The 144,179-nt window shown below is 37.3% G+C and overlaps 9 protein-coding genes and 2 long non-coding RNA genes across 17 annotated transcripts; 8 read left to right on the top strand and 3 right to left on the bottom strand.

Moving 5' to 3' along the window:
- Positions 1 to 661: 661 nt before the first annotated feature.
- On the bottom strand, positions 662 to 2,600 carry LOC109183984 (protein FAR1-RELATED SEQUENCE 5-like). Its single transcript, XM_019334011.1, has 2 exons — positions 1,847 to 2,600; positions 662 to 1,323 (listed from the first exon to the last, which is right to left on the bottom strand). The coding sequence occupies exons 1-2, from the start codon at positions 2,218 to 2,220 to the stop codon at positions 855 to 857; spliced, it is 843 nt and encodes a 280-aa protein (XP_019189556.1). The 5' UTR covers positions 2,221 to 2,600; the 3' UTR covers positions 662 to 854.
- Positions 2,601 to 42,100: 39,500 nt separating this feature from the next.
- Positions 42,101 to 46,575, top strand: LOC109184013. 2 transcript variants are annotated; one of them, XM_019334043.1, is made up of 5 exons: positions 42,101 to 42,903; positions 44,501 to 44,654; positions 45,599 to 45,822; positions 45,952 to 46,125; positions 46,228 to 46,575. In XM_019334043.1, the coding sequence occupies exons 1-5, from the start codon at positions 42,670 to 42,672 to the stop codon at positions 46,345 to 46,347; spliced, it is 906 nt and encodes a 301-aa protein (XP_019189588.1). In that variant the 5' UTR covers positions 42,101 to 42,669; the 3' UTR covers positions 46,348 to 46,575. The 2 variants fall into 2 exon arrangements, with proteins under 2 accessions (XP_019189588.1, XP_019189589.1); XM_019334044.1 differs by having other exon boundaries at positions 42,669 to 42,903; positions 46,261 to 46,564.
- A 132-nt stretch (positions 46,576 to 46,707) lies between these two features.
- On the bottom strand, positions 46,708 to 50,250 carry LOC109184011 (putative disease resistance RPP13-like protein 3). Its single transcript, XM_019334038.1, has 2 exons — positions 47,115 to 50,250; positions 46,708 to 46,986 (listed from the first exon to the last, which is right to left on the bottom strand). Exons 1-2 carry the CDS (start codon positions 50,111 to 50,113, stop codon positions 46,938 to 46,940), a joined length of 3,048 nt encoding a protein of 1,015 aa, XP_019189583.1. The 5' UTR covers positions 50,114 to 50,250; the 3' UTR covers positions 46,708 to 46,937.
- A 22,521-nt stretch (positions 50,251 to 72,771) lies between these two features.
- LOC109183987 lies at positions 72,772 to 73,086 on the top strand. The gene has a single exon (XM_019334013.1). It carries the CDS (start codon positions 72,772 to 72,774, stop codon positions 73,084 to 73,086), a length of 315 nt encoding a protein of 104 aa, XP_019189558.1.
- Positions 73,087 to 74,978: 1,892 nt separating this feature from the next.
- On the top strand, positions 74,979 to 76,306 carry LOC109184014. Its single transcript, XR_002054684.1, has 3 exons — positions 74,979 to 74,999; positions 75,257 to 75,353; positions 76,137 to 76,306. It is a non-coding gene; the product is annotated as an uncharacterized LOC109184014 (long non-coding RNA).
- Positions 76,307 to 79,635: 3,329 nt separating this feature from the next.
- LOC109184009 (putative disease resistance RPP13-like protein 3) lies at positions 79,636 to 84,353 on the top strand. 2 transcript variants are annotated; one of them, XR_002054683.1, is made up of 3 exons: positions 79,636 to 82,790; positions 82,912 to 83,190; positions 83,278 to 84,353. XR_002054683.1 is itself a non-coding variant. In XM_019334035.1 (3 exons), the coding sequence occupies exons 1-2, from the start codon at positions 79,735 to 79,737 to the stop codon at positions 83,009 to 83,011; spliced, it is 3,156 nt and encodes a 1,051-aa protein (XP_019189580.1). In that variant the 5' UTR covers positions 79,636 to 79,734; the 3' UTR covers positions 83,012 to 83,056; positions 83,278 to 84,350. The 2 variants fall into 2 exon arrangements, 1 of the variants encoding a protein (XP_019189580.1); XM_019334035.1 differs by having other exon boundaries at positions 82,912 to 83,056; positions 83,278 to 84,350.
- Positions 84,354 to 92,432: 8,079 nt separating this feature from the next.
- On the top strand, positions 92,433 to 97,002 carry LOC109184012 (zinc finger BED domain-containing protein DAYSLEEPER-like). Of its 3 annotated transcripts, none has more exons than XM_019334041.1 (3): positions 92,433 to 92,833; positions 93,896 to 94,143; positions 94,333 to 97,002. In XM_019334041.1, the coding sequence occupies exons 2-3, from the start codon at positions 93,983 to 93,985 to the stop codon at positions 96,821 to 96,823; spliced, it is 2,652 nt and encodes an 883-aa protein (XP_019189586.1). In that variant the 5' UTR covers positions 92,433 to 92,833; positions 93,896 to 93,982; the 3' UTR covers positions 96,824 to 97,002. The 3 variants fall into 3 exon arrangements, with proteins under 3 accessions (XP_019189586.1, XP_019189585.1, XP_019189584.1); XM_019334040.1 differs by having other exon boundaries at positions 94,189 to 97,002; XM_019334039.1 differs by having other exon boundaries at positions 93,896 to 97,002.
- Positions 97,003 to 110,793: 13,791 nt separating this feature from the next.
- LOC109183918 lies at positions 110,794 to 116,511 on the top strand. Of its 3 annotated transcripts, XM_019333948.1 has the most exons (10): positions 110,794 to 111,149; positions 111,271 to 111,338; positions 111,482 to 111,543; positions 111,633 to 111,782; positions 112,205 to 112,381; positions 112,646 to 112,858; positions 113,278 to 114,905; positions 115,351 to 115,416; positions 115,489 to 115,558; positions 115,737 to 116,511. In XM_019333948.1, the coding sequence occupies exons 1-10, from the start codon at positions 110,917 to 110,919 to the stop codon at positions 116,370 to 116,372; spliced, it is 3,303 nt and encodes a 1,100-aa protein (XP_019189493.1). In that variant the 5' UTR covers positions 110,794 to 110,916; the 3' UTR covers positions 116,373 to 116,511. The 3 variants fall into 3 exon arrangements, with proteins under 3 accessions (XP_019189493.1, XP_019189494.1, XP_019189496.1); XM_019333949.1 differs by lacking the exon at positions 111,482 to 111,543 and having other exon boundaries at positions 111,135 to 111,149; XM_019333951.1 differs by lacking the exons at positions 110,794 to 111,149; positions 111,271 to 111,338 and having other exon boundaries at positions 112,201 to 112,381.
- A 9,513-nt stretch (positions 116,512 to 126,024) lies between these two features.
- LOC109184037 lies at positions 126,025 to 136,129 on the top strand. The gene is made up of 3 exons (XR_002054693.1): positions 126,025 to 126,035; positions 126,578 to 126,579; positions 135,961 to 136,129. It is a non-coding gene; the product is annotated as an uncharacterized LOC109184037 (long non-coding RNA).
- On the top strand, positions 128,606 to 135,879 carry LOC109184036 (CCR4-NOT transcription complex subunit 10-like). Its single transcript, XM_019334077.1, has 6 exons — positions 128,606 to 129,287; positions 130,242 to 130,328; positions 131,516 to 131,698; positions 131,812 to 131,898; positions 132,029 to 132,100; positions 133,521 to 135,879. The coding sequence occupies exons 1-6, from the start codon at positions 129,069 to 129,071 to the stop codon at positions 135,468 to 135,470; spliced, it is 2,598 nt and encodes an 865-aa protein (XP_019189622.1). The 5' UTR covers positions 128,606 to 129,068; the 3' UTR covers positions 135,471 to 135,879.
- Positions 136,130 to 136,354: 225 nt separating the features above from the next.
- LOC109184047 (12-oxophytodienoate reductase 3-like) lies at positions 136,355 to 139,138 on the bottom strand. The gene is made up of 5 exons (XM_019334088.1): positions 138,905 to 139,138; positions 138,565 to 138,705; positions 137,748 to 137,878; positions 137,307 to 137,489; positions 136,355 to 137,193 (listed from the first exon to the last, which is right to left on the bottom strand). The coding sequence occupies exons 1-5, from the start codon at positions 138,988 to 138,990 to the stop codon at positions 136,532 to 136,534; spliced, it is 1,203 nt and encodes a 400-aa protein (XP_019189633.1). The 5' UTR covers positions 138,991 to 139,138; the 3' UTR covers positions 136,355 to 136,531.
- Between the last annotated feature and the right edge of the window lie 5,041 nt (positions 139,139 to 144,179).

Here is a 144,179-nt window from a genome sequence, read left to right as displayed (position 1 = left end):
GTTATAACGGGCATATTTACCACAAATACCGCACTTTCGTCCAATTTTGACATTTTTCTCGATGGCTAGCTCCCTGTTGCTTTTAATACGTTTTCCAGTGCCTTTGTTTTTCGCTTGGGGGGTGCTTGGATTGTTATGGATTGTGGTGGCTCAACACCGCATAATGCCTGTATCGCAGCACAGTTACCCCTAACAGGGGTTGTTGTTAGCCCGTCACTACCAAATTCTTCTGTAAGACCCTTCAGTACCGACCAGACTGGCGCACGTGTGTATCTCAGCCCACAGTTGGGTTGCTACGGGGGTTGGCCTTTCACCGTTTGACGGCAGGCCTTTGCATGTACCGCACGTAAGATGTTTGCACCATCGGGTCGAAATGTATTCGGAAGGTAACTGTTCCAACTGTGCACCCCGGAAAACCACAAACATATATCGACAGACCAAGCCCATTCTTCGAAACAAGTTGCAGTTGCATGTTGCTCCTAGACCACCCACCTTGTAGTGCACTGTGGAAATAATGTTCCCCTCTCCTTTAATGTCGTAATGAGTGATATCCCCCTCTTGGTGTACACCGGCCACGAAACAATCAAAACATACTGCTTCTATTTCTTTCTATAGCTCATAAAAAATAGTGATCGTGAATACTCGTGCAATATGACGCTCGAGTGCTAATGGCGTTTTAAACTCCGGCAGGTAACCCTCGCACTGTGCGTTCAATTTATCTTGCCAGTAGCGCTGCGTCCCCAACGCGCTTTCGAATTGCATGTAGAACTCTACCAAACTAAAATGGGGTCGTGAGAATTTACCGTATACACCGTTCTCTGCTTCTGACCATGATGTTGTTCGCAACAACCCACTCATGGGCAAATCTGGAAAAAAAAAAAAGCTGGGATCCAACTCTCCCTTTCACCATATATTTTGCAAAACCACCTATGGTTTGATAGCTTGTATTCATCCATTAGTAGGTGCCATTGCGCTTCAAACTCAACACGACAGATTCCTTCGTTCCATACGATATTGTTTAGTTTTTTGCGAAACTCTGTGTCCTTAGCTAGTTCATTCCCAAGCTTTTCATTGACCTTTGTCATGATGTGCCACATACAGTAGCGATGGCGGCAGTTTGGTAACACTTGTTGGATAGCAATTCGCATAGCTAGGTCTTGGTCTGTCACAACGCACAATGGGCTCTTGCCCATTGCACATGAAAATTTCTCCAACAGCCAGCTGTATGACTCAACGTCTTCTTTAGTCAGCAAACCTGCCCCAAAAGTGATGCATCGTTTGTGGTTGTCCACACCGGTGAACGGCACAAACACCATACTGTACCTGCACAATAATAATGGATGCGTTATACTTTTCACAGTTCTATTGCACCACCCAATTAGCCACAAACGGTCCACGTGTGTCCAATTAGCCAGATCTATTGCACCACCCACATACATGCGCTAACAACAACTCATCCTCAAATACCGTTTTTTCCCAAGGAATGGTAAAATTAGTTAAGGGGAAGTAAGAAAGCAACGTACAGTTGTGTTATTTCTCCACTAATACCATCCTAGTTGATTGGGAATGTGTAAAGTATGTGTTCATTTTGTTTAGTCAAAAAACAAAACAAAACAAAAAAAAAAAAAAAAACAGCAAAAAAAAAAAAAAAAAACAAAACTGGCAGTGACGAATTAAAACAGCAATCTTAATTGGTCTCACATGCATGCGCGTACTCTGAATGATGAGGATGCACTGGTAAAGATGCTTCTAAACAAGGTACACATGCATCAACACAACAACCGATACACTTTCTTACCGAGTGATCAGTCACAACATATATAATAATCTAAGTGCAACCCCATACCTGTTTGTTCCATAGGTTGCGTCGAAGGAAATATTATCGTCGTAGCAAGAGAATGTCCGCCTACCGAGGGGGTCAGCCCAGAACAGACGTGATAGTCGGTTTTCCTCATCCAGGTGGTAATCAAAAAAGAATTCGGTGCAGACTTCTTTCTTGGCTTTGAACGTTGCTATAATCATCTCGCCATCGGCTTTGTCAACGTACGATTGGACGTCTCGTTTAAAATTGTGAAATTCCACATCCGTTGCACCGACATTTGTATATGATCCGGTTGCTTCCTTGCAAAATCGCAGCCCTGTTGAAGCACCAATGTTAGCTTTCAAACAATTGCCTAAAAAAGTTTGCTGGACCACATTGAGTCGTCGGTTAATCCGCATAAACACTTTAGATGACTCCGAACACAGCTTGTGGGTGTGTTCCTCAATGAAAATGGTCACAACGAATTCCCCAGGGCCATTTTTCTTAAACCCGATCCTTGCTCCACAATTAATTCTATTAGAGAGTCGGTGGCGGCGCTCCCGCTTATCTCCAACATCTGCACCCCCTTCGTGGACACGATGTATCCTACCACCGCCTTGAACCCTTGTCGGGTGCAGACCAAATACCGCGAGTAGACTGCTCCGGCTCGATCGCGCTTCACGGAGCTGCAACGAACATCAAACCCAACGATTCGGGCGTAGTTCATGTAGCATTGGATACCTTCGTGTAGTGTTTTAAATACACGTCCTGCTACTGGCAGCACTGTAGCATCCACGGGGGGGGGGGGGGGGGGGGGGCATGTTCTTTTTTTTTTTTGCATTAGTGTGGTATGACGTGTGTATTGGTCTGGTTTGGTGTGTACGTTAAGTCTTTCAGGCGTGTGCGTGAGTTTGTTTTCATTTTGGCTGGTGCAAGTTTATTGGAAATACACAACGAACAAGCCCAAGTACAAGAATTATCTTTTTGTATAGACGTTTGCATTTTCAAGTGGATAGAAAGTGCATAGTAGAGATCGTATTGTGCATTTTGTTTGTTTTTTTTTTTTTTTGAATTTGCTGTGTAGGTGTGTGCAGGAATTTGTGGTGTCGTGTGCGTTTGTCTGGTCGTCTGTGCAAACAACATTGTGGTGTGTGCGTAACACTCCTTTGTGCACGATTTTTTTTGTTGTACAGTTCTCACCAAAAAAATAATTACTACTTATTACCATTAATATTCTCTCTATTATTATGTTAAAAATTTCTATTTAATTCTAACCAAAATTAACACACTATTAGAATTACTTTTTAACCCTTCTGATTATAATATGTCCTTAATTACTTCATATTTCTCATTCAATCCCAACCATCAATTAGGAATGTATTAATAGATGGGATGAGATCTCATGATCTCATTTAACATGGGGGTCTCATGGGATCCGCATATATATATATATAGTACTACTTTTAGTATTAATATAAAGAAACACACACACACACACACACACACACACACACACACACACACACACACACACACACACACACACACACATATATATATATATATATATATATATATATATATATATATATATATATATATATATATATATATATATATATATACATACAAAGGTTATATACGGGGTGGGGGTAGGGTGGGGGAGGGGGGCACCTACCCCCCCCCCCCCTCCCCCTTTGGCTCCGTCCATGGTGTCCACCTTGGTGGAGGAGGGGGGGGGGGCACCTACCCCACTGTCCCCCTTTTGGCTCCGTCCATGGTGTCCACCTTGCAAGGTAGATATGGTTCTATGTTCATAATTATAAAACTCTATGTTCATAATTTTTGAACTTCATATTCACAATTATTGAACTCTATATTCACAATTACAGAGCTCTATGTTTATAATTATAGAACTCTATGTTCATAATTTTTTAACTTTATATTCACAATTATGACAGTTTTGGAAATGTATCCTCCTTGCAAGGTGGACACGGTTCCACAACATAATTTGCCAATAATCTGGGATTCAAATAAGAAATGTGGACTAGATTAAAGAGGGATGGGCTTTGATGATTTTGTGAATTTAAATGCTTGGGCCTCTTATATTTTGAAGTTTTTTTTTTTTTGTTTAGCTTGGGCTATAGATGACTAAAAGGCAATTTATATCCTGCACCACGGCGCGCGTTGCAGTATGCGCCTAGATGCAAAACGACGTCATTTCAATTTTTTTTTTTTTTTTTTTGAAATTTTGCTACCCAGTGTTTGGCAGTTAATTTTCCTTTAAAAAAATCTCATGTTCAAAAATGTATATAATGTTATACTAGAATACACATAATTGTATACATGAATATATATAATTATATAACAAAATACATATACTCTTTTTTAAAAGATAATACACATAATCTAACATAATACATAATAAACATAAACTTTTAACATAATACGCAAAAATTCCTGATTCGGATGTACATAATTGTATAAAAAAAATGTACATAATTGTATAAAAATGTACATAATAAAAAATATACATAATTGTATAAACAAATATACATAGTCATGTCAACTTCCTACTGCGCCTCCCAAAACGACGTCGTTTTGGGAGGCGCTGTGGTGCAGTGTATAACGATTGTGACAAAAATCTGTGTTACATTTCGGTTAAGTGGTTTTGCGTCTCCCAAAACGACATCGTTTTATTTAATGAAAAGAAACGCCATCTATTTCGCATCGTTCCGCGCCATTCCGCAAAAAGAAACTGTGTTATTCAATTTCATTTTGTATACATTGTAGTCAGCGGCGGATCCAGAAAATCATTTGAGTGGGGGCGAACATAAATGACGTTAGAAATTTCAATGACAAAATATCAAACCACCATAATAAGGTTAAAATACAAAATACATTATAAATTACAATATATTTGCAAGAAAATATGAAACATAATCAATTAGATAAAATAATTTGAATAACAATATATTCATAAATACTTTTAAATTTTAATTTCTTTTAGTTAGATCGATTTTTCTAAATTAATTCGGATACAATAAAGTATATTATAAACTTGTATACTACATTAATTAAATGATTTATAAAAACTAGACTAAAAGGGCATTTCATCAAAAGTAGACTGAAAATATTTAATTTATATTGTGAAGAAATGAAAGAGAGAAGATAATTAAAAGTGTTACTAATGAGATTTGAACCCATGACATAAGCCTTTTAAAACATAAAATATAGAATTCAACTAACTACGCTACTTAAACTATTAATATTTTCAACATAAATATTTATTTTATATAACATTTCATTCTATATATGTATACATATATACATACATATATATATAAAGGGGTGGGGTGGGGGGAGTCGGGGCAGCTGCCCCCACTGCCCCCACACTGGGTCCGCCTATGATTGTAGTTTCATTTCGATATAACTACAATTTCATTTCAATATAACTACAGTTTCATTCAATATTATAACACCAAAATATGTGAAAATGTTATTTAATTTTACTAGTATTTGCACCCGTGCGATGCACGGAATAGATTTGTTGTAATATATTAAGAAAATATAAATCGATATATAATTATTTAAATTAGAACATCAAATATTATATAGTCAATTAAAGATATAATTTGAATCGTTTATATAATTTGATGTTATCATTGCTTGAATTTGTGCAAATAACTGCTCAAATTAATAGCTAATGTCCAGATGTACGCATGCGGTCCTATAATTTTAAAGATTTTATTTATCATTGTTTAGTATTTTCATACATTAGGCAAATGTGCTCGTTCTCTAACAACTCAGTTATATAAATGAATTGTTATCCTTATTCATTTGTATGGAAGATATATCTTTTTGTCTAGATATATAGCAATTTTTTCATTTAAAAATAAATAAATATCACCAATTATATTTACACATTATTGAAACATCTTTGTAGACGACATTGGTAGTGACAACACAATCTTGTTCATTTTCGTCTAGAGCTAACATCTTCTCCATCAGGACGGGTTACTTCGGTGAAAATATATAATGGTAGAATATCACTCAATTAGTTATCCTTTTATCTTTTCAGTCAATTCGTAATATCAGATTCATTTTCAGCCAATTATTCTTTTTTATTTTCAGTCAATTAGTCAATTAGAATATCAAATGCAGTGATATTTTTACCTAACTTTCGTTCCATTTTTAATTGATGATGTAGATATTATTATTGAAATATTTCCGTTCCATTTTTAATTTACCTTTATTATTGTTTAAAATATGCATTTACTATTGATAATGTAGAATATTATTATTGGAATATTTTCCTCCAATTTTTAATTTTCATTTCATTTTTAATTAAAATGCAATGATTAGATGAAGATACTTTGGACTTCTCAATACTTGCCCACATTGATTTTTTTTTTTTTTTGGTAAACCTAGGGTTTCCACCGTCGGACACAGTGACTAATCCCCTCGCTAAATTATAAGCACCTCTTTTGGGTGGGACAGCTGGCTTAGAGATCTAAGGCTGCTCCATTCCCAAATCCAATGATGAACCCTTAAAGGCTCCTCTATATAAGAAGTACAAACATAATTGTTTGCCCATCGATGAGGCGAGTATTGAGAAGTCAAAAGGTTCTTATTTAAAAAACCTTAGAGGCGCCGGGTTGGGAAAGGCTGCTCCATTCTCAAGCCTATGTGGTCTAAGGTTGAGAAAGTTTATATGAACAGATACTACATGTAACACGGTGAATCGAATAGTTATGATGTGGGACTGTGTCCACTTTGCAATGTGGACACAGTTCTATGTTCATAATTACTGAACTATATGTTTATAATTATAAAGCTAAATATTCATAATCTTTGAACTTCATATTCATAATTATTGAACTCTATATTCACAACTACAAAACTCTATGTTCACAATTACTAAACTATATGTTCATAATTATAAAGTTATATATTCATAATTTTTAAACTTCATATTCAGAATTATTGAATCTCTATATTCATAATTACATAACTATATATTCATAATTATGTTCACAACACTATGTTCATAATTTTAGAACTATATATTCATAATTTTTGAACTATATATTCATAATTATGAGCAATTTTAAAATCGTGTCTACCTTGCTAGGTGAAGACGATTCCACGGCATAATTTGACATGTCAATAGTACTCAAAAAATAAAATATTTGCCTTTGGACTTCTCAATACTTGTCCACATTGATGGACAAACAATTATATTTGTAAGAGGAGCATTGCTCCTCTTATATAGAGGAGCTCAAGAGCTCCTTTTCCAAACATTTTTAATGTGGGATCAAAATGATCCAACATCATTTACAAAGGGGGGCCCGTGGCTCCTTTTTGTCTTCTTCTTATTTTTTGTTTTAATTTTAATTTTATTTTGTATATCGTTTTGTTTGAGTAGTGATGATGATGATGATGATGATGATGGTGATGGTGATGGTGATGGTGATGGTGATGGTGATGGTGATGGTGATGATGATGATGATGATTATTATTATTATTATTATTATTTGAAAGAAAAGGAGGGTTGAAACCCAGGTCAATATCTGACCCTTACAGTATTATTACTACCCAAAATACCAAGTTCATCTTGACGGAGGTATCTTTGCATGTTTTCCGTAGCATGATCATAAAAGCATTCCTTTCTTGCATTGTCGAAAGCCAGACTGGCAATAAGATCGGCTACTCTATTATTATTATTATTTTTTTTTTATATATATATTTATTATTATTATTATTATTCTTATTATTATTATTATTATTATTGTTGTTGTTGTTGTTATTGTAATAAATGTTTGTATATCGTTTTGTTTGGATATATATTCATAATTTTTGAATTTCATATTTACACTTCTCTATATTCATAATTACATAACTATATGTTTATAATTATGTTCACAACACTATGTTTATAATTATAGAACTATATATTCATAATTATGAACAATTTTTGAACTGTGTCTACTTTGCAAGGTGGACACGGTGGCACAGCATAATTTGTCGGGTCAATAGTACTAAAAAAAAAGTCTTTGGACTTCGCAATAGTTGTCCACATTGATGGGCAAGCAGTTATATGTTTGTAAGAGGAGCCGTGATCGTCTTATATAGAGGAGCTCAAGAGCTCCTCTTTCCAAACATTTTCAATGTGGAATCAAAGTGATCCCACATCATTTACAAAGGGGAGTCACCTTTGTCTTCTTCTTATTTTTTTTAATTTTAATTTTAATTTGTATATAGTTTTATTTGGATTATTACTATTATTATTATTTACAAATTAATATATTTTATTTAATTTTCATTTGAGATTTACTTACCAAATAAGCTTTACTACAAAAGTTTGGGCGGAAAAATGAATTAGGATGATTTTGTTTTTAATTATATATAGATAGATTGATTCTATTTCATTTTTTAAGCATAATAGTAAAATAAAGCTAACTTATTAATAACCGATTCTATTACATTTTTTTACACAGAATTTTTCTTAAAGATTAATATAGTAAAATAAAGCTAAATTATTAATAACCGGTTCTATTGCATTTTTTTACGCAGAATTTTTCTTAAAGATTAATAGTAAAATAATGCTAAATTATTAATAACCAATTCTATTCTATTTTTTACGCAAAATCTTTCGTAAAAGATTAATAGTAAATATCTTAATGATTATTTTCCTTATACTGCTTATTGATTCTTTTTCATTTTTCAGAGTGTAGAAAACATTCACATGGCTAATATTTCCTTCCATTATTTTTCATATTTCCATATTATTATTAATTTTCTTCCCAATATTATTATTAATTGTTTGGGCGTACAACTTCCTTCCATTCTTTTTTATTTTTTCATATTATTATTAATTGTTTAAGCGGGAACTTGTAAAAGAGGATTTGTGTTTATTAATTAATATAGAATATAAATATAGATTAATATAGAATATAGATTACCAATTAAAATTAGTTTTATTTTTAATATTATATTTGAACAATAATATTACCAATTATTATTATTATTACTACTACGGAGTAATTATGCCGATCCCATAATTACGCCAAAAAATAAATACACTTTTGACATATACAATGAGGAATTGAGCATGGACTTCATAACTATCAAAACCGGCACCATGAGAATAAAACAAATTAACAAATCAGAACTTCAGAAGTCCGATTACTTTAATAATCAACGCAAAGAACTAAGAAGAATATAATAATAGCCAATTGATGTATTAAAGGCGATTGCTGCTATATCTTGTCGTGTATATTACAACAGAAACACTTAACCACTCCCCATTCTCCAATCACCCATGAGTCACACATTTTATTGTGTGGCACTTTAAATTCTTGACTAATGACAGTATAGCAAAAGAATGAAGAGAGAGATTAGAGGAGTCAGCACTCAGCATCCCATTAAACGGGTAGGAGTAGGCACCACTCAAAGCGAGATTCACATGAGGCTGTCTTTCATCAATGATAATGAAACTTTAATAGAAGCAAAAAATCAATATATGAAATGGACTTGGAGTAACCGTAGAAATATTCAGAATAAATCATAATCTAGGCATATGATATGAATAGCTTTTTGCTAAAAAAAAAAAAGTATTAAATTTGGACAACACAACCATGAAAAACATATTGTATCTAATTCAATCAAACTACTTGGATGCTAAACCTACCGTTAATTTCGAAACGCGGCTGAACTGAATGATCAAGGGTGAAGACCTAGTGGGAAAAAAGGGATTCAATATAAAATGAAAACTTATAAATTTTGTAGTCATCAACTCATTGTATTTATAGGTGAAAAATATGAGAATTATAAATTTGTAAAAAATTTCAAAAAGAAAGTGGATTTATTTATTTAAGGTATTGCCCTAATCAATTCATTATATTGATATTCCTAATCAATTCATTATATTAATATTCCTAATTAATCTTATTCCTAATTAATTCATAATATTGATATTACTAAATTTCCATTTTTCATTTTCTTACCAAATAAGCTTTATTAAGTATTTGACCAATAAAATATAAAATATTTAATTAATTTGACTACAAAAGTTTGAGCGGGAAAATGAAATAGGAGGATTTTACTTTTATATATATATAGATTTTATATACACCATAGTTTCATTAAAACACAAGTACATGATCATTTCGATATAACTACAGCTTCATTACACAATATACACTCAAAAATGTGAAATGTTATTTAGTTTTATTTTATATACACTGTAGTTTCATTTCAACCGACAGTTTCATTTCAATTCAATTGCAGTTTCAGTTGATAATATAAAAATAATACGTGAGGCAGTGTCAGTTTAGATACACTGTAGTTTCATTTCAACACAACTACAGTTTCATTTCAATTGAATTGCAGTTTCAGTTGATAATATATAAAATAATATGTGAGGCAGTATCGGTTTAGATACACTGTAGTGTCAGTTAGAGCTGGTCAAAGTCTGGGCCTAGGCCGGGTCCAGTTCGGTCCTGGGCCGGGTCCGGTTCGGTCTCGGGCCTCTGCCAGCATAGCTCGAGACCGGCCCATGGTATTCAAGGCCGGTCCTGGGCCTGGGCCCGAGCTTTTTGTGGGCCGATCCCGGGCTAGGCCCGTAATTTATTATATTGTTTATTTTTTTTTTAAATATATAAATTGATCTATTTTTGTTCAAAACGAGATTTGAACTCTTAACTTTTTAATTTTAATCCTAGTTGCCAATTTAAGTTCTTTCTAATTAAGCTACTACAACCTCTTAATACATTTATAATAATTAATGTATATATACACATTACACACAGTCACACACTTTTCTAAGAGTAATATTTTTGTTATTAATCTCAAAATTTAAATTCACATGATTTTCTACTAAATTAAAATTTATAAATGACGTTAAATACATTTGAACTTGTAGTCTTGTACTATTAAAACTTTATATAAGACTTATTGACTTAATATTATTTGATAACTTATAAATATTATAAAATGAGTATAGTTTATAAAGTTCATTTGATTTTTACTCACAAAATTATGTTAGAAGATAAATTAAAATTTTTTAAAAGACTTTTAAATTGGGTTTGCTTTTAATTTATGGAGAATTGTTGTGAGTAGAAGTAAGAAAGTGTCGGATTAAGAATTTTTGTGTGATAAAAATAAATTGGATAAGAGTATTTATAGGGTGAAATGGTAAATAAAAAGAAGAAAAATAAAAAAATTTAGCCGTTGCACTAGCTGAGAGACGAGAACAGGAGTATCTTCTACCGGAGGCCAAGCCTAATCTAACCTCCGACAGAGGCTACATGCAACGGCCAAATATATTTGACCGTTGCACGTTGCAGGGATGAGTAGTAAGTAATAAGTCTAGCTGCCACAATCAAAATTACTATATTTTTTTACCAAATGATGGCTAACTAAAGCATACGTAAATACTTAGCTCGCTCAACTGAGTACGTGGTTGCTGGCAGTCTACCAAGGCCAAGCTCACATCATACACACTAAAAGATGTCTGGGTTGAATCGCCCCGGCATGGAGTTACTTTGTTGTGCTTGTTTGAGGTGCATTGCAAGGGCGTAGTTGTTAACCTGATGGGGAATATGCAATAATATGAAGAGTGAGCCCTAATTATAACAAATACGGGTAAAAAAAAATTCGAAGTTCACTGAGAGGGCATTAGATAACAACAAAGGGTTCTTTAAAAATTTTCAGGGTCATGGTTTTACCTCGAGAGTCCTAAGCTGCTCTTGGTATTGAGCCAAGAGCTGCTTCAATTGGTTCACTTCTTGGCCTCTTTCCTCGAATTCTTTCTGCCGCTCATGTAATAATTACTATATTTTTTTTCCGAATTATAGTATTTACCAAAAGCGCCTCCGTATACTAGAGCTCGGTTCCGGCACTGGCGTGGTGGGAATAGTGGCACTGGCGTGGTGGGAATAGTCGCGGCGGTGACACTGGGGGCTAGCGTTACCGTTACGGACCTCCCTCACGTCCTCCCCAATATTCAAATCAACGTTGACCTCAACTCCGAAGTCTTGGAAAATCACGACGGCCCTTTCCGGGGGGAAATAAAGGACATGGAAGTCATTGTTTAACCACGACGGCTCTTTCACGGTAGCTCTTCGCTGCGTGGTTGGTGTTGTTTAATAGGAAGGATGAAGAAAGATCGTAGAATGACAATTTTGTCCTCAATTTTAACGTTCAACAAATAGAAAATTTAACCGAGGACTAAATTGAGTAAATTTTACATAGTTGAGGACTAAATCGTATAAGAATAATAGTCGAGGATCAAATTGGTAATTACAGCATAGTCGAGAGACCATTTTGGTTATTAACTCAAGTATTTACGAATGCTTTAGTTAGCCATCATTTGGTAGATTGCCATTACGGTCTTCTAAGGCAGAGTGTGATTATCATCTGACTTAACTAGTGTGTTTATTTGCAATTAGTTGCCTTTAATTTTATCGATAAATATATTGAAATATTTCCAGAATCATTTTCAACACACTTTTGTATCCCACGGTATTTTGCAATAACTAATCATTCGAAAATATTTTATTATACTTCTCTACTTAGTCTTGTTATGCATATTCTTGCAATAACTAATCATTTGAAAATATTTTTTCACCCAACCTTATAGTGGGGGTGTTTGGATTTTTTTCTAAGTTTTTTATTTTAAGATCGAACAACTAGGTTGAATTGACCAAGTAAAAGAATATCATTTTTTTAGACCTAAATTGATATTAGTAATTGGTAACTCAGCCTATCAGCCAAAATTAGCTGTTTTGATCATTATTGGTTATTTGACTTTATCAATCAGTCAATTTAAGTGTTTGGTAACATAGCTTTTTGAGATGACTGATTTGCCCAAACATCCAATTTACAAAAAGCTACTGATTTGAGCGTTTTTCTTTGGTCGATTGTAAATTTCTCTAATATGCCCTTGTCTGCGCAGCTTTCTCGTCTCCTCCTGGCAGCCGCAGTTTTCTCATTTCCTCCTCGCAGTCGGATTTCTCATTCTTCTCCCTTCTCTGAGGTAATCTCTATCCTTCTCTACTTCCCTTTATCCTTCTAAATTGAAAACTTCACATCTATATCACACCCTTTTTTCCTCCTCACAGTGGGATGCTCTCCTCGCACCCGGATATCTCATTCTTCTCCATTCTCAGGTAATCTCTATCCCTCTCTACTTTTCTTTCTCCTAAGGGTGCGTTTGGAAACCCGGAAAATGACTTCCAGAAATATTTTTCGACCTTTCAGTGTTTGGCAAGAGGGGGGAAAATGAGGTCAATGAAAAATGATACATTAGTCAAAGGAAAATAGGTATGTTTTGGGGAAAAATGACTTCCTCTTTTTTTTTTGGAAAGTCATTTTCCCAGAGATGCACATGCAAAAATTTTCGGCCTTAATTTTTTGCGGGCTTTTGCGAGTCTGCCCACCAAACCTGCAAGCTAGGGTTCATGTAACCAAAGTCCGCCCCACGCGGGTTGGCGGCCCCGCGGGGTTTTTTTTTTTTTCCAATTCAAAGTTTTTTTAAAAAAAATAAAAATAAAGTCTACAAATAATATTAATTTTTTCGTATTTAAAAATTAAAACAAAAAAGTTACATTTTTAAAAATGTTAATAATATGAGTGAATTTCATTTTTGGTCCTATTGTTATAGGGGCCTTTTCAATTTTAGTCCACCTTAATTTTTTTTGCCACTTTACAACCACTGTTATTGAATGTGTTCCACTTTTAGTCCACCGTTAATATTTTCGTCAAGAGGCCGTATAATTCAGGGGTATTTTGGTCTTTTTATGGTTGTCTCTTCTCTTTTAACCCAGGCGCTTCGTCATCCTCCTCCGATATTCGAAGATGGCTCTTCGAACAATGAGAATGGGAAGCCAAAGCTACATCTTTTCGTTCGTTCCAACGTGGGCCGGTGAGGTTTCTAAGGTTTTAGGTTTAATGTTCTCATTTCTTTTAGTCAAACATAGTCTTGGATGAGAAGAAAGATCAAAATACCCCTAGATTACACGACCTCTTGATGAAAATATTAACGGTGGACTAAAAGTGGAACATATTCAATAATAGTGGTTATAAAGTGGGAAAAAAATTAAGGTGGACTAAAATTGGAAACACCCATATAACAATAGGACCAAAAATGGAATTCTCTCTCTCTCTCTCTCTCTCTCTCTCTCTCTCTCTCTCTCTCTCTCTATATATATATATATATATATATATATATATATATATATATATATATATATATATATATATATATATATATATATATATATATATATATATATATATATATATATGAGAGTTCCGATGAGAACGTGAGAACAAATCGTGTGCATCCATCTAATATTTTTTAATTGTCTAAATTAGATTAAGTATGTGCGAACGCGAATTAAATATGTGCGAACGCACTTAATCGTGTTTGCACACATTTAATTCACGTTCACACACACTTAATTTAATCTAAACTATTAAAAAATATTAGATAGATGCACACAATTTGTTCTCACGTTCTTACCTAAGCAAGTGTTCTCATATCATCCTAAATAATATATATATATATATATATATATATATATATATATATATATATATATATATATATAATGACTGTTAGCATATAGGCAAATATCAAGCTTACTGCATGTATAGTATGTTAGAATAATTATACAATCATAATAATTGTAATGATCTAACCTCAAAGCAGAAGCATAGGAATCGAGCAAAACTTCAATTAAAGAAACGACGCCGTTTTGACCGCAATGCACGTGCACCGTGGTCCACGATATAACGACTGTGGTTGTTAGTCCTTGGGCCTCTTGATTTGTTTATAATGCCAAGGGCCTCTTTGGTCAGTAATTATATCGTGGACCATGGTCCATAAAGCTTTGTGGACTATGGTACATAAAGTTTTGTGGACCATGGTCAAAAAATGGCATCGTTTCTTTAAGTAAAGAAACGGCAGCTGTTACAGCTTAACATATCTCGTTTTTTTAGTGTGATAATTACCAAATGAATCTACAGTGTATCTAAACTGACATTGCCTCACGTATTATTTTTATGTTATCAAATGAAACTGCAATTGAATTGAAATGAAACTATAGGTGTGTTGAAATGAAACTGCAGTGTATAAAAAATGAAACTGAATAACAATTTCACATATTTGAGTGTATATTGTCCAACGAAACTATAGTTATATCAAAATGATACTGTAGTTGTGTTGAAATGAAACTGCAATGTATATAAAATGAAACTGAATAACATTTCACATATTTGAGTGTACATTGTGCAATGAAACTGTAGTTATATCAAAATGATAATGTAGTTGTGTTGTAATGAAACTATAGTGTATATAAAATGAAACTGAATAACAGTTTCACATATTTGAGTGTATAATATCGAATGAAACTGTAATTATATCGAAATGAAACTGCAGTGTATACAAAATGAAACTGAATATGTTATACAATCAAAGTTACTTTTGCGGACGGTGCAGAACATGTGTCGTTTCTTTTCCTTAAAGAAACGACACCGTTTTGATGTTTGGACTACAATGCATTGTGGACCGCGGTCCACACTATATTTGCCTCTTTGGTTTTTGATGGTCACTTTTGAGCCCTTTGTAATTTTTTGAGCATCAATAAATTCTATTCTAAAAAAAATCTATATATTAGCAAATAGAATTTTAGAACATTACAATAGAATCCATATATTAGCAAATTATTTTCTTTTATAGTGCAATCAATTTTAGGATTTGATAGCATTTGTCACCATGTTTAATTTTTGGGCGGAACACCAAAGATTGTTAAACAAAATGAAGAGTTGCTACAGAGTATTCATAAAAAAATTCTTTTTTTGGTGCACACGAGGGACTTCAGCAGTCCCGAAATTAATAGATCCTTCTCACTGGCACCGTCCATAGCCAAATGACTTCTCCGGCGTGTTTGGTTGGGATAAAGGAATTAGGAAGAATTAATTCAACAAGTCCAACACATTATGTATTTTCAAAGAAATAAAGCATTGGCTAAAGTGTCATCCCGCACCATGAACAATACCCAATTATTCATGCCACACCATGATCTTTAATAAGTGATATTTAGATTCATAAACTATTACTTTTTTTTCGCCTAGAACTTTTTATAGGTTTCTTACAGGTTACCGGTAATATGATGCTGACATGAAATTATCTTCAATAAGTGATATTTAGATTCATAAACTATTACTTTTTTTTCGCCTAGAACTTTTAATATGATGCTGACATGGAATTTTTTATTATTTTATTTTATTTTTTTGTCCCCTACCTGGAACTTGTGAATGAGCTCCACGACGGCTTCATCTCTTCGATTGAAGGCTCTCTGTTACGGCACTGAGATTTCGAGGAGGGTACTGAGATTTCGTTCATCTCTTCGATCGGAAGCTCTCTGTTACGGCTGTATTCCGCTCCTGGCTTCGTTCTTGATTGCTTTGCTGTGCTCGGGAGGCGGTGAATAGCCGTTATGAACTTTCCCCTACTTTGTTAGTGGTAATATGAGAACACGTTAATGGGATTGTGTCCTTTTGAATCGAGATGGGGTTTTCTTACTTTTTAATGGGTATTGCATAGCAAAGAGTGTTGTTTTTATTGATTAATTGGGCCGACATTTGTTATTTCCCTTTTTGCTTGTTCTCATGTGTAATTTCTTGTTCTGGAATCGAGCTGACATCTTAAACATGAATGTTTTGCTGCAAAGGTTGTCTTTTTCTTCGGTTGATTGTGGGGTGGTGGTGGGGGATAGTTTTTTTTTTTTTCTTTTCTGTATAGGTCCTCATACATGAATTGTTTGTTTTTCTGTATGTATATTCATGTATTTGACCTGTGGAAAGATGCATTGTAATGGAGACATGAATATTATTTAGGTAAAATATTGGAAAGAGTACCATAATCACTGTAATCTGGACTTTATACCGCCAATAGCAATGGTGTGAACTTGTTTAGGAGTTAATTGATTGTCCATATGTGAACATGAATCTTAAATATTGATCTAGGTTGGGCTGACCTGGCCTGTTTATAAGACCGAATGTCTGAAAGGAAGCCTGTGTTGTTTATGCTGCTGCTAGATGACGACGTTTAACATGACAATATACTTGCTAGGGTATGCTCTTGGAGGGTTTAATCTTCTTCTGAAATTTTCAAAGCACTTCGTCTGGTTATTATCTGCACTTTTGCCAATTTTTGCTGCCGTGATTTTTGCAGGCTTAAAAGAAAAGTAAGCAAAATTGCTTACTCTGCAGGTTATATACAATGCAAACAAACTTGCGAAATTGGTCGAGGAAAAGAAAAGTAAGCAAAATTGGCTAGATTATTACCAGTTCCGTTCCTTCGAGGATTCGATGCGTGGGCTGCTTCCTTCTCCAACGGCTATGGTTGCTTCTCGGTCGTGGTAGCTCCCATCGTCTCCACGCGTGGCAGCAGGGGCAGCATCGCGGGGGTGGTCGGAGAGGACAGACCGGTTGTCGTTACACAATCTTCTTTGTAATTGGAGTAGTTTTTTTTTTAATTAAAAATGCTTACATGGACAGAGAAATAAGGCCACGTCAGTTTATTACCGCGCCATGTCATCAGGATTACCGGAAAACCTATAAAAAGTTCTAAGCGAAAAAAAAATAATGGTTTATGGATCTAAATATCACTTATGAAAGATCATGGTGCGACATGAATAATCGGGAATAGTTCATGGTGCGGGATGACACTTTAGCCTAAAGCATTGAACCCACCAAAAATCAATTATACGATGATATCAATACATATAACTTATTAATTTGTATTTTAATATCTTCCAATATCTCAAATAGAACTTTTAGCACCAAATTTTCCAATGTTAATATTAATATATACTCCACCTGGGACACATTCAAATACATGGGTATAAACTTTGAAGACATCCCTCTATAAAAGGAAGGAATAAATGGAAAATGCATGCACAAATATAACAAAATTAAAATGAAAATGCCATGCACTAAAGCAACTACACCAAAAAGCTATGCCAATCCATACAATCCCTATGTTATTTGGATGTCTTGATTTTATTAAGTTTTAGAAGTTAAGAAATTATGATTGTAATTTGATCATAAAATATACTATTTTTTTGGATGATAATGTAAAGTCGCAGTCACTATTTAAAGATGTGCATAAGAAGAGCTAATTAAACCACATTAGAAATATTATGTTCAATTTATTTGACTATGATAGTGTTGACAAGTAAAATATACTCAGTTGTAACTAGCGTATAAATTTGAATCTCACTACTTTCCATTACTCAATTATAGAAAACTTTTCATTTGTAATTCTCTTCTTTTTTTTTTTTTTTGATACTTTTAATTCTAAAACTTTTAAAAATATTTCACTTCTAATCTAATTTAAGGTGTGAAATAATGTCGTGAACCTTAAATTAACCGAACCTAAAACTTCTACTTGAATTTTAAACGTGTATTAAATTTCGACCGATTAATTTTTGTTATTTAGTGATAGTAAATAACAGAAAATAAAAACAGTAATTAAATTAAGTACACAATGATTTGTTACGCAATTCGGAGCGCTTCTCCTACGTCTACCCAATCCACTATAAATGTTCACCGAGGAGTTTTACAATAGAACAGTACATTAGACTATCACAGTCTTAGCTACCATACTACAAATTAAACAACCTTCCTAACATCTAACCTGGACCGTGACGTGCATGATAACCTTCAAACAGTACTTCAACTGATTCAGGCACAGACCGGAGCTCAGCAGAATAATAATAATATATATTGGATTCAATATGTTGGCAGTAATAAGAATTTCCCTTCTCAAATAATATAATCTCAAATAGACAACTTTCTACAGTGATCTTCTTTTCTTTTTATATTGATAAAGTTTCCAATTACTCAAGGCATATAAATAGCTTTCCAATGGAGCAAATCATTCTCTGCCACTCGTTATTAAAACAAACCCATACACTTAGCTTGAACCATAATATGATAATTGACTTCCTCTTCATATAGCTAAAAAATGTGAGCCACTCAATTAATTACCATATGATAGATAAAATGGTCCAAGAGCTTTGGCTAACCTAAATCTAGTTATTAGAAAAATAAATTAGCCAATATAAGTTTTTTAATGTGTACAAAATATGTACACTTACAAGGTGGTTTAGGACTTTACTAAAAATTGGTTGAAAAATATGGTTACTAAAAATCAGAGGTTACCTAAAGTTCTAAACCAATTAAACCAGTTGAAATCGGAAAAATAACAAAAGAAAAATATGAAGAGACAAAAATACCCTTACTAAAAATAGGAAAAATCATGAGAAGGACTAAAAGTGTCCAAAAAATAATAGTCTGGGATGTAACAAAATAAAAATATGAAGAGACAAAAATACCCTTACTAAAAATAGAAAAAATCATGAGAAGGACTAAAAGTGTCCAAAAAATAATAATCTATGGTATAAAATGACAAAAACAATAGTCGGGACTAAATTTGAAATTGTCACCAAAGACATTTGAAATTGTTACCAAAAAACAAGGGACCTCTAGTGAAATTAAAGGGACTAAATGGTAAAATAAAGGGATGGTCATGATAAAGTTCAAAGCAAGGGAGCTACTATACCTTTCTAAAAGTGCTTTCTTTAAACCAAGTAGTTATGGCTGCTGGAACTTCCACTTGCAGAAGGCTGCACATGTAAAAAAAAAAACACATCTTGATGACAATCTTTCTCAAGATAAAAACGCAAATGTAGAGGGAGCAAATATAATCTTCGTAAAAACAGCTGAGGAAACTATTGGAGCAGTAAATGGATGGCTCCTAGTGGTATGTAAAAGCTTGGTCGCAAATGAAGAAGCTAGGAACGAATGAATTGCAAACCTTCATAACAGCAGCCGAGGGAACTATTGGGGCAATATAATAAACGGACGACTCCCCTAGGCTCGTAAAAGCCTGAAACCATCTGCATTTGCCAAAATTTTGATGCCATTCTCACTTGTTGAAACAGCTAATAAATTTCCTTCCGAGTGACCTTAGCTTGTGGTGTTAGATAATAATTTGACTAACATAAACTGTAGTAATGAAGAACCTGTCCTCGTATACAGGCCCGGCCCAGGGGCATGGGCAGCCTGGGCACCTACCCAGGGCCCAAGTATATAGGAGGGCCCATAGATAATATAGCAATATATTATATATTATATATATTATAATACTTCGTACTTAATAGTTAATATTTATTAAAAAAAAACAAATAACAGAGGAAGTGGAAGACGGAAGACGTAAGACGAAAAGACGAGAATACGAAGAAGAGATGCCGCCCTCTGCCTCGCCGCTTCGCACCTACACCACAATCTATAGCAACCCTTCAATTCTTCCAATAGTAAGAATGAAGTTATTAAAACCTCAGAAGCCAAATAACAGTCTTCTACCTCGCCTTCACCACTCTCCAGTTCGCCGGAATCTCCGCCCTCGGCCTCGTCTTCGCCACTCTCCAGGTCGCCGTCCTCTGTGGCTCTGTCTCGCGCCCTCGCCGTCGGCCTTTGCCGGCCTAATCTCAGTGATCTTCAATTGCAAAGGTATTTTATGACTTGGGAATTTAGAATTTAGGAATTGCATATTACATTCTAAAAACAAAATGAATTACAGATTAGGTTTAAAATTACAGATTAGGCATTGCTAATTGTTAATTGTTAATGTAATCTGAATTTAGGAATTGTTAATTGTTAATTGTTAGAATTTAGGAATTACTAATTATATTCTCACAAAATTAAGAAGTGCAGATTACATTCTAAATTAGGAATTGTTATTTGAGAAAGAATTTTGAATCGTAGATTACATTTTGAATCTGAATGATTCGCATTTTGAGAAAGAATTGTAATATGAATGTTAATTGTTGTTACAAATACGATTCTATTTGTTATTGCAGATTACAGTACTCAATGTTGTTATTTGAGAAAGAATTGTAATCTGAATGTTAATTGTTATTGCAGATTACATTTTGAATCGCAGATTACATAAAAAAATGAAAAAAAATACAGATTAATGAAATTGAAAAATGAATTACAGATTACATTTTGAAATTAGGAATTATTGATTTGTTGTTTAAGACTTGGGAATTAGGAATTTTATTTGTCTTTTAATTCTATTTCTTAGGATTCTTATGTATAATGAAATTGTAGGTTTATTAGGTTTATTATATGAAGATTGTTTTTATTGTATTTTATTTTATTTTGTAAGTTGTGTAATGTGTTTATTTATTTATTTATGTAGGGATTGAAGATACATGTTTACCCATTGGTAGAAATAAAGATTGTTGATTGGCTATTTCAGTATTGAAGTTCCAGGTGCTTTTGTTCGGATGATCTTTTCTTTGAATTAAAAGTGTTACAGATAACTTTGCCAAACACATTAATGTCAGCGATTGAAATTCTTGAGTTTGTCAAAGTTGCGGATTGCTACCCAATGGTTTCTATTGCTTATCGAATATTATTGACAATACCCATGACTGTAGCATCAGCGGAGAGAAGTTTTTCAAAATTGAAGTTATTGAAAACCTACTTGAGATCTTCAAATGTCACAAGAAAGATTGAATGGTTTGGTGATTTTGTGTATTGAGAAAGATATGCTAGAAAATATTAATCTTGATGCAATTATGGATGATTTTGCATCAATAAATTTTTTGTCATGATTATTTTTGTATTAAAAAAATTATTGGAAATTTTCTAATCTTATTTCTTGTTATTTGATATTCTTAATTTTTTTCAGTATTAGTAACTTTAAATTTTTCATATAGGGGCCCGTTTTTAAAATTTTGCCCCGGGCCTATAAAATGTTTGGACCGGCCCTGCTCGTATAGCGGAAGCTTCAGGATCATCCGAACATCCCTTGCCATAGTTGTTGTTGTTGCCATGGGACGGTTGTTAGTGTCGTTTTGTCTACCACTTCTCTCCCGAATACGTGATGGTGCGTGTCCTAAACCCGGGAGCTGTGGGAGGACTATTTTGCTTAGAAGCCTACATGCCATCAATGTAGGCAGATATTCAGTTAAAGCTTAACTGAATATCCTGAGTTGCCTAACAGATTAAGTCACTAACTGACTTAATCTTCCACTTGCACCACAATCACCCAATAATACAATATATTATAATATATTGTATTTAGGAAAAATACTTACATTCTCCCACTTGTTGCAAGTATTAGCACAACCTTCATTAAAGAACAAAACACATGAACCACAGTAATACGTCATCTACTAATCAAGTGAGTAATATCTACTATGATCACATGCATTTAAATTCTCTAACTTAGGTTCTTTATGAACAAACCCTACGTTTATTCTTAGTCCCTTAATGGATGTTTCTCAAAATATATTATGTGCACAACTGAAGGAAGAAACCATCCAAATTCACTGTATGATCTCCAAAATCTTAGAAGCATGCCTTAAGTAGAGATCTCTTAATGTTAGCATAATGCTAACTATATTCTATGACATGTTTATAAGTTAACATAAACACTACCTCTAACGGCTAAGAGCTTGGAGTTGACACGTCTGTCACTCCCACTCATTAAGATAGCCAAAGGATAGTCAAGTCATAGAAACGTTCCAATAACTTAGACAACAAACCAAAAAAGTCTAATTCCATAATTTGGAATCTTAAACATACACCAACTTTCCAAATAGTCTCAAGGTCCACCTCGAAATTAATTGAACATAACGAGTCTTACTTATAGGTCTTGCAAAATTGTTTTGAGCCTTACAAACCAAAATGGCCCAGGATCAATTTTGAAGAACCTAAAGACTCTATTAATTGCTAAAGAATTTATTAATTGACAGTGCACCACAAGTTAAATGATTTCGTTCTAATAAAATCATTAATATTGTTACAACATTTTCATAAATATGTTGCACAACCAAACGTTCAATGAAATGAACTTATGAATTATAAGAACAAAAAACTAAATTAATACTTGTGGAAACTTTTGGACTTATTGCTAGACGCACAATCCAATTTGGAATGTATGAAAACAATTAAATCCATCAGCTTTAATGGAGTATTTTAATGATCTTTTTCTAAATGATCACTCCATTAAGATATTCTTTAGCCAAATTAATGATATAACACTCATAATTGATTTGACCAACTAAATAATGAAGATATAATTATCCACCATTAGTTGGGCACACTAAATAATCAATATTTGGTTCCAATTATAGTCCAACTAAATGAATGATTAATGAGGACATGATTCTCCACCATAGTTGGACATACTAAAATAATAAAATACGCCTTCCAAAACCAAGTTGGAATTCGGCTCAGAAGATATATTTTATTATTGGAATCCATAAGAGGTATATCATATCATGCAACTTACTATAGTTAGTCCAAATAACCAAGTAAGCTTCGTGAAAAATAAATAATAAAAGGTTGACAGGATAATGGTGCTAGCACCCGACCCGGATCATAAGCAACATCTGACCCGACACCACATGGAAACCCAACGGGCAAAACTCCAACGGACAGAATTCCAACGGCTGTCACCTTTACTGCCATTGAAGCCACCATTGATGTCACCATTGATGAGAGAGAATTAAAGGCTTAGCTCTCCATTTATGCTTCATGTTGTTACCGTTAGCAGCTTTTGTATAAGTAGGGGCTCCCCTCAGCTTGGAGGGGGACGTCCAATACTCTGGACAAAGACACTGTATTTTCTATACTGAGACAAAAGCAATACAACTATTGTTACTCTCTCATAGCGTTATTATAATAATATAATATTATTATTACCGGTAACATTATTACCGTCATTGGTGCTTTCATTGAGAGCCTGAGTCTAACACTCAAGCTGGCTACGACACACACAACTCATTCCTCTTTCAAAAGCAAGCTTGAAAGAATGGTGTCCCGCAGCTCCCATGGTTCCCACAACGTGAACAATGGCAATGCCTCAGGTGACCTCCGGGACCAACTCACCAACAATCGCGGAGGGGACCTCCGAGAACAGCTCAACAACGGGAGGCCCGGGGACCTTCGAGACCAACTCAACAATGAAGGGGACCTTCGAGACCAACTCAACAATGGAGGGGTGAACCAAGTCGTGAACCTCCAGGCGACCATTCAGCAAGCAGTGACGGCGGCACTAAATCAGGTGGCAGTGGGACTCCAAGCCCAAGTAGTCCCGCCACGACCTCAGGAAATAGAGGTAGAATCCCCACGGAGGGCGGATGCCCAGGACCCAACCCGTGCAGCGAGGGACGCAGGGCGTCGCACCAGGACAGGGGGTCTAGGAGAGGGTACCCAAAGAAGCGGACCAGCCAGACAACAGCCAGGCCCTTCCCAATCTGCACCAGAACAATTAGGACAGAGGGCGCCCGTGCGGCAAAGGTTAGGATCACGGGCCGAGGGATCCTCTACCAAAGGTCCTCGCCAACACGAAAACAGAGAAGCCGAGAGATCACCCACAGAGGAGGTGGGCGAGTCTCGGGAGCCGACCCCACGCCAACACGTTGATGAGTCAGCCTTACGTCGGCACTTGGAGGAGCGACGCGTCGAAGAGCCGGCTCCGCGTCGGCACTAGGCAGGGAAGCGACGCGTTGATGAGCGGGTTCCACACCGACACTTGGGGGAGCGGCAGCCGGCCCCGCGCCGGCACCCTGATGAGTCGGCCCTGGTCGAGAGCCTGCAGAGAAGAATTGAGGAGTTAACAAGAAGGGTGGAGGCACGGGAGCAGTCGCTGGAACCCGAGGTACGGATGGCAGCACCATTCTCCCCAAGCATCATGGACGTACCTTTGCCGAGGGACTTTAGGTTGGCCGCCATCAAGGAGTACACGGGGGTCACTGACCCACGTGTCCACATGACAAGGTACAAGGCTGCTATGGTAATGATCGGGGCAGGGGACGCCATCATGTGCCTAGCGTTCTTGTCCACCCTGGATGGAGCTGCCCAAGACTGGTTCAACACCATCCCGGATGGGTCGATCGAAAACTTTTGGGAGTTGTCCAAGAGCTTCCTGACATACTTCTCTGGTAGCATACAGCGTAAGAAACCCTTCTCTCACCTCTGTGTAGTGAAGCAAGATAGAGGCGAGAGCCTCAAAGACTTCCTGATAAAATGGAAAAAGGAAGTTAATAATGTCTACGACTTCGACTCCAAGGCGGCGATCCCGATATTTATCCATGCCTTAAGATCAGGGTATTTCCACAAGCAGCTGAACGCCCACCACCCCCGCTCTTACGAAGATCTGGTAAGGACGGCTAGCCGCTATGCCGAAGCAGAGGACGTCGACAGGAAGAAGAAGGACGAAGAGGATGGTAGGAAAGGTGGGAAGCCTGGGAAAGCGGGTCCGCCCAGCCAGGCACCACTCTCGAACCACCCGACCGCAGGGAAAGGCCGAGACCATGAACGACCTCGCCTGGTCCCCTTGCATAATTTAACTCCTCTTACCCATCCCGTCAGTGTCATTCTAAAGCAAGCTGAGGAGATGGGAATGGTAGAATTCCCCGAGGAGTGCATGAAGGTCTCCCCGAAGGCGGACCAAACAAAGTACTGCAGGTTTCATAGGCAAACCGGCCACGATACGGATTAGTGTCACGTTTTGAAGAGACAAATAGAAGAACTCATCCAGCAGCAGCAGCAGCCGCAACACGGTCCTTCAAAAAATCCACCAAAAAATGTCTGGAGGAATGAGGATGGAACCGAGTCGTCCACCTCGAACGCCAAAAAAAGAGAACACGACCAAATATCTGAGCAGAATGATAGCGAGAAAGAAATCGAGGTAGCGCCCAGACGACAAAAGAAGCACACCATACACTTTATCTATGGTGGACCCGCAGGGGGTGACACGCCTGCGGAAAGAAAGAAGTGGAGCCGTCAGCTATACGTAGGAGAAGTGGTGAGTCTTCCTAGAGAAGAGAAACAGAGACAGGAGGCCATCACCTTCTCTAATGATGACCTCCCAGAGGGCCCGTTACCCCATCATGACTCCCTGGTGATTGAGATGGACGTCAACAATGTCATTGTCCGCCGCATCTTAGTCGACACGGGAAGCTCAGTCAATGTGATGTATTACGATGCCTTCACCAAGTTAGGGATACCTAGGAACCAGCTCAAAGAAGTACGTACCCCACTCTCTGGATTTACGGGTGATTCAGTGGAGACGGAGGGGTTAGTGGTCTTACCAGTGGAGATAGGCACGAGCCCTAACATTCGCAAACTTGACGTGGAATTCATCGTGGTAAGACTCACTTGTGTGCACAACATCATTTTGGGGAGACCGGCACTGGAGGACCTCAAGGCCATAGTGTCAGTGGAACACTTGTGTATGAAGTTTCCTACTCCGAGTAGGATAGGAGTCGTCAGAGGAGACCAGCGAGCAGCACGCAGTTGTTACGTAAAAGCATGCAAAAAGATTGGCGGAAAGGACCTACAAGTCCACACCATCTGCAAGGATAATCAATCGGGTATGGAACTCAGAACATTTAATTAGATATTATAAGTAATATTTTGTAGTTGTGGTCCGCCCAGGCCTGTAAACAATATTTTGTAATCATGGTCTGCCCAGGTTACTTTGCTCAAATAAAAGGTTCTCAACACCACGTTCGATCAACCAAAAGCCGGCCGACGCCGCATTAAAAAAAAAAAAAAAAAAAAAAAAAAAAAACCAAGGCCGAGGCGCACGCCTCGGCCCAGCGCGGGCTGAGGCGACGCCTCGGCCCAAGGCACGACTGAGGCGGCGCCTTAAGCCGAGCCGCAAAAAGGCCTGAGGCGTGCGCCTCGGTCACTGGCCGAGGCACGCGTCTCGGCCAGCGCCCACGGCTGAGGCGACGCCTCGGCCAAACCCGGCTAAGGCGACGCCTCAGCCGAAAAAAAAAAAAAAAAAACCGCCAGGCGCACGCCTCGGCCAGGCCGAGGCGCAGCACCTCGGGCTAGGGCCTGAGGCGCACGCCTCGGCCAGGCCGAGGCATGCGTCTCGGCCATTGGTCGAGGCGCAGCACCTCGACCATTGGTCGAGGCGCAGCACCTCGGCCTAGGGCCAGAGGCGCATGCCTCGGCCAGGCCGAGGCCCGCGTCTCGTCCACTGGCCGAGGCGGCGCCTCAGCCTATCCGAAAAAAAATAAATAAATAAATAAAAGGGGCTGGAGCTCGCCTCGGCCACGATCGGTCGAGGCGACGCCTCGACCACGATCAGCCAAGGCGCACGCCTCGGCCACGATCGGCCGAGGCGCACGCCTCGGCCACAGTCGGTCGAGGCGACGCCTCAACCACGATCGGCCAAGGCGACGCCTCGGCCACAATCGTCGAGGCGACACCTCGGCCACGAACGGTCGGCCGGGGTGCACGCCTCGGCCACAATCGGTCGAGGCGACGCCTCGGCCGGAGGCACACACCTCGGCCAGCGTAAGTCGTAGCCCGTCTCGGCCAGCCTAAAAAAAATTCATGTGCGATTTGGAAAATAAAATCACATACTTGGGATTAACCGGGATTCTGCACGATATCAAGCAAATTCAGTCTTACTCCCTAGTCAACTCAAACACATCCGTAGACTCAGGAGTAGGGGGGACTGGTGACAGGATAATGGTGCTGGCACCCGACCCGAATCATAAGCAGCATCTGACCCGACACTACATGGAAACCCAACGGGCAAAACTCCAACGGACAGAATTCCAACGGCTGTCACCTTTACTGCCTTTGAAGCCACCATTGATGTCACCATTGATAAGAGAGAATTAAAGGCTTAGCTCCCCATTTATGCTTCATGTTGCTACCGTTAGCAGCTTTTGTATAAGTAGGGGCTCCCCTCAGCTTGGAGGGGGACGTTCAATACTCTGGACAAAGACACTGTATTTTCTATACTGAGACAAAAGCAATACAACTATTGTTACTCTCTCATAGCGTTATTATAATATTATTATTACCGGTAACATTATTACCGTCAAAGGTGTATCTAAATTTTGGGAAGTGACTAAATACATGTTTCGCCAATGCAAACCATGAAACTTAGAATTATAATTAAACTAAATTTATAAATCCTAAGAAATTGTGTTAAAGTTATTATCTAATTGGTTGATGAATTTATTGACATAAAACTTGCATGTGGGCTAAAGTTTTAAATCTATTAAATTCAATTAAACACTTATGATAGTATTTTATCTCAATTACTAAATAGTCAGAAGAATCTAGTGGTGACATAAAGCTTGCCTGTGGGCTAAAGTTTTACTCAATAAGATCTAACTGAAATTTTATGATGAAACAATTATCAAATGAGTTGAAGAATCAAGTGACATAAAACTTGCCTATGGACTGAAGTTTTAATTCAATTAGATTCATTACAACCATTATGACAAAAAAAACTTAAGAGATCATATTCCTTATCTTAATCCCTGTGTGCAAATTAAGATATATGACCTAAAGTTTACATCATAAAATTAAGATTCATGATAGAGGTGAAAATTACTCTTAAAGTAAGTAAAATTCTTTGTTCCTATCATTACTAATAAAACTACTAAACTACATTCCGATACATAATTGCCTGTGGGCTAAATTATGATCATAGTTCAGTATTTCATCCTAATTAATCATACAAATATAACGAAATTGCCTGTGGGCTAAATTCCATCATATTAGATACAATTAATCACAATTGATATGTCTAGAACTTTATGTGACCCTAACAACTCAATATATAATTTTAACTGATTAAGGATGCTGTGGCTACTCCCCAACTAATTAAAATTATAAGATCACTAGACATTTATCATTGCCATCTTTATGTGATTTGAACTTTAGACAATTTTTAGTAAATTAAAGATGATGCGGCTACTCTTTAATTAATCTAGAAATTGTAATCACTTGGCAAAAGGGGAATTTAAAGCCTAACAAACAAATTAAACCAACACATGATAGACAATTATTAGGTATACTCCCAGGAAAGTTGGTCGAGACGAAGCTCGGTTAAATACCAACTCCTTAGACAGAGTAACGTCGCAAGGGGACTAGTAGCAACAAGGCTTTTAAGCCAGGGCCATAGAACTAGTATTCCTCCCCAAGAAACTTCCCTAAGTCATGCGTTCTCATGTTTGAAGTAAAACCGTTTGGGAGATCTATAAAATTGTAGATTCACCTATGAATAAGGCTTTAAATCGATGAACTAAATTAACGGACTAAACGTGCTTAAATTCAGGCACTACCGCAATTAATTTTATGCATAAAGTTCAACTTAATAAGGAACTAAATCCATTCTCAAACTATGCTTTCTAAAGGCATAATAAATCGCATAATCTAAAAAAATAAAATATTATGCTTAGAACAGATATGCATAAAATTAAATAATAAACTCATATGTTCCAAATAAATTGCATAACTGAAAACAATTTTAATATGAGCAATAACCTCAAGTATACAATTAATATTCAAAACTAGTATTGACTTCTAACCAAAAGAAATCCAAAATTTGAATAATAATGTAATAGATATATACTTTGAAAGGTTAAAAATTATACGCCCACGTGAAAATGTTTTAATTGCATAAAATCAAATTTGTGAGAAACAGGCTGAATTCACAAATATCAAGCCATAGTATATGTTTTATTCGTAAATAAAAAACTCACAAATCCTAATTGCATAATTAAATTTTATATATTATGCACTTAATGTGATTAAAAGCAAAAAACAATCTAAATAGTATGAAAAACACCAAATGTGTATTCAATTATTCATACTTAACTAAATATGGGCAATAACATCTAAAATCATAATTCAAATAAATTATGTGATAGATTGCCAAGAAAACATGTTTTTCCAAAATCTGAATTGATTCAAAAGCACACTCCAAAACTCAATTAATAGTATTATTAATGGCATAAAATTGCAAATAAACCAAAAAGGCAATAAATAGCCATAATAATAGTATTATGTTAATTTGGAGACTAAATATGAAAAAACAATAGTTAAAACTGGTTAACATTTAAAACATTTTCGGATATCACTTCAAAATTTAATAAAACTTAAGTCCGAAAATAAATGCCACATAAATCAATTTGGAAACAATTCATGACTTAATACCATAAAAATGATGTTATCATTAATTAAAATGTTGATAGTAATAAGGAGCATTATAATCACCATTAACATTTAATAATGACAAACATAGTAAACTTAATATTTCCATATTCTCAAGGATAAAATGTGACTATTTCAAAATGGTTAACAGCTATAACAGTAGTTACCAATAATAATAAACTGTAATTAATGATTTGCGTACCTTAATGATGCAAACTGCATCTATCGATAGCACTAACAGCGATAGCGAAGAAAGCCTCCAAAATCTCTCATCTTCACGGAGAGTTTAGTTGAATCGCCCAATGGTACGTAACAGTTTATTGGTAACACTTAATTACCATTATTAATAATATAATGAAAAATGAAGTGACATGGGTAATCTTACCAATGTACCAAATATAGTAGATTAACATGAATGAATAATTATTATGAAATGTAATACATGAGATTAGCGCCCCTAAACTTAATAACAGTAATTAATAATGCAAATTAATGATAATTACAATTAAATGTAAAACTGTAATTAAGGGATGCTAAATACTAATCTCAATTTACCACATAATAATTAATCAAGACTGTAATGGGTCCATAAGAAAACTAAAATTAAGGTATAACCAAATTACCAATAATGTAAAGGCAACAACTATGTACATTTCTTACCATTAAGAAAACAGAATATTATTGTTAAGGCCCTTAAAACTATTAATAGATTAAAAACATAATTAACTTAAACAATAGTTATAATTCTTAATGGCCAAAATAATAATTATAAGTCTTAATGACCTCAAATGGTAATTGTAATGGCTTTGATACCAAATGTTAGATAATAATTTGACTAACATAAACTGTAGTAATGAGGAACCTGTCCTCGTATAGAGGAAGCTTCAGGATCATCCGAACATCCCTTGCCATAGTTGTTGTTGTTGCCATGGGACGGTAAACCTGCATAATAAAGGTTAGTGTCGTTTTGTCTACCACTTCTCTCCCGAATACGTGATGGTGCGTGTCCTGAACCCGGGAGCTGTAGGAGGACTATTTTGCTTAGAAGCCTACATGCCATCAATGTAGGCAGATACTCAGTTAAAGCTTAACTGAATATCCTGAGTTGCCTAACAGAATAAGGGGGGGTGTATTCAATCACGACTTTCATAGAGTTTTAAAGACTTTTATGAACTTTAAAAGTTTGAAGGTATTCAATTCAAACTTTTAGAGAGTCTTTAAAAGTTAGGCGGTATTCAATCAAGATTTTTAAAGAGTCTTTAAAAGTCGTGTGGTATTCAATTAAGACTTTTAAAGAGTCTTTAAAAGTCATGTGGTATTCAAAAAGTTATGAACTTTTGTAGACTTTTTAATTTTAAGACTTTTGTAGACTTTTCCTTCTCAAATATAAATAGTTGAAATCCAACCATCAACCCCAAGATTTCAAATTTTCTTTCTAACAACTTCGAATGTTTTCCCTCTCTATTTAAACCAATGTTGAAAAAATCGCTAGGCGCCCTCTAGGCGCCTGGGGACCGCCTAGGGCGCCTAGAGCGCCTAGCCGGGCGCCTAGAACGCCTAGGCGGGCGCCTAGAGCGCCTAGGCCGCCTAATCGGCGCCTAGGCGCGATTTTTGCAACAGTGATTTAAACTATATTTTTTTCCCTATTTAAACTCTATAAACCTATCTAAATTCAATAAAATTATTTTCTTCTTCATTATCCTATATTTTCCTCATACCTAAACTCTACCAATTTTCTCTCTCTCTCTCCTAAACTTTAGAATCTTCATCTAAAAATTCAAAATAATATTATTTTTACTGCATTATTTCTTGTGTATATTGATTTTTATTTTTTTCTATGAATTTTTATCTCTAACTTTCTCTAATTCTCCCTAAATACATGAACAAAGCAAATTTTTCATCGTCAAATTTTAGTATATGTTTCATAATATTCATATAAATACTTATATATTTTGATTTTTATTCTTTTTATGTTTATATTCGTAATATATATTTTTCCTTTTTTTTAACAGCAGGTTATTACGAATAGCAAATTACTGTTCGCAACAACAATTTGGGGTTGTAAATTGTAACACCTTGTTGTTGTTCGCAGTCTCAAATTGCAATTGCAAATACTAGTTGTTTGCGTGATGCCTAGCAATATATCAAGTATAATTTTATATATATTATTAAATATTAATATTAGATTTTTATTTTTTTATTTAATGCAACTTGTAATTATATTTTTAAATATTTTATTTGATCAAGTCTTTTATTATAAATTTTATTGTTCAATATTGTTATGAATTTCTAATGAATTTTTTTTTTGTTGATGTTTATTAATAATATATATAAGTAATTAGCATATAAGTCTCAGTATACTATGGATAAAAATAATATGGGTAAAAATAATAATGTTAAGAATGTTGATGTGAGTGAAGAACTATATAATAAGAAGAATTTTATTATATATTATAAATATTTTGTAAGAAAATTGTAAATGATAAGAATCAAAATCATTGAAAGTTTGTAAGGATGTATTCAAATTAGAATTTCAATGACTTTTGTAGACTTTTTAAAATAAAAAATTGATAAAAATGTATGAATGTTTTTTATATAGACTTTTATAGAGTCTTATAAAGTTTTAAAAAGTTTTGAACGACTCTATGAAAGTCGATCAAAGTTTATTAAAATCTATCATTTTAAAAGTCGTTAAAACTCTACAAAAGAATACATCCCCTTAAGTCACTAACTGACTTAATTTTCCACTTGCACCACAACCACCCAATAATACAATATATTATAATATATTGTATTTAGGGAAAATACTTACATGTGCAGGATATATAATCAACACCGCAAATCCTATCAAAATATGATCATCCCTTTATTTTACCCTCAGTTGCCACCGAGAAGAAAAACTGAGATTGAATAGAAGAGAAGAGGTATCAGCCACATATCGTGCAGCAGAACAACAGACAAGTTTTCTTGCCTGAATATTTCCAATCTGATACCAGCTTTAGAATTGAACTTGATTAAATTAATGGAGTTCTGGAGAATATATAAAGAAATTGAAACAGAGATATCGGAGAAGGTTTCGTTGTTAATGGATAGATGATAGATGATTATCAAAATCGAAAACAACACGTAAAGTTAACGCAAGACAAGTAAGCACAATTAAGCAAATAGAGCGGTTAGTCTAATCGATGCTATGCATTAATTCTCAAATAGCCATAATGTAAATTAGGGGAACGTTAGGCTGTGCAACTATGCAAGCTGTGCACGGTTGCAATTCATAATTTTTATATTGTACATTCATAAAATCTATACTGTAGATTCATAATTTCTAAATCGTATAGTAGATTCATAATTTCTAAACCGTATAGTAGATTCATAATTTAAATACAATAGATTCATAATTTCTATACAGTAGATTCATAATTTCTATACTTCAAATTCATAATATATGTACTGTAGGTTCATAATTTCTAAACTGTATATTTATCAAATTATGAACATATAGTTCTGTGATTTGTGAATACAGAGTTCAACAATTGGGAATATGAACATCGAAAATTATGAACATATAGCTCTATAATTATGAACATATAGCTTTATCACATGTTTACAAACCTAATATTGTAGATTCATAATTTAAATACAATAGATTCATAATTTCTATACTGTAGATTCATAATACAATAGATTCATAAATTCTAAACTGTGCGATTGCGAAGAGAGAATGGGATGTTTGAATGTGAAAGGAAACCGCCTAACGCTGTTAACGATAATGAAAAAGGAACTTTTCTTTTTAAATTTGGAACGGCATCGTTTTACAACAATGTTCACCATGCATGGTGCACAACATAATTTGCCTAAATTAGGTTGACCCAATATTGGCACAATAGTTATGCTGTGCAACCGAATGTACCATGCGCATGGTGCATACGATGCAAAACGACGTCGTTTTGACTAAAAACACGCGTCCCACTTAAAAAAAAAAATCCAGGTTCGATTCTCGGCAATAGCATTATTGTGGATATATAGTTATGAATTTCTGGATATATAGTTATAAATTTGTGGATATATAGTGATGAATTTATGGATATTTAGTTCATTCATTGTGGATATTTAGTTCATTCATTGTAGATATTTACTTCATTCATTCATTCATTGTGGATTTTTACTTCATTCATTCATTCATTGTGGATTTTTACTTCATTCATTCACTGTGGATATATAGTTATAAATTTGTGAATATATAGTTATGAATTTCTGGATATATAAAAATGCTATTGCCGGGAATCGAACCTGATTTCTTCTTTAAGTGAGACGCGCGTTTTTTTAACCAAAACGGCGCCATTTTACAACCGTATGCACCTTGCAAGGTGAATTCGGTTGCACAGCATAATTTGCGATATTGGCACACATGGACTTGGAATTGTTGCAGATCATGTTACGCCAACCCACTTTAGATTGTGGATCAAATGATCAATGCGACCCAACCCACTTAATTTATTAAAAATTTTAATTTCATATTCTTAAAAATGGTTTGAGTTTATAAACTATATTTTGCACTTTTTAAAATTTTAAAGTTTATTCTCGACGGAGGCATGTTGGGAATTCGGGAAACTTCATTTTTATTTGACTCAACCAGACATTCTCGTAGGACATGTTGGAGAGCCTGATCATGTGGATGACCTAGTCATTGATGCCAAATCACGAAAGAGGCACAAGCCGTGACAAACGCATAATGAAACTTTGGAACCGACAACGTGTACAAGCCCCCCGAGCTGGGTCCTTTAAGAAGTACCGTCTTGGTTTTGCAGTCCTTCACAACAAAGAATGTAGGGTGAAATTCAAAGAAACGGTTATTATCATTAGCGAATCGATTAACAGATAATAACGACACGGAGAGTTCGGGGACATGTAAAATATTAGATAATTTTAACGACTTTGAAACTTACGAGATTAACGCATGACCGACACTAGAGATCCCCAAACCTGTGCCATTACCCACTCGGAGTACATCGCCGTCGTGGTAGTCCTCGGAATGCGTCATGACACCGGAGTCCGGAGTGGCATGCGTCGACGCACCGGTGTCCAGGAGCCAGGTCGTGACGTCCGATGCCACTCCGCCTTCACCAGCGACGGCGACATGCGCCTGTGACGGCGGTGTGCCCATGTGACCTGCAAATTTGACATCTCGGTGCACCTCCTCGCCCACGACCACCACGGCCACCGCGCTGATTGCCATCGCGTCCCTGTCCTCCGCGCGGATGTCTGCCGGAACCACCATCTCCTTGCTGCCTTCTGCCTCGTCCAGCGTATAACGCCGAGGGTAAGCCACCCGGCATTACGGTTGCCACCGATGAGAAATCCTCGACATGGATGAACTGCTGAGCTTGCAGATAATCCTCCAGCTGTGGTATTGACACCAGATTGCCCGAAACAGCCAGGGAGGCTGCCATAGCCCGGAACTCCGGACGCAGCCCCTGGAAAACATATAAGTTCTGTTCGTCTAGTGTCATGGTGCGCTCGGCCAACGCCAGATCTTCCACCAGCAGCTGAGTGCATCCCAAGTATTCGGATGGTGTGCTGTCTCCTTGCCGTAAGGTGTAACACCCCAGATTTTCAAGATATTTAAAACTTATAAATTAAGGGTGAAATCTCATTAAATCCCAAACAGAGTACGAGTGTACGGGGTGCTATGCCACACCTGAGCTAGAGAACTCAGGTGCACAGGCTAACTAACTAATGTCTCAAAGATATGAATGCATAAACATGGCACGCAGGCCGAAAGGGAAACTAACTATTTCTATAATCCAAGCTCTAGCGCACTCCAGTGACTTAATCTTCTGTGCCTGAAAGCCAAATATATCTGTTCAGCGAGAGATGCTGGTAACCCACTCCAACGCGTTGAAATACATTACATATAGAGATATATATATAGATATACGAAAAGTCATTTCGAAGCATGAAGATATAACCTACGAGACTCTAGCTTTTAAAACCGGGAATGACTCGACAGATAAGCCTAGACACAAGCAACAGTTATAACCAGCGTATATGATCCACAACAGGCAAGACAGATAAAGATAAGCACAATTAATAATCACAACCCAACATAAACAATCCCCAGCATAAACCCCTTAGTCACATCCCCCAATATACTCATAAACACAACTCCTCCATATCTCATCACATAACACACTTTGTTGGCGCCACAGGACCAATCGCATGCCCATACATGAGGGTCAGCGCATATAGCTCTGACGCGACCCCGCAGCACCCTGCCCCGTCTCACATTACGGAGGAGCCGATCGCAACCGACTGATGGACCTTTGTCCTACATAATATTTATATACCTGACCGGTCTTTACCAGCCTGGTTAACAGTTGGGATGGTTCTCAGCCCATTCAACTGCCCGTATAGTGGACCTTTGTCCTATATAATATTTATATACCTGACCGGTCTCTACCAGCCTGGTTAACAGCCGGTATGGTTCTCAGCCCATCCGACTGCCCGTATAGTGGAACTTAGTCCTATATAATATTTATATACCTGACCGGTCTCTACCAGCCTGGTTAACAGCCGGTATGGTTCTCAGCCCACCCGACTGCCCGTATAGCCCGATTGATCTTAACCAACTCGGGGTTACATGCACACATAACACATAGCAAGTACATGCAACCCACATTAACACATTGGGAAGGGGGAGAAAACGTATAACAAAACCTATGCGTGATCCATCACATACTAAGAATAGTCCTAAGGGGTTCATACTTCTTCCACCTAGGTCAACGAGATACCAATTCAACTAGCATGCAATATAATAGACTCATAAACCTACGAACGGTACCCGAAATATCAAACTAGACAAAGGCACGATTAACGGAGTCCGTTGGGACACCACGGGGGACGGGGAAACATCAAACGGGGAAGTCGAGATCCCGAGGGGGATAATTTTCCAGCGGGTAGCTGGTGGGTGGGGGGCCACCCGCCGGGCATTACTGTTCCGGGCAGCGGGTCGCCGGCGGGCAGCTGCCCGCCCGCCGGCCGCCCGCTGCCGGAGATGTGTTTTCCGGCCGTGGGTAGGTGGCGGGTCCCCTACCCCCCACTGACTCTTATCACACAATTTCGCCCCGGGAACCATTGTGGAACCCGAAACCATGCTTAGACACTTTACAACGCAATTAACGACAACACGTAGACAATTAACGGATCAAATACGAGAAACGAACGGCACATAACCTATCATGCTTTTCTAAACATAATCAACACCCAAACATGCGATTTCCCCACCCGATAAACCAAGAATAATATCATACGATACAACCTAGGGTTCTAGTCACTTTTATATCAACAAGAATACGGTTCGTCTTCTAATTGCAAGGTTCGGTAAGAATAACACATAAGCATCAAGAACAACACACAACTATCAAGAACATCATATAATCATCAAGAGCTCCATATAATCATCAAGAACACCATAACTATCGAGAATCTCCCAATATCAAGATTACCAAGATCCCCCATGGGATCATCACATCAATCATCAATAATATCATCACAAATCCGCAATATACAATAATATGGGGAAACCCTAAGGGGGAATCATAACTATGAAAATAGGTTTCGTTGAGACATGGGTTACCTCTTAGCCTTAATTAATTCCTTGGCTATGAAGGGTCTTTCTTTAAGCTTTCTTGCTTTCTTGATTTCTTCTAAGGGGATTCTTGGAGCTCTTTGGGTGGTGGGGCGTTAATGTGGTGGGGGGTTTCTAGGTGCCTCTTAAGTCCCCTATTTATATATTTAGGAGTCCTAGTTAGGAACTAATATTATGGGCTTGCTAGTTCTATTTCTTTTGGGACTAAGGATTGGGTTTAGGGATAAGGGCCTGTGGACTATGGTGGGCCTTCCTAATTAATTATTGTGATTTAATTCTTTCTTTTGGGTAATTGATTAAATGATTTAATTGATCTTAGGGGTCGTAACACGGGGTGTTACATAAGGACTGAAACTGCCAAGGAATGAAAGTTAATTTTGTTTTGTTAAAAAAAATTAAAGTTTAGAGTAAATACCAGCCAAGGTCCCTCGAGTTTGGTGGTTTCACCACCTATAGTCCCTAACTTCCGTAATTACCATCCGTAGTCCTCCGAGTTGCGAAAAGTGACCTGCTACCATCCTCCCGTTAGTTTTTGCCGTCTAAGCCGTCAAAAGTAAGGGTTAAAATGTCATTTAGCATACTGATCCCTTGTACTGCTACAAATGGTGTTGCTCCAGCTGAACTACACAAACGACATGCAAAACACGGTGGAAGCTGTTAACATGATGAGAAGAGCGTAGCCATAACGCGGCCCCAGGAGATCACACATTGGATCCTCGAAGAATCCGCCGACGGTTTCTGCTGATTCTTCTTCTGCTTCATCAAGTACGGCACCTCTTTCCATCCGTGGTCGCTGTTACTAATGACTTCGATGCCGAAGACTTCGAGAGGCATGGATTTCTCTTCCATTTTCAGAGGGGATCGAAGACAAACTTTGGGGAAAGAGATCGAAGAAAACGGGAAGTGAATGACATGATTAACCAGCCTTGAAAAAATACTCCCGAAGAAGAGCTTGAACAATTTGGCTTTGTGCTCTGAATCCACCGGCAGAGCGCATTTCACCGTTGTATCTGTGGGCACAATCGGTGAGGCGATGGCGACGGTGAAACCCTTCTATATCCGCAATTAATGTCTTTAATTCGTCTCTTCGAATTGAAATAAGTGTTTAGGGATACTTAAAAGGGATTATTAATCTGCTGATTTGAGGTGGATTCGTGGCCTGCTCACCAGGAAGAACGGCGGTCGCCGGAGGAGATGAGAACGCTGCTAGATCCGCTCACAGATCCGTCGCCGGCACCGTCGATAAATACAAAGAAAAAAAAAGAGTAATTCAACTTCCACCAACCCCATCACAGATCTTAACAAAATTGATCATAAAAAAACAAAAGGGAAAAAATAAGAAGAAGAAGAAGAAGAAGAGAAGAGAAGATATGATGCTTCCCATTTTCCTCCGCCGACCCTCTCGATGCACTCCTCTGGTTCTCTGATCTCAACGCCGTAATCTCAGAATTCCTGTCCCCAACCAATCAAACCCAAAAATTTACTAAAACCCCAAAATTAAAATCCCTTTGCAGTTCAGATTCCCCACCCCCCCCCCCCCCCTCCAAAAAAAAAAAAAGGAGATTCTATTTATTGATACGGACCTGGTGTGGCGTGGTGGGAGAAAAAGCGGTGTCTTTGACGGAGAGGGTGAGGACGCGCGACGATGTCGATCCTCCGGCGCAACGTACGCCGGCGTGCCGCACGTGGTGTGGAGGAGCCTGTCCTGCTTGCGTGACTCTTGATTTCCTATAAATGGAGGTATGCATTTTGTGATTTTTTTTTTTTATTTCTAAATGTTTTGTTATATGCTAAATGACATTTTTACCCTTACTTTTGACGGTTTAGACGACATAAATTAACAAGAGGATGGTAGCAGGTCACTTTTCGCAACTCGGAGGATCACGGATGGTAATTACAGAAGTCGGGGACTATAGGTCGTTAAACCACCAAACTCGAGGGACCTTAGCTGGTATTTACTCTAAAGTTTATTACTTATTTGTAGAATTGTTAACTATATATTATTTGTACATTTATGAAGTTAAAATATACTTTTAACAATTAAAGTGGAGTTAATTCTACCATAGATCAATTGTCTTTGGTGGCAATTTTAAATTTAGTTCAGACTATCATTTTTGTCATTTAACATCCAAGACTATTATTTTTTGAACACTTTTTGTCTTTCTCATGACTTTTTATATTTTTAGTAAGAGGCTACTAAGGGTATTTTTGTCTCTTCATTTTTTTTTTTTTTTGTTATTTTTTCAACTTTACTAAAATCAGTTGAAAAATATGGTTACTTGTTGTAATTAGGTGCAATTTCATATTTTAAACGAATGATATAATTTTATTAGTATTACAAAAATTTAAAGCCCATACATCTCATTACAAATTAGGTGATATAACTTGATTAAAAAAAAAAAAAAAAAAAAACAGGGAAAATGGTCAAATACACCCTCGAACGTCATATGAGAAGTCAATTCGGCCCCCAAAATTTAGAAAGTGTAATTAGACACATCAACATATTAATTTAGTGCATCAAGTCATCAAGACCCAAAAATCTAATAATGATCTGCAATAGCAGGTCAATAATGCAATAGAGCTCCGGCAACCTTTGGGGAAAATCTGGCGATGACGCGACTAGCAAGTCACCAGAAAAGGCGACTGGTTAGCGATGATGGAAAAATTCCGATCAGCTGTGCGAAATTTCTCCGGTATCAATTTCGTGGTAGCATCCGTCCAGCGGTGTTGTTCTACGTATAACAATTTTCTTCTCGCGAATTTTGGTCTAGTAGCAGCTAATTCTAGTCGGCGGCTAACAATCTGGGTGGCAGTGTGTTATGGATTCTTGTTTAATTTTAGCAGCATCGAATTGTTTCTTGGCACAGTGAACAAATCTTGGCAAGAATTCTTGACTTTTTCTTCCATTGTTTTGCCTTTTCCTTCATTGTTTTATCAACACTATTATTTTGAATTTGGATTGCTTGCCTAGATTTTTCTTCAATGGATTTTGTTAGTTGGTTCATATCAGTACTAACAATTAAACAAAGTGCAATGCAAATTAATCAAAAGAACAATATTTAGAAGGAAGAGAACCAGAAAGAACTAGCTGATGTCCAAAATTGCTTCCAATTTGAAGAATTCAATTCGCTACCGCTCGCCAAAGTGGATTACTAATGATGCCAAATTAATGGTTGCCGATCGGAGCTACGTCTTGAAATATGTTGCGCCGAACCAGAAAATCGCACAACTAAAAACATAGTCACTGTTACACCGGAGGACTCAATGCCGCACGCATAACAGAAATCGCCGCAACAACTGCCCCGATAGCCTTAGAAATTCTTCGGTCGCCTTTTCCGGCGACTTGCTGGTCGCCCCGTCATTGGATTTTCCTGAAAGGTCGTCAGACCTCTGCCTATGCATTATTGACTTGCTATTGGAGGTTATTATTAGGTTTTTGGGTCTTGATGTACTAAATGAATATGTTGATGTGTCTAATTGCAACCTTCAAAAGTTCGGGGATGTAATTGACTTCTTATATAATGTTCAAGGGTGTATTTGACCCTTTTCCCAAAAAAACACATACAATGTTATGTGCAGGGACGGAGCCAGAAATTCGGTTGAGAGGGGGGTGAAGAAGTATAGACAGATTCAGAAATTTTTTCCAGTAAAGACGAGTCATTAAAACAAAATAAATAATTTAAAAAAATAAATAAATTACCTAAGAATATATTTGTAAATATTGTTGGATACGGACGAAAAATAAAACACATCGAAACTTTATAAAAATATACATAACAAAATAAGAAACATAATTAATTTGATAAAATAATTTGAATAGAAAACACATTATAAGAAACTGTAAAACTATATTAATACTAGGATTCAAACACTTAACATTTACTATTATTAAACATGTGTTTTTTCAACTAATCTAACTCATTTCTTATTAACATGTAATAATTTTTTTATACTAATACTAAAACTTGTACTATATATAAATATATACATACAAAATTATATATGGAATGGAGGTGTGGTGAGGGGGCAGCTTCCCCCGCCCCCTTTGGCTCCGCCCATGGTTATGTGGAGTAATATGGAGTAATTATATAATTTGTGGAGCAAGATTTGAATTTTTCTCAGTAGGTTTGAATTGCTATCAGTTACAAATTTATATTTTCAATTTAATTGAACCATACACATGTTTAAATCACATCTTATTAAAGCATATTAAAAGGAAACTAAGTGTTTATACAAATTGGATGGTATAAGAATGTGTGTGAGGAGATGTGAGCTTTTTTGTTGTATTTGACAAAAAGTTTTGAAAGATTAGAGCAAAAATTGAGTGATGAAGGAAATCCACATTCACTACTTAAACGTGTATATGTTTCACTTCTATATAATGTGATTGCTTTTAAGTTTTAACATCGTGCGAATGTGGTATGACCTAGATTTATGTAAATCGAGTTCTTCTTTTTTTTTTTTAAGAAAAAAACAAGTTTCAAGGGGTTAGAGTGGAAATTCGAAGAGTGGGAGGGTGAGATTGTAATTTTGTGATAGAGTTTTGTTTGTGTGGACAATTACCAAGAAAGAAAGAAAAGGATAAACAAACTGAGAAAAAGAGGCGGCGGGAATCTCCGATTCTCCGGCCACGTATCCCTTTCCCTCTCCGACTTGATAAAGCCATCCCTTAAACGTGGCACAACACTATAGGTCAATTCCCAGAATTTTAAATTTAATTTTTTTTGTGCAAATAATTTCTTCCGTAAAAGAAAAAGTAAAAAAGTTTCATTTCAGGTATATAGCAGATTAATAAACCCTCACTTCCTCAAAATCTCTCTTTTCATTCTCAATCGTAGAGAGAAATCAATAGTCGTTGTGGATTTGGTCGGTGTATACGTAATCACGTATGCGTGTGTTTGTGTATATGTTTGTTAATAGATAGATAGATTGATAGTTGTAGTTTGATTGGAATTGGGAATTCGTCGGTGGTTGTTGGGTGTGGTTGCGAGTTTGGATTGATTAATTGATGGATTGATTGATCGGATCTTGGATTTTTTTTTTTTGCTGTGTCCGAATTGGTGTGCGATTTGATCTGCATGAGCGGTGGAACGGCGAGTGAGGAATTGTTGTTGTTGTGAAGGTTTTGTCGTGGTGGAATATCCACAACATGTCTGCCATAGTGTGCGGCAAGAGATCAAGCATCTTCGAGGATTTGCCGTCATCGTCGCCGTCGTCAGCAGGATCTCCGTCGTCCCCGCCGAGCGCGAAAAGGATCCGCTGCTCGTCTTTCTCTCCGCCGAGGTCCGCCGCCGCCGCCAGTTTATTCTCGGCTGCTTCCTGGACATCGGTTTCAACGCCGCTTGGTTATTTGGTTGCTCGCTTCCCTAGCATGGACAAAGAGGTTTTGGTTTAATTTATCCTTATCAAGACTTCATTTTTCAAGTTTTTTGAATTTAAAGTTTATGTTTTTAGCTATTCTGAATTGTTGTATTGGAATTGGGAATGACTTATTGGTATTCTAATGCCATTTATCGAACTTATTGCTTGAGATTTTGTAGGGCAGTGTTAGGGTTGCGCAAACTTTATTGCAATTCTTATTTTCTTAGTACTGTGTCAATTAAAACCCTGGATTTTATCTGAAGCTAATAACTTCTCCCAGTACTCTCAAATTGTCATGACTTTCAAAATTTTGTTGGAGAAATGTGTGATTTTGGTTGGCTTATGGAGTACTTTGTGCAATATTTGTCAATGAATTTCACTTGTATGGTTATCAAAAATTTGGCTGTCATATATATATATATATATATATCACTCAAATTCTTGGACTGGAAGTATATGGTTCCATTGTTTCACATTAACTATTCAACTGGCACTGTTTGATCATATTCTGATTATGAACTTGTGAGTTATATCAGTCTATAGTGTATTGGAGTTCATTATATTATATTATATTTTTTCATATATTATATGAAGTTGATATGAAGAGCAAGTTTTGAATTGATTACCAGTAATACTATTAATACTAGCCTAACATAATACTGCTGAAAGTTGCAATTCTGATACCATTTTTTGTGTATGCTTGGTGAATTATGTGCCTTGTATTTTAAAAGCTGCAATAGGATTTGTTCAATATATACTAATACTACCACATGAAATTCATAAGTGAACTAAGTCCAACATAATTTACCTATCTATTGTAGCAGCTTATGTGTTTAAGACTGTTCAGAGGTTTATTCATCCGTGTAAATAGAATCTATGTAAGCAAACATATACTTTAGCTCCGCTCATGGAATTGTTCATGTCACCAATCGCTGTGTAATTATGTATTAAAGTTTAAATTTATTGCAGAGGAAAGAATACACTTATGTTACATATATTGACAAAATGCTCTGTAAAATTTTCTGCCAATTTACACAAGTCCACTCAAGTTGATTAGGATGCATAGTTAAGTTTCGTAAAGTTGCACGAATGGATAGTGAGGGTGAGATAAGGAAATATTAGACAGAAAAAGGAGCCCTCATTTAGGTTCCCATATCACTTAGTGGCCTCACCCATTCCACATTACCACCTACTGATGATGCTGAAGTCTGGGAACAATAGATTGCTGTAATTCATTCCAACTGATGATGTTTTAACTTTGGCAGGAAAGATTGCCGTAATGCGTGTAGATTTAACTTTTTAATTTAAATGTGTATCCTTTTCTACCTGTAGTTATGCTAGAAATGGGTAGGTATGAAAGAAAAATAATGTGCTTATTTCATCAGTTTTCTTTTTCTTTTTTTGTTCCTCTCCAAAATCATTAATTGGTAATTTGTTGTACAAAACAGTAAACAATCTTGTAACAACTAACAAGTCAACATGTTATTATCTCAAGTTAGCATACTTTACGGTTGTTCTGAGAGAACTTTCAATTCCATTCCTGATTGTGGATTGTGTTGGGTGTTTAATCCCTTTAGCCCATTTACCTTTTGATCTATATTGATTTAGTTATTTTGCAGTTGCTGGAAAAGGCACTTCACGAATGTGGTAATGATCTTGATTCTGCTATCAAAAGCCTAAATGAGCTTTTCTTGGGGTCTGGTGAGAATATGGGCTCAGCTACAGGGAAGCCTGATGCTAGCTTGGAGGCCAGCACACAGATTTTAAATCAAGGTGCATTTTTTTCCTGATTTAGTGTTAAGTGTTTTTTGCTTGTGGATTTATATCTTCTTTCTTGTCTGTGATATTTGGGATTATAATTTGAATTGCAATCCTTTAACAATAGGAAATTTTTGGTTTTGTATTTGTGCATCCCCTGTGTTTGTTTCTATGCAGATTGGACTTCTCAGTTTTGACTGGGCATAATTTTTTTTCAATATAAGAATTAGAACTGTGAATTTGTCAATGTTAAGCTGAAGAAAACATGGGTTAGAATTTGTACATTTTTTTCATGTTTTCCCTAACCTAAGATGAGCTGTTGTTTTCTGATATCTGATTATTGTTTGATAGACAATTTCTGCTATTCTTTGACCAGTTATTGGCTATCATGACCAGTTATTTTTGTATATGTTGATGCTGATTGTAGGCAAATTATACCATGGTGCGTTGTGAACCCTGGTCCAAAAATAACCTTAAGATTATGTGTCTGTAATTGACACATACCTGCCATTAATAGTTTTTGTATCTGTAAACAAATTGAAGGCACATAACATGGTAATTACAGATTTACAGACATATAACATGATAACTACAGACACATAAATTGTTAACTGCAAGTACATAATATGTTAATGGTAGACACATAATGCCGTTAACATATTCTATACCTGCAGTTAATAGTTTGTGTCTGTAGTTATCATGTTATGTGCTTTCAATTTGTTTAGAGATACAAAAACTGTTAACTGGGATTCAATTGTCTAGTAGACCATAACAAAATAGGATATGTAGTGCCCCTTTAATTTTATTTGTTTATTTATTTATGTTTTCTGTTGAATGTAAATTGGGATTCTATGTTGATTCTTTAAGTGGGCATTCATAATCACCAGTGAAACCGCACATGGATACTTTCTTAAAATTGTTTGCCTTCTGCACCAACTTTAGACATTTTACTTGTGCAGGTAACTCAACAAGTAATGGGGGTGATGGCACACCTCAAGAGCAACCATCTGCAAATAAACAACCTCCCATCAATAGGGAAGAATTTGTCGAGATTTTTGTTAGAGAAATGACGATGGCGTCCAATATAGATGATGCTAAAGCCCGTGCTTCACGAGCTCTTGAGGTTTTTGAGAAGTCCATTTATGCGAATGCATCTGAAACTGCCACTCAGAGTTTCCAGCAGGTAGTTTGTTAGTATGGAATTATATTCTTCTTGCTGTGTTCTTATAAATTACCCTCATATAGCATTTGTCACAAACGTTTTTCTCCGCAAAACTATTTTCATCTAAAGTTTGTCTCTTCTTAACTTCAGGAGAACCTGATACTGAAACAACAGCTTGAAGCCTTATTACAGGAGAACAATATTTTGAAACGGGCTGTTTCCATACAACATGAGCGGCAGAAAGAATTCGAGGAAAGAGGCCAAGAAGTGAACCAATTGAAGCAGCTCTTGGCTCAATACCAAGAGCAGCTTAGGACTCTCGAGGTAAAATCATAACCCTGAAAATTTTTAAAGAACCCTTTGTTGTTATCTAATGCCCTCTCAGTGAACTTCGAAAACTTTTTACTCCGTATTTGTTATAAATAGGGCTCACTCTTCATATTATTGCGTCCCCATCAGGTTAACAACTATGCCCTTGCAATGCACCTCAAACAAGCACAACAAAGTAACTCCATGCCGGGGCGATTCAACCCAGACATCTTTTAGTGTGTATGATGTGAGCTTGGCCGTGGTAGACTGCCTAGCAACCACGTACTCAGTTGAGCTAAGTATTTACGTATGCTTTAGTTAGCCATCATTTGGTAGATTGCCATTGCTGTCTTCTAAGGCAAAGTGTGATTGTCATCTGACTTAACTCTGGTGTGTTTATTTGCAATTAGTTGCCTTTAATTTTATCAATAAATATATTGAAATATTTCCAGAATCGTTTTCAACGCACTTTTGTGTCCCATGGTATTTGCAATAACTAATCATTTGAAAATATTTTATTATACTTGTCTGCTTTATTCTTGTTATGCATATTCTTGCAATAACTAATCATTTGAAAAAACATTTTTTCACCCCACCTTACAGTATACTCAACATTCCAACTTGAACAAGATTCTTATCAATAAGATCTTATATAGACTCACAACTGATAGAAATCCTTCGGAAATTCAAAAATAAACAATCTCTTCTAGCCAAATATCAATAATGAATCAATGATGCTATTGTATTAAATGAAGTACTGGTAATTCATCAATGAGGTCTGCTAAAATGAATTTCCACCATATGCACAGCACTTCCCAATCCCATTTTCACAGTATGCGGAATACCATACTATGCCTTTTTCCTTCCCTGGGGATTCTGCATTAGAACATTTAAAAAATTCCTTTAAAAACATCTCTATGGATAATCAGACTAGAAAGAACACAATTATAATTTCAACCCCAGATATGTTCAATGTTGTTGAGAGACAGGTAGAAAGTAGAAACCTGTCATAACGAAGAACGAAAGTATCATTCCCAGAATCTTGTTGCACTTGTTGAATGCGCTCAGCGGAAGTGATGCTGGAGTCTGAACATTGATTTAACTCTATTAATTGGAGAGTGGCAATATCTGCAAAATTGCTGGGAATCTCTTCCAACATAGAACACCAGCGTAGGACTAGACATTCAAGGTTGGGAAAATGATCGTCAGTTGCTTCCCAGTACCTTAGATATGATTCATGTATGAGCAAGTGTTTTAATCGACGAAATCCCCCATCTCTAGATTCCCATTTTGGGCCATCAACAGCATTCTTCAGCTTAAGAACTTCAAGCTTGGGCAATTTACCAATAACATCCATATCCTTCCAGTCTAGTTTTGTTTCAGCGAGTTTTAGTGTCTTAAGATTTGGCAGAAAATTTTCCAAGCTCAACATCTCCAAATAGTCAGTTGTTCTGAACCCCCAAGAAATGATGTTTCCACGAATCTTTAGCTTCTGGAGTTTATACAAGTAGGCAAGATTTTTAAACCAATTGGATTCTTTGCATTCTGGGATATCCTCCAAGCTTTGAACTCCAAGATCCATTAGATTTGGTGCTCTCATGAACAATTCCTTTGTACAACTCCTGCAATCCAACCAACGAATAGTATGCAAGTTCTCTTGAATTGATCTCGGAGGAACTCGACAATAAATGTCATAAAAACAGAGATGCCTTAATTGAGGTAATCCCCAAATTTCAAAGAGGTTTTCTTCACACTCTATCTGTGCAGCAACTACTAATATCTTTAGATTTGACAACATGAACCAGGGTAGATCGCCAATAAGCAGAGTGTGGAATTTTAAGATTCTCAAATGAACAAGACTCATAATCTGTCTGAGTGTACTGGTGTTGTCAATTTCAGACAATACCAATACCCTTAACAGCTTAAAATTTACAGCTGAGGGGAGCTTGAAGAAAATGTGATCACTAAACCAAAGAGCTGAAATTCTTAATTGGGTAATCCATTGTTGAGCATTAGGAGAATAGTTTGTTGGTTCTCTCCTATGCTTCCGAGACATGGCACCATCTTCCTTCTTATACAAAAGATTCTCTCTTTCGGCTTCTCTTAAGACCAACTCAAGCAAGACATCATGCATTTGGCATTCCTTGATTTCTCCACAACTCTTTCTATAAACTTGAACAAGATTTCTATCTATAAGGTCTTGTATATACTCCTTTGCCACATCTTCCAAGCCCTTAGACTTCACAACCTTTAGAAACCCCTCTGAAAGCCAAAAATGAACAATCTCGTCTACCGAAATCTTAGAGCCTTTTGGAAAAATTCCAAACGACAAAAAACAAGGTTTAAGGTGGTGAGGTAGGAAGGTGTAACTCAAACTGAGGATGTCTGCAAATTGTTGATCATCAAGACTAAGTGCACTAACATTTTTTGCAATATGCTCCCATTCACTCAAGGTTTGCTTGGATTTTGAGAGAAGTCCAGCAGTCACAATAATTGCAAGAGGTAATCCTTTGCACTTGTCTACTATATCTCTACCAATACTTTCAAATTGAGGGGATAAAGCTATTTTCTCAGAGACTTTGTGGTGAAAAAGGCTCCAACTTTCATGAGAATCTAAGAAACTCATGTTATGATAAGAATTGCTCCCCGTGCTTGCATACTCAGCTACATTTTTAAGTCGAGTGGTCAACAATATTCGACTTCCATTTTTATCTTCTGGAAAGTATTTCAACAAATCACTCCAAACATCTATTCTCCATATGTCATCTATGATGATCAAATACCTTTTTCGCTTTAGACATTTGTATACCTGCTCAGACAGTTCATCATTACTTTCACCATTCCACGAGTCAAGAGAATGTAGAATGCATTGCAACACTTGTCTTGGATTATACTCCTGTGAGATACTAACCCATGCTCGACAATCAAAATGAGAAATTATTGTTACATCCTCGTAAACACTTCGAGCTAAGGTGGTTTTGCCAATGCCTCCCATTCCCACAATTGAGACAATTACTCGCTCCAAGGAATTCCGATTCAACTTGTCCATTATCGTGTTGAAATCCTCATTGCATCCCACCACCATTTTGGTTGTAGACTTCAAGGTATGTTGCAGCAAGTTGCCACCCTCACATCCTGAACCACCAAGCATACTATCCAGCATTTTAGAATTTCTGGACTGATTGAACTCATTCTTAATCTTCAGTAGCTTTTTCTTGATGCTACCTGTGTGTTTGATGCCTTGAGAGAAGATTCGACGAAGCCTTTGTCGAGCCTCTATCATTTGCTTTGTGTATTTTCTGAGATAAGAGGCTCTTGATTCTTGTATGATTAGGATTTTTGCTTCAAGCAAGGTTACTAAGATTAGTTCAGCAGGCAAACTCTCTGCTGGGACATCCATGACCATTACAAGATTTGCATTCAAATGTATTGAGAAATGGACATCTTGTTCATCTATGACAGCACTAAATTCTTCATCCAAGCTAGGCTCAAGCTTTACGACATCACTAAATTCTTCATCCAAGCTAGGCTCAAGCTTTATGACATCACTAAATTCTTCATCCAAGCGAGGCTCAAGCTTTTCGCAGAGAGATGTGACCCTTCTTCTTATATGAGCAGGCATATAGGGCACCGGAATCGCAAAGTGTTTCCTTAGTCTGGCACACACATAAACAAAATCCATGGCTTCCATTTCCTGGATTTCCCAATTCACGATTGGAAGAAGCTCCAGAGCAGATTCAAGCCTAATCTTCATCGCTTTCCCGAGGTGAAGCAATGTCAGTTGCTGTTCAATTTGGAACCTTAAATCCACAGAAACGTCTCTAATTCTTGCCTCCAAAACATTGCCCACCTTGAGATCTTCTTCAAGAAGGGTTTGCACAAAACAAAGATTCCGGTAAAGAGATCTGACCTTCCTTTTGGTGCGGAGAGTGAATAGCGGTTTGGATTGGAGGAAGTTGTGGTGTAGGATGTCCATTAAAGTAGTTGCAGCAGCGAAAGCCATAGCCGATGATGATGTTATTAGCTTCGGATTTGCAGAGGAGAGGGTTTGAGAAAGTTGGAATGTGGAAGAAAGGAGAAAAAGAAGAAGAAATGAGATCTCGATTATTTAGCACTGTTTTTAGCTTTAAGCCATTACAGGATTTGGTGTCCTTTCTTATAATCAGATCGAATGGGATTGAAGCATTGCTTTATAAGATTCCTTTCAAAGTTCGGCGGGAAAAATGATAAAGTGAATAAAACAACGCGTCTCTATTTAATTGGAGCAATAAAAAGAAAGCACTGAATAATGTGATCCATTTTTTGCAAAAACTTGTTTGAAATTGTTTCACCAGGGTGATTAAAATGAAATGTAATACTAATTAATAATAAAAATATTTGTTACTTCATCTATATCATTTTATGTGTCTGATTCGATTAATGAGACTTGATTGAAGTTATTTGGCTAAAGTGTCATCCCGCACCATGAACTATAACGGATTATTCATGCCGCACCCTGAACTTTCATAAGTGATGTTTAGAATCACAAACCATTAATTGTGGCACCGGTAATATGCTGGTGCGGGATGACACTTTCATAATATTAAATTTAGTATTTGTATACAAAATTTATATATTTAGAAATTACACTAAAAGTATTATTAAACACAAAAATTAATTTTAAAAATAAGTAAAAAATACTAAAGAAAATAAAGAGTTGATTTGACCAATAAATAGTAAGTAATACATATAAAATTGGATAGAGAGAGTATTTATTATGGAAAATGTAATATTTTGGAAGAAAAATATACTTCATAATACTTTTACAAATATTACATTTTTCTTCAAAAGTATTATAATTTTCCTTATAAATAACAAACACTTTATTCCTAATTAATATTACATTTCTATCTTGATCTGACCTGTCTCACGAATAAGGATCCGTCGCTCAACTTTTTTTTATTCTTGGAGGCAAAAAGTGAAAAATTCCTCGTCTTGAGTCCTCATACTTCGATCATACAAAAATTATAGAAGAATTAAATTACAATAATTCAACGGTACTACATTAATTAAATATTAGAGTAAAAAGTAGAAGTATATTTAAACACTTAATTTTATTTGATCTTTCTTTTTTTTAAAAAAAAAAAGTGTTTGGCTAAGGGTTTATTTAGAAACACGAAAAATATGTTTTAAAAAATAATCTAGAATGGTAGGATATGGATGTTATTGGTAAATTGCCCAAGCTTGAAGTTCTTGAGGTGGAGGATGATGTTGATGGCCCAAAATGGGAATCTAGAGTGGGAGATTTCGTCGATTCGATTAAAACACTTGCTCATACATGAATCACATCTAAGGTACTATGATGCAATCGGTGATCATTTTCCCAACCTTGAATGTCTAGTCCTACGCAGATGCTATATGTTGGAAGAGATTCTCAGCAATTTGGTAGATATTGCCACTCTCCAATTAATCGAGTTATGTCAATATTCAAACTCCAGCATCACTTGTGCCGAGAACATTCGACAAGTGCAACACAATTCTGCGAATGATGCATTTGCTCTTCGTTATGACAGGTTTCTACCTGTCTCTCAACAAGATTGGACATATGTATCTGGGGTTGAACTTAGGGTGCGTTTGAAAACCCGAAAAATGACTTTGGAAAAATGTTTTCTAAATTTTCAGTGTTTGACAAGAGGGGGAAAATGAGGTCAATGGAAAATGATGTATTAGTCAAACGATAGGTTTGGGGAAAAATGACTTCCCCTTTTTTTTGTAGGGGGAGGGGGGAGTCATTTTTCAAAGGATACACATGCCAAATTGTTCGGACCAAATTTTTTGCAGGCCTTTGCGAGTCGGCCCACCAAACCCGCAAGCTAGGGTACATATATATATAATCGCACTCACATGCGAATGCTTCGCCCATGAGCGAAATATGAATGGATTCTGTCTGTTCACGTGTCCAGATCTAATGGATGAGAAACACTGATTTTTTTAAAAAAATGCGGTGGCATTTTCGTAAATAATTGAATATCGAAGTGCAAGTAAAATGTATTACAAGTGCATCTAAAATGTATTATAGGTGCAAGTAAAAATTTACACTGAGCATCACTACTAAGTGCACCTATAGTTATAAGTAGTTGCACCTATAGTTCTAAGTAGTTGAACAAATAGTTATAAGTAGTTGCACCGAGGTGTATGAATGTTTGCGGGTGGTTTTCAGGGGTATTACTACCCGCTAAACTCAGATCAATGAATGTTAACAAGGCAAAATTACATGCACTTATAGGTGAAAGTAGGTGCACCTATAGTTATAAGTAGTTGCACCTATAGTTATAAATAGTTGCACCTATAGTTATAAGCATACCCAGGTGCATAAATGTTTGAGGGAAGTGAATGCTAAGAAGGCAAAATTACATGCACTTATATGTGAAAGTAGGTGCACTTGTAAGTGATTTTACTTGCACTTCAATGTTCAATTATTTACGAAAATGCCACCGCGTTTTTTTAAGCTATTAGATCTGGACACGTGTCGCGCGCTGATTCGTTCGCATATTCCTTCTTGGACACTTATTCGCACCTGAGTGCATCCACACACACACACACACACACACACACACACACACACACACACACACACATATATATATATATATATATATATATATATATATATATATATATATATATATATATATATATATATATATATATATATATATATATATATATATATATATAGAAGAGCGCTCATATGCGGCGGGGTCTTACGGTGCGGCGGTGCGGTCAAATTCCAGAATACACCAACAGTGTTAACAATATGCACCAACAGTGTAATAAAAACACACCCCAATGAAATGTAATAAAACATCACAAAATACACCACAGACTCAAAAAAACACACCATATAACTCACCACCCCCAATAGTGTATTTCCGAACAGTGTATGATGTTTTTACTCACACCTAATGGTGTGTGTTTGGTGATGCAGGGCTCTGTTTACTCTGTTTTGTGTGGTGTATTTCCTAACGTTGATAGTGCATATTTGGTGAACTATTGGTGTTGCCGCACCGTAAGAAATAACCGCACCGTAAGACACTGCCGCACCTGAACCCGCCTCTATATATATATATAGGGAAGGGTTCATGTGTGGGTATAGCTTCCCGTGCGGTTGTGCGGTTAGATCTGAGTCGTTGATCAAAGCTAGATCAAAAGCTCAAATCAATGAATTTTTTTTTTAAAAAAACGCGTGTTTGGAAGAAAGCAACGCACCTTAAGTGTTAGATCTTAAGCACAAACTCACGCACATTAAGTACAAAACCCACGCACATTAAGCACAATCTCACGCACATTAAGCACAAAACCCACGCACTTTAAGTATTAACTCACAGACCTTAAGTTTCAACAACTACTGACATTAAGCACAAACTCACGCACATTAAGTACAAAATCCACGCACTTTAAGTATTAATTCACAGACTTTAAGTTTCAACAATTACTGACATTAATCACTAACCTCACACATATTAAGCACAAACCCTACGCAAATTAAGCACAAACTCCACTCACATTAAGAACAAATCTCACGCACCTCAAACACAAAAGCCCACACTTTAAGTTTTACCAACTACTCACATTAAGCACAACCCCACGCACATTAAACACAAAACTCACGCACCTTATGCACAAGACTCACGCACCTTATATACAAAACTCACGCACCTTAATCATAGAACCGCTCACATTAATTTTGACCTAAATACAAAAATTACAAAATTGCCACCGCATTTTTTTTTAAATTTTGGTAATCCTGGACGTTGATTTAAGCGAGATGAATGGCCCAGATTAAACCGCACAACCGCATCTGAGCACCTAACCTCACCAGAACCTAATTATATATATATATATATATATATATATATATATATATATATATATATATATATATATATATATATATATATATATATATATATATATATACAAAAGGATTATATCAAAAGTATCAAACAATTAAAAATTTGAAATATTCAATTCTTTTCATTTTCCTACTCATTTTTTAGAAAATGAACCAAACACACAAAGACAGTTTTTCGTTATGTAGCCAAACACTGGAAAGGAAAATGTTTTCTAGAAAATTACTCATTTTCCAGAAAATATTTTCCAGAAGTCATTTTCCGGGTTTCCAAATGCATCCTAAAAGTCTTACGCTTTAGAGTAAAATGTCCTAAAAACGCGGTTTAGTACGGAAATGCCTGCCTAAATATATTTTACTTGTTTTTAGGTACTTTTGGACGGAAAACGTGGTAAAAAGGCGAAAATAAGCAAAGCCGGGAAGAAGAGCGCGAACGAGGACCGAACGCACCGGGACTACGCACGAGAGGAAGGACGGAATGGGAATTATTTCCCATTCACGCCCCTCCTCACGCCGTGAGGGGAGTGTAAACGGGATCTGAAAGCGGTCGAGAAAGCTATGCAAGGCAGAGGATTATATCTTAGGGTGCGTGAATAGGGTGACGAACCAGCAAAGAATATTTAAGGCAAAAAATCAGCATTTGGAACGGAGTTCAATTCACTTTTTAGAGAGTTCTTTTAGATTTAGAGAGAGGTTTTCCAAGGTTAGAGTAGGATTCTAGAGAGAGAGAGATTTAGATCTTTAATAGCAAACACCTTGTATGCTAGATTTTGCAAAGAAGCTTGAAGATTGAAAGCATTTGTCTAGTAGATCCTCATCAACGATTCGTATTCGGTGGATCTAAACGATTGGGGTAAAATCTACTTTGTGCTTTATTGTTATATCTCTTTTTTCCCATTTGATTGTTGAAGATCTTGATTATGCTTGGCTAAATCTAGTGGGTAGGATTGTGGTGTAGATTTGTATTGTGATGATGATTTAACTTGTGAATATTGTGGCTTTTGATTGAATGTTGACTATGTGAATGTCTTGTTGTTGAGGATGATCTTTGTGACATTCTTGGAGTGGGCCCAACTCCATGGATGGTGAGCAAACGGTCGGTCGGTTACATAAGATTGCTAGATCCGGGTAGGGGTGAGCAAACGGTCGATCGGTTACATGACCGACCGAATAACCGACCGTAGTTTTTGACCTTCGTAACCGACCGAAACTGACCGGAGGTGGTCCTATGACCGACCGATAACCGATCGTCGGTTTTCGGTCGATTACCAAAAAACCGAATTCAAACAAGATAAATCAAATTTCAAAAGGCAAAATATAAAATACATATACATACATACTGTTTAGTCACTACTGCTGATACCTAAATTCCAAATCCAAAATAAATGAACCAAACACAATTCACCAATATTCAACAAATATTAAGTTCCAAACCAAACAAATTACAGATTATAGAAAATAGAAACAGTTTGCCAAAGTGCCAAAGTACATTCTACCAACTCACTGGACACTGCAGCACAACCCGCACTGGAGTCTGGAGGTCTGGAGCACTAGACTGACTCGGCGTCTCGGCCGACTGGGCGGAGAGGGGTCACTGGTGTCGTCGTCGTCTCGTGGAGAGGTGAGTGCGATGAGGTGTGGAATGGTGGAAGTGTGGAACTGGAAGTCTGTAACAATGGAAGTCGTCAACGACGTCAAGTGACTCAAGTCTGTAGTCTGTAGACGTGGAAGAGTGGAAGAGGTGAAATCGGGTGGACAGTGGATGAGTGGAGTCGGGAGATTTGGAGAAGACGCGGTCTGCACCTCTGCGGATTAAATGGGATTTATAAATTCTAATTTCTAATTTCTAATGTCTGCTCTGAAGGCAAATAGGCGATTGGGATTTGGGATTTGGGATTAGAGTTAAGTGGTTAACTATTCATGGAGTCTGGAGACATGGATAGTAGACTTATGGCCTTAGGGGCGTGGGCTACTGGGCTAATTAGTATGGACTGAATGGGCTTCCTCAAATATGTATTGTATTTCTATAATTTAGATATAATAATATAATATATAAATATATATATAATATTATATGTCGGTTATCGGTCACCGACCGATAACCGACCCCAATAACCGTATAATAACCGAAACACCGAAAAATCAAAATTTTTTTAAAAGTGATAACCGTGATCGACCGATAACCGATTTTTTCGGTCGGTTCGGTTATCTGTTAGCGGTTTTTGGGCGGTTAACCGATAATTTGCTCACCCCTAGATCCGGGTAGCCTTGATCTTCTTCATTTCACCGTCTTCGATCCGAGAGGGCAACACCTGAAAAGAAGTGAGTGCCAAGTGTTTGCTTAAATGCTCCATAGAGAACAAGAGTTCCTACGGGTGGCGTATAGACCGAATCGGCTAACACATTCGCAATCCACTTCTCTTGACTAGTAGCGCACAATCTAATTGCCACAAATCTCCCATTTCAGGATTGACCAATCACACAATGTAATCGAAACCCAATCCTTACCACATTTCTTTCTCTAAGTGAATCCCTACTCTCGCTTAGTTTTAATCAAGTCTTATTACTTTCTTTGCTATGATCTTCCCGCACACTTACCCATACACCACTTACACTCATTACACCTAGTTATCTCTTGTTAATGCACCGTGACACGTGATTGTCTTGCACTCTATTTACTCTGACTTGCCATCCTTGAGTACGACACTCGGGGTGGTTCTCACTCACCCCGTTTTATTCCCATTACATCTCAAATCCCTACACGACCCTATCACATCTTATATTTTGACGACGCTATCTAAAATGAGAACCGTAACGAAAAGCGTCTGGTCATCGACCATCTGGTGTATGCTCGGGAGGGGGTATGGATCCAGTGGATAAGCCCGATTAAGGTCTGTATAATCAATACACATTCGTCAGGTGGGGGGCTTGGGTACCAAGACCACGTTCGCGACCCAGTCCGGGTAGGCGACCAAGTGGATATGGTCGATTTTGGCGAGAGTTTTGACTTCCTTCTTTACGAACTCTCGGTGATCGCTGCAGAGGTGCATCGTCTTCTGTTTTACTGGTCGGGCCGTTGGGCTTACGTCTAGGTGGTGACATATGACTGATCGGTCCACGCCTGGCATGTCCTATGGGCCCCACGCGAAGATGTCCGAGAACACTCGCAATACTGCCAGGATAGTGTCTCTCAGTTCGGGGGCGAGTCCTCGACCGACCCTGACTGTCCTCTCCAATTGGTTGGCCTGTAAAGGGATTTCTTCAACCTCATCTAAAGGTTCCGGTTGTTCCTTCCTTTCACCTTATACCCTTTTGGAGATTGAGTTTACTTGAGAATTTCCCGCGTCCTTTCGATTGACGGCCTTGCGATACCAGCTCCGGGCCGACCGGACATCACGCCAGACCACACCGACTCCTGCTGGGGTCTAGAACTTCATGCACAAATGTGGCATGGAAGTGATTCCCCCTATTGAGACGATGGTCGGGCGTCCCAAGATGGCGTTGTGAACGCACCGCAAGTTCACCACTATAAATTCCATTACAGTCCTCACGACCCGAGGGTAAGTGCCGATCTCTACCGGTAGAGCTATCTTTCCTTCGGGGTGAATGGTATCGCCAGTGAAACCGGAGAGGGGGGTGCCGATCGGCGTGAGTTCAATCGGGTCAAGCTTGATTTTTTGAAACACGTCCATGTATAAGACGTTCACACTACTGCCGGTGTCGATCATAACCCGCTGCACATCCGTGCCCATAATATCGATCGTGACCACCAAGGCCTCGGAATTATAGTCCCCTCCTTCGGGCATGTCATTCGGGGTGAAGGTGATCAGTTTTCCAATTTCTGTCTTTTATCTCCAGTCTCTGACCTGATGAGGCCGATCGGGAGGCGCTCCCTAGACCCCAGACCATCGTCGGGACCACCGAAGTTGACATGGATTACTTGCTTACTGAATGGGGGACGCGAGTCATGGTGCCGATCGTGATCCTTATCCTTTTTGGCTTTGCTCGACTTCCTGAAAGGGTTCTTCCAAGAGGATTTCTTCTCTTCCTTTTTGGCCGTAAACTCGGTCAATTTTCCCGACTGTAGCAAGTCCTCTATTACTTGCCTCAGGGTGGTGCAGTCCTCTGTCTCGTGACCGTTACTGCGATGGTAAGCGCAGTACTTGGTTTTGTCTCGACCCTCCCTAAGAGGCTCGGGAAGTTGGATCATGTTGCACGATTGGGCGTGCCGCAGGATGTCGACCGCCGGCCTATTCAATGGCGTGAATTCAGGCGCTCTACCTCGACCTCGGCCAGACCGGTCGCCCTGCCGGCCGTCCTGACGACCTTGCGACTTCCTGCTAGTACCAGCCTCCTGTTGTCTTTTGGCTAAATTTGCCTCTCCGGCGTTGGCGTAGTCAGTGACTCGGCGGATAGCTTCGTCATAGGTCGTTGGGGGATGATGGATGAATTCTTGGTACAGGGCTCCTGCTCGGAGGTTCGAATGAAGGACATTTATCGTCGTTCGGTCGTCCAAGGGTTCAACTTCTCCTATCGCGGTTTTCCACTTCACTAAGAAGTCCGTCAATGTAACACCCCCAATTTTATCACAATTTTAAAACTTAAATTCAAATGATAAACGACTAAGCATTAAGGCAGTCAAAAGCGAAAGCTATTAAAAACCGGGAAGCGTTATGCCACACCCATAAACCATGGGTGCACAGGCTAAGTCTACAACTATCCATCAAAACAATATCAAGTCTAAGGCACACATTCCATGTCTAACAAAGGCTCACAGGCCCAAAACGAAGCAACTAGAAAGGAGGGAAACTACACTAGCTACCACAACGACTAGCGCGCTCGCCATCTACTCAAGACCTGTAAAACATAGGGATAACACCCGGTCAACGAATAATGCTAGTAACCCATCAATACGCGTTAAATAGCATAGTATAGATAGATATAATCAAAACCATTTGAAACTGGGAATACAGTATATATCATTTTAAAGCCAAGGAAGAAATTCAACATCAAGACTCATCAATCACTCTCAACAAGAACGAGGATCATCACTCTCAACGAGACAACATATCACAACAACAAGAGACAACACAACTTAAGATGCAACCTACCATTCACAAGGTAGAGTTCATCAAAGACATGCTCTTAAGCAAGGAAATCACACAATCACATAATGACACATTTATGTGTCAAGTTTCATAGTTCCAACCTTATGGCTACCCCCGGCCTTATCACAGTTCCAACCGTTACCTCCTAGTGCAACCCTGTACTTCTGAGTCCAACCTTATTCCGCCTGGGACCGTCGTCCCCCACCTACACCGCCAATCATTCACCGCCGAACTCTCAGTACACGAGGGTACCATTAAATATCATATTCACACACCACCGATCATGTGAGAAAAGCTCAAGTCACACACCACCAATCTCATTCATATTCACACATAGTCATCATCATCATCAAGAAGACTAAGGCCCATCAATGGCCCCAATTAAGTATCAACAAAGGGTACAACGATTTGTACAAGATCACACCATAAGAATCAATCAAGAAATCACAACAAAGACATGAGACATTACTCAACAATGAAGGATACAATCCAATACCAAATGATTGACAACACAAGTTGGCAACCCCAATAGGAAGGAACAAACCACACATACTAGCATAACACCATCAAACTAGCATGCTCAACAAGTGGGTAAACCAAAATGGTCCAAACGAACCTTCAAGACTCATATTAGCCCAACGAATCACAAGGTTGGACCCTTAGCACGATTCAAGACCCCAAATCCTAACATGGATTCCTAACACACCGTTCTAGACATACGAAACATCAAGAAGACTCACAAATAGCTCAAAATTCAACATCGGGAGGTCAAAACATCAACACCAAGAAGAAAAGGATCACGGAGAACAAATCCCCGTAATCTTCCATGACGTTCCCCACGGGTGGGACCACGGGTAGGCCCCCACGAGAGCATGTTCCCCGCGGGCGGGGCGGCGGGTAGGCCACTGCCCGCCGTTCCGCCCACGGGGTACACTTCGTACTCCACAATTTCCCTTTCGGGGAAAATCAACAACAATGCCAAGTTCAAGTCCAAAACACCCAAAATCTCACACACAACAATGATATGACTTAAACCCAAGAAATAGCCAAGCAATGGCATACAAGAAACCTAAATACAAGCTCTAAACATGCATCATCACAGGATCATGCATCAAATCTCACAAATTACATCAAGAACATCAAGTAGAAGTCAATAATTATCATTTAGGTAAGAAAATAGGTTTTGTATAGCATGGGTTACCTTTGTAGCCTAACAACTTCTCCTTTTCACCCTCTTAAGCCCTTTTCCTAGAGCTCTTCTTCCACACCAACTTCTTACACAAACCAAAACACAAGAAAGATTCTAAATTTAGATAAAGACACCCAAAAGATGGCTAAAAACACCAAAAAACTAAGAACCTTACCATTTCCTATGCTCAAGAAGAAGAAAGTAGGAATCTTGGTGAAGGATCTTGCAAGGCTTGGAGGTTCACCTTCTTGCTTGAAGAATAAGCTAGGTTATTTTAGAGAGAGGCTAGAGTGTTTGAGACTTAGGCTTGAATGGTGAATGAATGAAATGAGATGTCTTGCTAGGGTAGCTTGAACAACAATTCATGGGTGAAAAGCCACTTTTACCCTTACTAAAGTTGGAAAGACAGGGGGACAAGGGCACAACTTATGAAGCACAAGGTACACTCAATAGATTTAAGTGACTAGTCAAAATCTAGTCCCTCGGCTATTAAATTTCAGGATTTTTTGAAATGGATTAGCAAAGAAAGCTTGGATTAATTCCTCAATTAATCCTCAATTAATATTTAAATTTACGGGGTGTCATAGTCAGGGACTTGCCTTCGAGCTGCTTCGCCTTTTTGAGGTATGTAAAATGCTTTCGTACCTCCTTAGAAGTAGCGAATTTGTGTACGAATTTCTTCGCCAGCTCGGCGAAGCACGCGATCGACCCGGGTTCCAGCGTCTTGAACCAATCAGATGCCCTTCTAGTCATGGTAGAGTAGAGGGCTTGACACATCACTGCGTCGGTTACCCCCCATCATCAACATATTGTCGTAGTAGGAATTGACGTGGGCTTCTGGGTCGGTCTTCCCATCGTAACCCTTGTTCCTCGAAACACGTAGGTCGTGTGGGTACGACGGGCTCATGATGTCAGCCGTGAAAGGGGTGCGCAGCAGGGGCGCCTCGGGCTCCACCGATCGTTGCCCGTGTTCTTGCTTCCATCTATTGAATTCATCTCGGACTTGCTGTAAAAGACCTCTAGCCTCGATCTGCGGGTTATCGCGGTCGACGGCTCGCCTTGCCAGCCTCCTGGTGCGGCAATTGCTGATCTCACCCGACCCTTCTCGGTGACTTGGGGGCGGGGCGTTGACAGACTCCTCTACATCATGATGGGATCCGACGCGGTGATGCACCGACGGCTGGAGGCGGACAAATGCGCTGGTTCGGGCAGGGACTTCTTCAGCCCTCTGCTCGGGGGCACCCACCAGTCCTTCCTAACCTCGATCGGGCGGGTCGTCGCTCTGACTGGGCGCGACGGAGTTCGGGCATGACAGCCGGTGCCGACGCCTCCGACTGTTCCTGCTCGGGCGCGTTTGGTACCGGCATCGACATGTATGGTTGGTATATACCCGGTGCTGGAGGGTACTGATATTGCGCAGCGAAGAACCTCTGGGGGCTTTGACTGTAACACCCCGTGTTACGGCCTTTAAACCAATTAATTATTTAATCACTTACCCAAAAGAAAGAATTAAATTTCATTAATTAATTAGGAAGAGTCCACCATAAGCCCATGAACCCTTATCCCTAAAACCAATCCCTTGGTCCTATAGGAAATAGAATTAGCAAACACATACCATTTAGACCCTAATTGGGACTCTTAAATATATAAATAGGGACATAGGAGGCACCTAGAACTCACACCACAATAACTTTCACCACACAAGAATTTCCAAGAATTCCCATAGGAGAAATCAAGAAAGAAGAAATCTTAAAGAAAGATCCTTCATAGCCAAGGAATTTAATTAAAGCTAAGAGGTAACCCATGTCTCAACAAAACCTATTTTCCTTGCTATAATCCCCTTCTTTAGCTCCCACTATATGCTTGTGTCTTGATATAATAATTGTGATGTGATCTTGATAATTGATGAGATGATTTTATGTGTGATCTTGATAATCTTGATGATGATGTAAGGATCTTGATGATTGTGTGATATTCTTGATAGGTATTAATGTTTCTTGATTTTAAAGATGAACTATGAACTTGTTGATTTAAATATGATTAGAGCCCTAGGTTGAATCATGAATTTCGTATTGGGATTTTCTTGGTATATTTGGGTGGTAATTCACATGTTCGGGTGTTGATTATGTTTAGAAGTCATAATAGGTTGTGTTCTACGTGATTGTTGCTTTTGATCCATTAAGTGCCTAGTGGTGTCGTTATTTGCGTTTAAAAGTGTCTAAGCATGGTTTCGGGTTCCACAAGAATCCCGGGACGTTTATTTTGATAAAGAGTCAGTGGGGGGTAGGTGGCGGTAGGGGGACCCGCCACCTACCCGCTGCCTAAAGGAACACCGCCGGCAGCGGGCAGCCGGCGGGCAGACGTCTGCCCGCCGGGCACCCGCTGCCCGGAACTCTGTCGCCGGCGGGTGGCCCTCCACCCACCGGCTACCCGCTGGTCGTTGCCCACTTCGGGACTTTAGCTTCCCCGTTTGATGTTCCCCAATTCCCGTGGTGTCCCAACGGACCCCGTTTATCGTGCATGAGTCTAGTTTGATGTTTCGGGTACCATTTGTAGGATAGAAGAGTCTTGGGTATTGCATGCTAGTCGAATCGGTAACCCGTTGGCCTAGGAGGATGATGCATGAACCCCTTAGGACTATTCTTAGTATGTGAAGGATCACACGTAAGTTTATTTATGCATCTCCCCCTTCCCAATGTGCTAATACGTGCTACTATGTGTTATGTGATGCATGATTCCCCAATTTGGTTGCGATCAGATTAGGTGTTCCTGAGCTGCGGTTCAGAAGTTGGCTACGGTCAAATTGGTTACTTATGAGCTGCGGTTCATTTTCCTAGCTGCGGTCAGTGATTCACTTCTTGGGCTGCGGTCCACATGGGTCTCGTGTGCTATGGTCCACCGACTGAACGCGCCAGGCGGTGTGTAGGGCCATTAGCCCGAAGAAGGCCATAGCCCACCGAATGAGTGATCAGGCAGTGTGTAGGGCTACGGTCGGCTGCGATCCACCAAGTGCATGGGCCAGCAGTGTGTAGGGTCGTAGTTTCCGAAGATCATCGCCCACCGAATGAGTCCCTCAGGCGGTGTGTAGGGCTTGATCTACTACGACCCACCGACTGAGTTCGTCAAGCGGTGTGTAGGGTCGCAGTCCCCTAAAGAGGATCACAGTCCACCGACTGAGCGCGTTAGCGGTGTGTAGGGCTGTGATCCGCCGTTGAAATCGTCAACGGTCTTTACGGTTGGTTGCGATCAACCCCTTCATGCTGCAGTATGAGCTAGGGTACTGCGGGGCCGTGTTAAGTACTATATGTACTAACCTTCATGTTCGGGGCATGCAATTGGTCCCGTGGCGCCACCAAAGTGTGCTTATATGATTTGAATGATGATATGAATGATTTAAAAGTGAACGGTGACCTTAGATACACGTTCTTTATGATATTGTCTCTATATAACTGTTTATCATTGTTGAATGTGTTTATCCCTACTTGTCGAGTCTATTCCTGGTTTTAAAGCTAGAGTCTCCTAAGTATATATCTTCCTGCTTCAAAATGGTTTTCATATATATATATATATATATATATATATATATATATATATATATATATATATATATATATATATATATATATATATATATATATACCTATATTGTATTTCAACGCGTTGGAGTGGGTTACCAGCATCATTCGCTAAACAGATATATTTGGCTTTCAGGCACAGATGAGTAGACCCCGGTGCAAGCTAGAGATCCGAAGCGTAGATTAGTTAGTTTCCCTTTCGGCCTGCGTGCCATGATTATGTATTGACATTGCTTTGAGGATATCTAGTTAGTTTAGCCTATGCATCTGAGTTCTCCAGCTCAGATGTGGCATAGCACCCCGCACTCTTTTGTTTGGTTTCGAGGTTTAATGAGAATTCACCTTTATTATATAAGTTTTAAAAGTTTTGAAATTTCGGGGTGTTACATTGACAATATGGGAAAGCAGGATCATACATCCCGGGCGGGTACATCGGGTACTATAGCGGCACCTATCCCGCCATGGCCGGGAAGGCTGCTCCTTGTTGAATGAAATTCACGGGATCTGGAGTCGGTCTCTGTAACACCCCACCTTTTCTAAATCTTAATTATAATTCTAATCCATAATTAACATAACTAAGCAGCGGATAAATAACTTATTAAGAAAGGTAGTGGGAGTGTCACCGCCACAATCACCATTCCATGGTGATCGCACAGGCTAAGGATAGAACACACCCCGATGTCTACATCATCAAAGCACATCAAAACATCATAAGTCTAGAATCTGGTAGATAAAATCATAAACAAGACATAAAGAGTTTAGACTTCTAAAACTAATAGACTAGTCTAACTCAATCACTTCTCATTGCTGGGCCCACCTGAAAGGGGTTTTACAAGCAACACATAGACAAATAGGAAAACACCCGTTAGCACAAAGCTAAGTATAACCACACTCAACCCTGTAAAGTACTATAGAATATACTTTGGAAAACATTTGATAACATTCATAAACAACAATCTCATCTCATAGGCAACTATAATCACGCCACATACTTTCTATATACTTGCAACCTATAATATCAACAGGCATGCTTCAAAACAAAAGATTTAACAACATAGATATTTCAACATGTAAACGTCACAACAAACTTATCAAGCAACTTATGCTTACAAGTAATATCATGCTAATAAACCATACGAAAGTTATCTTCATGCTCTCAAGTTCTCATCATGTAAACTAGATATACAAGACTTCAAATGTAACTAACATACATGCTCGATGTACAAATCTTGAATCATCACTCTCACTATGCAATCTCAGGCAATACTCTACTCAAATGCAATCTCGTGCAATACTATAAATATACTCATATGCAATCTCGTGCAATACTATACTCATATGCAATCTCGTGCAATACTATAAATATGCAACCTCGTGCAATACTATACTCATATGCAACCTCGTGCAATACTATACTCATATGCAATCTCGTGCAATACTATAAATATACTCATACACTCGTTGTAAAATAGAATACTTTCTGTGGATGTCTCATTGAGTCATAAATGACTTGCTTTCTTTCTTTCTTTTCTTAGAGTCGCAATGACTCACTTCTTTCTTTCTTAGAGTCGCAATGACTCATTCTTTCTCTTTAAATAGACGAGGTAGGAACTTCACCATAGCGTGAATGAACCTATCCGGGCACGACGTCTAGCCGACCTAATACTCTGCTCGTCCACCGAACCACTCTCTTGGTTCTATGCTCAAACTCTGTGGAATCAGGTATCGAACTATTAGCGTGCACACCCCCTGACCAGGATTCCAAGCCTGGCGGGCAGTTTCCAACCTCGTAACGTGGGAATACACCGCGTTACATATACTGGGACCGCAATGTCCAAAAAATCATCCGAGAGGACATAGTCCAAACAGAGTCCTCCAAAACCTCACCGATATAGAAAATACATAAATATATCTCTCATGCATCAATCTCATGCATGCAACAACTCAACAACTTCTCAATGCATCAAATAGTGATATACCACATGTTTATGGATTTTTGAAAGTAATACTTGGGCTCATGTTGGCCCCTTATGCATTTTTGAAATATGATATATGTGAGATGCAAAATACTCTACAACATGCTCCAAATCCATGTATATAATCCATAAAATTCTCAAGAATACAATATCATACTCGGTTTTCAACATCACAAATTCTATATACTTCTATCAACAAAGTATGCTTCAAATCTCATTGATCAAATATCACATTCTAGTCATGCTTTCACATTCTGATCATGCTTTCCTACTCAATACAAATATAACATCAGACAACAAAGCAAAACATTTCTCTTTCACAGTGAACTTGAAATACACATACTGTGTAGCAAAACCATTACTAAATCCATCATAACATGCTCATTTTTAATCCAAATTCAACGATGTCAAAGCCAAAACGTGTGTCGAGACGGCCCCGAGGTACCGAGCCACAAGGGCCCGTGACACCTGGCCCGAAACGACACGTAGCTGAGCCACAAGGGCCCGGCCACTACACAAAATCCTCTCAGAACAATACTCAGGGACCTGGGCCGGGACTCCTCATGAGCCGCCTCATGTAGGCCGTTACATGGCCGAACCTAGGCAACGACCCTCTCCTAGGGCCGTGCCCTAGGCCCGGTTGGCCCCGGCTCTAGCCGGCGGCCCTCCTGATGGGCCGCGGCTAGGGCCGCTACTCTGGACAGTGTGCACCAGATAGGATATTTCATCTGCAAAACTCATTCCAAGCATGTCCAAAACATTATCAACACTTCAAAGACAAATACTAGATCACTTCCAAGCTCAAACACAACAAAATTTCACCACTTCTACTCATTTCTACGCAATAAAATAGGCTTCACAGAGCCAAAATCAAAGAGGGAGTCCATGGGGTTATACCTCAGCTTCTTCTTCTTCTTCTTGGCTGGGATTCCACCTTCCTCCCAAGCTAGCTACTACCTCCTTCACCTCCTAGACACCTCAAACACACCACACAACAAACTTAAGGACTAGAACCTCAGAGATGAAAGCTAAGAAAACATGAAGAAATGGAAATCTAAGATTGGATGAGAGGGAAAATGGCTTACTGTGTTGTTCTCCTGATGCAAATGGATGGGAAGCCAAGAATGGAATCAAGAGGCAATGTCTGATAATTATTCATTTTATAGTGGCTCAAAACCCTAGGTGAATCAACAATGATTGGTGGAGGGCAAAATGGTAAAAGCTTGGCTAGAAAATGTCTCAAGCAAAGTTCTTGGAGTGGTGTGGTTCACTACTCTATGGACCATGGCTAGAAATGCTATTTTAAATACTTTGGGGTTGAAAATGAATTTTCTCAAAATGTTTTCTAGATGAACACTTGTTTAAAGCTTCTTTGAATTCTCCCGGTCTCACTCAGATTGATTTCTCGATTTAAAACTTGGTACGCGAAGTACCCGAAAATTTAGGATTTTGGAATAAAATATGTTTTGGTGTTGTATTAATTTAAAATGAGTCCAAAATAATTTATTCAAACACCAATTGATCGCAAAAAATTTTAATGGAGTGAAAATGGCTATTTTGGAATTTCTTAAAATTGGATTTATAAAAATAAAATTTTGGGTCGTTACACTCTATCCCCCTTAAAAGAAGTTTTGTCCCGAAACTTAGAAGAAACGAGTGGATCAAGTTCTCGAAGGATAAAAGAAGATACAACAAAGAGGTTGAGAATTTTCTGTTGAAATATTTTGGAAGGTTTAGGAATCTCTGAGTTCTCGTCTAACTTAGCTAAAGTCTAAGCAACTAAACACATAACAAATCTATTAACTGAACTTAAAAGCTTAACCAGTTACCTTGATCAAAGAGGGCCGGATAACGGCTTCTCATCTCCTCCTCGGTCTCCCAAGTGGCCTCCTCGGACAACTGGTTAGACCACAAAACCTTGACTAGCTTCACCTTTTTCCTCCTCGTATCCCTTGTCTTATGATCGAGGATCCGAATCGGCCTTTCCTCGTAGGTAAGAGACTCATCTATCTCTACTTCCTAGGGTTGGATTACATGGGTACTATCCGGGATATACTTCTTCAGCTGTGAGACGTGGAACACGTCGTGTACCTACACTCGGTCCCAAAAATACCTCTAAGAAAAATTACCATAGGATCTAACCTAACTTAAGGTGTAACTTGTACCTTTTCCAACTCCATGGGTAGGGCTAAACGGTAAGCCACCGTCCCAATCTTCTCGACTATGTCGTATGGCCCAATGAATCGAGGGCTTAACTTTCCCTTTCTTCCAAATCTCATCACTCTCTTAGTGGGAGACACCTTTAGCAACACCTGCCATTCACACATGATTAAAGCTTCATGTACTTAGCGTATACTCAACTATTGATTCAAAATTCGGGGAGTTACCTTATCACCCACTTGGAACTCGGCTGGCCTCCTCCCTTGATCGGCGTACGACTTCTGTCTATCTTGGGCAGCTTTCAATCTTTCCCGTATCAACTTGACCTTCTCCCCAGTTTCCTATAAGTACTGGGGTCCAAACACTACTCCTTCGACCGCGTCTTCCCAACACAAATGACTCCTACACTTCTGTCCATACAGAGCTTCATATGGTGCCATTTTGATGCTCGAATGGTGACTGTTGTTGTAAGAAAACTCGATTAAATCCAGGTGTTCGTCCCATGAACCATGAAAATCCATCATACAGGCTCTAAGCATGTCTTCCAAAGTCTGCCCGTCGGTCTCAGGGTGGAAGGCTGTGCTCAACTTAAGCTTAGTACCCAAAGTAGCTTGCAAGGTCCTCCAAAACTGGGATAAGAAATGGGAGTCCCTGTCAGATACTATGTCTCGGGGTATCTCATGATACTTAACCACTTTCTCAATGTAAGCTCTGGCCAATTGCTCCATCGTCCATGTCTCTTTCATGGGTATAAATCGAGCAGTTTTGGTTAGCCGATCAACAATCACCCATATTTTATCCTCCCCGGTCTTTGTCAAAGGTAAGCCTCCCACGAAGTCCATTGAGATAGAGTCCCACTTCTTTTCTGGTATATCTAGGGATTTCACTAAACCTTTAGGTCTGTTCCGTTCGGCTTTAACTTTTTGACAATTTAAGCATCGCTGCACGAACTCGGCTATTTCTCTCTTCATTTTTGGCCACCAGTAATGCTTCTTAAGATCTCAATACAACTTGTCCCCACCAGGGTGTACTGAATAGGGAGTACAATGCCCCTCTTCCATGATTTGCTTCTTAATCCCATTACATTTCATGGGTACGCACCAACGTCCCTTGTACCTAATGCTCCTATCTGAATATACTTCAAAAGGCCCACATTTCCCATCGACCATCTTGGCCTTAACTCTTTCCAACTTGACATCCCCCGGTTGATTTTCTCTTATCTCATCAAAGATGCTCGGTGTGATCCTCAAGGTGTACAATGCCACTTCCCGGCTAACTTCACCACTATTTCTTATTTCCAAATTTAGTCGTTGAAACTCTCTACACAACTCATCAGGCACAATCCAAATACCTCCCAAAGAGTGACTAGATTTCCGGGTAGTAGGCCGCCACACGGGAGCTAAAGTTTGAGGCCTGCCAGGGTCATTGGCCAGCGGCGCGCCCGGTCTTAGTCGGTCGGGTGGTGACGGACAATCGATTTCCCTACGGCTTTGGCCACGGCAGAGGGCTCGGTCGGGTCGGATCCCTCGGGCAGGGCAATCGGTCGAGCGATCGCACGAGCTGACGGCTGGCTCGAGGGGACGCGAGGTGGGCGACCCGACCGTCTTATCCGAAGGACGGTCGGTCCCGACCGTATGGTTGGCCTACCGGGGGTATATCCCTATCAGCTACATTTAAAATTCATTATTAAAACTGTCAATGTAGGGCAATAGAACATCGTAACACACTTGATGCACAACAATGTTGCAATCAATTTGGTAAACCTAGAAAATGAAGAAATTTCAAAATAGTCACCGCTGATTCATTCATTTATCCTGTATATAAAATGTTGTGCATTCATTAAATATATTAGAACTAATATAAATTTACAATTCATTTCATCTTCTAGACTCAATTTGCTTAGATTACAAGCAAAATCAACATCAACATTCACAACAAAAATACTTTCTATATAGGATGTAGTCACTATTTAAAAAAAACTTATGCACAAAGTTGAAAACAATTTAACTCGAAGGTTAATATCAATTCAATAAATAAATAAACACACACACACACACACACACACACACACACACACACACACACACACAATCAAGTACTACACTCATTCTTACTAATTTTAAAAATATGAACTTGAAAATGAACATGTGCAAAATGGATGTGGAAATTATTGATGAAACTGGACACGTTGCAGCATAAATATTCGAACTACTTGCAGAGTTGTTGTTACTATCAAGTAAACAAGTTATGAAAATAGAACAACGGGTACTACTCATGAACCTCATACAAATATAATAAATATTAATACTTTATTCAATACTTCCACATGAAACATGTATGGGAACAAACTACTACTGCAAAATATCAACATGCACTTGAAAGATCAAGAGTTCATAGTACAACTAAGATCACAGTCATATACACAACAAGAAAAATCCACAGCTTCCTACACCATAACCTCATTGTATGACGTTGTCATCTATGCTACCAACAATAACCCAATTGCAAATAACGCACTACCAAAAAAAGGGAGAGGACAAATAGTGACAAGTATTTATACTATCAATTTTACAAAGTTGTAAACATTTATTTTAGTGACAATTATAATGAATTTCCTATATTATCTTACATTCATATACTTTGAGTTACATATTTAAATAAACAAATTCGACATTCAGTTACCTATGTATAAACTTCTCTTATATAATCTTGCATTGATATACTTTCAAATATTTATTTAAATATAAACATTAGGCATTAACTTGCGCAATGCGTGTGTAAAACTAGTTATATAATACAGAGTAACTTTTAATTATAAAAGATTGAATTGAATTAATTAATAACGTAAAGTTGTAAACAAACAAATAAAAATAATTGTTAATATTAACTATATAATATTTTAAATAATAATTTATTATTCTTATTTATAATTTTAATATAATATAACAAACTTTTTCTTGAAAACAATGAAAAAAACCATATTATTTAGGGAAAATGATAGTGGTTTAAACTTTATTTGAAAGTGCAATTAGATCCTTGAACTTTTAAAAAGTGCAATTGAATATTCAAATTTATCATTTTAGTGCATCTAATACCAATAATCGATAATTTATCTGAAATAACCAGTCATTAAGATTTCAGTGATAATTTCGGCAAAAAAAATTCCCACGACTCTTTGAATTAAAAAATAATAATCTGGCGACCGGTCTTCTTCTTCACCGGAGAAGACGACCAATGGTCGCCTTCTCAAGTGGAGAAGACAACCAACCGGTCGGTCGTCTTCTCCGGTGGAGAACCGGAGATGGCTAATGGTATTTTTATTTTATTTTTTTAACAGGCATAATTTTACTGGTAATCAATAGGTTATCGGTAAATCAGACTTAATTGACTCATTTAACAAGTTTGAGTGTTTAATTACATTTTTTTTAAAATTTAAATGTCTAATTGTACTTTCGAGTAAAGTTTAAGGATCTATTTGATAATTATCCTTATTATTTATAAAAGTCCCAGGCAAAATAGATTCAAAAAACAAAGGAATATATAGTGACGTGTCACTCCCCCAACTTGACATAAGGGAGCTTAAAAGGGGGAGAAAAAAAAATGGAGCATGAGACTCCCACCTTATAACAGGGGAGCTTCATGCTCACTTTGGAAAGGCAATATGGAAACAAAATTATGTTTTGGCAAATTTCCAAAGATGAACGCTGCAAATTGTAGCGTTTGTAAAGTTGGCGATTTGTGATTAAAATGCTACCTAAATCAATTGTTAACCAAATGAAATTTTTGACATTTTGATCAGGTCAAACCACTAAAGTGGTCAAATTCGTCAAAGCATCATTTACCAAACAAAGCCCTTGGGTTGAGGGTTTGATGTGTTAAAGTGGAATGTGACTAAAAAATGGTGGGTTTCTAGTCCATCAATTATCTTTGTTGATTTAGTATTTCATTTATTTGAAATGTATATTTATTCCCCCAATTATTATTAAAGTGCAATTTAGTCACTTAGAGAGACTATTTATGTCATCAATATGTCACTTAATAAATTAGTTGATTTGATCGCTCAATACCTAAATTCGTTACTTCGATAATAAGTAAAAGGCTAAATCTGCACCCCGAACAAAGTGAGGAACTAAATATATATTTTACTTATAATTAAGGGACTAAAAATGTAATTTTCACTTATTATAATTATTATTAATCGTTATAACTATAATAAAATTTATTTTAATATAAATAATAATGATTATCATCATTAAAGTAATTAATATTCTATAAGAAATAACTTTGTAATATATGTATATTTATGTTTAAAAAGAATGAATCAAACAAAAATATATATATAATTTTATAACTTTCAGTCAAACAAAACAAATTGGTTGTTACTTCAGCCAAACATTATAAAATAAAAATATATTTCAAAAAACTTCATTTTCCTAATATTATTTTTAAAAAAATGTTTATTGTGTTTCTAAATGGATATCTAGTCAAACACTTTTTCTATAAAAAAAAAATCAAAATTTACGTATGTTTTTATTTTTTACTTTAATATTTAATTATTTAGTATCGTTGAATTACTGTATTTTTTTTTCACAATTTTTGTATGACTAGAGTGTTAACACCCAACTGAACATTGAATCCTTTGTAGAATGGGTGGAGGAAGCCCTCAAGAATATGCCTATAGTCCGTTATGAAATGTTTGTGATGTTTTGTTGGAGTCTTTAATTGGGAGGCTAGAAATGATAAAGTGTGGAATAATCGAGCAATGGAGCCAAGAGTAATTGCTGAAAGGGCAAGACATTTTCTCCAAGAATGGCAAGTAGTAGCAGTTGATCATCACTTAAGCACAATGCTAGTACCACATTCTGTATTGAGATGGGAAAAACCTACTCCTAGATGGACAAAATTAAATGTTGATGCCGCACTAAACCTGGAAACAAATACAGTGAATTTTGGTTGGGTCCTTAGGGATGAATACGGCTCTTTCATTGCGACAGTCGGCTCACCTAGTTGTGGTGGATACTCTCCAAAGATAGCAGATCAGAGGCCTTGGCGATTCGTGAAGCATTGGGATGGATAAAGTGACATTAGTTTTTCAAAGTTTTAGTTGAAACAGATACATTACTTGTGGTGCAAAGCCTAAAAAATCCTAATGAATAATGATGTGTCTTAAAGATATTCTAGAAAACTGAATAAATTTTCTTTTTGCACTCAAGAACAAAAAATGTACTCCGTATTATATTATTCAGTGCTTTCTTTTTATTCTTCCAACTAGCATGTCACCTGTGCGATGCACGGTCTATAAATTTGTTTAAGTTAATAATAGAAAAGTAAAATTTTTTAAATTAGATTATGTATATTGTAATATGAGATGTTATTAAGAAATAATAGTTTTTAATATATATATATATATATATATATATATATATATATTTATTTATTTATTTATTTATTTATTTATTTATTTATTTATTTATTACAAAGCACCGCAATAATGAAGATGGGGAATAATTAATAAAAATATTGTAATTATAGATTATTAAAAACTTCGTTGTAAACAACATTATTTGTGGAACACTCTAATAACATGATTTTGATTTTGATTTGATGACGACCCATTGTTTTGCAACAGACTTGTAATCTCTCGTTGATCTAAAAATTAATTTTCTACAAATATGAAGAAAGTGATTCTAATTAATATGAATTATAAAAGTAAATAAAACAATATATATAGTTATATAACACGGTGAGAGCACGTGTAATGCACAATTTTATATAACATTAAAGAGGGCGTGAAGGCTCTAGAAGCCGCTTCATCCCTCGATCAATTCATCTCTCCTCTCACCGTTGCGACAACGCCGTTGCTCTCTCTTCTCTCTCTATTACCGTCTATCCTTGATCAATTACTACCTGTCCAAACAACCATAATCTGGAGCAATTTCTCAACATAAGCTACTTTCTTAGTTCATCCGGAGAAAGGTATGAAGTTCCTTCGTTTGATTTCTCAGACTAGGGTTAGGGTTTAAGTCTAGCATCTGTGTTCATCATCTCAATGTTTTAGATCGTTTTTTTTTTCATTATTTAGTATTTTATTCTTTGTTTCAGAGTGCATTCGCTTGTGCTATCATTCTCTAAAATTACTAATCTTGTATATTTTTTTATTCTTTTTTGTGTGCGAGGATGAACTTGGTGTAATGATTGCTTTGGTAAATCCACATGTCATCGTAGTATTTTAACAATGTTGTATTAGCCATTTAGCCTGAACTTCTTTTGACATATTGAATGAGTTGTTCACTAATTATGTATGAGCACTAAAATTTTAGCAGATTTCTCTATTCTTGAGTTGTTGTTTTACCAAAATAGATTCAGGTTTTAAATATTTGTTGTCTACTTTAGCTTGTTAAATGTCAAATTAGAATTATCATTTTAATTCTGTAACTCCACCTTTAACCATTTTTTTTATAGTTTTATCATCAAAATATTTTTCCTTGTTTTTAATTTTGAATAATTTTAATAGCTCAGGAATTTGATGATCTACTTATATCATCAACTACTTATTTGATACAAACAATTTCAGCAGATGTGCTAGTCCAATGTTGCCTTGTAGTAGTTTATCATGGTTCTACTTAATCAATTTTTATAATATGGTTGGTTTACTTAAGGTGCTACTGTTTTAAACTTATATGATTACACATACTAAACTTATATTATATATTATTTGCCATGCTTCAGGTGTGTGCTATGTCAACAAAAAATGAATAAATTTTATGAGTTAAAATCTCACACTTTGTTAGTTAACATCGTAGACAGTAGGTTATGCTATTTTTTAAAGATGTTCTTAACTCAAATGCAAATTTGCAAAGCAGCATGTGTTGCATTCAATTTAAGTATCATACTATAGTGTAGTTACTTGATTTTGGATTTTATCATACAGGTTGGCTGTTTTTTCTGCTGTGAAGTGGATAATGGTGAAGGCAAACAACTTAATAGAAGGTACTATGCTGTTTGGAATTCAATAGTTGTAAGTTATAAGATCTACTTGCTAGGTAGTGTTAATATAGTTTGTACTTCATCTAATTAATTACCAATTTTGTAGGTTTAAATTCATCTCAATAATCGAAGATAATTAGAAAGTGTCTTCTCTTAGGCAGGTATTATTCTGACTAAGTAGTTATTATCATTTTAATTTTTAATAGTTTCTTTATTGTAATATCAGTTTGACTTAATGAAATTATTTTCTAAATTTGCAGGATTCAACTCATTTCACAACTTAAGTAGAGTTGATGGTGTCCTAAACTGATTTCATTAAATTGTGAAATGTGGAATGTCCTTAAATCTACCAAAAAGGTACAATGCTCTTATTGAATAATTTATTTATCTAGATTGTCAAGAGCAATTAATTAGCAGTAGTTACACATTGTCTCTGCATAGTAATCCTATGTGGAATCTGTACACATGATGTCTTTTCAGCATGTTTCTTGAATCTTTGTTTATTCCATTGCCTCACCATCCTTCTTGAGATTGTACCTGAAGAAAAAATCAAGAAAACTGCAAGATAGATAATATAAAACTGTCCTATAGAAACCAATAGTTCAAACTTAGACATAATTGGCACTTAGGCCAAAAACCACAGTCCAAAATAATGATTCAGATGTCAAACAGGGCAAAAGACAGTTCTGAATATTGTTTCACATCCCAACAGAACCAAAACATTTTTTCAAAAACCAAACTGCTCTAGGTCACATGTTATTTTTTTCAGATTCACAGTCACTTGTTTATTCTTTTTTGAGCTTTGTGTGGATGATAATTCATCCAGGAGACACCTTTGGACTGAACCACTTCCATCACCACTCAATTCCTTCACTGGCTTCAAAGCAGGACTTTCAGCCTCGTCATCATCCTCATTGAAGAATCCCTGCATATATAATGTTCAAACTTAGATTCCGGTTAAGAAAACCACAATGATTATAGTTTAGAATTATATTAAGTTAAGAACCTTACCTCATCAATGTAAGTGAACTGAGAAAGTTGCATGCTTGGTTTTGAATTTTTCTAAAAGTGAACTTAGAAACTCACTTGGGTTTGAATTTTTCTACTATTATGATCATACTTTACTCTTGATGATTTCAGGTACCAATGGCATTGAGAAACAGGTTACTTGGTATGCTGTTCAAATCCCATAAAAAAGATTTCTAACTGTTGGCATTGAAGCAGGTTGCATGGTAAGCATGGCATGGTATGCTGTTGAAACCCCTAAAAAATGGTTTCTAACAGTTTGCAATGCATGTGTCTATACTAAGCTTTGCCTCTATCAGTCCCTCTCCCCTAAACAAATGAGAAACACAAACAAACTTCATGAGACAGAGCAGGGTTTAAAATGATAGAAAGAGAAATATCACCTTTGTTTCTTGAACGGCTTCATGAGACAGAGCAGCTACACTGCAAATGTGGGGTTTCACCATGTATGCAATATGGACTATTTATAGGTAGTTTCCTCCAACATTTAGTTTCAAAATTATGTACTTCTTGAACACCATGCTTGCTTGCTTCTGTTGTAAGTAAGTTTGGGAAACCAATGTACCTCTCAACCAATGTATATTTTTATCAGTTAAATATATCTTTGTCAGACTAAAGCAATATATGAGCAAGAAAAGCTACAGACAATGTCAAATCAAATCAAATCAAATATTTTTTAAAGGCAATAATTTCTAATAAAAAATCGAAAAGGAAAAAAACCTCCAAAGTTTTGAGCGGGAACTTACACCAAAATTTATTTGACTTTATTATAGTTAGGATTAAATAGAGACGCGTTGTTTTATGCACTTTATCATCTTTCCCGCCATGCTCCCTCTACCATAATTATATGGCTTAAAGTTAAAGCTAAAAACAGTGCTAAATAATCGAGATCTCATTTCTTCTTCTTTTTCTCCTTTCTTCCACATTCCAACTTTCTCAAACTCTCTCCTCTGCAAATCCGAAGCCAATAACATCATCATCGGCTATGGCTTTCGCTGCTGCAACTACTTTAATGGACATCCTACACCACAACTTCCTCCAATCCAAACCGCTATTCACTCTCCGCACCAAATGGAAGGTCAGATTTCTTTACCGGAATGTCTCAAGACATTCATAAATATATTTCATTCCTATTCTCCAAATACACATGTAGCTATTTATACTGATAATAAAATTACCCACCACCCATTTAACTATCCACTACCCCATTACTTGTATAACTTCCTATTACATGCCTAAAATAGTGGTTATTCCACTATACAATAATAATAATAATAATAATAATAATAATAATAATAATAATAATAATAATAATAATAACTCCAGCAAAACCATGAGTGTATCACTGCGGGTTTACTTTTTTAAGACGCATCCCGACCTACCACCCGTCCACCCGTTACCATTCAAAAAAATCCGATCCATGCGGGATGGATTCAGGTAGATATCTACGGGACGGATTGAAATTGTCATCCCTAGTTTAGTACGTCAAAATGGTCGTGGCTTGCTCCTCTGTCGAAACTGAATATTGAGCGTTAGCAAATGCTGCTGGTGAAGTTATATGGGTTCAAACTCGATACGGGATGGATATCTCTCTTTTTAGTTTTCTAGTCTCGTGATAATATGCGTGCCACATATGTTTGTGAAAATTCAATTTATTTTATATTTTTGGATGAAGCATACTGTTTTGAATTATTTTTTTGTCCGATAGATTATGTTACTAGAAGTATGTCCGACCTATTTTTACGAGACGACTTCCCAAATTGGTGATAATTGTTGGGTAATATAGAGGAAAAATTTCAAAATAATAATCCTACGGAAAGATTATTAATATATGGGAAAAACAGGAAAAACTGGGAAGGGAAATGTGGAGTGTTTGGTTAAAGGTTAGCACGAGTTTGAACACAAAGTTCTTTTCCTTAAAACCTTATTTGCTACCTCCCACAAGTGCTAGGAGTGTTGTAGCCTAGGTTTCCTATGATAAAATGTGCTACGATTCTTTGTTTAAGCACCTAAACAAGGAACCCGACAAACAAAGCAAAGCAGTGAACACTGTTGGCTAAAGAAGAGAGTAGAAGCAGAGTTTTGGTGCTGAAAACTTACTGGAATTCCTTTGTTTCTTTCAAAAGCTTCTGCCCTACCTCTCTTTACGAAGTTTGGCATAACTTAACCCGCAAGGTCGGCGCACGCGAGCTTGAATCAAACATTTTCGATCTCTTCGTCTCACTACGAAAAATCCGAATCCACTTTGACCAGATCTAAATCGGAAGTAGACCCCACTGATAATTGTACCACAAAATAGCCACTTAATATGTCATTTTAAGTTATTTTTCCAACAATAACTTCACAAAGGGTTTGAGTGGATGATCCTTTGAATGTTTTCTTTCCAAGATAAGAGTCTCCGACTTATTCTCCGATCCATCTAAGGGATCCTAATTATTTATGTTTTGTAATTTTAATTAATGTGTTTGTATTTGAATCATTCTAGATGCATGACTTGGGTTGCTCTTTGTAACTTTTACTTGGCAATCACCAATCAGCTTATGTATTGGCAATCACCAATAAGCTCTCCCTCCATTAAAAGTCTACGGTCTACCTAAATTAATTAATTATATCAAATGCCGGCAGATTTTGAAGATAGAGTGGACTTTGAGACAATCGTTAAGGTAGACACGGTTCTATATTCATAATTATTAAATTATATGTTTATAATTATAAAGTTATATATTCATAATTTTTTAATTTTATATTCATAATTATTAAACTCTATATTTACAATTACATAACTCTATATTCATAATTACTGAACTATATGTTCATAATTATAAAACTATATATCTATACTTTTTGAATTTAATATTTACAATTATTTGAATCTTTATATTTATAATTATAAAATTATGTTTATAATTATGTTCACAACTGAGTAAATACCCAAAATGGTCCCTCGACTATAGCTAAATTCACAAATTGGTCCTCAACTTTCGATTTCACCCAATTAAGTCCTTAACTTTGTAATTTTAACACAATTTGGTCCTTTGTCTATTTGACCGTTTGTTGACTGTGATTTTTGAGGATATATATGTAATTTTATGGTTCATCGTCGGTTTTTTAAGGTTCCGGTTGTATTTTCAGACCGCACTGTTACATTTGAATCCACTGTCGAAAGCAATCTACCAAACCCGGTCACCTTCTTCATCCTCCCTTTGGATTCAATGTAGTTGAATTCGTACCAGAGCGAAGAAGACGACGTGTTTCCGAACCGGTGCAACGTCATCCTGGAGGCCTCCACGTGCTCCGACGAGACCTGAAGGTTCTTCTGGAGATCGTCGATCACGGTCAACAAACGATCAATTAAATGGAGGACCAAATCGTGTCAAAATTGCAAAGTTAAGGATTTAATTGGGTGAAATTGAAAGTTGAGGACTAATTTGTAAATTTAGCTATAATCGAGGGATTATTTTGGATATTTACTCTTCACAACTCTATGCTCATAATCATAGAACTATATATTTATAATTTTTTAACTATATATTTATAATTATGAACTATTTTAGAACTGTCTCAAAGGTGGATACGGTTTCACTGCATAATTTGCCACCGGCGAGATGATCAGAATGAAAAGTACACATCTGAGCTTTTCAATTTTCATACACCTCTCAGCAAAACCAAAACCTTCTTCTTAGCTCTTCGACTGCATCTCACAATTCAAGTTATGGCTTACGCTGCTGTAACTATTTTAATGGACACACTGCGCCAAAACTTCCTCCAACCTAAACCCATATTCGCTCTTCGCAGAAAAACGAAGGTCAGATCTCTTTACCGAAACCTTTGCGCTTTGCAAACCTCTCTTCTAGAAGATTCCAAGGCAGTGAAAGGTTTGGAAGCACGAATCAGAGATGTCTCCGTTGAAATGAGGTTCCAAATTGAACAGCTGCTGGTGAGATTGTTTCACCTCGGGAAAGCAATGAAGGCTAGGCGTAAATCTGCTCAAAAGCTTCTTCCAGTCTTGAATCGGCCGATAGAATACATAAAACCCGAGGATTTGGGTCTTCTGTCGATTAAACTAGAGGAGCTAATTTTGCGCTTGATGAGAAAGTATTCTGTGTCGCCAGTATCCCGTGTGCCGAGTCATATAAAGAAAATTCTCAACTCTCTATGCATAGAGCTTCAGTTATGTTGTTCAAGAACACTGGTGAAACTAGAGCTGCACTTCAATCTGCCCGGCATGCCAGTTCATATTAAAAAACGGGTCAAATCTCTCTGCAAAAAGCTAAGGTTTCACAGTTCAAAACATAGCCCAAATATCTCAACGCAAAGGTTGATTATTGAAGCAAAAAGTCTAATAATTCAAGAATTGAGAGCCTGTCATCTCAAAAAGTACAGCAAGCAAAGAAAAGAGGCTCGACAAAGGCTTCGCTTAATGTTCAGACTAGGAAATAAATTCACAGCTTACATCAAGAAAGAGCTGTTGAAGGGGTCTGAAAGTTCACAGCAACTGCACAATGCTACATCACTTGGAGATTTGGAACACAACAAATGCCTTACAACAGTTGGTGATTCCTCACAACATACTTCTAAGTCTGCAATCAAAATGGTGGGGTGCATTGATGAGCTCAACACAATAATGCGCAAGCTGAACCGACAATCTTTGGAACGAGAAATTGTCTCAATTCTGGGGATGGGAGGTATCGGCAAAACAACCTTAGCTAAAAGAGTTTATCAAGATGCATCAATTATTTCCCACTTTGATTGTCGAGCATGGGTTACTGTCTCACAGGAATATGATTCAAGACAAGTGCTCCAATGCCTTCTGAATTCTGTTTCCTCAGAGAAGATTGAAATAAATGAAGATGCCAACATGTCCATGTCCAACCACCAACTGGCTGAGAATGTATACAGATGTCTAAAGCTTCGCAGATATTTGATTGTAATAGATGACATATGGAGTAAAGATGTCTGGAATAATTTACGGAATTGTCTCCCAGAAGATCACAATGGAAGTCGAATTTTGTTGACCACTAGAATAAAAGATGTGGCTGAGCATGCTACTCCAGGTAGCAACTTTTGTCATAACATGCGATTTTTGGATTCACAAGAAAGTTGGAACCTTTTTCATAACAAGGTGTCTGAAAAAATATTTTTCTCCCCTGAATTTGAAACAATTGGTAGAGGTATAGTAGAGAAGTGCAAAGGGTTACCTCTTGCAATTATTGTGGCTGCCGGACTTCTCTCAAAATCCAAGCAAACCTTGAATGAATGGGAGCATATTGCAAAAAATCTTAGTACATTGCTAAATCAAGATGATTCTGATCAGCAATGTGTGAGCATCCTTAGTCTGAGTTACACCTTCTTACCTCTTCACCTTAAACCTTGTTTTTTGTCATTTGGGCTTTTTCCTGAAGACTCTGAGATTCCCATAGAAGAGATTGTTTATTTTTGGGTTTCAGAGGGATTTCTAAGTGTCATGAGATCTAAGAGCTTGGAAGATGTGGCTAGGGAGTCTATACAAGATCTTATTGATAGGAATCTTGTTCAAGTTTGTAGTCTTAATGCTAGTGGAAAAACCAAGAAATGCCAGATCCATGATGTGTTGCGTGATTTGGCCCTAATAGAAGCCAAAAGGGAGAATCTTTTATATACCCATAAACAGCATAAAGATAAGGTCATGCTTCTAAAGTATAAGAGAACTCAACCAGTAAGCTTTTCTCTTAAAGCTCAAAGATTGGTTGTTCAATCAAGAATTTCCAGCAGCCATCATTTAAGCCCATTTGATAGCTTCTCTTCAATTCTATGGCTTCAGAAGAATAGTACTAGCCTCAGGTTGCTCTCAAGCCTAGTTTTTGTAAATTTGCAGTTGTTGAGGGGATTGGTAATTTCTAAAATCCTTGTAAAGGATACTAACATACTTTGTCAGGTAATGGGTCTAGTTCATTTGAGATACTTAAGCTTTGAGATGTACCATTTTGATATTAGCTATCTACCGTGGTTTATGCTGTGGAACCTACAGATATTAAAAGTTAATGGAGTAATAGAGTGTGGTGAAACACCTGGAATTTGGGAATTACCTCACGTAAGACATCTTTATCTGAAGAGCATTTATTCGCAACTTCCCCCAAGATCAGTTCAAGATAGCTTGGAGAGTGTTTATTGGTTGGATTACAGGAGTTGTACGAAAGAGTTGTTCATGATGACTCCAAACCTAATGAAACTGGGAATTCATGACTACAAGGGGATTCCAGAATGCAGAGAAGATAACAATTGGTTTGAAAGTCTGGCCTACTTATATAAACTCCAGGAACTAGACATTCTTGGCAACATCATTCATTCCACAGGGATGTGTTTGGAAAATTATCTGCCAAATCTGAAGAAGTTGAAACTTGTCAAAATGAAACTAAAATGGAAGGATATTGATGTGATTGGTACGTTGCCCAACCTTGAAGTCCTCAAGCTGTGTGATGCTGTCTATGGTCCAAAATGGGAAACTATAAGTGGGAGATTTCTTCAATTGAAGTACTTGCTTATAAGTGGTTCAGATCTACAGGACTGGGAAGCAAGTGCTGATCATTTTCCTATGCTAGAACGTCTAGCCCTGAATTGGTGCTACAAGTTGGAGAAGATTCCTTGTGATTTTGCAGATATTGCTACTCTCCAATTAATTGAATTATTTCCATGTTCAAACACCATCATTGCTTGTGCTGAGCATATTCGAGAAGTGCAACAAGACTCTGGAAATGATGCATTTGTTCTTCATTACTATGATCCAATCAGGTTTCTATCTGTGTCTCTCCAAACACCTGAAATTGGGATTCCATTTTTCTTTGAAATGCAATGACTATTTGTGTTATCTTTTTGTTTGAGAGCAATAGATGATTTGTGTCGTAAATGGCAGGGACTCAGGCTATCTCCAAGGGACACCAAATCGGCAAATTTCAACGCCATCCCACCATTTTGTTGAACTCCAACCAGCGGCAAAACGGCAAAAAATTTGACGCTAAGACTTTGGTCCTATGACTTTGGTGTCTCCGTCAACTTAGGTTCACAACTTTCATTCCTAACATAAGTAGTGCTTGACTTTGAATTTTTTTTCATTTTTAGTCCTTCCGGCCATCTGAGCGGCGGGTTTCAATCGGAATTAATGCATTACCTTGTATATTTAGATTTTAGAAGGGTAAATAAGTCTTTCACCATCACTTAAACAATAAACAAAAGAAAAAAAAAAATTTAAAGTCTAACAGCTCATCTTCTTCTCACCCAGAATGTCGGCGACCTCCTCTCCTTTAGCCAGCACCCATCGTAGTCGTCCTTCAGAATTCTCATGGAAAAGTATGCTAAAGGCAAAGAGGGCATCAACAGTGTGAATCCTTTCGCAAGGATCTTCTAATGCTTGGAAGGGTATTGTGGCTGCTAAACCCCTTCTCCTTCAAGGCATGAGAAAATCCATTGGAAATGGGAGGAACACAGATTTCTGGAGGGAGTGATGGATCACCGAGGAACCTCTCATCAACAAAGTTCCTCAGGATATGCGTGTACATGCCCATCATGTTTCTGTTGCTGACATGTGGGAACAAGGTGCAGGTTGGAGATGGCAGGAGTTCGTGGACCTTATTCCCCATAGCCTGCGTGACATCTTTGACTTCGTTAATGTTAGGGAAGGCACTATCGAGCCTGATGAGAGTCTTTGGAGAAAAACAAGCTCAGGTAAGTTCTCGGTTTCTACTGCCTACCATCTTACTAATAGAGACGGTCCCCACTTGCCGGATAAGGGGTGGATTAACATCTGGCAGCTTAAGGTCCCTTGCAAGATGAGAAGTTTCTTGTGGCTGGTGAGACATGAGAGGCTGCGGCCTTGCAACGCTGAAAGGAAGAGGCGACACATCTCTGCAGTTGATGAATGTCCGGCTTTTGTGTGAACAAGGCGGAAACTGTCTGTCGAGCATGTAACCAGAACCTGCCCCTAAGTCGCTAATTTATGGCGCTACCTCCTGGGGAATAGACAGTTTCAAAAGATGGAAGGATTGCATGCCGTTCATACATTGGATCGATATGAATGTTGAAGGAAGGATCAACACCCAGTTTGGGACAGACTGGCCGGCTTTATTCGCAGTAGTATGCCGGTGGGCATGGAGATGGCGTAATGATCTGGTTTTCAACAAAAAAAAGTCTACGAGGACGACTACAAGATACGATGGGTGATGGGTGCTGGCTAAAGGAAAGGAGGTCGCCGACATTCTGGGTGAGAAGAAGATGAGCTATTAGACTTTAATTTGTTTTTTTGTTTATTGCTTAAGTCATGGTAAAAGACTTATTTACCCTTCTAAAATATAAATATATAAGGCAATGCATTAGTTCCGATTGACCCGTCCCTCAGATGGCCGAAAGGACTAAAAATGAAAAAAAAAAAAAAAATCAAAGTCAATAGAAATAAAAGTTATGAACCTAAGGTGACGGAGACACCAAGTCATAGGACTAAAAGTGGAAAAAACTCTATTGAATATATATATATATATATATATATATATATATATATATATATATATATATATATATATATATATATTAATTAAAATTTCAAATACATCAAACATAACTACAACATAATAAAAATTAATGAGAATATTATATTTCAAGAATTTCTTACTTGGCATAGACAAATTAAAGATAAAGAAGTTCATTATGCAGTCGGTAATGCATTGATTGAGCATTTGTGGGAACGATATAGTAATTCTAATAATTAAATGTAATATATGTTTTATGCTATATTATTATTGTGGAATAAACTAAAATTTTAAAAATATTGTTAAATTCATTTTTTTTAAATTAATAATAAAAATTATGGAGTATTATTTACCTTACAAGTTATATTTTATATTAAACTAATTAAGTTCGAACTAAATTATATTAAATGAATTAAATTTGAACTAATAATTGAGAAATCAAATTATTTTAATGTAGAAATTTGGTGTTTTGGCGTAATAGGTTTGAAATATATTCAAATATTTCCAGAATTGTTTTCAACATGCTTTTTGTGTCCTATGGTATTTTGGAATAACTAATTAGATGAAATTGTTTGATTATGCTTCTCTGTTTATTCTTGTCAAATGTTGCGTGATTATTTTGACACTTTTAATTTCGTTACAAAGCCTGACACAATACACAGTCTTTTCACCTTAGTTTTGACATCAATTGTTAGATCTCTCAATTGGATGTGAATAAGGGTGCGTTTGCAAACCCAAAAAATGACTTCCGAAAAATATTTTCTGGAAAATGAGTCATTTTCCAGAAAATATTTTCCTTTCCAGTGATTGACTACATAACGGAAAACTGTCTTTGTGTGTTTGGTTCATTTTCCAGAAAATGAGCAGGAAAATGAAGAATTGAATATTTCAAAATTTTAATTGTTTGGTACTTTTGATAAAATCCTTTTGTAAATAGCTATATATATATATATATATATATATATATATATATATATATATATATATATATATATATATATATATATATATATATAGTTAATTCCAGTAATGGTCCTCCGACTATTGCGATTTTTCAAAATTAGTCCTTGTCTTTTAATTTGGACAAAATAGACCTTTGACTATCAGATTTGTTCCAGCATTGGTCCTTCCGTTAGAGATCAGTTTGTTAGGCGTTAGTTTAGGGGTTAAAATTGTCCTTTCCTTTTCTTCTTCCTCCCTTGTCCGCCTTCCGTGAGTGACGAGATTTTTTGGTCAAAAGCTCTTGGAAATGGAAGGAGTTAAGATTTGAAAACCTAGGTAACAGCTTATATACGTACATCTGGCTTAACAAAACAAATCGGATGACGACTGGTGTGCAACGGCGAAGAGGCACCTCCCCTGTCTCCCACGAATAGAACAGCAGTCCGGCGACGTGGGATCTTGACCGACGATGGGCAGCGGCAGCATCAGCTTCGACGAGCACATCTTCCCGCTGCATGGACGTGACAGTGGTTTAGCTTGGAAATTGTAAGGTGAGGTGTTCATGTTTGATGGTGTTTGGTTTAGGCTTTTAACCGATCCACAGAAACTCTATTTTACAATACGACATTGAAGTTGACTATAATAAGGGAAATTTCTTATTTCATCATATCGTATTTCTGCAATCTGGGTACACAAAGCTCAGAAACTATTAATCATAAGAAAGCAAGCATATAACAAGCGGACAAACAGGGTTCAGATTCTGTAGTTGCGAAGTTACAACAAAATTTGGTTTTCATGACAATTGTCTGACACACAAAATGTGGGGGAAGATGAAGAGAATCATCATCAAACAGGTACAGCCGGCCTGATAGTGAGAAACGCCTTCCAGATTCTTTCGACTGTGGCCTGCAATGTCGAAAGAGATGTTGCATACGAGATTCTGCAATCTATGAGAATCAGTAAATTTAGAAGTCGAACAATATAAACTTCAGTCAGATAGTTGCATAGCATCTTGTTAATGAGTAAACTTTTACCTAATTTTAACAGTTTCGTAAATGTTTATTGGTATTAGCTTGTAGGCACTCTTGCGTTTTACTTTTCTTAGTTCAATATGCATAATAATGAACCAACACGCCAATTATACTTACTTGAACTTTATCCAGCAAATACCGACATAGGGACTCTGAATCAGTAACGGCACTAAATTCAGCTACCTCTACTCCATAGTGAGAGTTGAAGTCAATAAACAAATAGAAAACTTCCTGCAAAAATTGAATGGAGTTAATACAAAGATCAAGGAAGATAAATAGAGATATGTTCACAGATTGGTTTCTCAAGAAGGGAGTGGGGTGGGGGAAGCATTTTAATACTTGGGAGTAGGAACATACAAAGATCAAGATCAAGCTGATGCTGCCGCTGCCCGTCGTCGGTCAAGATCCCGCTTCGTCGGACTACTGTTCTATTCGTCGGAGACAGTGGAGGCCGTTGTCGCTGCCTTTTCACCGCTGCACACCAGTTGTCCACCCTCCAATTTGTTTTGTTAAGGCAGATGTATATAAGCTGTTACTTGAGGTTCTGAAATCTTGACGTCTTCCATTCCCCCAAAGCTTTTACCAGAAAATCTCGTTGCTCACAGAAGGCGGATAAGGGAGGAAGAAGAAAAGGAAAAGACAATTTTAACCCCTAAACTAACGCCTAACAAACTGATCTCTAATGGAAGGACTAATGCTGGAACAAATCAGATAGTCAAGTGTCTATTTTATCCAAATTAAAAGACAAGGACTAATTTTAGAAAATTGCAATAGTCGGAGGACCATTGCTGGAATTAACTATATATATATATATATATATATATATATATATATATATATATATATATATATATATATATATATATATATATATATATATGGAAGGGTTCAGGTGCGGGTATAACTTCCCGTGCGGTTGTGCGGTTAGATCTGAACCGTTGATCAAATTTAGATCAACGGCTCAAATCAATGAAAATTTAAAATAAAAAAACGCATGTCTGGAAGAAAGAAACATAAGCCAAAAATGGCGCACCTTAAGTGATAGAAACAATGACGCACCTTAAGTGATAGAAACACGCACCTTAAGTGTTAGATCTTAAGCACAACCTCACGCACACTAAGTACAAAACCCACACACATTAAGCACAACCTCACGCACATTAAGCACAAAACCCACACACTTTAAATATTAACTCACAGACTTTAAGTTTCAACAACTATTGACATTAAGCACAAACTCACGCACATTAAGTACAAAATCCATGCACATTAAGCACAACCTCACGCACATTAAGCACAAATCCCACGCACATTAAGTACAAAATCCATGCACATTAAGCACAACCTCACGCACATTAAGCACAAATCCCACGCACTTTAAGTATTAACTCACAGACTTTAAATTTCAACAACTACTGACATTAATCACTAACCTCACACACATTAAGCACAAACCCTACGCACATTAAGCACAAACCCTACGCACATTAAGCACAAACTCCACCCACATTAAGAACAAATCTCACGCACCTTAAGCACAAAAGTCCACAATTTAAGTTGTAACAACTACTCACGTTAAGCACAACCACACGTACATTAAGCACAAAACTCACGCACATTACGCACAAAACTCACGCACATTAATCACAGATCCGCTCACATTAATTTTGACCTAGATGCAAAAATTACAAAATTGCCACCGTATTTTTTTTTAAATTTTGGTAATCCTGGACGTTGATTTAAGCGAGATGAATGGCCCCGATTAAACCGCACCTGAGCACCCTAACCGCACCAGAACCTAATTCTATATATATATATATATATATATATATATATATATATATATATATATATATATATATATATATATATATATATATATACCTATATATAGTACTGTTATTGGAGCACTATTATAGAACTAGAAGTTTTATAGTCGCATCAAGCCTGATATTGAATTTGCGATGAAATTGCTAGCAACGTTTAGTGCTCCCTCTACAATGAGATATTAGAATTGTGTTTAACATATCCTCCAACATTTTCGAGGTATAAAGATTTTGACGTTTATGTGAGAAACCAATATGTGGTTTTGATGGGCTACTTGGGTACTGGCTCTTTTATTTGATCCCTATGATGCCAAGTCCCAAACTGGTTATGCTATGTTTTACCCTCCCAATGTCCCATATGAGGACAAATATGATTGTGTTGCACAAGCAAGTAATAGGTTTGTTAAGGGGACCTTACAAAACATATTGCACCTAAGTCCTTCTACACACATAAATTCCAGAAAAGTGGTAAAATTCTTGTTGAGAAAGTTTGCCCCAGTGAATAATCTTGCAGATATGCTCACTAAATTTCTGCCTACACCCACTTTTGAGTAATATGTTCATAAAATTGGGATGTGTGGGCTTAGAAGATTGTTATCTTCAGGGGGAGCGACAACCCCTAACTGCACTGGAATGGACAATCTAGAAGGCTTTTGAAATCCTGAAGATTATGTTCCGAAAGCATATGGTTGTACTCTTTTTCCCTTAGCTAAGTTTTTCCCCACATGGTTTTCTTAGGCTACGGTTTTTAATGAGGCAACTGGTGTTGGTGTACTTGAGTGGATAGTCCTGAAGACCCTTGAAATCTTGAAGATTATGCCTGGAAGGCTTATGGTTGTACTCTTTTCCTTAGCTAAGTTTTTTTCCCACTGGGTTTTCTTAGGCTAATGTTTTTAATGAGGCAACAGGTGCAACACATGGTTTGACATACTTCGTGTACTCTTTTTCTCGTCTAGATTTTTCAACTGGATTTTCTAGCGAGGTTTTTAACGAGGCATGAGTATAGTTATTTAATGGCCAAGGGGGAGTGTTATAAATATGTTATTATTATGGCCATTAAACTTGAGACATTTCCTTAGCCTTTACTTATTACATGAATTATGATGAGTATGTGAAAGGTTGTAATGGTCCCTATAAATTGAGGGTGAATGCTTAATGAAAAGATGATCTTATAAAATTGTGTTCTATACATTGTGTTCTTCATCTCCCTTTTACTTATCTATTCTATATACTCATATACATACAATCACGAAGCAGTATTGTGCAAACGTCACGCGAAAACTGAGCTAGTTGATATGCCAAATTACAACAAAATTAAAATTTTTGTCAGAATTGAAAAAAACAAAAAAAAAAAAAAACAAAAAAAAAAAAAAAAAAAAAAACAAAAAGTTAACATGTGGAGTATGGACGTGACTTACGTATGTAGTGACTTAGTGAGCGACTGAGCATATTAATATTAAGATAATTGTCAATTGGTCACCACTCTAATTTTTTTTCCTCTCCATATTAGCTCAACTTTTCTTACAACAACTCAATTAAAAATCCATGCCATTAGGAATGGCAATAGGGGCGGGGTGGGTGCGGGGGATATATTCCCCGCCCCCACACCCGCACCCGCGCGAGTAATGAAATTCCAATCTTATACCCGTTTCCGTGGGAATTTTGTGGGTGTGGGTAATACTCAACCCGCAATTCTAATTATTAATATTACACTTAAATCTAATAAAAATTTTATACTACAATTCTAATTATCACATAGATTTTTCTTATAAGTTTGAATATAACTCTAAAATTTAATAAGATCTAATGATGTTAGTCCTTAATTGGAACCAAAATTGTGTTGGTAGTATAAATTGTATTAAGGGGGCGTTTGGTTCAGGTTATATAACATAACTAAGGGAATGTAACATTCCAAAGCTCACATTCCTATGTTTAGTTCATATTATCTCAGGGAATCTAACACATTCCCCAAGAATGTCACATTCCCTCCACATAGGATTTTGAGGGGAATGCGATTCCCTTCAATTTCTAAAGTTATGTAAAATAACATTGGTTATGTTAGTTTATCTCTCTCTCTCTCTCTCTCTCTCTCTCTCTCTCTCTCTCTCTCACACACACACACACACACACACACACACACACACACACACACACACATATATATATATATATATATATATATATATATATATATATATATATATATATATATATATATATATATATATATATTATAATATTATTTTTGTAATTATATATATATATTTTTTATTATGTTAGGTTAGCATATATAATAATTTTGTTTCTCAAGTTCAATATTTTAGTTAATATTTTAAAATCATGTAATTATATATGATACCGCTATCTTATTTATTTATTTTAAATTTTAAATTTATTAAAATATATGAAAATATGTTAATGATATTATAGTGTGTGAATAAAAGATAACCCTAAACCAAACATTATTATATTACATACCCCAATTTTAACCAAACACAGGAATCTAACATTCCCAGTAATCTAACATTCTCAGCAATCTAACATTCCCTAAGGTAATCTGACATTTCGTGAACCAAACGACCCCTAAGTGTTTACTCATTATGTTATTTGTATTGTTCCTATTCAAACTTCATAAACAAAAAATTAAGAAGTTTACTTCATTATGTATTTTTTAATTATAAAATATACATAAACTTATATAATAAATGAATATTAATAATAATATATATAAGTGCGGGGCGAGGATACCTCCCCTCGCACCCGCGCGGATATACAAAATTGGCAAATTATGCCCTGGACCCGTGTCCACAATGCATTGTGGACACGAGTCCAAAACGACGTCGTTTTTAAGAAAAACGCGTCATTCCAGTTTTAAAAAAATTTGATTTTGTCTCGCCGTTAACGGCGTTATTCGTTTGTGCCATTATGAATGTACAGTTATGGGATTATGAATGTACAGTTATGGCATTATGAATGTACAGTTATAACATTATGAATGTAAGTTATAAAATTATAAACACAGAATTCTGACATTACTAACTTACAATTATGAACATATAGTGATAAAATTATGAACATAGAGCTCTAAAATTGTGAACATGGAGCTTCGAAAATTATGATTTTACAGTTATTGAATTATGAATGTACAGTTATGCAATTATGAATATACAGTTATGCAATTATGAACACAGAGCTCTGACATTATGAACTTACAATATGAACATATAGTGATAAAATTATGAACATAGAGCTCTAAAATTGTGAACATAGAGCTTCAAAAATTATGAAGTTACAGTTATTGAATTATAAATGTACAGTTACGGAATTATGAATGTACAGTTATGGAAGTATGAATGTACAGTTATTGAATTATGAACATAGAGCTCTGACATTATGAACTTACAATTATGAATATATAGCAATTAAATTATGAACATATACTCCTATAACGAATCTGAAATTAAAAATAAAAAAAATAAAAAAATAAAAAAATAAAAAAAGATAACAGTGCCTAACGGCATTGTTACCCGTGTCCAGCATGCAGGCTAGACACGGGTCCAGAGCATAACGATTGTACAAAATTTTCACATACCTGCACCCATTACTCAAATTGTGCGGGTATTTTAAAATTCGTAGGGACGAGGATGTCAGGAACCCATTGGGTGCGGGTAGAATTGACATCTCTACATGCCAATGGGTTTTTGTTATTAAGAGGTAAAATTATAAAGAAAAAATAAGATGTTTTTTTTTCCAAACTGGGGAATGCTGGTGCCAACCAAAAGCCCAGGCTAGATCTGAAAGATTTTGATCTGTTAAGTACGGCATGGAATGCAATATTAAAAATTTACCTTCTTCTTCACATGGATGGGCTAAAATCTAGAATTGAATTTTCCAGAAAATAGGAAATCTCATTCCCAATCAAGAATCAACTATCCACGTAGGCCCCTACCAAAAATGGAGTCCACAAGAATTAAATAAAAATAATAAAATTCCAATGGGCTAACCCACCTACCCCGCCCCCACCCCAGCCAAGCCGAAACCCTAAGGATGGGCTCCAACCCTCAAAAGCCATGGCCTGAAACCATTGACCACATAACCCTAAAGAAACACGCACTAAAACACACAGAGTACACGCACTAAAAGCAATAAATGGACCTCAAAGTCCATATCCAATACAGTTGAATTCTTGGAGAATTGCCCTTCTCAATCTGATTACAATACCCCAATTCAAGCTTATCACTTTACCAATTCTGACCAACCAACCCCAAAAGTAAGGTCCAGTAGATTTCTCGGGTTCAAGCCCAATTCTCTCTCTCTCCCTCCCTCCCTCCGTCCACTCCTTCCCCCTCTCTCTCTCCTCGCCGGCGGAACCCTAGATCTGGTGTGTTTCCGGGGGCTGAGGTTCGCCGTTTCAGCTTCAGATTGAAGACTCAGGGTTCGTTTCGTCGTTTGGGTATCTGAGAAGATTGGATTTTGAGATCTGGGTTTCTCCCAAGAGCCTATTCTTTGGGGGCCAGGTTAGGACTCTCGACTCCTTGTTTCTTTTCCTTGTTTATTTTGTGATTTTGGGTTTTCCTAAAGTTAAGATTTTTCTTTTTGATGTTTGATTCCCATTTTTCTTGATTTAAGGTTTGACCGTGCATCAGTTGTTAATGTTCCTGATTTTCGTGGTGGTGCTCTTACCTAATTGCTTTTGTTTTTTTTGAAATTTTAATTTCTTTGAGTTTTCATAATTTGTATTTAATTTTTGCTAATGTCTCCAGTTATTGATCGAGTTCATTTCCAAATAAATGCGTTTCTACTATCTTTAAAGATCGGTTTGTTTTGCTTCATTTCTTTCACTTGATTGTGTTCATGCTGATCTTTTTCTGGGCTTTGTTTGGATCTGTGTACAAGCCCAACTCTGTTGAATTTTCAGATCTATTACTTGTGCTTAGGCACAGTTGTTGAACGTTGACTTGTTAGCCCGAGGAGTAAAATGTCCATTTTAATCCTTATAGGTGGGCAAAATTGGCATAAGCCTTTGTATGGACTTTGGAAGCACTTGCCCAGTTAGCCTCACTTAGATACAAAACCATTTCCAGTTGTCCATAACATTATTTCTTTGGGCTCAACTTGTCACTGAGACAACCTGAGTGTATATGCAGTAAATTACCAGGACTGCCCCTGGGCTGCCAAAATAAGAAGAGAACATTTAAATATTTAATGTGGTTATGTCTTTGTAGCTGTAGTGGTGACTAAGTTCTTGTAACTATGTTTATCTCGATCGTATAAAGACTGGATGCTACTAATTCTTCGGAGATTTACTTGCAGTTGTGTACTTGTGTTAATGATGAGTGAAGCCAGTAAATCCAAAAGTGCCTTTTTTTCTAACCATTTCTCGAGCATGGTTTAATGTTGGATATGCATATGCCATGAGCATTCGTTTATCAATGTGTACTTCTCTGCTCTCTACCTTTCATCTCCCTTGGTTGTTGTTCTAAATGTCCTTATTCTTGTAGTGAAGTGACAATAGTGATTTGCTGCTATTTTGTTCTGGATCTCTGAAGCCTTTCTTTTGTCACTTTTTTTTTTTGAAGGATCTCTACTACTTTCTAGTTATCACTCTTGGAGGGGATTTTGCAGGGATTTTGCACCAAGAGCAGAATTCTTCCTCTCGGTTGAAAATGGCTACCCCGGTGGTACCTACTGCTCCCGAAATTCCAACGGAGAACAAAGAAGTTGCAGCTCATGAAGAAATGGCAGCTCACAACGAAGTGGTGGCACACAATGGTATGGTGGCTCATGGTGAGGTGGTAGCTCATGATGATATGGTTGATCAGAATGAAATTGTGGCTCATAATGATATTGTTGCTCAGAATGAAATGGTTGCTCAGAGTGAGATGGTGGCTCATAATGATATGGTTGCTCAAAATGAAATGGTGGCTCATGATGATATGGTTGCTCAAAATGAAATGGTGGCTCATGATGATATGGTTGCTCAGAACGAAATGGTGGCGCATGATGATATGGTTGCTCAGAATGAAATGGTGCCTCATAATGATATGGTTGCTCAGAACGAAATGGCGCCTCATAATGATATGGTTGCTCAGAATGAAATGGTGGGGCATGATGATATGGTTGCTCAGAACGAAATGGTGGCTCATAATGATATGGTTGCTCAGAATGAGATGGTGGCGCATAATGATATGGCTACGCAGAATGAAATGGTGTCCCATGATGAAATGATGGCACACGATGAGATGGTGGCTCATGATGATGTGATGGCACACAACGAGATTGTGGCTCAAGATGAGATGGTGTCTCACGACGAGATGGTGGGTCATGATGAAATGGTGGCACACGGTGAGATGTTGGCGCATGGGGAGATGATGGCACACGGCGAGATGGTGGAACACGGTGAGATGGTGGCACATCACGAGCTAATCCCTCATGATGAGATGCTCTTCAACAACAATGTCGATAACAACGAGATAGTCCCCATGGAAACACCAATGGACTATATTGAAACACCACCCAACAGTTTAGAAACACAGCCTAACAAGCGGAGGAAAAAGAAATCAATAGTTTGGGAACATTTCACAATCGAAACTGTTGGTAATGGATGTAGGAGGGCCTGCTGTAAACAGTGCAAGCAATCCTTTGCTTACAGTCAAGGATCTAAAGTAGCGGGCACTAGTCATCTTAAACGACACATTGCTAAAGGTGCCTGCCCGGTAGTGCTTCGTAATCAACAACAACAACAACAACAGAATAATAGCCCATATAGTGAACCTACAAAATTGGTTGCATATGAGGCCAGCACTGAACCACCAAAACGGCGTTACCGAACTGCTAGTACGCCATTCTTTGCTTTTGATCCAGACCGCTGTCGGCATGAGATTTCTAGGATGATCATCATGCACGAGTATCCCCTTCACATGGTTGAACATCCGGGCTTTGTTGCTTTTGTCCGTAATCTTCAACCTCGGTTTGATATGGTGAGCTTCAACACCGTCCAAGGAGATTGTGTGGCAACTTACCTTAGAGAAAAGCAATCTATTCAGAAAGTGATCGAGGGAATGCCCGGGAGGATATGTCTTACCTTGGACATGTGGTCATCATGTCTCAAGGTTGGCTACGTGTTTATAACTGGGCAGTTCCTCGATAGCGAGTGGAAAATTCACCGGAAAATTCTTAATGTCATCATGGAACCATATCCCGACTCTGATACAGCTTTTAGTCATGCTATTGCCGCTTGTCTTTCTGACTGGAGTATGGAGGGCAAATTGTTCTCAGTCACAATCAATCAACCTTTGACTGATAATAATGCAGCAGAAAATGTTCGGGCTTTACTGTCTGTGAAGAACCCTCTTATTCTCAATGGTCAACTGTTGCTTGGAAATTGCCTTGCTCATACTTTAAGCAGCATCGCAGAAGATGCATTGAAGTATATGCATGAAACCGTCAAGAAAGTTAGAGACAGTGTGAAGTACGTTAAAACTTCAGAATCCCACGAGGAAAAGTTTCTTGAGCTTAAATATCAACTACAAGTGCCTAGCACAAAGGTGCTCACACTCGATGACAAAACTCAATGGAACACAACATATGAGATGTTATTGGCTGCATCGGAGTTGAAGGAAGTATTTTCTTGTTTGGATACTTCTGATCCCGACTACACGGGTGGCCCGTCAATGGATGACTGGAAGAAGGTCGAGACACTCTGCGCTTACTTGAAAATCCTCTTTGACACTGCTAATCTTCTCACCGCACCAACAATCTCGACCACGAACACGTTCTTCCATGAAGCATGGAAGATACAGTTGGAATTGGCCCGTGCAGCAGCCAGTGAGGATCCGTTCATCAGTGGCCTTACAAAGTCTATGCAAGAGATGTTCGATAATTATTGGAAGAGTTGTTGCCTTATTTTAGCAATTGCAGTAGTTATGGATCCACGCTTTAAAATGAAGCTGGTCGAGTTCAGCTTCTCAAAAATATATGGCGACGATGCTGCAAAATACGTGAAGTTTGTCGATGAGGGAATCCACGAGCTCTTCATGGAATACGTAGCACTTCCCCTGCCTCTAACCCCTACGTATATCGAAGAAGCAAATGGTGGAGCCATTAAAACCGAGGACGAAGGACTCTCTGGTAATGGACTTGGGTTTTCCGATTTCGATGTCTACATTATGGAGACAACAAGCCAGCAATCAAAGTCAGAGCTGGATCAATACCTAGAGGAGTCATTGTTGCCCCGAGTTCACGAGTTTGATGTAGTAGGTTGGTGGAAACTAAACAGGAAGAAGTACCCAACGCTCTCAAAGATGGCTCGTGATATCTTAACAGTTCCCGTATGTACTGTCCCTGCAGACTCTGTGTTCTGCACAGCCAGCAAAGAGATGAGCAGTTACAGATGCTCGTTGCGGCCTGAGACGGTGGAGGCCCTAATATGCGCCAAGGATTGGCTTCAGAATGAGACTACAGAAAATATGATGACTCAACCTATAAAAATGGAAGTCCCAATATAGTGTTGTGTAATGTGTTTTTAAGTAGAGTGTAGAATGGCATGTAGTGAAGAGAACTCAATTTTAATTTAGGGTGTATAATTTATCTTTGGGCAGATTTGACATTGAACCATCTTCTTCTGTATGATATAATTATTGAATCCTCTAGGTGAATTGACTTCAAAGTCTGTTCTCTGTTTCCAGCTGTGTCTCAATCTGGGATGTGACTTTGACGGGGTGTTTGGTTGGGAGGAAGGAAAGGAATTGTTTTGGTAGGGAAGAATAGAATTATTGGAGATGAGAAGGAAAAAGTGGTATAAAGACTAAAATGTCTTTGTGTATAATAATAATAATAATAATAATAATAATAATAATCAATAAGGATATTTTTATTATTTTTTTACGCTATTTTCTTTTCCAAAAATATTGAATTGCAATTCATTGGATTATCTCTATAGAATTGTAATTCTCTCAAATCAAACACCGTAATTAAAGCCTTCATTGAATTACAATTTAATTACAACTATATTACATCCAACCAAACACCCATGAGCATATAGGCATAAGCTTGAGTTGCTTGATTAGGTAGTCTTTTGGACATTTCAAAAAGGAGAAAGTAAATAAAGGAGTTTTCAGTGTACTTTTATTTCATGAGTTATTGGACCAATATTCAAGTTACCTTTATCTCAATTCTCAAAGGTTGCCATTTTGATAGCCTTTAACTTTCAAGCTATGTTACATTAAAAAAAAAAAAAAAAAAGGAAAAAGTATAAATAGGTCACTGAACTATTTGGGGATAATAATTAAGTCACCAAACTCGAATAAACTCTAAATTCATTAATGAATTCTGAGAAAAAGAACAATTAGTATTTTTAGCTATTGGGATGTTATTATTATTATTATTGTTATTGTTATTATTATAAGACCCTCTACCTAGATGTCATGTTTTCCTAATTTATAACTACGAAAACAAGATAAGGAGGGTAAAATAAGAAAAAACTTTAAATATATAGAAAATATATAAATTATTACTGATTATGCCAACTTGCTTACAGAACCAGAAAGATTTAAGTTTGCAAGAGACACCTCGTTTGGTAGAAGACACCTTAGCTTTTGGAGTCGTTCTCCTTTCTTCTTTGGATTGTAAGACACTACTCCAAAACTTATTTGTTTTTATCATTATTTTAAACATTTTCCGAGACAAAACATTAACTACAATTTTAACTTTCTTGTTTCTAAACTTCACCCTATGACCAACATGACATCCAGGAAGAAAGTCAAATGCTTGTTAGGATAAAATAATAATAAAAAAATAAAATAAAATATACACAATCAGCGCAAACCTGTTGTTAACCTGCTAAAAATGATAATTGCTCTTTTTTTCCAGGTTCATGAATGAATTTGGAATTTATTCGAGTTCGATGGCTTAATTGTTATCCCCCAAATAGTTCAATGACCTATTTGTACATTTTCTCAAAAAAATATTCCACATCACTAAGTAGACAAATTTCAAGGATAAATCCAACTTAAGAGACTAAAATATGAAAAAAAAAAAATAAAAATTGCAGGGGTAATTAGGGAGAAGATAGGGATTTTGAAGAAGTTGAAATCAACTGGAGTAGAAACGCAGATCTTGGTAGTGTTTTAGGGTAATTACGAGAGAAGTATAAGGGTAAAATAGTCCAACCAATTCAATTTTTTTCCACCTGTTATGAAAATTAGTATTTTCGCCCGTGCGATACACAAAATGGAATTGTTGTAATATATTAAGAATATTTAAATCGATAAAGATTTAATTTCACCAGAGGTCGCTTATCTTTCCTAACAATTCCAAATTTAATCCTAGACTATAGTTATTAATTATTATTACGATTTATTCTATGTTATAACTTATAATTCTTACGTTAATATTCTTACTATTATTATTAACACTTAATTACTTTTAAATATTACTTTTACCACTTCTATTATTATTATTATTATTATTATTATTATTATTATTATTATTATTAGTTTCTTTTCAAGTTTTGTTAGTATATAATGGCCATGAGGCACAAAATAATAATATAACCATAATTAAATATTCTTGTATTGTATTCCGTGAGTCACAATAATAATATAACAATAATTGTGACACCCCGTAATCTAAATTCGATTAAGAGATTAATTAAATAATTAATCATATTTCAATTGGTAATTTAATTTCTTAAATTCTTGAAAATTCAATAGTCGGGGACTAGTAATTGACTAGTCAACTCTAAAGTCAAAGTTGCACCTTGAGCTTTGTAAGAAGTTCCCTTGTTCCCTTACACCTCTTCATGTTAGTAAGGGTATTCTTGACTTTTCACCTTGTGTTAGTATTGTAAGCTAACCTAGTAAAAACACCCTCATTTATCTCCTTACATTTTCCAAATTCTAGCTCCACCTTCTCTCTAAAAAGGTAGATAGTTTTTCTTCCAAGCCAAGTTGAAGCTTTGTCAAAATCTACCTTTCTTATTGAAATTAATGAGTAAGTTAACGGTGAACTAACAGAAATTAACGAAAAAGATAATATTTAACGGAAAAGTTAACGGATAATCATATTCATTAAGCATTAATTAGGAAATCTTAAGGAAAAATTAAAATCTAATAAGAGGAAATTAGAGTACTAATTATGTCAACTTCGATTGGGATGTGGTTCGAACCTAAGACCTTTCTTATATTGAAATTAATGAGTAAATTAACGGTGAACTAACAGAAATTAACGGAAAAGTTAACGGATAATCATATTCATTAAGGATAAATTAGAAAATCATAAGGAAAAATTAAAATCTGATCAATCTGAGCCATTCATTTGATTAAAAAATTTGACCGTCATTTTTTCTACCTATTATAAGGCCTAACTCTCTTGGGTTGTTATTAGTATAGTAGATATTCATTAATAGTACTAATTCTCGTAGGTAGGATGTACAAATGTATATAATATGTATCAACAAGAAGAGAAGATAGATCAAAAGGCACTCTTTTATTCATATGTATTCTCTTCATTCCTTGTAGTGACAAGTTAGAGAGAATCATGCATATAGAAAGAGAGAGAGGGTGCCGAGAGAAATAAAAATAGAGTTAATACCCAAAATCGTCCTCGACTATAGTGGTTTTTCTCAATTTCGTCCTAAACGACTTTGGTGACCTAATATCGTCCCAGACTTTTGTGTTTTGCTCAATTTAGTCCTCCATTTGTTATTCCGTCAAATTGGTGTTAAATAAAGGGACAATTCAGTAATGTCAATATTGATCTCTCTTTACTTTCAACTTGTGAAGTGCGAAATTCCTCTTTCTTGTACGAATTACACCCAGAATTACTCCCGGACCTGCAAATCAAATTTTATATTCGCAGTTTTAGGAGTAATTTTGGGAGTAATTCGTAAAAAAAAAAAAGGGATTTCGCAGTTCACATGTCTATGAGTAAAGAGATGCCAATATTAAAATTACTGAATTGTCTATTTATTTAACACCAAATGGACAGAATAACAAATGAAGGACTAAATTGAGCAAAAACACAAAAGTCTGAGACTAAATTGAGCGAAACACAAAAGTCTGGGACGATATTAGGTCACCAAAGTCGTTTAGGAGGAAATTGAGAAAAACCACTATAGTCGAGGACGATTTTGGATATTAACTCAATAAAAATATGGAGTCCTTTAAGCCCAAGGGCTAAAGGCCCTCAACCGAGGTTGCGGGTTTGACCCGTCACCTTTGACCCCGACCCGTAGGTCAAGACTCGAACCGCGAGACCCCGACCCGACTGTAAGTGATGGCATGGACCCGGGGTATATAACTTATCATAAAGCCCCCACAGCCCGTGCTCTGACGATGAGTTGCCGAGGAAGGGTTCGGGCTGGAAAAACTGGTTAGATGGTACGTGACATGTGGCGGTTGCCTCGTTAAAAACCTTAGGCTAACAAAAAACCCAGTGGGAAAAAACTTTAGCCAAGAAAAAGAGTACAACGCAAAACACAGTCTGGTGGACCAAAAGGGAGCGCCGGACCCAATGGTCGAACTTGCAACGCAACTTGCAAAAGGTTAAACTCAACTGGTCCAACGAGCGGACTGTCGAACGTGACCGGGTGGTCGATTCAATTGCGATCTGGAGATCTACTTAACCAACTATGTGGTTGGATTTGCTTACGACCGAGAAATTTGATTTACTCGGGCGAAAAGTTAATCGGGCAAAACGTTATTCAGGCGAAATGAACGCGATTTGACAGTTTCGACCGACGAACTTGCTATTCGGGCCGGTGCAGCCCCCACTTTCGTAGGTGCGAGAATCGTCAGCATAAGGGAGTGGATACGACGGGTTACCGATCAGGAAGAGACCCACCCGGGTTTGGTGCTAAAGCACCGAGCTACACCCATATCGTCGACGATCGGGAAACGACATCGCGATCGAAAAATGACTCGACCGGGTTCGCGATGCGAGTGCACCCGGCTATATCCACCACGTCGACGATCGGGAACGACACCGCTAACGAGTGGTACATACACATCGCTAAAAAGCGGTAAAACATCGCACAAAGGCGGTAAACACATCGCTAAAAGTGGCATTGCCCAGAGGCGGTAAGCACATCGCTAAAGAGCGGCATCGCTAAGAAGCGGTATATACATCGCTGAAAAGCGGCATCGCTAAGAAGCGGGTTAAATACATCGATGGAGAGCGGCATCGCTAAGAAGCGGTATAGATACGTCGCTAAAGAGCGGCATCGCTAAGAAGCGGGATAAATACATTGCTGGAGAGCGGCATCGCTAAGAAGAGGTATAGATACGTCGCTAAAGAGCGGCATCACTAAGAAGAGGGATAAATACATCGCTAAGAAGCGGTATAGATACGTCGCTAAAGAGCGAAAAAAACTTCGCTAAAAACGGGGCATCGCCAAGAGGCGGTATCAACCTTTTAGTTAGGCTCAATACCGATGAAAGAGGGATCTTTAGGAATAACCGGACTCATAGCTCCGGTGGTGGCAATGCCGACTTAACCGGTCGCAGAGTGCCAGCGGTGGCGAGGCCAACCTAACTGGTCTTAGAAATGCCGGAGGTGGCAGTGCCGACCTACTCGGTCTAAAAAAGCGCGTAGCTTACTTTCACTTCTTGCCGGAGGTGGTAGTGCCGACCTACTCGGACTAAAGAAGAAGTGCGTTGGCCGACCGGGCGCATGGCCTCAAGCGACCCACATATCAGTATGTTACCCGAGCAGACGAGTTGAACCGGCCGCATGGCCCCAGGCGACCCACATACCAGTAAGCCGACCGGGCGCATGGCCTCAAGCGACCCACATATCAGTATGTTACCCCAGCAGACGATTTGATCCGGCCGCTCCTCAATCGATCGACCTACCCTGTCCAGCCCCCCACTGTCAGACGCACTTAAGGATAAGGGCGTGTGGCAGTGGAATTACTGGCCATGCGAACTTAGGGCGTGGTCTCGTCGTCGGGCTATTGCCCTCATCGGTCGGTGCCGGAAAAAAGTTTAACGACATTGCGGTCGTTGGGTTTTTACCCCTACCGGTCGGTGCCGAATGGGGGCATTTACCCTCATCGGTTTTAACCGAAAAGTTGGTCCCGGTGCTATCGGGCAAGTTTTAGCGACATTGTGGTCGTCGGGCTTGTCGCCCTCATCAGTTTTAACCGGAAAGTTTAACGACATTGCGGTCGTAAGCGGGAGGCCGCGTGACCGACCTGTCCAAACTTAGGGTGCCGGTGGTGGACATACCGACCTAACCGGACTTATTACAATTTAGTTCTAATTATTACAACTTTCTAGGTATAGGCCCATAACCTATACAATTTGTAATTGGGCCTACACAACTTACTATCTAAAATGCTACGGCCCATTTTAGTTTAATGGCCTGACTAGTCTAATTTGGACTTATTACAATTTTCCAAGCTATGAGCACAACCTATACAATTTTCTAAGTACAATTATAAGGCACTTAACCTATACAATTTGTACTAGGACTATTTTAAGTACAATTTAGAAAACAAAGCAGGATGACTTCAATTGGGGATACCATCATTAATTCCATGCACCTTGGTTTGCCGCATCACACTGGAGTAACAAATTAAAGGATATATGGACATGCATTTACCCAGGAGTACGTGTCACCATAAGGGTGTTTAGTGCATGCATTGATTTCAAATTCAATGGGATTAGTGAGTAACGTATTTACCAAATCATCTGCTCGATTTCTTCTTTCTTTTTTCTTGCACTCCACCTCCATTCCCCACCAATAGGAGTGAATGCATAATCCACTTTCCATCTCTTCCTAATCCCCAAGCCATCTCATCATCTTTCTTGCATGCAGTCCATTCGGATGTGTAAGATATATTAAATAATAATATATCTATATAAGATATATATATTATATATAATATATCTATATACGTATATATATGTATATATACTTGAGAGGGAGAGAGAGATAGGAATAGAATAAAATGTTTTTTTGCTTGACGACTTTAGCATACATTTGCCAACTATTTATAGGGAATGAAAGAAACTAAATTCTAAAATTAAGCCTATGTAATACATCATGACTCCATGTACTGCTTCATGCTATGCCCATGAAATACTCCATGTCTTCATAAAGTGCTTCACACTCCACGAAGTGCAAAGCCATGCTGCCCACTTATTAATTATTTTCTAACAAACTAATTAAGCCTTAGTTTAACAATTATAATAATAATATTATTATAACATTGCCTCCTTTAAACCAAGTTGGATATATTGGTCATTCCAATTTCCTTCTTCAATTTGAAAAATGTCTCCGTCTTCAAGTTGGATATACTGACTTCTATTTCGTTTTGTAAACCCACTTTACTCCAATTGGCTTCTTCCCAGGAGGTAAATCTGTTAACTCCCAGGTACCATTCTTTTCAATGGCACGTATCTCCTCATCCATCGCCTTAAGCCAATGAGTTTCTGTAGCAGCCTCCTCAAAAGTTAAAGGATCACAATCTGCAAAGAGAGCAAATTGAATAATCTCTTCATCAGACAGGTCATTATCATGACCCAAAACATAATCTTGCAAGCGAGCTGGTAAGTGGCGCTCGCGCTGAGATCGCCGAACTGACGGCTCTGGCTGTGAAGGAGACTGGACATTATCTGGAATCGGTTGCTCTTCAACAATATTTTCAACAGCAGGAATAACAACTGAACTTTCATCTTTAGCTAACCAATCCCAGGCACCATATTCATTAAAAGTGACATCACGACTTATAACAACCTTCTTAGTTTCAGGATTGTATAGTTTATAAGCCTTTGAAGCGTCACTATAACCAATGAATATGCACTTCTCACCTTTATCATCCAACTTCTTTCTCAATGGATCCGGCACGTGGGCATATGCCAAACATCCAAAAACCTTGAGATATTTGATAGAGGGTTTTCTCCCACTCCAAGCTTCTTCGGGCTTCTTATCATGGACACTCTTAGTTGGACACCTATTCAACACATAGACAGCACAAGCAACAGCTTCTGCCCAAAAAGGTTTAGGCAGATCCTTGGATTTCAACATGCACCTTACCATATCCATGATAGACCTATTCTTCCTCTCAGCCACTCCGTTTTGTTGTGGAGTGTATCTAGCTGTCATCTGATGTTGAATACCCTTCTTTTTCAGAAAATCATCACAGGCAATATATTCTGTACCTCTATCAGTTCTCAAGATTTTAATCTCATAACCACTTTGCTTTTCAACAAAAGTCTTAAATTGTTTGAAAACATCACATGCTTCAGACTTTTGCTTCAGAAAGTAAACCCATGTTTTCCTACTGAAATCATCAATGAAAGTAATAAAGTACTTACAACCTCCATGTGAGGGAACCTCCAACGAACACAGGTCTGAGTGAACAATCTCCAACTGTTTTGTAGCTCTCCTTGACTTGCCCACAGGGAAGGGATCTCTATGCTTCTTCCCAATCACACAAATCTCACATATACGATCAGGGACATTCACAACAGGTAAATCAGAAACAAGTTTCTTTCTCGCAAGATAGTTTAATCCAGAGAAATGAAAATGCCCAAACCGCATATGCCATAACCAATTATCATCACAAACTTCAGAATTAAAGCAATCAAGGAGAGTATGCTTAATTTTCAAAGGAAATAGTCGATTTTGGGACATATTTACCTTTGCAATTAAAACTCCTTTAGCATCTTCAATGGTACAACACCCCTGAGCAATATGTATCTTATATCCTTTTTCTGACAACTGACCCAAACTCAATAAATTTTGGTGTAGTTCAGGAACATAGAACACATCGGATATAAAATTGTGAGTATCATCCTTCAACTGAATAGAGATTTTACCTTTTCCCAAAATTGGCACCTTTGACTTATTGTCAAACGTTACTTCAAACCGGACTGATTCATCTAGTTCGGAAAACAATTCTTTCTTCCCACACATATGGTTACTACACCCAGTATCCAAGAACCATATGTTCTTATCAGCAGAAAAACTATCACTGGCCAAAAGTAAGGTTTCAGAATTCTCACCAGACTTTTCAGCAGTATTTTCAGCAATGTTTGCTTGATTTCCACGATTGTTGTCCTCATTATACCAACAATCTGCAATCTTGTGTCCATACTTGCCACAATTGTAGCAATGAAATGGAAATTTACCTTGTTTGGTATTACCTCCACCTCTTCCTTGGTTGGAGTTACCACGTCCTCCTCCTTGGTTGAAGTTACCACGACCTCTTCCACTAGAACCTCCTCTTCCTCTTCCACGACCTCTACCAGATCCTCCACCTCTTTGATTAGTGCCAGTCACATTAAGGGTGACTTGACTCTTCAAAGCTTCTTCTGCTAGTGGTTCCGATTTTGACGCAATCCTGTCAATATGACTTTCTACCATACCTTTCAGCTCTGCAATTGATAAGAGCTCGGTTTTGTGTGACTCTGTGATTGAAGCCACCACATGGTCATACTTCATCGGCATAGTTCGAAGAACTTTTTCAACCACTGCACCATCTTCAATTGTATCTCCGTATAACCTCATCTTATTCACCATACCAATAAGACGAGTGAAATACATATCTACTGTTTCTGTAGAGGTCATCTCACAATTATTGTACAACCTTCTCAACGACTGCAACTTAGACTTCCGCGCCCGATCAACTCCTTTGTGTGACACCTTTAAGATGTCCCAAGCTTGTTTTGCTGTTTGAGCACGAGCTAATTGTCCAAAAATGGAATAATGAACACCTTGGTGAATCTGACCCAAGACCAATTTATCTCGCCGTATAGTGCCTGCTTCAGCTCCTTCGGGTAGATCGGGATCAACAAAGCTCCAAAGATTTTGATCTTGCAAATGTGCGGACATCATAATTTGCCAATAATTGTAATCGAGTTTCCCGTCCAATTTGGGACCCGACCATACAATATTCAAATTTGTTGCCATATTTCACTACGGAAAATATTTCGGGGTTGAAAGGTTGAATTGACTGGCTCTGATACCAAATGTAAGATATATTAAATAATAATATATCTATATAAGATATATATATTATATATAATATATCTATATACGTATATATATGTATATATACTTGAGAGGAAGAGAGAGATAGGAATAGAATAAAATGTTTTTTTGCTTGACGACTTTAGCATACATTTGCCAACTATTTATAGGGAATGAAAGAAACTAAATCCTAAAATTAAGTCTATGTAATACATCATGACTCCATGTACTGCTTCATGCTATGCCCATGAAATACTCCATGTCTTCATAAAGTGCTTCACACTCCACGAAGTGCAAAGCCATGCTGTCCACTTATTAATTATTTTCTAACAAACTAATTAAGCCCTGGTTTAACAATTATAATAATAATATTATTATAACCAGGGCCGTCCCTGGGCATGTCTGCCCAGGGCCGGCGCACAGGGCCCCCAAATTTTGGGGGCCCCTTAATTTAAAAAAAAAAATTACGTATATATATACCGATTCACAAATTCAGCGTGAAGTTTCAAACAAAGCCAAGCGGTGTAGCCGACAAACGCAAACGGCAAACGGCAAACATATTACCCTAGTGGCCTAGTCCCTAATTAGCTCATGAATTACGAATTACAACAAAGATGGAAATTAGGGGAGTCAAATTGGGGAAGTCGTGTGGAATTGATGACTCATGAGAACTACAGAGTCTACAACAAATTAGGTATTTGTCTATTTTAACTAATTCAAATATTTAATTTGAGTTTTTGTTTTTGAAAGATTTAATTTGAATTTTTAATTTCAGTATTTGAGTATACAAGTAGTGTTGTTTACGAGTTACTGATTATGCAAAATTACAAATCAAATTTGTCAATTTGGGAATTTTTAATTCAGTCAATAAAAAGTTATCAAAGATGACAATTTGCAAGCATCAAACAATTTAGTTTTATTTTTTGTTCAAGCAGTGCAATTTAGTGAATTGACGCAAAAACGACAGATTTAACTCGTGTGCTACTGATTCTTCAATTCTTTTTTTTTTTTTTATATCATACAAACTCTAAAGTTCTTCAATCCTATTGACACGTAATTAAAATTACGTATTGTTTCACAATTTTTGTTTATTGTGTTATTAACATGACTTCATAATTCTGCTTTTAGAATAATATATATTCAAGATTTTGTTTCTTGATTAATAATTTATTCATAGAGTTTTTAAATAAATTTTTATTTTGTTTCTTAGGATTTTATGTATTCTAGAAAATATTCATATGGGTTTGAGAAGCGTAAAAAGAAAAGAAAGATTGAGCAACTAACTCAATCTCAAAAGGGAGCTCTTGAAAAATTCAATACAACAAAAAACTCAAATAGATGAGCAAAAAGATAATGACAACGAAAAATTGTTAGAACTCTTCTATTTTAATTGGATATGTTGATATATCCACACATATTAAAATCAAAGACATTTGTTCTTGGTGACTGACATCAGGAGTACAATCTAATATCACTGAAAAATATTTTGCATCTTTGATTTTTTTGATGACTTTTGTTTTAACTGTAGTAGCAATCATAAGCATCAATTTGTTTTGAATCTTATGACCAAGATAATAATGGTGAATATCACGATTTCTAGCACGTAAAACATTATCTTGAATGATAGGATCAAACTCAGCCATCATTTCAATTAGACCCAAAAAATGAGATTAGGATGTAGACATTTCAAGAGAGACTCAATGGATTAGCTTTAATCTCTATTGAAAATGAGATTTTAGAAGAAGTTGATATAAAAAAATTTGGTGGATGATTTTCGTCTAAGTGTGCACGGCGCATGTTACTTTTTAAATGAAATTTTAGATGTATTTTTTTATACAATATTTATATTATGAATTTTTTACACAACTTTTTGAATAACTATTATTTATATATAAAAATTACTTAAAAAGGGACCCAAATTAAAATATTGCACAGGACCCCAATTTTGATTGGAACGGCCCTGATTATAACAGGATGTTGCAGATATACCACAACGATGATGAAGCAACGTAGACAGCGGTGGTTGCGACCTCAACAGAGTTCACTCGTTTGGATGCATCATGCTGGCTAGCTGGACTGGGCGACCTCTGAACTCCGCGGCTGCGTGGATTAACTCCCTCTGAACATCTGTGTAATTGCTTTGAAAAGCTTCTTCGATTCTTTAATTGAGGTCTAGGTGATGCTAACTCCGGAAAACGAGAGGAAACGATGAGTAACGGCCGATGACGGAGATTTGCCACCACTAAGCATCTTTTACTTTCCTTAGCTTGCTTTTCCTTTTCCTTTTATTACACTAATCTACGCATTCCACCGCCACCTACAGTGAATTGCTTGCATGCAACACTTTATTTATTTATTTATTTTTTCTTTTCCGATCCCCTCTTCAATTGTTTGCTTTTCCCAGGGCCATACCTCTTTCAAGAGCTAATACCTGAGAGACTGCAACTGGAGGAAATGAATAAACAAATAAGGCTCCATGAACGAACAACACACTTAGGGGGCGTTTGGTTCAGGTTATATAAGATAACCAAGGGAATGTGACATTCCAAAGTTCACATTCAGGTGTTTGGTTCATATTATCTCAGGGAATCTAACATTCTCAAGGAATGTCACATTCCCCCCATATAGGATTTTGAAGGGAATGTGATTCCCTTCAAAATCTTAGGTAATCTAAGATAACCTTGGTTATGTTATATATATATATATATATATATATATATATATATATATATATATATATATATATATATATTTGTAATTATATATATATATTTTTTTATTTTTATTATGTTATGTTAGTTTATAAAATAATTTTGTTTCTCAAGTTCAAGATTTTAGTTAATATTTTAAAATCATGTGATTATATATGATACCGTTATTTTATTTATTTATATGAAAATATGTTAAGGATATTATAGTGTGTATAAAAGATAACCCTAAACCAAACATCATTATATTACATACCTCAATTTTAACCAAACACAGGAATCTAACATTCCCAATAATCTAACATTCCCTAAGGTAATCTTACATTCCGTGAACCAAACGATCCCTTAGGGTGTGTTTGGTTCGCACATAGGAATCGGAATCGGAATGGGTATCAAATACTTGGTAATGGTAATGGGTTTTGGTGAAAGTATTTAACATGTTTGGTAGTAGGGTGGAATGAGAATGGTTACTAATAGAAGTGCTTGAGAATGAATAAGGGAATAAAACCCTTATTTTATTTGGGTATGGATTTTTCAATTGATGGGGTATTCGGAACCCATAGTAATGTTCTAAAAACCTATCAACCAAACAACAATAATCACTTTCATATCCATTCCTATGTGCAAAATCCACCAACCAAACAAACCCTTAGCTTTCAAAATGGAGGAACACACTTAGCTTTCAAAATGGAGACTTAGGCCCACAGGTTGCGATCGGGCAAGGATGGAAATACAACTCCGCCATTCATGCATAACCCCTCCCAAAACTCGCTGGACCGAAACATGCACTTGAAGATGATGACGGTGAATTCTTGATGGTGAAAGGCAGTACTCTCCTCGCAGCGGCGCCGGAAGAGATGGTGGATAGCATGCATGTCATTTCTTCTCACAGCTGACAGCTCTTGCTATTTTTCCCTGTAAGAGTTGATTGCCTCCGGTCTTCCTCAGACCCTTGAGCTCCTATCAACTCGGACTATGAACTCGCCGGTGGTTGGGGTTCTCCGAAGGCGCAGAACAGATGGCTCAAAAGCACCAGAAAACCCGAACAACTCCTGCGGATGGTGGATCATCTGCATGCAGCCGCTGCTTCATCCGAGCTGCGCCTAGCAGCAAAAATGGCTTCCTCCTCGATCATCTCTCAACTAGGTTCAAATCGTCCCCAATTTTTCAGATTCTCTTCACACATTTTTTTTTTTTTTTTTGATTTTTTGATGGTAGGAATCCCCACAGAGGGCGCCAAAATGATAGTACTAATTCCCGTAGGTAGGATGTATAAATGTATATAATATGTATCAACAAGAAGAGAAGATAGATCAAAAGGCACTCTTTTATTCATATGTATTCTCTTCATTCCTTGTAGTGACAAGTTAGAGAGAATCATGCATATAGAAAGAGAGAGAGGGTGCCGAGAGAAATAAAAATATGGAAAGCCCAAGGGCTAAAGGCCCTTTTTATAGGGTCAACCGAGGTGGCGGGTTTGACCCGTCACCTTTGACCCTGACTCGTAGGTCAAGACTCGAACCGCGAGATCTTGACCCGACTGTAAGCGATGGCACAGACTTGAGGTATATAACTTATCATTCATAATTTACATACTTAAAAATTGTGAATATTTAATATATAAATCGTGTATTTTGACCGAGATTCACCTTGTAAAGTGGACCCGGGTAATTGTCAAAAATTTGCCGCAGGTAGGCCGCTGAATGAATTGGGCCTGAGTTCTGGCCCAATTAAATTTGGGCTACTAGAAACAGTAAAGACAGTTCGTTGCTCATGTTGGCGCGAAAGCTACAAACTTGGATGGCTTCTCTTGAAATCTTGAATACATTCCCTCCAGAATCAATTTAGGGCAAAAATCATCTCAAACTTCACATCTTCGCTGCAATCATTCAATTTAATCGAGTGGAGAAAAGATGGCAAAAAGCTTCAAAGATGAGCTCCAGGAAATCCTCACCTGTCTGTCATCATCATCATCCTCCTCCTCCTCGTCAAGCAAGTCTTTAGCTTACTCAACACTCTTACACCTCCAGCAACTCTCCGCTAGCAGCAGCGCCGACCCTTCTTTCATCACATTGCTCGCAGACTCTTCCCCTGTCTTCTTGCAATCGGTTCTCGTCGATATCTTTGATCACGATGAAGAAATGATGTAAGACACAACCCCTTTTCCTCAGTTAACTCAAGGTTTATTTCATTTTTTGTTTTCTCTCTCTCTCTCTCTAAAAAGTTTGAGAGTTTAATCCTTTTTTTTTAATGGTATGTGGCTTTAGTGCTGTGCAGGCATTGAAGTGTTTGGGATTTATGATTTATCATCCTTCCATACTTGCCTCTATTAAAGGTTAGTCCTTTGGTTCCTTTTTCTGCTTGGATATTTTCTCCTGTCTTGGAATTTCCTTGAGAGGTCCATTCCGATTGATTTATATGGTTATTGCGGTGGTAATATAATATTGAGCTGATGTTCTTTGAATTGAGTGAATGTAGGCGATGATGCCTGCATGATTGTTGAGTCTCTTGTTAAAGTAATCACAATGACCAAGATAAAGGTAAATTAAAATTTCAATTGTCAAAAACTGTTCTAGGCACCATGCTGGATCATGTAATTTGAGAATATATTGTTTACTGTTGATTGCAGTGGGTTTGCAATTTGGGTGTCTGGTGTATATCTATGCAACAGTTTAGTACATTGATTTTGGACACACATCTCCAGGCTTTGCTAAGGGCAATTATCTATGGCCTTGATAATCCTATGGGCTCTCTTTCTATCACATTTGAGGCTATGCAGGTGAGTAATGCATCCAATTCAAGTATATGTTGCTTGGTAAGGATTGGATTATTCATTGGATAACATTTTTTGCTTATCTAAGCTAATAATTCATGTGTAACTTGGAGTAGATTTGAATTATTCACAATCAAAGTCAAAAACCAGTATCGCAATCCGTAATCATAGAACTATAGGCTGGCTAATTATGAACGACAATGTTGTTCCTGATTCTGAATTCTTTTGATTCAACAATAGGATCTTACAATCATTAATGTAATCTAGTTTAAAAGAATCAATTCGGCCAATGTCAGTACTTACATGAATAGAGTAACTTTAAATTTACAAAAAATGACTTGGGCCATAAAAATTTCTCAATTAAGGATGTCTAGACTGTATTCTGAAATTTTGTTTATACTGCTAATTTTGCTGATTTTTAAAGGCAGGCTGTGATGAAGTTGGCTAGTTCACTGGGTGAAAAGATGAGAAATTTATCCTACATATGGGTTCCTCCAATTTACAGAAGACTTGCCAGTGATAATAAAAGGGAGAGGGAAATGTCTGAGAGATGTTTGCTAAAAGTGAAGTGCATTATATGTCCTCCACCAGTCACTCTTTCCAAGGTAGAAGGTGCTTTCTGGCTTCTGTCCTCTGCCAATGCATTAACTTTTTTGTACTTCTAGCATGACTTGCCAACTGAAGAAAAGAAAAGGAAACAGGAAAAAACTCTTTTATCTATTAAGTTGCATGTATAACTTTAAGGTGGTTTTATTTGATATAGCTAGCTCATTCACAAGCTTTTCACTTGAAAATACATGTAAGCTAAAGTATCTAACTTTACTGTTTGGCATCAAAGGATATTTTACACTTTTATGTTTTGTAAACAGGCAGTTGCCCTCGATTTGAAGAAAAAACTGCTTGACACAATAGAAGAGATGCTGAATCATGGCAAGAAGATTGAGGCTCTACAAGCATGGGGATGGTTTATGCGCTTACTTGGACCATATTTGACCAATCACAAGCGTTTACTCAATGAATTGCTTAAACTTCCAACACAAACATTTTCTAACTTTGATCCACAAGTTCAGATTGCTTCACTGGTATTATGATTTTCAGTTGGAACATTTTTTAAATTTATAATCCATGGGGTAGACATAGTAGCTTAAGAGTATTTAACTAATCAAAACCTTTTATCAAGCCACTACATGGAGGAAAAGGTGAGGCTGTGCCTCCAAAATGCACCTCAAATTTTTTAACATCCTCTGGCCTCAGGGGCTCTCTCTTAGCAAGAATATATATATATATATATATATATATATATATATATATATATATATATATATATATATATATATAACATTTAAGCTTTTAAATTTCCATGATTAATGCTTGGCTGTTTCCCTTTTGCGAAAGATGGACTATCTCATTGTGCCACTACCATCTGCATTCAGAATATATAAATGTTAAGAACCAGTTAGGTTTTATCTTCAGTAAAATTGATCATATGCCTTAATTTCAGGTTTCCTGGGAAGGTTTGATTGATGCATTAATCTGTCCACCATTTGATGCTCCTGAGATCAGTTCAGCTGCAGGACAAGCTACTAATGATATGAAAATATCTGGAGGGGACTGTAAAATGATCACTTCAGATGGCTTTTCCAAGAAGATTAAGCTTATAATGACACCTCTTACAGGAATTATGTCAAGTAAATGTGATGTATCTGTTCATGTATCGTGTCTGACTACTTGGTGTTATCTTTTGCATAAGCTTGATAGTTCTGTCAGCTGTGATTCAGTGGCTAGAATGGTGTGCCAGCCCATTTTAGAAGCCATATTCCATCTTGGACCTGATGACAGGAACATATGGTCATGGAATTTTTGTATTGAGCTGCTTGATAATTTTATATTAACAAGAAGTGGCCAAAATGGCAGCACAAATCTCCAGAAAGGTGCTGAATTGTTTGCTGAAAGCCCCCCATCTGTGAAGTGCTCATGGAGGCATTATCCTATCAAATGGTCACCTTGGGATCTAAGTCAACTGGAATTTTTCATGAAGATGATTCATTGCCTGTTCAATCAAGGGTCCAATGCTGCAATGTCCAATGAATTAGTTATACTAACATACAATGCTGCCTCAAGGCTATTCAGATCTCTCTTGAAATCAGTTCAGAATGTCTTAAGATGTGGACTTGTCACTTATGATGAGGTTATGCTATGTTTGAATGTTATTTTGAAGTTCTTCAACGAGATAAATGACAAGTTGGCTTCAGACAGTAGTCACACCAATGATTTACAGAAAATCTCCCTTCAGCTTTTCTATGCTGCAACTGAAGAGTTAGAACCCTCAATTCTAGAATCCCCTCTGTACAGAGTGGCTTTGGACATAAAAGACCTTGAAAAGGTAGAACCAATTTGTGAACTTGAGAATCTAAAAATATCAGATGTTGGCTGTGTGGCTTATATGGGGAAGGTCTCTCCTGCAGTGTACATAAGTATACTCTACTTTGTCACAGTCATTAAGTCGCGGGTGGATGCTCCTGACTACAAGTCCATAATACTCGAGATGTGCAGATATGTGAAATTCATAGTTTCTTCTTATGACACTGTAGAGATGCTCAATGTTTTTGTTGGTTTACTATACAAACACAAGGTACCAAATTGCTTAGAGATATGGGTAGTAGTTGCAAGCTGCCTCAAAGAATACATAGATAGTAAAAGCAATCACTCATTGTTCGTAATGGGAGACAGCCCTGGTTATTCTGCAGTTATGCTTCTCCTTAACTATCCATTTGCTACTTACCCTATCCTTCAGATGCAGCTTGATACTAAGCGTGGTATTGAAGCATGGAAATCACTTTATGTTTCTATCTGTCAAGGCTCACAACATTGTCATCTGACTATGACTAGGGACATCTTTGCTATGTTGAATGAGTGCATTGATGAAACCACTATCAGAGATGACCCTGCAACTCAAGCACAGCAAAATGAAAAGAATAAGAACATTGATTTTTTCCTATTATTAGGAAATGTCATGATATGTGTTTTGGAGCAGGCTATTCTAAGAGCTAATAACAATAACCACACAAGTAAAGATGATGACTTCAGGAGCATCAACAATGTCAAGAGTAGCTTGGAATTTGCCCTCAGGTAAGGAGGGTCTATGTTATGTTATTGCTCTTTTATAAGAGATCCAATAAAAGTCTCAACATATTAGCTTTAATGCAATGCGTTTAGTTGTTTTGTATTTTTATTTTTAAGTCACGGTTCTTTCTACCATGTTAGAGTATCAGCTCTAAGTAACTTCATTCCAATAACTTTATTCTTTTGTCCAGCACTACTTTGGACCTGTGACTCACCTAAAGTGATAGTAGATTTGAATGTCTCTAAGATCAAGCTTTAAGGTTTTCACAGAAATGTGAAAGTATCTAGAGCACTTGGTTTCTTTAAAAGCTTGTTTATTTAGATGTTTTCATTTGTATAGCACCTTAAATTGTCTCATCTGGATGTTGGAAAACAATGTAGAAATGATAGCAATGTTTGAGGTGTCCTTCAACTTCTAATATTTGTTTGTATTTGCCTGGGGCTTGCAAAGGTTCATGAAGATCCCTTGGGTGGTGGAAGAAGGAGATTTACAAACGAGCTTCACTCTAGCATCAAGGTGCTCATAACCGCTGCTTTCTTACTCTTTTCTTGATATACTGTCATTCATTCTAAATCTTAAGAGTTTCAGGATCCTATCAAAAGTGGTTAACTTCATTGGCTGCTTCCCACTGCAACAATATTTTATCTCATTTATCGAGGTTTGTATTCGAGTCTTCCCTGTATAGATTATTCTGTTTCCATTTACTAGCAATATGGACAAGCATACTATGACTAGTAGCTGTAGTCTTCAGAAGCCATTATTAGATTTTCTTTTTGAACTTCTCTCTAGTTGTCATTTGGAATTTTGATTTCTTTGTTTTGACTCACCCAACTCAGATTACCACGAATCCGTTGCTTCTGTGGCTGTCACATATGGATGTGCGAGACAATGACTTCAAAGATCAACTTCAGCAATTATGGACTGAAATCCTGAAGAATCTGCAGAAGAGCCAGGCAGTAATGAACTTTGATTCTTCATTTCTGAAACTGCAAGTGCCCCTTCTTGAGAAAACCCTTGATCACCCAAATCCAGAGATCTCCAATCCATCTATCCAGTTTTGGAATGCCACATATGGTGAACAGATCAATTTACAATACCCCGAAAGCCTACTTCCCATTCTCGACAAACTCTCAAGAAATGGGAAATTAACCCTCTGCAGAAAAACCATTCCAGCTCCAAATAGATACAAGGTCAGCGCCTCCCTGAACCGGTGTTCTAAAAGAGTTGAATTTGTAGAGGAAAACACAAAGGTTTACTCAGGTAGAAAAAGAAAACATGCTGAGCTAACCGAACATCAGAAAGAAGTGAGACGAGCTCAGCAAGGGCGACGAAGCGACTCCATTGGTCGCGGTCCAGGAATCCGAACTTACACCAGTGTTGATTTCTCTCAAGATAATGAAGAATCCCAAGAAGAAAGCCAGGACATCAGGGATGCAGACTCCACCCTGGAGATGTTGCAAAGAGTTCACTAGCAAGTGTTATGTAAGGCTGTAACAAAGTAGCTGTCATATGTATGTAACTGTGCAGTGTGCTTGTATTTATCAGTTTATTTTATAATAAATTAAGATTAGTGGTATTTGATGGTTACCTTAAATTATTATTAATTGCCAATGATTATACTTAGTGCATTTAATCTGCTCCCATTTTTTATGCAAAGTTGGTGTACAACCCGAGATATGCTTTTGTTGCCTGGTCAGGCATAAAGTATTAAAGTGGTCTCAAATTCATGGGACAAAGGCCAATTTGTATGGGTTGCATAGGACTATGTTCCACTAAAGATACCTTAATTCAGGAGATCTCTCATCTCAAATTATTTGTCATAATTAATATTTTGATTGTAAATATAATTAAATTAAATGTTTGCTTTAAGTTTTGATGTACTTAAATTTAACTTTTGAACATTTAAAGTATAATTTAAAAAATCACTTTACAAAATAAGTATATGTATATTACTTATATTACGCAAAGTTAGCTACGAGGAGGTAAAAAAAGTTTTATTTTATATGCATTCAGATAAATCTCCTGATCTAGATTACTTGAATCCAAGTTTTTTTTCAAAGTTTGGGACATCATGGGGGCTAATTTAGTTAATCTTTGTGGGAAATTTATGAATTCTAGGCATTTCTTTTCGGGCTAAATTCCACCCAAATTGTCCTTATACCTAAGAAACCTAAGTCAGAGTGTATGGGAGACCTTAGACCAATAGTTTTATGCAATGTAGCTTATAAGGTGATTGCTAATGTTTTGGCTAATAGCAATGTTGAAAAAATCGCTAGGCGCCCTCTAGGCGCTTGGGGACCGCCTAGGGCGCTTAGAGCGCCTAGCCGGGCGCCTAGCGCTTAGGCACGATTTTTGCAACAGTGGCTAATAGAATGAAACCTCTTCTTAGTGGTCTTATTGCGAAAAATCAATCTGCTTTTGTCCGGGGAAGACTAATTTTTGATAATATTACTGTGGCTTTTGAAATCCAACATTATTTGAATAAGGGAACTCAGGGGAAAGAAGGATATGCACCCTCAAGTTAGATATGAGTAAGACATGAAAAAATAGAGTAGAAATTGGTTATGGCTATTTTGCTGGAAATGAGATTTAGTCTTCAGTGGGTTGCTCTTATATGGGAATGTATTTCCACATTTGACTATGTCCTTCTAAATGAAGGAGGGAAGACTAGGGCCAGTTTTTCCTCGAAGAGGGTTAAGATAGGGGGGATCCACTGTCCCCCTATCTTTTTATTCTTCTTATGGAGGGACTAAGTGAGATGATTAAGAAGGAGGAAAGATGTGCATTTCTTCATGGGATAGCAGTGACTAAGAAAACTCCAATTGTGTCTCATATGTTCTTTGTAGATGATAACTTTATATTTTTCAAAGCCAATCTTATGGAAAGTATTATTTTTAAAGAGGTCCTTGCAGAATTCATTGATGATAAATTTTGATAAATCATCCATGTTGTTCAGTAAAAAATGTTAAAGATGATATGGGGGAGATGGTTGGAGAGGTGTTGTGGGTTAATTGGGAAAATTTACCAGGATATTACTTAGGTTTGCCTTCATTGGTGGGGAGGATAAAAGAGTCATTATGGGATATATTAATGATAGAATCACCAGCAGGGTAAACAATTAGAATCACACACTACTTTTAAAAGCTGGAAAATAAATTTTGATTAAAAATGTGGTTCAAGCTTTGACAGTTTTTGCCATGAGTGTTTTTCAACTTCCTTTGGGCTTAGTGGTGGAAATTGAGAGGGTTATGAATGCCTTTTGGTGGAACAATGGCAATGGAGAGGGGAAAGTGATTAGATGGAAATGTTGAAGTGGTGGGGGGGGGGGGGGGGGATTAAGGGTTTAGGATTTCGAAGATTGAAAGATTTTAACTCTGCCATATTGTGTAAGCAGGCATGGATAATCATATAAAATCCTTCCTCATTGATGGCAAGAATCATCAAAGCCAAATATTCCCCTAATTCTACTTTCCTTCAACCTAATAAAAGCAGTAACCCCCTCATATGTTTGGAGCAGCATTTGGAGTACTAGAGACATCATCAAATGGACGGAGAGTTGACAATGGACCATCTATTAAGATTTGGAAAGATGGGTGGTTACTAGAAACTCACCAATCACTTATCACAACCCCTCCTTTACAGTGAACTGGAAGAAGAGACAATGGATTCTCTGCTAAATGAATCTGGTCAGGAATGGGATGCTGACATTGTAAAGGATCTATTCAACCAAAGAGATGCAACATTGATCATGAGTATCCCTATCATGGAAGTGAAATGATGTGACAAATTAATATGGGGTGGTGAAGAAAATGAGAAGTTTTTAGTCAAGAGTTGCTACAAGTTATTTATTGGGATCTTTCCAAATGAGGAGGTTAAGAGCTGGGAAAACTTTTTGAAATTTGATATTCGTCTAAAGGTTAAAGTTTTCTTCTGGCAGGTGTGATCCACGTGTCTCCCTACAGCTTACCTTCTCTTAAGAAAGGTAACCTGATCCCCTTTATGTCAACTTTGTGGTCTTTATGGAGAATTAATATCTCATATTATGAGGGATTATGACTTTGCTAAAGAATGTTGGATATGGGCTAATCTAAGTGTTAATCATAATAATGATCTCTCTTTCGATGATTAGGTGGAATAGAACCTCTAGATTCTATGGGTGGAGGACTTGTGTTTATTCATTATGATATGTTGGAAGATTTTTTTTTATTATTATTATTATTTTTTTTTGGGGGGGGGGCGGGGGGGGGGGGGTTAAAAATGAGAAGTTGTGGAATCATCATGGTCTTCCTTCTATATCCATTGTTGAAGGCGTTAGGACATATCTACATGATTAGAGACAAGCTAAAAGGCAACTTGCTCGCTGGGAGATCATTCCTTAGGTGCACATTGACGAGGCAATAGATGAGAGGGGAGACAAGATGGGCTTCGGGGGAGTAGTCAGAGATGAGCATTGTCAATTCGTGATAGCTATAGGGATCCCGTGGTCAAGGTGCCTTCAAGTCTAAAGGAGCAGAGGTTGTTGCAATAAAAATGATTTCAAGTTGGTTTAAAATAGGGGGAGGGAGGGGGCTAGAAATTAGAATTTGTAGAATCAGCATGGTCTTCCTTCGAGATCCATTGTCGAAGGTGCTAGGACTTATCTACATGATTAGAGACAAGCTAGAAGGCAGCTTGCTCGTTGGGAGACCATTCCTTAGGTGCACATAGACAAATGGGAGAAACTTCCAACGTGGTAGCTTAAACTTGACATTGACGATGTAATAGATGAGATGGGAGGCAAGATGGGGATTCGGGGGAGTAGTTAGAGATGAGTACGGTCAATTCGTGGCAGCTATAGGGATCCCGTGGTCAGGTGCCTTCAAGTCCAGGGAAGCAGAGGTTATTGCAATCAAATAGATTTTAAGTTGGTTTAAAGCTTTCAACAGAGAGCATGTGAAGGTGAAAACAAACTCACTAGTAGTTATTCAAAGGCTTGCCAAGAAGGATGAAGACTAATCTTTTGGTCTCCTTCTATATGACATTAACGAATTACTTTCTTCTTTTCCTCATGCAATTCTAGATTTTGTAGAATGGACTGTGAATTGTATTGTCCATATAATTGCTTGGGAGTCGGTTTCTTTGTTTGACCGTAGGGAATGGATCTCTATTCCTCATGTTTTTATTTATGAATCGTTGCACTCGGACATAAGTTAATAATATATCTTCTTTTTCTTTCAAAAATCAAAATAAAAATATAACTATTTTTTTTTTTTGAAAAAATAACTAAATTTTTCTTATTCATCTAAAATAGAGTTAATACCACAAATGGTCCTCTGACTATTGGGGTAGTACTCCTTTTAGTTCTCGACTTTCAATTCGACCAAAACACATACCTCGACTTTCATTTTTTACCGAGTAAATTTCAATTTTGGTCCAATGACTATTGAGGTCTTGTTAATTTCAATCCACGACTTTAAAAACTAACAATTGAGTACCCTGACTATCCAATTTTTATCAATTTTGGTCTATCCGGCCAAATTACCGGCCAATTGTCACCGGAATCTTGTAATGGATAAAATTTTAAGGGTAATTTAGTCATTTGCTCTCCTTTTTATTTCTTCTCCGTTCTACTGGACTTCAGGCGAGCCAGAGCCGATACCGCCGAGCATCAGAGTTTGGGTGGGGTCCCCTATTTTCCGGCAACATGACATGAACATGGACACGATAGAAATTCCATCTCCCAAAGAGTAGTGAACCCAGAGAACGACGCAATTGTGAGCCAAAAGGAGATGAATTTCCTACAAAACAAAAGGAAAAGTTGCAGCAAATCCAGCAATACTCCGCATAAAATTGAAAATTGACTAAACAACAAAAGATGAGATACTTTCAATACAAACTCATCCTACACAATCTGAAAATAAAATTTCTCCTCAAGTCAGCTCAAACTCAAATGGTTCTACGCCACCTTCGCGGCCGCAGGAATCTCTGACCATGAAACTGTTGAATCTTGGGTGTTTTCTCCGATTTAACCGCTCAATACTCAACCTCTTGGCTGATCGGTGAGTCCAAATCAATCAATTGTCTATCTGATTCTCTATCTGCATCTCCACAATCAGTCCTGTTCAAATTAAAACGGTCCTCAATTATCTCAAATTTTGGTTGAATTTGTATACTATTTATCATAATTATCACTAATGTTTGTGTTTTTGTTAATATGTTTGAGAAGCAACAAAGAGTATATGTTCCTGGCGTAAAGAGGGAAGAGGAAGCACTGGAGTTCGAGGTGTACAAGCTCAAGACATAGATATGCAACCGGCGGCATAGAAGAGACGGGGGAAGAAGAAAAGAGGAGAGCAAATGACTAAATTGCCCCCAAAATTTTATCCATTACAAGATTCCGGCGATAATTGGCCGGTAATTTGGCCGGATGGACCAAAATTGATAAAAATTGGATAGTCAAGGTACTCAATTGTTAGTTTTTAAAGTCGTGGATTGAAATTAACAATACCCAAATAGTCATTGGACCAAAATTGAAATTTACTCTTTTTTACCACAAATAGTCCTCCGCTAGTTTTTCTGTTAAGTGAGTGTTAAATTTAAGGGTATTATTGTCGAATCAAAGAACAAAATAAAATAATTGACAACAAAAATCCATTTGAGCTACCTTTCTTGATGCTGCAATTCGGAAATGCAGTAGTAAAGTAGCATTCCCATGCTAATGCAGCATTAATTATAAATCAAGTGTACTTATGGGTGTTCCCCTTCCAGTTTTATAAAAAAAATTATAAATCAAGTAATGCTATACTTCTATTTTTTGTTACTCCTGACATACATCAATTGGTCTTAAGAAAATAGGATCACAAATCACAATTTCTATATTTTCTTTTCCCATCCTTCTAATGAAATCAATATAATACATGTGATAATATATACGAATTGGATCTATATTCACCCCATAGTTCGCCATGACTGTCATGACAAGAGTGTTAATTAGGTACTAAAAAAACATAACTATATACAGAGCAAATGTTATGGGGCGAATTGAAGAAGACAACAAACACAAAGGAAATTAAATCAGCAAGGGTCATGCTAGCTTCAGTCGCCTGATTAGCATGGGCAGATGAAACAAAATACGAGAACTGTTGAGCATATAGCCATTAATGTGCAATCCAACTATTAGCTTAGGCTTTTAGTTGAGATGGAGCACATGCTTCAATTTGGTATCAGAGCCAGACCAAAGGTCGTGAGTTCGAATCTCTACGTCACCCGATAAGCGACTATGGTCCACGTGCTTGGAACCCACCGCACACTTGAGGGGGCGTGTTGAGCATATAGCCATTAATGTGACCATGGTCCACGTGTTGCTTGGAACCCACTGCACACGTGAGGGGGCGTGTTGAATATATGGCCATTAATGTGCAATCCAACTATTAGCTTAGGTTTTTAGTTGAGATGGAGCACATGCTTCAATTTGACGATAATACCCTTAAATTTAACACTCACTTGACAGGAAAACTAACGGAGGACTATTTGTGGTAAAAAAAATGCAAGTCGAGGTATGTGTTTTGGTCGAATTGAAAGTCAAGGACTAAAAGGAGTACTACCTCAACAGTCAGAGGACCATTTGTGGTATTAACTCTCTAAAATAAAAGAGTAAAAATCTTTTACATGTAGCAACTTTTACCAAAATAGTAATTGGGTATATTCACCAAGATAATATTTGGTTTGTTGGTTCCTTAGTGTACTTATTGTTATTCTTATGGAAATTATCAAAAACTCTCACAAAACCCTTGCCTTGAAAACGACTATATAGTTCTCCTTTTGTTGATTGATCAATTTAGGTACTAGTGTGATAGGTAAATACGTACAGAATACTGATCTGTAGACCGATCCGTCAAGAAGTCATCCAACCGGTCCGTCATAGCCATCAACCCGACAGGACTAAAACACTTGTGGTCAACCGTACCGTTCGTATCGATAGGCCTCGTGACAAGATAAGATGCTCTCGGATCACCCTTGGAATCGCCCCGGCAGAAAGTCACCCGGTCGGTCTACCGTAGGGTAACCGGTCGTCCTGCAAGATGACGTAGCCTGCAGAGCCGAAAACGTAACTTACACGACATGTTATAAGGGCCAACTTGCGCTTGCAGAGCGGCGACTGATAGCCTGCAAAAGTAGCAGCTCAACCTCATCGATTAGTCAACCTACGCATAGTTGCAGAGCGATCGCCTGACCAAAACAATGGGAAGACGCCACGTCGAGCCACGTGCAGCAGGCGCATTAAATGCGTAGGCCGACTTAGTTAGTATAAATAGGAGAGTCTCACCCCTCACTTCGGAGATCTTCATCTTCATCTGATTACAACATCTACTCACTACATTGTAACCTAATATTTATTACATATAATACTACTCAGCCTCGGATCACTCAGTTGTCGCCTGGTAGACCGACCGACCGATCGACTAACCTATGAGCGCTTCATTCTACTCGTCCACAAACATACGTATTCGTAGTGTAATCGTAACCGCCGGTTCAATTTACACTATCATTGACGCCGTCCGTGGGGACCTGAACGAGTCACTTTCTGTCCCGTTACTTTTCTTCCTTAACGACAAAATCTACCTTGCTTGATCGAGATGGAAAACATCAGGAGAAGTCGGAGTCGGAGCTACGTGCAGCGAGAAAACTCAACCCGCCAGGTTGGATATCACCCCGACAATGTGGCTGAAATTCTTCCCAAAGATGATCGACATCGACAGTTGGACCAATCAAGACACCTGATGAACGAGCTCACCTCCAACCACGCAAGACGAACCATGCAACCTACCCGGCATGCTGACCAACCAGCTGGTCAGACTATAGTCCATCTAACCATCTTGGTACCTAGAGTGGCATGCATAGTCCAAATATTCAAGTACCTGTGGCATATACCATGTTATCCTCAACACCGTGCGGGTCAGCAATGACTACGATGCACTATCAATAAGGGGTTCCACAACAAGATATGTCGTATCCATCGCAAGGGTTTGCCCAGATGTATCAACCATGGTTAGGGATCCCCGGGTATTACTTTGTAGCATCCACTCCTCACATCTCAATTGCGGAGCAGCAACAACTAGCCACGCAGCATGCCCAACAACGGTCCCCGCAACCCCAAAATCGCATCTTTGAGGAATTAAAAGTGGTAGACCGACCGGGTAGCTCAGCCGGACCGATCGGGTACTTGGAGGAAATAAAAGTGGTAGACCGATCGCGAAGGCCCAATCATGAAGGATGTGGAGGCCACCAATAACCTGACGTCACTCAACGAGAAAGTGTTTTTGAACGAATTCAAAAAAGTGTCAAGTCCCGACTGGGTGCTCGAGATAGTCAAAGTCACTCAAGGTCGAAGTCTCAAAGAACTACAGAGCGGAGGAAAATAACACCACAAGAGCAGTCGGTCGACCGGACAACCTACAATCGGCCGGTCTACTACTTGTAGAAAATTTTTCCGGCCGACAGCTTGATCAAGTTCGTCCATCGACATTAAAATTGATTTTAAACGAGTGACTACTCTTGACTCTACTTGTGAAAACTTTGATCGGTCGAGCATTCCTGGTCCTACAATTAATGATTTAGCCCGTTTCATGGCAAAAAAAAAAAAAGCAAAAAAAAAAAAAAAAAAAAAAAAAAAAAACATCCGGTCGATCGGTTTGAGATTTTGTCCGGTTGAGTTGTCCCGGTCCTACCTACACGATCTTGTCCGGTCGAGTGTTGCATCTATCCCGCTTCTTAGCGATGAGACCTCTTGCAGGTTGTCAAAAAAAAAAAAAAAAAAAAAAAAAAAAAAAACTCCCGGTCGGTCGGTTTGAGGTTTTTTCCGGTTGAGTTGTGATTAAGTTTACTTGTTTCCTGGTCCTTTCGTTTGAGGTTTTGCCCGGTCGAGTTATCCCGGCCCTACCTGCACGATTTTGTCCGGTTGAGTTTGTGATTAAGTTCACTTATTTCCCGGCCCTTTCGTTTGAGGTTTTGCCCGGTCTAGTTATCCCGGCCCTACTTGCACGATTTTGTCCGGTTGAGTTTGTGATTAAGTTCACTTGTTTCCCGGCTCTTTCTCGTTTCCCCGGCTCTTTCTCGTTTGAGGTTTTGCCCGGTCGAGTTATCCCGGCCCTACCTGCACGATTTTGTCCGGCTGAGTTTGTGATTAAGTTCACTTGTTTCCTGGCTCTATCGTTTGAGGTTTTGCCCGGTCGAGTTATCCCGGCCTTACCTGCACAATTTTGTCCGGTTGAGTTTGTGATTAAGTTCACTTGTTTCCCGGCTCTTTCGTTTGAGGCTTTGCCCGGTCGAGTTATCCCTGCCCTACCTGCACAATTTTTTCCGGTTGAGTTTGTGATTAAGTTCACTTGTTTCCTGGCTTTTTCGTTTGAGGTTTTGCCCAGTCGAGTTATCCTGGCCCTACCTGCACGATTGTGTTCGGCTGAGTTTGTGATTAAGTTCACTTGTTTCCCGGTCATTTTCTTTGAGGTTTTGCCCGGTCGAGTTATCCCGGCCCTACCTGCACGATTTTGTCCAGTTGAATTTGTGATTAAGTTCGCATAGTTTCCCCTGGAAATATCAGGTGATATATCTTCCGGGTAGACTTTTTCTGGCCGACCAGTACGATCCTACCCGACTAGTCAGTCGATCGTACCTACTTGTCCTCGCCTTTAGTGTACAAGTGAAAGCCTTACCTATTGGGTATCCTGCATGGCTTAAGATGACCTATTATATTTAATCATTTGAAGTGTTCTATTTGCAGTTTAGCTGCTATGTATTTGCAGGGCGAAGGGCGGTCGATCAGTCGAACAAAAAAAATAGAAAGAGGAGTGGCGATTTTTTTTTTTGGACCATGAGCGCGACTGGTCGGCTGGCTAACATGGCTAGTCAGTTAGAAGAAAATCGACAAACATCACCGATAACAAACAACAACGATGCAAGCAACGACTAGGCTAGTTTTCAGCGGCATGGATGGGCGTCTAATCGACCGGTTGAACTGACCACCTGGTCGGTCGGTCAGCCGGAATCAAACGACAAACAACACATCATCATCATCAACAACACAACCAGTCGTTAAAAAAAAAAAAAAGAGGCATGGTGGCAGTGTTGAACGGTCGGCCGGCCTATGCATTTGGCAGGTCGACCAAGGAGCAATGACAAGTGGCAACACCAACAAACAAACAACATCAGCACGCTTGGATGGGAGTGTCGGTTGGCCGACCTGGGCGATCTACCAGTGGACCGGGTGACAAAAAAAAAAACTAAACAAAAACAAAATAAAAGGATGCAACAACGGCGGAGCCAGGTGTCAGCAGGGACAGGCGATTGGACGGTCAGCCGACCTGTGCACGTAGTCGGTCGACCGACGAAACATCAGGCCACAACACCGACGAAAAAAAAAACAAAGAAACAAGCAGCGGAGATTGGTGGAAGGATATGCGGCTGACCGGCCGGCCGACCTAGAAAGCACCAGACAACGACAACGGATAGCAACAACAATGAAACAACAACAACATTGAAGATGGTCGGTCGACCGTTTGAAAAAAAAATGAAGGTCCAAAGCATCGAAAAGGAGTTTAAAAGAAAAAAAAAAACAAAGGAGAAGAGAAAAACTCACGTGGTGAAGAGGATGGAGGCGCTAGCGGATCAGTGACATTGTGGTTGGTCGGCCGGGCGGCAGACGTAACGAAGAAGAAAATGAAGGAAATTTTGTGTCCTAGGCGACTTGGAAGCTAGGGTTTCGGCCAAACAAGGAGGAAGAATAATAAAACAAGACAAAAAAATGGAGTGGAGCATGGAGGACAAGGCCCGCCGGCCGAGCCGTGCTCAAGACCGGTTGGTCAGGAGAAAAGGAAACAACAACAACAACGATGATAAACCTCAAACAGTGCAATCGGACCAATCGACCTCTCAAAAAAGAAAACTTCTCATTGCACATGCACCGTCTGATCAAGACTTCTTACAAGTTATTGGAAGTTTCAAAATTATCGGAAGGAGCACGGTAGGACGACCGGTCACCCTACGGTAGGTCGACCGGATGGCACTTTGTTCGTGACAAGCTGATTGGAAGAATTACGAAGGAAATAGATCTCACTTCTCGAACCCGACGATTCTCGCGGATTCAAGAAGTGGGGGACTCGTGATGGGTAAATACGTACAGAAGACTGATCCTTATGACCGATCCGTCAAGAAGTCATCCAACCGGTCCGTTACAATCATCGGCCCGACAAGACTACTTGTGGTCAACCGTACCGTTCGTACCGATAGGCCTCGTGACAAGAGAAGATGCTCTCGGATTACCCATGGAATCGTCCCGGCGGAAAGTCACCCGGTTGGTCTACCGTAGGGTGACTGGTCGGCCTGCAAGATGACGTAGCCTGCAGAGCCGAAAACGTAACTTACACGACATGTTACAAGGGCCAACTTGTGCTTGTAGAGCACGCGGCTGACAACCTGCAAAAGTAGCGGCTCCGCCTCATCGATCAGTCAACCTACACATAGTTGCAGAGCGACCGCCTGACCAAACCAATGGGAAGACGCCACGTTGAGCCACTTGCAGCAGGCGCATTAAATGCGTAGGCCGATTTAGTTAGTATAAATAGGAGGGTCTCACCCCTCATTTCAGAGATCTTCATCTTCATCTGATTACAACATCTACTCACTACATTGTAACCTACTATTTATTACTTATAATACTACTCATCGCTCAGTCGTCGCCTGGTAGACCGATCGACCGACCGACTGACCTACGAGCGCTTCATTCTACTCGTCCACAAACATACGTATTCGTAGTGTAATCGTAACCGCCGGTTCAATTTACATTATCATAGTGTATACACATTTGAATATCGATAGGCAGTTGAGACATATTTCGTGGTTTACCTCTTCCATCGAAGAGATAAGGTCTTTAAGTTTGTGGTTTAAACATTTTGCATTTGTGATAATAAATGAGTACATGAACTAATCCTTCATTATTGGGATTCACAAGCATTAACACAATTAGTCGATGAGTATCTCCCCACACACGCTACTAACTTTCTCCACCCCATTGCACTCTTGTTATTGGCGAGGATGGGAAAACTCCTCCATCCCCACCCCTATTCCCAAAAAAAATAATATCTCCATCCTGGCCCTTGGGAGAATCAAAATTTTCATTGACTCCACATATGATTTCCTTTCATAAACACAATAAATGTTTTTTCCCCATTATTTGGAGTAAAAAATAGCGGGAAACAAAACGAAAATCTCATGAATTCTAGATCACACATGCGTTCAACTATTGCGAAACTGCCTTTGTCCCCCTCTCCCCCTGCTATTTTGCCCTACTACTTCTCATTTGCTGCCAACTGTCCCTTGCCGCCCTTAGTCGAAAGCATGACCAGGTGAGGGGCAAACCCCCCCCCCCCTTCCCCCCCCCCCAAAAAAAAAAAATGCTAAATGCCTCACCAAACCGCCCCCTTATTTTTATTATTTGAGTATTGGAATTCTATATTTGATGTCTCCTCGCACTTTGACCTCTAAACTTTCTCCCTTATTCATTTTATACTCCATCATTTCAGTTCTTGCCCTCTCACCCCTTAACTTTGATTCTTAGCCCAATTCGCATCTATAACTCTTTTCCCTTCTTACATAGGCCCCCAAATTTTATCCAAAAACTCAAACCAATCCCCAAACGTAATTAATCTATAGACCTCCACCCTTTGAGTTCAATTGACTTTGGTCCCCAAACCTATTCCCCATCAATTTCTTTTTAAACTCGTCTTCTTCTCTAATTTGTGTTCTCACCGAGCCCCCAAACTTACAGTGAATTAACCATTTAGCCCTTTACTCTGATTCGCTCTAGATTTTCTCTCTATCCGCTTTCCCCCCACTCTCTCTCTCTCTCGTTCTCGCTCTCGCTCTCGCTCTCTCTCTCTCTCAAATCGGCGCATCCCAAATCGATACATACATGTAGTATCATATGCATATTCAGCCTTCAGATGTTTGAATGTATATGTTGTGTTGAAGCACTAGGGTTTTGAGTATCAATCTCACTCGATCTGTACGAATTGAGATTTGGATGCGGATAACGTCAACTGAGCCTTTAGAGTGAGGGTTTACATTGCGAAGCTTAGGGTTTTTGGATTGTTGCGGTTCATTTCCTACCGGAGGCTGTATCGATCTGTTGCTGGATGGATTCATCGGGTTCCTCTTCCTCAATGGCGATGTCGAATAATCGAGAAGCCCCTTCCTCGTCACCAGCTGTGGCGGCAACTGCGGAAGACGAGGTTGCACCCTCTGTTGCCTCCGGACTTGCCAAGGAGGCCGCTTTGCTTTTCCAGTCGGGGAAATTTAAGGATTGCATTAGAGTTTTGAATCAGCTCTTTCAGAACAAAGAAGGCGATCCGAAGGTGAATGGATTTTATCTTTATGCATTTATTTGAATTCGACATTCTTTTGGTTGTTGTTGATGCCTTATTAGTTGTATATGTTTCGGTAATTAGTTTACTTTTAGTTGGCGAGTTATATGATCTGCATGAGGGATTTGAAATTCGTTTTGTATTTTTATACAGATTGAATTTGGCTGGGTATACTTACTATACTAATTCATATGATTTAAGTTGGACAAAATTTGGATATGCTGTAGGCTATATTTCTGATAACTGGTCCACTTTCCTGTATGTTCTGTACATTTTTATCACTTCATATGAATATCTGCAAACTTTAAAATGGAACTGCACTATGTCACTTCAGTAAAATGATTGAAGTTTTTGGCAACAAGGGGTTGTTATGTTGAAATGATTAGTTAATGTTGGAGTTGGTTTTTTTAAGCCTTTGATAGTGGATTACATGTGGAAGATGCGTGGACTGGTTCTAGAAAGGAAGGTGAGTTGCCTGAATGGCGATTGAATGAGAGTGATGGTATTTGTAACTAAGCTGTTTTTAGTTTTGAAAGAAGCCTTTTAATTGGTGACCCAGTATGGACCAATCTATTGAGTGTAAGAGGTGTTGACCATCACTTCATTTATTTATTTTTGTCTGAATGCATTATAACGTAAATCTACATGTCTCCTGCCATAATTCTCCGAGTTTAGCTTTTCAAAATTAGTCCTTTTCCTTTTTCTATTTGTCCACTTAGCATAGGTGAGATTTATATTTCTATTATTAATCCGGAACATGATTAGGGTTGGTTCTGTTCATTATGAGCATGCTTGCAATTGTTATATTTTTTTAATTTATCAAGATATTAGCATTCATCAACAGCATTTATTATTACTGCGGTTTTAGTATATTATAATGATAATAATGAGGTTTTTGAATATGAAAGATATTCCTAATGTTCTCATTTCTTCTACACTACCTAGGTTCTTCATAACATAGTCATTGCGGAGAACTCTCAAGATGGGTGTTCAAATCCTAAGAGACTTATTGAAGAACTTAATAATTTTAAGGTATGTGTCTGGTGGAAGTGTCTGTTATGATGAATTGGCTGCTTATGTGCTGTCAAAATATTCTAGACAGCAGGTGTGCTGAAGAATACTAGTATATGTGTAGTTGATATAATTTGTTTACTTGTTATCAAGAATAACCTGTATATATGTATGCCATAGTGTGTATTGTGTAATAAGCAGCTAATGTTGCTGATATTTTGTGAAACGAGAAGAGCACGGTACCTCCTTTTAAAGGGTTTAGCCAGAACACTGCCAACAGGAAGAATATTATTCTGTGTTTTATTGCACATTTGCGTACAAGGGAATATTATTTGTTTCTTTTTCATTCTGAAGTCATGTGCTCAACTACAGCTGTGACTTGAATTCAGTGATTCCTGAAATTGTGTATTCAACTACAGCTGTGAGTTGAATTCAGTGATTTCTGAAATTGTGTATTCAACTACAGCCGTGATTTGAATTCAGGGATTTCTGAAGTTTTCTTTTACCCTTTTTTCTTTCATTTTGTTCCATCACATTTCAAGAATGAAAACTTTCCTAGCACAAACTCATTATTTTATTTAGTTCTTTGTCATTCATCATTCAAGAAGCAAAGAAGCTATATTCCCCTTCTTACTTCTAGAGCTTTAAAATGTGGAAGAATAAACTTCAGCTCTAAATTTGAGCTGTTCTATGTTTAAAAGAAATATTAAAAAATATATATAACCTTTAACTCAACTCTTAATCTTCTTCATTAAAAAATAAAAAATAAAAAGGAAACAACCAGGGCTAGAGGGTTTATTTTTAGTTTTGAGCCAACCATTTCGAAAGCTGGAATTGAATGAAGGTTCTGATTGTAGTTTCATCTTTTTGACAATTGCTCCTAAAATACTGACTTAATGTCTGAATTCTTTTCTTTCTGAACTAAAAAATTTGGCTGGAACTAAACTGTACTTGGTATGGAGAAGATTAAACAATCAAGATTATAAGAGGAAAGGACTATGCTTATAGATTTCAGGTGTGCTTTGCTATGCATTCAATTGTTTGATACTTCTGGCTAACATGAAATTCTTATTTATTGTATTTTCATTGATGCTGAGGCCACTTTTTGAGACATTTAGATGTCACTTAACTACACTCCTATGTTTAGTGTGCTTTTTAAAAATCTTTGTCCTTTCTTCTTATGCACCTTCACTTCTTTTCTTATTTAGAAGCAAAACGAACATGTTGTTGGTCCATCTGGGGACCGTGCTGAGGCTACTGGCAATGTTGGTATTAAAACTGTGGCTGGAATTAAAGGAACGAATAGCTCAGCAAACCAGGATTCTAGCCTACGTAGTTCTCAAGCTGTTTACACTGATGAATTTGACCCCTCAGTTGCAATGTACAACCTAGTATGTTCCTTCTTTACGCAAGTGCTAGTCCGTTTTCATCTTGTTGATTTGATATGGATCTGTGCTTTTAAGCTTTTGATGGCTTGTTTGAATTCACTCATGTTCTTATACAGGCAGTTTCTTGGTTTCATCTGCATGAGTATGCAAAAGCATTCTCTATTCTGGAAGCATTGTTTCAGAATATTGAACCAATAGACGAGGTAAAGAAAGCACTGTGAATTAGATTATATCTGAGTTGTTCACATTATGATGCAATATGTTGATAGACCCTAGGAGTTTATTAAGCATTACCTTTCATTAGTTGATAGACCATTTATTGTTCATGTGCAGGATACTGCAAAACATATTTGTCTTTTGTTATTGGATGTTGCATTACTTTCCCAGAATGCAAGAAGATCAATGGTAACTTATTTTCACATCATTTGATACTTGGTGTATTAATATCCTGGAATGCCTTGGTTAGTTTATTTGATCTGTCAGTGAAGCACATGCTTGGGCTAATTTTCCTTTTCCCACAGGTTTATGTTGGTTTGCCTATGGCTGAATGTTTGTTAGCCTTTAGTCCTTGTGCTCAAGAAAAGATAATTTGGAAGGAGGATTTTAATGAATTACGTCCTACTGCTTTGACTCCAAAATTATACATTATTAGTTGTTCATGCTTTCAGTTTGGTTCACTTTCTGATGAATGTTTTCCATAGGGCTCATCAGCTAGTGGCAACTTAATAGATGGAAATATGCACATAACTCAACAAAAGCTTTTCTGGTTCAGTCTGTTTTTTTACCTTGGTTGTAGATATATGTCAATGGCCTGAATGCAGTTGAAGAAAAGAAATTAAAGCTGGAAAAAAACAAAGAATTGAATTTTGAATAGTCATTCAAACTGGGTGGATTGAATGATAAATCCTTTTGGTTGTAGATATATGTCAATGGCCTGAATGCAGTTGAAGAAAAGAAATTAAAGCTGGAAAAAAACAAAGAATTGAATTTTGAATAGTCATTCAAACTGGGTGGATTGAATGATAAATCCTTTTGAAATTGCGTAGAAGGTTAGGAGTATTTCATGTTTTTGTAGAACTGCCAGTACATGGGTAGAGGTTGGGGATGCAGCATAATGAACATGCGAACTATTTGTAATCATTCTGAGAAAGAATATCTGACTTCATTTTGTTTTCTGTTTCTGTTTCTAAGATGTTCTGGAAAATATAAATTCTAAACTTGAGTTCAAAAGGACAAATGAGTCTTAGGGACAGAAATTGAAGTCAGCTTGCTTGAGCTGGTACTTAGTAGACTTTCACTTTTTTTTTTTTTTAATTTTTAATTTTTTAATATTCATATTTATTTATTTATTTATATTTTAGCCCCAAAATTTACACTTTTATGACTCTTATAATAGGACTTCTGTTTATATAGTGATAACTGAGTGACTGAAATCTAACATTACAAACATCATGGATGTATGTATTTTTAAATTGAAGTTCACGGGGTGCCCTATTATTTAAGCAAATAGTTTTTTGATGTTGGAGTCTTGGAGATGGCCCAGATGGTTGCCAATTCATGGGGAGCCTTTCAGAATTGTATTTAAGACACTTGGAAGTATGAACCTTTCTGTAGTTCTGGAATTATTGCATGGTTCCTTGATATAGGAATCACTTGTCATTGGCTGACTTTTTGTTTATTAGATTGTGCTGTGCTTCAAATTGCTATGTGAGGATTAAATGCTCATGGTTGACTTTAGTTTTGGCTCTGAAATGATTTTTTAAAGTATTTATTATCAAGCTCTTTGTCAAACTGCATATCTAATGCCTTTATCAATTGACTCTAGGATGTGATTGGCTATGTGGAGAAGGTCTTTTGTAATAATAGTTCGACGAATCAAGCTGCCAGTGGGAACTCAACACAACCTGCTTCAACCATTGTGGCAAAATCTGTTTCGGTCTCCAACAATTCAACTGTTCCTGATGCACCTGCTTCTGATTCTGTAGTTACAGCAATTAACTCCGAAGGTTCTTTAGCTAGATCCTTATCTGAAGAGCGTCTTGAAGATGATACATTGCATTTAATATCATCAATTGAGATGAGTGGGCAGAACCCACCAAGACAACCTGGTATACAACCTTCAAATGATCTTCTAAAGAACCAAGCTGATGAGTCCATCTCAACAAATGATATGAGAATTAAGCTGCACCTTTGCAAGGTTCGCTTTCTTCTCCTTACTAGAAATGTCAAGGCTGCAAAACGTGAAGTTAAGATGGCCATGAACATGGCACGTGGCAAAGATTATTCTATGGCACTTTATTTGAAGTCCCAGCTGGAATATGCTCGTGGAAATCATCAAAAAGCAGTCAGACTGTTGATGGCTTCAACTAATCGGACAGAAATGGGGATTTCTAGCATATATTATAACAACCTTGGTTGCATCTATTATCGACTTGGCAAGTATCACTCGTCTGCTGTATTCTTTTCAAAGGCTCTGAGTAGTAGCTCACCTCTACGAAAGGAGAAGCCTCTGAAGCTCTCAAACATCTCTCAAGATAAGTCTTTCTTGATAGTATATAACTGTGGTATGCAGTACTTGGCTTGTGGGAAGCCACTACAGGCAGCATGCTGTTTTTACAAGGCTAGACATGTATTCTCTAACAGTCCTCTTTTATGGCTGCGAATTGCTGAATGTTGTCTAATGGCTCTTGAAAAGGGACTCCTGAAGTCTACCACATCTGTTTCTTCTGACAAATCTGGATTTGAAGTCCATGTTATTGGAAAGGGAAAATGGAGGCAACTTGTTATAGATGATGGGTTATCAAGAATTGGACAGGGTAATTCCATAGGTGGGGAAGATTTGGCACTTGGTGATGGACAACCTAATCTCTCTATGATTGTTGCTCGGCAGTGCCTTTTAAATGCTTTGGTTTTGTTGAGCCGTTCTGAGCCGAAAGATGGTGTGACTAGATTGCCCAATGCTGTTCTGACAGAGGAAAATGAATCAAGAGAAGCTGTATTATCTAAGACAACAAATTACAAAAATGCATCAGGCAGTGATACTAAGGCATCTAATGCAGCAATGTCAGGTCAGATTAATGCAAATGGGGAACTGAAAGAGCAGAAGGGTGGAAATAGTCAGAATGTCTCCCTCCTGAGCTCCATTCCAGATTATGAAGATATTTGTAGAAAAGAAAATCAGATGCTTGAGCAAGCCCTTTTGGCAGATCTGGCTTATGTAGAGCTTGAACTGGGGGATCCATTGAGGGCTCTATCAACAGCAAGATCTCTATTGAAACTCATTGAATGTTCCAAGATATATACCTTCTTGGGTAATGTCTATGCAGCTGAGGCTCTATGCTTGCTTAGCCGGCCAAAGGAGGCTGCGGAACATTTGTCAATGTATCTTTCTGAGATTAAGGGTGTTGAACAGCCATTTAGTCAGGAGGATGTGGAAGCATGGAGAGTGGAGAAGGTAGTGGATTCAGAGGAGTCAAATGGTGGCTCAACAACTATGAACGAATCTCAAGGTTTTGTGTTCCTTAAACCAGAAGAGGCTCGAGGTATTCTGTTTACCAACTTGGCTGCCATGTCTGCAGTTCAGGGGGATCTTGACCAGGCGCATGCATATGCACTAGCAGCAGCGGCAATCATACCCAGGAGTACCAAAGCTATACTCACTGCAATTTATGTTGACCTTTTGCAAGGGAAGACAAAAGAAGCTGTTGCCAAGTTAAGAAAATGTAGTTCTGTTAGATTCATTCACAACAGCCTACCCACAAATGGTTCTTTATGATGATGATGATTGTATTGGTAGTTTTCACTGGTTGTGTCAAGCCCACCCTTCTTCACATCAGGTTAGAAGGTAGTCTGACAATCCCTATATAGGTGATTTGTACCATATATAGTTCATCCCAGGAATAAGTTTTCATTTGTAACTTTTCAATTTTACATATTCAGTTGTAGGTTTATTTTGGTTGGGGGGTGAGGGGGGGAGTGGGTGCAGAGATTATTTTGGCTGTTGCAGATGCCACCACCTATAAGAGATTTGAGATCTGTAGTTTTTGTTTTAGAGAGCTGTGTTTTCTAGAGTCTAATTTTAGCTTCCCGTTCCAACCTTCCAAAGGTATAGAGTTGTGCTCTCAAGAAGATGAATTAAAGAAATTTTAATCCTTTACATTCTCAGTAAAATCATGAATGATTTATTCTTTCCTCTAGTTAGAAAACACATACATGATAACCCAGCCTAGCCCACCAATGGCTAATGCTGAGCTTCTGCCTGTGAGTTATTTTCCAGGTTTATGCTTCCTTATCATGTTGACCCAAGTAGTTCCCTGCTCTTCTTGGTTTGCTTAGTGCTCAGTACTGAATGTAGTCTTGATTGATTTTGTGGTTCTTACAATAATTTGGTAGTATTTACAGGGGTGTTTGGTAAATAGTTGTTAGTTGATTGAGTTAGTGGGTTTGATTAGTTGATAGCTGATTGTAAAAAGATGTTTGGTAAATTAGTTGATAGCTGATTATTTGTAAAATGACTTTCTCAAAAAAGTTGCTTTGAGTATTTTTTTTTTTTTTTTTTAATTTTAGCGTTTCAAAGCAAAATGCTAATTAATGAAAACAACAGTTGGTTTGGGAGAAAATACATGGCGTTATTTGTTGAATGTTGAAACTTAGTTGACGAGTTGAAAACAACCACACATTAGGCACAAGAGTGCTATTACAAATAATATCTGGTCCCTTAGTTTCATATTCACTCACTGCAGATTGGACCCAGTTACATGGTAAAGAGACTGACAAGCTTAAAGCACAAAATTTAGCAAACTATATTCAAGCTTCTTGAGGAGGGCAAGAACAAGACTACAGACGCGAAAAAGGTCGGTTACTTCCCCTTTCTTTGTTAAGGAAAGGGTAATCTGTATATCCCACAACAGGATCCTGGGTATAGAATGTTTTCCTATTGTACTTGTTGAGGGGTGCATCGAGCTTGAATCTCAATACTAAGTCCGGGTTTGCAATGAAAAGTCGACCATATGACACCAAGTCTGCGTCCCCTTGAGCGATAGCCTCAATACCAAGCTGCCTCGTGTATCCACCGCTGCAAATGAAAGTCCCCTGATAGGTGTTCCGCAGAGTAAGCATTAGCCTTGCCTCCTCTTCTTCGCTGCCTTGTTTGCCTGATTCTGTTTGCCCATAGGCTACATAACGCGGCTGAGTCACATGCAGATAGGCCAGCTTGGTTCTGATATCTACTTGTAGCTTGTTAAGCCTTTCAACAACTGCCAGGCCTAGGCTGAGCGGGCTAGAGTCCATGGCATCAAGATGGTCGATTGCTGGTGAAATTCTGACACCAAGACGATCAGCACCAATGGCAGTTGCAACCGCTTGAACCACCTGCATAATGAATTTGCAGCGGTTTGCAAGAGATCCACCATACTCATCCTTACGGTTATTGATCCCATCTTTCAGAAACTGGTCAATGAGATAGCCATGAGCTCCATGGATTTCAACACCATCAAACCCTATATTTTCAAGTTAAACATACGAGTTATTGTCCCAGGGCAGCACACTATGCAATGTTTTAACGCCAACAACATAAAGAGCATAAATATACACGAAAAGCAAAAAAGAAAACCTGCTTCAATAGCATTAATAGCTGCAATGCGATAATACTCCACCACGTTTGCAATATCATCGACTCCTACTGCCCGTGGTTTAGGATAGATACCATGACTCCCATCCGGCATCAGTATCCTCCACCTCTTTGATATTGGCTTATCAGTGGAAGATATAGGCGCGGATCCACCAGGTTGATACACTGCCCAATTTGATTCAAACCCACCACATTAGAAACATCATTGACCACATTTGAACAACTTCATAACAAAATTCAGGTTTCAAGAAAGACATTCACATCATATTTATAGAATAATAAAACGATGCATATTGTTCTATGAAGCACTGTATGTGCACACTAGTTCATTAAAAAAGACCAGGAAAGAATACTAACAGCAGTTATCATCATCACCATCACCATGTTCAATTACTGAAGTAAATAAATAAATAAAAAGACTACCTTGATGAGATGCACGACCCACATGCCATAGCTGACAGAAAATAATAGCACCCTTGGCATGGACAGCATCAACCACCTTCTTCCATGCCTCCACTTGCTCCTTTGTGAAAATCCCGGGCACATGTGGAAACCTAAAACCAATTAAAATTCACTCAGAAGCTAGGTAGCACAGAAACAACACAATTTACATACTGAATGGTCACAATTTACATACTGAATATTCACAATTTTACATGCTAAATGTTCACAATTTACATACTAAATGTTCACAATTCAAATTGTGAACATTCAGTAGGTAAATTGTGTATATTTTGAACTCGGTCCACCTTGTAAGGTGGACCTGAGTCAATGGTATAACTATTGTTGATTCTTTGGGCTGAAAAGGATTATTGAGAAAATATAAAACAGATACTATCTTGTAAAGAATTATGAATTATGAGTATTTAAAAAAAAAAAACTTTTAAATACAACTTACACAACATCTTCACATAAAGTGACAAATAATATAATTTCAAACTCAACAAGTCAACAGTGCACATAAATTGTATTCACTTTCTAAGGAGTATTTTTTTTATGTTTCTTTTCAGCCACTTGCAAAGTTGTTATCAGCAGACATCACTGATCCCACAAAGCATTATATTAAGCACTATATTTTATCCCTATCCATATTTAAAAAAGGTTCAGAGAACATGCCATGATAGACTAAAGGAAATACACAAACAAAAAGGTAAAATGATTGAAATATTGAACAAATACACACACACACACCGCTATTGACAATAAAGTCCCTATAAAGTCATGAAAATTACACCCATACCCAGCAGAAGTTGGGTCAATCATGGTCCCCTCAGTGATGAGAAATCCACCTTGGGTAGCCCTCTGTGAATAGTACTCCGCCAGCGCCGCCTGTGGAATTCCATTTATTGCTCTACACCTTGTACATGGAGCCAATACTACCCTGCAATATTATACCACACAAATTTCAAGGGTTATTTGTAATCACTAATCATCACCCTAAAGTCTCCAACTTTTTTGAGATTTTTCCCAAAATGCAGAGAGATCTAGAGATTCATGGCAGATACAAAAATACCCATTCTTGTTTTGTCAAGGATCGTGAAACAAACAAAGTACCCACTTCGTTTTGAAGCAAAACTTACCTGTGGGAGAGGTTGAACCTGCCCATCTTGTAGGGGGAAAAGAGGCTTGGCGTTGAGCCTTGATCCAGCGACGAAGTTCTAGCCATGGTGATGAACAATTGCTGAGTTGACGATCAGAAGTGAATCTGTAGAGAAAGGGAGAGAGATGGGGAGGAAGAGAACTTGAAGAGAATATAAAGTTGAGAAAGTATGCTGAATGGAGGAGAATAAAAAAGTTGAAGCACGATTTCCACAGAAATGGTGTGCGGAAAATGAGAATGGAATAAGATATTTGGCCATTGAAAATATTACAAATAATTATCGTGTTCATTCTTAGTGGGAAAAGAGATCAAATAAACCTTCCAACTTTACTTAAGAAGTCAATTAGGTTCCAAACTTTTAAAAATTGTAATGAGACACATTAATATATTAATTTAGTGCATTAAGATCCAAAAATCTAATAAGTACATGTAATAGCAGGTCAATAATGCACCGACAAAACTCCAACAACTTTTCGAGAACCTCTGAAAAGAAAACGGCAAGGCGTAAAATTTGAGGCATAATTGACTTCTTAAGTAAAGTTGGCAGGTGTATTTGGTCATTTTCCCTATTATTAGTATATAGAAAGTCTATTTTTAATGTATCCAATGTTCATAAATGGCCAAGCACCTTGTGCATCGATGACACCTGGGTTAGACCTGCATATGAGAGGTTGTGATTTTGAGCCTCAATAGAGGCGTTATTGGCTCTTTGTGTTTTAGTAGGTTGAGAAAGTAAGAGTCAGTAATATAGTGGTCTATTTTATAAAGTGGATCATGAGGCATAATATAGTGATTGGGAAAAAAGTAATAAGTAATACTCCAAAAAGAAAAATAGATGAACCAAGTAGGAAGTGTATGTCATTGTGGATGCTAATTTACACGAATAATACAAAATCCTATATATAATAAAGCTATATGGTCTTGTGAAAATTAAATGGTGATAATCAACATTTAATTTTCACAAGACCATAATAATATTGTTAATTATAATAACAATAACAATAATAATAATAATAATTGCAATAATAATAATGATAATAATTTCCACTGACAGTTTCTAATATATATATATATATATATATATATATATATATATATATATATATATATATATATATATTTATTTATTTATTTATTTATTTATTTATTTATTTATATATTTATTATATTTATTTATATTTCAATTTCTACTGGCAAATTATTGTGTGAATGATGGTCCACGTAATTATATGGATCATAAATATCAAATACATTTTTAATATATTAAAAATACATTATTTTTATATTGAAAGTACCTTACATACATATATAATGTACCCTTAGTATATTTAAAATATACTTTTTATTGCATGCAACCCCAAAGTTCATAAGTTTGAAATTAATATATGGCATAGCTAGGCGGCCTAATATTTAAGATTGTTGATGTGTATATTGAGGACTACGGAGACAAGGATGCGTTATTTGTGAATTCATTGGATACTATCCAATAACACTCTCCAACTTAATTGACGTGAAGTAGGCTTAGTAACATTAAGATTATATTCTCAAATTATTAGTTCTCAACTTTTATTGATTACACACTTAATTCGATAGTATTTGGAAGAAAAAATTAATGTTCGGACTAAGATTGTGATTTTGGTCTTTAAAGGTCAATTGTATGTTGCTACATCTAGAGTTAGAAATCTCAAAGGTCTAAAAATTTTGATCCGTGGTGACTCTAAAATTGTAATTCAATTACTATTGTAGTTTACTAAGTTCTTAAAAATTTGTAATATTAAATACTATATACTAAATTTTTAATATAGTTTAAGATTTGTAGTAATCACCCACCTTAAATATTATTTTAATTGTAAATATATTTATGTTCATAATTTTATCATAGGAATTTACACATAATAATTATTAAATAACAAAAATTTTATATATGAATAAACCTCATATAGGATATATTTTTATAACATATTTTCCGTGCATCGCACGGGACAAATACTAGTATATATAAAAGTACAAATAACAACATTATGCATATATATTGTACTACTAGTTCTTTTATATTTTTTAAAAATTTTTTATAATGAATATTTTTTTTTTAAATAAAGCATTATAGACATCTAATTTTAGATTAATACATATGTATTATTTTTTGTTGTAGCTACTAATTTATTTAATTTAATAAGAGTAATAAAGTGTTGTACATACTTTTCATTAATAATAATGAAATCAATGATTTTTTAAATTTCCATTCTTTGTTGAGACAAATTTTTTTGAGAGTTTGTCAATGACAATTGCTACAATTATTGTCAATAGAGGATAATAATAAATAATTCAAAATATTTGGTTACAATAGATATTGTTATAATAACATAGTAAAAATTAACTTACAGATTTCTATTGTCAATAGAGGATGATAATAAATAATTCAAAATATTTGGTTACAATAGATATTGTTATAATAACATAGTAAAAATTAACTTACAAATTTCTTTAGAAGTTTTCATGCATTGATCAAGTTCTGATGTCACTTGTTCAATTGGAGCTAGTAAGATAACATTGTCAATTATTTAGAAAATGGTCTCACCGTTTTAGAGCCTATGTGTAATTGTATTTATGATCAACAACTTTGTAGTTAGGTCACGCAAGTGTGACAATGATGTAAGAACAATTTTGTCCGATAAAAAAAATAATGGTAGAATATATTTGTAAAGTAATGTAAAATTGTACCATTATAAAAAAAAATACAAAAAAATATTAATACCATATTAACCTAAATCTTTCCAATAATGCAAAAGCATAATTGAAATATTAAGTTTCTTTCTAAATAATCAAAAGAAGATTAATTAAAAAAAAAAAAAACTTGACCTAAATTTGTTTGCTTTTTTTTTTTTAAAAAAAAAAAAAATCAAGAAAATCAAATGATTTTTAAAGTTCATGATTTATAATCTTTGATGCTCAACTTTGAATGCTATGTATTTAGTCGGGCTAAATATTTGACCAAAGTTTATGTTAAATTTTATATATATATATATATATATATATATATATATATATATATATATATATATATATATATATATATATATATATATATATATATATATATATATATATATATATATATATACAGTTTAACATATTCATAATATATGTTTAACAATTATGTCAACTCTGTGGTTCGAACCTAAGACCTTTCTTATATAAATTAATGAGTATGTTAAGAATAATAAATAGTTAACATAATATTTTGTTACTAAAGTTTATACTAACGGAATTTAAGGTTATTTAAGGGAAGAAAATAATATAATAGAGGGTAAATAAGGAAAATCATTAAAAATATACTAAAATCAAAATAATATGAACCATTCATTTCAAAAAACAATTGCTACCGACATTTTTTTTTTGTAATACCCACAACCTTATAAATAAAATATATATATGTTTAGTAAATGAGGTCAACAAGTCAAAGCTTATTAAAACTTGATATTAGATAAAATTACTAAATTACCCTTCTATACCCTTAAAGATTAAAGAATCCCTTGGTCTTGGAGAAAGATCTCTTTTAAAAGAAGATAAGAGAGTTGACTAGAGAGATAAGGCAAGGAAAAATCTTGAAGCTTTGATCTCCATCTTCTTCAAGTTTAGGTCTCAAGTTATTGGGAGTATTCTAGGGATTTTGACAAGGAGTATTTGGGCGAGTTTAATAGCTAAGATTTGGATGTTTTTAGGTAAGTGATTAACTCTTCTCTCCTTATTTTGCAAAACCCATAACTTATTATGGAATAATCTCCACTACTTTAAATACCCATTTAGGGTTAGTATGAGTTAAAAATATTTTAGACTATGATATGTTTCTGGGTATGAAATGCTAAACTGAAGTCTGGATTGAAATTGTGTTTGGGTTCGTTGGAACTGTGTTTTCGGAATGGATATTAAGGTAAATTATTTCTGACTGAAATTATACCTATGTGTTGAGACGGTAGAGTGGTTTATGGTTGCTGTGCAAGGGATAGGTCGTGGGTTTGACTTTCTTTGCTAGCATACTGTGTGTTTTTTTCTATACCATATGCTTTATAAAATGGATTATTTATGTAAAGTGAGACTTGAACTCTAAACCTCATGCTTATTAACTTAAGTTCTTTCTACCTAAGCCATTTCAATCCCTTTGAAACTACTTTAGTAATATACCATTTTATAATTTTTAAAGAGTTATGTACTAAGAAAATTATTATTTTGAGAATGGTTTATACCTTGCATATTTCTTAGTTTGATAAACTTATTATCTATTTTGGAAATATGAACTTTGTTATGTGATCTTAAGGAAATGATTTTTGCTACATCGGGCTATTTGATTATAAGAACTATTTTGATTGTTTGATCAAACTCATGAGGCAACCTACATTTTGTTATTTGTTTGTTTGTTTGTTTGTTTTTTTTTTTTTTTTTTTTTTTTTTTTTTTGGCTTGGAACGTTCCTAATTGCTTCTTCCGAATCGTCGAGCTTGACTCATTCCGAATCGTCGAGTCTTTTGAATTATTTTTTGGAACGTTCCATCCGGCTCATTCTGAATCGTCGAGCCTAACTCATTCCGAATCGTCGAGTCTTTTTGGACCATTATGCCGATAATGGTGGTTGTAGGTTGCCAATGAGTCATATGTTAAGGAATGATTGGTGCTTTTGAAAGTATTGCATTATGAAATGATGTTGACGCCCATGTAGCTAAAGTTTTCCGTTTTGAGAATTTGTGTATAGTATGATGGAAGTATGTTATAACTTTGATATAGTTTAAGGATTGAGTTTTGCATCTATTTATTACTCTAAAGCTTTTTGTACTCTATTGGGGGTTACTTGATCCGGGGTTGAGAGGAGTACCACTTACGGGGCATTAGCTCATTATTTGTATATTTTTCCACATGTTTTAGAGTAGTTAATGACATGTGAATAGCACGAGCACAAGTGGTGGGTTCTTGAAGTTGACTCTTGAAACTAGGAGACTTAGTCCTAGTATTGGACCTTATCACAGACTTTTGTTTATTTGGATATTCTCTTTGACCCTTTGTATTTTTTTTGTAAACCATTGTGCTTGGTTTCGGCGCTTGTGATGCATTTTGGACATACTGCTCTTGATTGTAAATATTTAATAATGGATTTGATGAGTTTTTGGGAAGAACTAGTTGATTATATTTTGCCATTTTAACTGTGGAATCATCATGTATTCAAGTGTTATTATGAAGGTTCCGAGAGGTATGTATGGTTAGACT

This window comes from Ipomoea nil, unplaced genomic scaffold, assembly GCF_001879475.1.
Source record: "Ipomoea nil cultivar Tokyo-kokei standard unplaced genomic scaffold, Asagao_1.1 scaffold1237, whole genome shotgun sequence".
Taxonomy (NCBI): domain Eukaryota; kingdom Viridiplantae; phylum Streptophyta; class Magnoliopsida; order Solanales; family Convolvulaceae; genus Ipomoea; species Ipomoea nil.
Note: the sequence above shows the minus strand (reverse complement) of the source record. Positions and strands in the feature narration are given on the sequence as shown.

Coding starts and splice junctions, on each gene's coding strand:
- LOC109183918 (XM_019333948.1), top strand. CDS start 110,917: ATGGCAAAAAGCTTCAAAGATGAGCTCCAGGAAATCCTCACCTGTCTG. Junction 112,859..113,277: donor AAGTTCAGATTGCTTCACTG/GTATTATGATTT, acceptor CCTTAATTTCAG/GTTTCCTGGGAAGGTTTGAT. Junction 114,906..115,350: donor AGCTTGGAATTTGCCCTCAG/GTAAGGAGGGTC, acceptor GGGCTTGCAAAG/GTTCATGAAGATCCCTTGGG.
- LOC109184012 (XM_019334039.1), top strand. CDS start 93,983: ATGGCTACCCCGGTGGTACCTACTGCTCCCGAAATTCCAACGGAGAAC.
- LOC109184009 (XM_019334035.1), top strand. CDS start 79,735: ATGGCTTACGCTGCTGTAACTATTTTAATGGACACACTGCGCCAAAAC. Junction 82,791..82,911: donor CATTACTATGATCCAATCAG/GTTTCTATCTGT, acceptor CGTAAATGGCAG/GGACTCAGGCTATCTCCAAG.
- LOC109183984 (XM_019334011.1), bottom strand. CDS start 2,220: ATGCGGATTAACCGACGACTCAATGTGGTCCAGCAAACTTTTTTAGGC. Junction 1,324..1,846: donor GCAACCTATGGAACAAACAG/GTATGGGGTTGC, acceptor ATTATTGTGCAG/GTACAGTATGGTGTTTGTGC.
- LOC109184013 (XM_019334043.1), top strand. CDS start 42,670: ATGTCTGCCATAGTGTGCGGCAAGAGATCAAGCATCTTCGAGGATTTG. Junction 45,823..45,951: donor CCACTCAGAGTTTCCAGCAG/GTAGTTTGTTAG, acceptor TCTTAACTTCAG/GAGAACCTGATACTGAAACA. Junction 46,126..46,227: donor AGCAGCTTAGGACTCTCGAG/GTAAAATCATAA, acceptor TGTTATAAATAG/GGCTCACTCTTCATATTATT.
- LOC109184036 (XM_019334077.1), top strand. CDS start 129,069: ATGGATTCATCGGGTTCCTCTTCCTCAATGGCGATGTCGAATAATCGA. Junction 131,699..131,811: donor CAGTTGCAATGTACAACCTA/GTATGTTCCTTC, acceptor GTTCTTATACAG/GCAGTTTCTTGGTTTCATCT. Junction 132,101..133,520: donor AGAATGCAAGAAGATCAATG/GTAACTTATTTT, acceptor AATTGACTCTAG/GATGTGATTGGCTATGTGGA.
- LOC109183987 (XM_019334013.1), top strand. CDS start 72,772: ATGGAGCCAAGAGTAATTGCTGAAAGGGCAAGACATTTTCTCCAAGAA.
- LOC109184047 (XM_019334088.1), bottom strand. CDS start 138,990: ATGGCTAGAACTTCGTCGCTGGATCAAGGCTCAACGCCAAGCCTCTTT. Junction 138,706..138,904: donor AGGTTCAACCTCTCCCACAG/GTAAGTTTTGCT, acceptor ATAATATTGCAG/GGTAGTATTGGCTCCATGTA. Junction 137,879..138,564: donor ATTGACCCAACTTCTGCTGG/GTATGGGTGTAA, acceptor AATTGGTTTTAG/GTTTCCACATGTGCCCGGGA.
- LOC109184011 (XM_019334038.1), bottom strand. CDS start 50,113: ATGGCTTTCGCTGCTGCAACTACTTTAATGGACATCCTACACCACAAC. Junction 46,987..47,114: donor TTCGTTCTTCGTTATGACAG/GTTTCTACTTTC, acceptor GTTCTAATGCAG/AATCCCCAGGGAAGGAAAAA.